Source organism: Melanerpes formicivorus, unplaced genomic scaffold (assembly GCF_026170545.1).
Source record: "Melanerpes formicivorus ecotype bairdi unplaced genomic scaffold, bMelFor1.0.p_v2 SCAF_2, whole genome shotgun sequence".
Lineage (NCBI taxonomy): Eukaryota > Metazoa > Chordata > Aves > Piciformes > Picidae > Melanerpes > Melanerpes formicivorus.
In genome coordinates this window covers 50,679,865-50,803,910 of record NW_027142354.1, presented here as the reverse complement: position 1 = coordinate 50,803,910, position 124,046 = coordinate 50,679,865, and the positions used below count along the sequence as shown (strand labels likewise).

Genomic DNA, 124,046 nt, shown 5'->3' with positions numbered 1-124,046 from the left:
AACTTGCAAAGCTTTGCCACTTCAATTTTTTTTTCATACCTGAAGCTGAGGCTGAAATCAGAGTGAAAGCTTTCGGTTTAAGCTAATTAATCCAAACACTTTGATTCAAATTCCGTCATGCTTTCTCAGTTTTGTGCTCTGGGAATTTATTTTAAGTGCCTGCATTCCATTTTTAGATCAGGGAGGGGGGACAAAAAATCTCCAGAAATGAGATTTCCTGGAAAAGTGATAACCTGCTGCTTACCTGGGGCTAGCCACTCTGCTGTGCTTTGTGTGCTGAGAAGTGCAAGAAGAAATTATCATTTCTTAATTACATCATTCAGTCTTCTTCTGAACTCCATGGGCAGCAGGGTCCAGGCACCTGGCAGGAGCTTTGCCACCAGCTCCCGGAGTGAGGAGCGCCATGGTCCGGTCTGAAAGTCATAGAATCGTAGAATTGTAGAATCAATAAGGTTGGAAAAGACCTCAAAGATCATCAAGTCCAACCTGTTTAGTCATGAGGTCTGTGGTGACAGGTTGGACTTGATGATCTTTGAGGTCTCTTCCAACCTTGGTGATACTGTGATACTGTCACCCAACACCTCATGACCACTAAACCATGGCACCAAGTGCCACATCCAAGCCCCTCTTGAACACCTCCAGGGATGGTGACTCCACCACCTCCCTGGGCAGCACATTCCAGTGGCTAACAACTCTCTCTGTGAAGAACTTTCTCCTCATCTCCAGCCTAAACCTCCCCTGGTGCAGCCTGAGACTGTGTCCTCTTGTTCTGGTGCTGGTTGCTTGGGAGAAGAGACCAACCCCCTCCTGGCTACAACCTCCCTTCAGGTAGTTGTAGAGAGCAATAAGGTCTGCCCTGAGCCTCCTCTTCTCCAGGCTAAACAATCTCAGCTCCCTCAGCCTCTCCTCGTAGGGCTTGTGCTTGAGGTCTCTCCCCAGCCTCGTTGCCCTTCTCTGGACACATTCAAGGTCTCAATGTCCTTCTTAAATTGAGGGGCCCAGAACTGGACACAGTACTCAATGTGTGGCCTAACCAGTGCTGAGTACAGGGGCACAATGACCTCCCTGCTCCTGCTGGCCACACTATTCTTGATGCAGGCCAGGATGCCATTGGCCTTCTTGGCCGCCTAGGCACAGTGCTGGCTCATGTTCAGCCAGCTGTCAATCAGTACCCCAGGTCCCAAGTCCCCAGATATTTGTGGAATCACCCTGATTCTCAGTTTCCACATGAAGCAATATCAGGGGAAAAAATACCCAACAAGCACACACACAAACCCAACCCCCATGTTGTTGTGGTAATGCCACTCCAACAGTGAGAAAGAAGCAGCATTTTTGCCATGGTGAACCAGCTCCACCTGAGCAGGTGGTGCTCCCCAAGGAGCTCTGGGAAGACAGGAGGTGTGCCATCCAGTTTCTTTCAGCAGAGGTCCAAGGGCTGAGCTTCTGACAGGCAGCTCGTGATGGGCAAGGCCATCCATTAATAACATCTAGGGATCCCTGACCTAATTGCTGATGGGAAGGAGGATGTTTCTTCCTTCCACCAGTCCTCACTGCTTCAGGGCAATTTAAAAGGGAAAACTAAAAATAAACCCAACTTCCGATGACCTTTACTGGGTTGAAGCATGGCTGGCAGTGGGAAAGCAGGTCAGGCACCTCAGGGTCCAGAGCTGCAGCTGGTATGAATCTCCCTTTGCAACACTTTGCTGGTGCTGCTCAGCAGGAGCTGCTAGCTGGGCTTTTGGGGGTGACTGTCCCCAGTAGGTCTCCACTTGCCCTGCAGCAGGGCTGGGAGCAGGGGCTGCACCAGTATGGTGTGCATAGACTCAGCCACATGTGCAGAGCGGGAAATGAAGCAGCACCAAGCCTCAGGCAATGGGCCTCAGCACTGCCTGGTAGCCCCAGCCTTGCTGTGTGCCACAGTAGTGTGCTCCTTGGCTTTTCTGGCATGCTGCTGCTGCAGAGGTCTGTGCAGGGGCCTTAGTTCTCCTGAAGAGCTAGAGCATAAAAGACTTTTGCAAGTTTTAAGACAAAACCTGAATTCTAATGCCATACAACCTTTGCCATCACTGATCCCTCCCTTAGGCAGACCATGCAGCACCCCTCTTCTCCTGGTGTCGTGGTCTTCCAGGAGGGGAGCTGAAGGTCAAGCACTCCCAAATGCAGGACAAGCTCTAGAGCTTCTGTTTTCATTCATCTTTCATTTGGGAACATTTGTTGCACTTCACCTAGGAACTCAGTTCACCTAGGAACTCACCATTGTAGGCAATGGTTAAGATGGATAATGTCAGAGGACCTCTGTCTCCTTCTGTGCACAGTGTAGGCATCCCTTCCTGGTTTCCAGGATGGCTGTGGTGCCCACCAGCATCGCCTGGAGCAGATCCAGCTCAGAACCATTCTCCACCATCTGGGTATATATTTTTTTTTTTCATCAGAACTATTTGCACAGCACTAAAATTAATGACTGAAAATGTGAGTTTGCTTGGAAATAATCTATCATTTGATTACCACTTTAATGCAGGCAGCCTGGGGAACATCTGCCTCTGCCCGTCTGCATCTCCTCCTGCCGACATAGGGGACTGCTGGGAAGGGCTGCTGTGCTGCTCTGTAAACTGGAAGAAAGCCAAACCCCTGGCAATTGACTTGGTGGTTGCTCTGACTGAGGATGGGGAGTAAGGTCCTATGCTGGATGGGGCACCAGCTGTGCTGTCAGGTCCCAACAGGGCCCCTCTTAAAGCACCTATTGCTCAGTTCACTGCCTCTGGTCCCAGTTGCTATGTTTCCCATGGACTCTGGAAAGCAATTCTGTCATCACCAGAAAAGCAAACATGACTTTGCACTAGGACACCAGGCAGCAGCAGCTGACCACTCCTGTCTTTACCTCTGCCAGATCCCACCTCACAAAGGGAGGCAGAGGACAAGAAAAATGGGTGGGGAACTGCCAAGTGAGGCAGAATTTCCTCCATCCCATGACAGACCATGTGCTGTCTCCAGACTCCTTAGGCTCCTCTGCTGCCTTTTGGGAAGATTCTAGCCCTGAACTTACAGGCTTTTTTGGGAAAATGTCAGCAGCTTCCGATGAGTCAGAGTCCTGCCTCTCTGCTGCCTTCCCAGCGCTTTGTGCGAGGCATCGGGCTCTGCCGGGCTGGGCTTCCCACAGGCATCTCGCTGCTGTTGCTTGGACTTAATCTTCTTGCTGAGAAAGGAGAGCCTTTTGGTGCCAGCACACAGGCAGGGGGTCTGCCTGGAGCTGGGGTTGGCAGGGATGTGTTCTGCTAGCTGGTGCCCGTGAGACAGACAAACACATTTGTGCTACGGCACCCCGGAGCAAGGGCTGCAGCTGGGATCTCTGGCCGGGGCATTTCCATTCCTCCTGCAACTGTTGATTCACAGGGCCCAGCAATGAGGGTTGTTCACCAAGATGACTACCAGTTGAAGGGGAAAGAAAGTGGGTGGAAAGCCTGGGGCTCCTCCAGGGAGACCTCTGAGAGCTGTTCCATGTGGCTCTCTATGTGTGTGTGCTTGCAGTTGCAGATGTCTGAGGCGTGCTGGAATGGATGCTAGAGCTTCGAGTAAACCAGAAATGCCAGAGCTAAGGCTGCTGCTGAACCATCCCCCCATGCACTTTGGGGACAGAGATGCTTACAAAATCTTTTACCTCCCTGACTTCTCCTAACCCTGTCTCTCCTGGCCTTGAGATCTTCTCTCTGATAGTTTCCTCGCATTCTCTTTGCCATTCCTCACGTGGTCCTCAAGTCACACAGGAGGAAAAAGGGATTCACTTCCCTTGGGCTTTCCCCACTCTGCAGCAGTGGGGGCTGCTTCTCTGGCTCTGGGGGCCAACATCCCTTCCCAGGAACAGTGGTTGAGCACAACCTCACATGGAAACATGAGGGTGGTGACTTCTTAAGCCACCCATGGGTGAGGTGGTGAACCTGGTTTGTTCCGGTTCCTGGGGTTGGAATAGCTAAAGATATATTCTGAGCCCAGCTCCTGATGATTCCACATGCAGCCAGCAACTTCCTGCTCTCCCAGTAATCAGCCAGCCTGTGTTCAAGCCAAGTATTAGGGAAAGAAGAAATGCAATTATCAGCTGGGTGGGGAAAGTTTGGTTCATTTGACTCTCTTCAGCATCTTATAAGGGCATGGGGGCAGGGATAAGTAACCCAGTGTCCAGGGAAGTAGTAAAATTCAGTGAAATTGCCCCCATGTCCCTTTTCCCTGCATGATGCAGGGTCCTGCAGGCAGCAGCTTCCTCTGCACAGCCTGAGCTCCGTGGTGATGCTGGGGATTGAAAGAAGCAGGCGCCTTATGGGAAAAATATGCATCTAATAACTGCTGTGAAAGCCTGTGTTGCACTGCACAGACACAAAGGGATGAAAGCAGACTGTGTGAACATCCTGACATTTCCTCATTTCTGACTTCTTGTCTCAGGCATCACCAACACCCCTTCATGGCAGCTTTTTCAGCCAGTTTCCTCAGCCAGTGAAAAGGAAATGGGATTTCCCAAACACCCTGGGACAGCGCTGATGGTGAGGGGCTCCTAACAGTGCCCTGCACCACGGGCCAGAGGCCAGGTGCCTGTGTGGGAGCCACTGCCCAAGGTAGGTGAATGGCAGGAATTTGCACAATTTGCTGCTGGCTCACAAGTTCTGAAACACCAAAATCCTGCCTGCCTACCCTGCTGGCTGTGCCTGCCACCCCTGGCACAGCTCTGTGGTGCTGGGACCATCTGGCTAGGAGGGACTGAAGGGGAAGGCTTTCTGCCCTGGTGCCCTGCGAGTTCCACCAAATCCTTCTCCGCAGCCCTCTGCAATGCCAGCCTGTCTCTGCTGGAAATTTCAAGTCGTTCTGAAGGCAGCAAGTTACAAGTTAACAACATTTGGAAACCAGGTCAGCGGAAGAAGCTTAATTAGCTCTCTGAACCGTGGGGACCAGCTCAGATGGTGTCTGCTTTATTGACTCCTTGAATGGGCGATATTGATACGATAGACGTGAGCCTTGCCATGCCAGGGACCTGCTTTCACTGCTCAAAGTAAGGACATCTCAGACACTTGTCAGACACAGAGAAACTTCACACAGGGCCACGGGACAGCCTGAACTATCAGCAACACTGCTTTCCCCTTGCCTGTTCCCCCCAGCCATGCAGGAGATCCCTACCCCACTGGCTGGTCCTGATCTTCCCATCGTCTGAATGCTTCTTGGGAGTGGACAGAGATGAAGCAGACAGGCAGCAGGGCTTGCAGTGAGCTGGTCCTGTCACCCACAGCACAGGCATAGCTCACACGACCTGCTACCTGTCTTGTCACATCACCACAAACATCTGCTGCTGCAAATAAAAGAGCGAGAGAAAGGGAAAGCAAAAGGCCCTCTCCAGGCGGCATTCCAGCCTTAGGAGCAGGAGAGATGCAGCGCTTGTCACATTGCATGAAAAACCCCTTTCACTAGTGGCAGGATCATTGCTTGCCTCTTTGAATCACAGCTCAGCTTCTCAGGGGCTCTGCAGGTGAGGTGGGCACAGCCGTGTCTCTGCTCGCGCTCTGGGAGCAGCTCCGCCGGGTAAAGCTTTGTTCTGATAGATAGCACCTCCCCAACAAAACACGGGGCTGATGGCTTTGAAGCCCTTCCAGGAATCCTGATGTGCTTCCAGCAGAGAAGCTTCTTGCTGCTTGTGAGGGAAGAGCCCCCTCGCAGACACCCACAAACCTCTCCCCACACGGGACAGCCAGGTATGGCCAGCCTGGAGAGCTTTTGGAAGAGAACCTTGGCACCAGAGGAAATTCAAGTTTTCAGCATAAATTGTATCACTCCCCAGCCACCCCTGTCCTGGCACAGCGTTTATTTGCACATACAGGGCCAGGCTGGAGAGCAAGTGGTGCTGGGTTGGCAGATGATCTCACTCAGGACTGGATGGGAGCAGCATCAGGCTGGATGGGAGACCTGTGGTGAAGAGGGACCAGTCTGGGGGCCCTGTTAGCTACAGGCAGAGCCATGGACACAGCTGAAGGCAAGGCAGTGAGCAGGTCACCAGGCAGGGCAGAGTGCAGGACTGAATCACAGAATCGTCTGGGTTGGAAAAGACATTTTAGATTGTTGAATACAGCCATTATCTAACTCGATTACCCACCCCGTGAAGGCACGGGACAGCAGGGAGGGCAGGGTAGTGCAGGGGGCAGGGCTGGACTGTGGGAAGGCTGAAGGCATGGCAGGGTTGCAAGCAGGGCAGTGGACAGGCAGGGCAGGGCAGTGAGCAAGGCAGTGAGCAGGGAAGGGCAGCGGGCAGGTAGGGCAGAGCAGAACTGCAGGCAGAGCTGCAGGCAGGGCATCGGGCAGGCGGTGCCCAGCAGATGGCGGCGGTGCCGAGGCGGCGAGTCCCGCAGCCTCCCCCGGGGCCGGGCCGCCGCCCCCCGCACTGCCCCGGGCCCTGTCCGGCGCTGCCCCGCACAGCCCCGCACTGCCCGGCGCTGCCCCGCCCGGCGCGATCCCGGCGGGTGGCCCGGTGGGGCGGGGCGCGGCGCTGCGCGGCCCCCGCCGCGGCTCCACACCCGCTATAAGAGGAGCGGCCGCGGCCGCGCTCCGCAGTGCATGGCCGCGCCGCGCCCGCGGACGCTGCCGCCCCGCCGGGACCCTCCCCCGGGCCGGCCCCGGGCGTCCCTTCTGCCCGCCTCGCCCCCTCCCAGCCGCCGACACCCTTGACCTTGCCGTTCGTGGGCGAGAGCGGCGGCAGCCGAAGAGAGAGGGAGCGTGCGGGGTCGCGAAGCTGCCTTGGGATGCGTTAGCTGGGGGATAGCACAGAAATATTTCTGCTAGGAAGGAGAGAGGCAACCTCCTCCCACTGCCAGGAGGCGGAAGAAAAAGAGGATTTAAAGAGCATCCTTGCCCCCTTTGTTGGATGAGAAGGGCAGAGGAGGACCAGCAAGATGAGCACTAGCAGTAAGTATGGCTTTCCCTTGCGTTCGCTATGGGAACGGGGCTGATCTTGCACTCGTTTAGCTAAGGGGGGGTTTGGAAACAAAACGTCACAGCAGGGTTGACAAGCTGAACAGGATGAATTTTATTATTTCTGTTATTGTTATTTTACTGTCTGCCTTTTGCTTCCTGACAGCATCTTGCTTTGCTGGCCCTTTTTTTTTTTCCTTGTTTAATGTCGACTGAGCCGTGGTGCTTATCTCCACCGAGTACTTTTCTTGGCTTGTATTTCTGGGTTTGGAGGGCAGATCATGGACTAAAATGTCGATATGCAACATGGTGAGAGGGAGCCAGGAGCACTCTGACAGGCAGCAGACTCACTTGCTGATGCCACTGCCTGCATATAAATGGACACAGGGGGGAACAGCCTGACTGGGAAGAGAGACCCAGAAAGCAGTGACCTGAGCAAAGCACAGGTGCAATACTGTAAAACATCTCCCTTCAGCAGCTAAGGATGTGGGTGTTTCTATTGTGTGTGTGAGACACAGAGGCATTCATGCACAATGTATGAATTTCTAAAGAAGGAGAGCTTGGAAATGTGCTGCAGAAGATGAGAACTGGCACCTGGTACGAGTCTGGTTACTTTTGATTTCACATCCTTGTTGCAAAGTCGGGAAAGATGGATCAGGTTTGACCAAGTCACAATCAATTTCTTTTCCCTGGCTGGTATGATGTGTGACAGCTGTACCCACCTTGCCAGCGCAGCTTTGAGCCATGCCTTTAAAGGTGGTGAGTGCCCAGCCAAAGGAGTCAATGCTGATGGCCACCTGAGGGGCTTCCTCCTGGGATAAGCTGCCCAAGGAAAGTGCCCTCCCTCCTGTGGGTCCTGTAGTCTATGTGCAGAAAGGACTCCCCAGACAGAAACGGCAGGGCAGTGACTTCTCTCTGTGTTGAGGTTTCTCAATCCAAGGGCTTGGGGTGGTTCCCAAGCAAAACACCGTGAAAAATACCTTGGCACGCTGCAAGGCAACAGAACAGGTGATTCCAGCTCTGTTGGGCTGTGTCACAGGCAACAAAACTTTCCAGGTGCCCTCTGCATGAGCCACGCCTGCAACAGGAGCTAGCCCCCATCCCCCGGGAGCGGGGCTGGTAGTGCCCAGGTAGGAAACAATAGGGACTGATTCTTTCCGAGCCGGCTGATAACCGATGTCTGATAACAAAGGGTCCTCCCTCTGCCTCTCCGAGTGGTGGATTTGGCTCTGGAGCAGAGGGCTGGGATGGCACACAGTGCTCACTGGGGTGATTGGCCACAGTGGTCAGGTGGCATTGTTAATCTTCCTCTAAGCCAATTTTGACAAATGCATGTTGGTTCCTTTTGGGATTCCTTGCCAGCTCTTAATAGCCAGCTTGGCTGCTGGTGGTGATAAGAGCTGTTTATGGTACTGCTGTGTTATAACTATCTGATTGTGCTGCAAAACTCCTTTACTGAGTCCTCCCCCACACAGAGGGGGGTGCCAGCAAACCCAAACGTGCTGCCTGCCTGTTGCTCTGGCATGATTCATGGGAGGAGGCCACTGGGCAGGCAGCAAGCACGGAGATGGAGCTAGGAGCCTCTTGGGAGGTGCCACTGCTTTGCTGTGTGACCTTGGGCACATCACTCAGCCATGCCTCAGCTTCTGGATTTGCTGGCAGCCAGCTGCCACCCTGGCTCTTGCCCAGCCCCTTGGATATCTTTGCCTAAATATTGCCTGAATGCCTCTTTCCAAGTAGCCATGTGCTTTAGTAAAGGTTTGGGCACTCTGGTGATCAATTCTGTGCTATGGGATGATTACTTAGGGTCTCTCTGGGACCACACCTGGGCTTTGCAACCCAGCAAGGCAGTGGGCTCTGCTCTGTTAGACTTCTAGGGGTTTTTTTCTCATTAGCCAAGGGGCTCAAAGTAGGGCTTGCCATACCCAAGTGCTGGCTCATGTTTGTTCTTATCCATGGAATGATCCTCTTCCAGATGGTTTTTTGAGCCAGGCATGGGGTGCGGAGCCATCTCCTCTGTCAGCATGTTCTGTGACTGCTGTGAATGCTGCCAAAAGCTCTCTCTCTGCTCTCACTGCTGCCTCACCCAGCTCTGCACATCCCTACCCAGCCTGTATCTCTCATGTCCATGAGAGATGCCTGTAAGGCATAAAAGGAGCTGAGGAGCCTCATCAGTGGCCTTTGTCATATCTCTTTCACCTCACTGATTCTACCTGGCAGTGACCTGCAATGACTTTTGCAACCCTTTGCTAGCAGCCAGTGGCTCAGGGGAGCTTGGTGTTGCCTGTTGGTTGGAGACATCCCAACCCTGCTTGCAGCTCTGCCTCCCAGGCACGGCCAGCTCGGCTGCTCTCTGATGATTTTTTTTATGGCTGGTTGGTGTTAGGTGTTTTTTGTGGTCTTTTTGCCCAGGCCATGTACTGACCAAGGGCTCAAAAGTGGTGGGATCCAGCCAGCAGGCTCAGCTGCACTCAAGCCTCCCCAGTCTCTCATGGTACACAAGGCTGTACCTGTGCAGATGTGAAGAGACAGGGACACATGGGAGGAGGATGGATGATGAAGACAAGTTGTCCATGGAGTGATTTACAGATGTACCTGTGGCTTCAGGACCAAAATTCTGGGGCTGGCAAATCAATGAGATGTACAGCTGAGGACAAAATACCACCATCTGATCTGTGAATTCCCACCCCTCCTTCCATTTTAGTTGTTTCATTTTGCTAGCTCTTCTATCCTGTCTGAAGCTGATGTGAAGCAGGAAACCTGGGGCTGTAGGCCATGGCTGGCCCCAAGCCATGCTGTTGTACAAAACTATCCACGAGGCCTCTGGGGAGCTCTGGGCAGGATTTGCTGGGCTGTGAAGGTGCACATCTGAAGATGCTGTGTGCACAGCACACAGGAGTTCTCGCCTGCCCTAGTGAGGGGAGAGGAGTTTCCTTTTCACCCTGGTGCAAGTCCCAGGGCTAGAGGCCCCATGTCATCGCCTCTCGCATGACGCAGGGAAGCAGAAGCCATATGGAAATCTTGCCTTCAGGGTGAAGAGGAAAAGGCCCTTGATCTTGGGTGTAAACTCATATCCCAAGGCTGCAGAGCAAACCAGGTAGCCCTGAGGGTGCAAGTGTTGTGCTGGCAGGGAAGGTGGCCTCTTCTCCTGGCCTCGCCAGGTGCTGCAAGTGTTTGGAGGGCACAGTGTTGATATTTACATTAACTGTGCTATTTATACCTCCCACTCCTGTTAGCACTGCTAATGGGTTGCAAATGGATTCATACATTCATAAACAGGACAATCAGTGCTGCTCTGCTATTCCATTGTAGCCAGATGCTGTAATGCAAACCCTTGTCCAAGAGAACGTCCCTTAAAATCACCCCTCGAAATCTATGTTCTGTGTTCAACCTCTCCCTCAGAAGCTGACCTGGTGCAGGGATTTGAACGTGACCAATGCTGTGCTTGTGCTCATTAAAAGGAAAAGGGTTGAAGGTGTCAGCTGCTCCAGGGGTTTAAGACTCTGAAATGTATGAGTAATCCCATCAGCTTTGAAGGCAGACATCAAGTTTGGGTGCTGCAGGTCCATGGAGTGAGTATGATCTGCAAGTAGGGGGTCACCCTGATGGGACCCTTGGGGGTGGAATTTGCATATTGTCTCTCTTGGTCCAGCTCTGTTGTGGTGGGAGAGTGGCTGCTGAGAGTCTTGGCACTGACCTTGTCAGGAGCAAGGTGTCTCCTGTTTAATGGGCTCTGGTCTGAGCAGAGACACACACAGCTCCTTGGGGGACTCCCGGGCTGAAGCAAGTTTGGTAGGCTCCAGATCAGTGCTGCTATGGGTTATTGAAGCTAGCTCACAAAGCAGAGATCTTCCAGACTCCTTTGTCTCCAGTATATACCCTGAAGAGGGAGACCATAATCTGCCCCCATGACAAGTTAGTTCAGGGTCGGGCATAACAGGACCATCCTCTTTCTTCTGAGCAGCTGACAGTCCATTGGAGCACAGAGAGGGTTTGGTATGTGAAGTGGAAAGCTTCCCCAGATCATCCAAACCCCTGGCACCTCTCAAATTCCTGCTTGGAGGCTCCTCTAGTCTCAAAGCTGCAGGAGGAGACATGAGGAGAGGCTGGCATTTGGGCAGAAAAGCTTCATGACAGATACTGATGAATGCAGCATGTTTGCTTAGTTATTTTTGTCTTTCCTAAATCATGCTCCCAGTTACAGGGTGATCCACTAAGCATAATTACCAGTAATCTCTAGGTGCATGTGGTTGCAAAGTGTTTACCAGCAAACTCTGTTAAGTCCCTGTGTCATTACAAAGGAATCACGTGCTCTTGCACATCTCTGGCAGCTCCAGCTCTGCTCTGTACAGCTCATCAAGCAGGGTGATTCACAAGGTCTCCCCACCCAGCAGGGTAGGACCTGCTGAGAAGGACATGGTGTTTCTTCTGTGTCCACAAGTGTAGTGAATCCAGAGAGGTCAGCCTGTTGGTGTGATGAGAAGTGTTAGTCTTGCCAGTTTTTGCAGGAGTGACACCAACCAGGCTTGGGGTTTTGTGGTACAGGTGAGCTTTTTCAGTCACAGCACTCACAGTAAATGACCAACACTGGTTCTTGTTTAATCTTTGCACTGTTGGAGGCTGCCACAGGCACGCAGTGAATGGGGGGCAGAGCATATCTCCAGTGAGGGAAAACCTAACAGAGGGCTGCACCAGGGGAGGTTCAGGTTGGATGTTAGGAAGAAGTTCTATACAGAGAGAGTGATTGCCCATTGGAATGTGCTGCCTGGGGAGGTGGTGGAGTTGCCATCATTGGAGGTGTTCAGGAGGAGACTTGATGGGGTGCTTGGTGCCATGGGTTAGTTGTTTGGGTGGGTTGGATTGGTTGATGGGTTGGACGCGATGATCTTGAAGGTCTCTTCCAACCTGGTCTGGTTTATTCTAAATAAAGGGAGGTGCTGACTAGAGCAGTGGTGCTGCTGCTTACTACCTGGGTGCTTGGTGAGAATGGCTTTGGCCAAACCCTTGTGCTCCTCACCCCTACTCCTCCAAGAGCTGCTGGACAGGCTTTGTGTACAATGGGGAAAGAGACAGATCTCCAAGCAGAACTCTTCCTTCTGAGTTACAAAGGAGGAGGCTTGTAGAAGGAGAAGGGATGGGTGCAGGTGGGACAGAAGAAAGAAGGGACACTGGTGCAAGACAGTCTTGCAAGACATAAAAATCTGCCTTCTTAGTGTGTTCTCTCCAAACCCAACTGTGAACATTACCTAGCATCCATGTGTCTGCAAGGAGGGCTCTAGCACTGTTTTGGCAGAGTCTGGGCACCAAGGGGAACTCCAGGCTTTCCACCTATATCTTGGTCCTCTCAATTAACAGCCAAGCCACAGGCTGCTGCCACAAACAACTTGATAAAAATTGTGTCCTCTGTTCTCTGGGCAGCCCAGCAAAGGGACAACCACCTGTTGCATTTGCTTTGGTGCTAAGAGAATTCACAGCCCAGGCAGCTCCTCTCTAGCCTCAGGCTGGCGAATGGACTCTCACCAAGCTTCTTTCAGGCTCTCCTGCAAACCATCTTTTTTTGGCAGCCTGCCCTTTGAAGAGCAGAAGCCATGGAAAGTGGCCCTGCAGGCCAATGAAGTGCATGCTGTAAAGTCAGCTGAAGCAACTGAATTATTTCAAAGGCCTACCATGCTCTTATAAAGAGTGACTTTTCTAATGACCAGGTGATGATTGGTTTAGCCAGATGACTCTCAGTGATGCCAGCAGACTCTATTATTGACAGACTGTCCTGTGAGCAGCAAGGAGCCAGTGTGGTGCAGCCTTTGCTCTCTGCTAAGCTGTGAAGGAGTGAAGGTAAACCCAACAAGCTCCTGTCAGACCCATCATGGTGCCATAGCAAAGTGGTTGGAACATCTAATTGGATGTTTTTAGAGTAAATATGTTGGTGCAGCACCTCCAGAAAGTGTGCTGGGGGTAAACTGGGGATGGCAAGGACTCAGGCAGAGAGCAGTGGGGCAAGGAGTGAGCTTTGCAGGATGAAAGGGGGCTTGGGAGTGACCACAGTAGCCATAGGGAAGGCAGAGCCTGAGTTCAGACATTTCAGGTCCAGAGTGCTTGCTTGTGAGCAGGTCAGGACAAGTGTGGCAGGGTGACTTGCAGCCTGCAGCAGGGAAGGTGGTTCTTGCACCTAGGCTGTCCCAAGTCCTCCTGTGCCTGTCATCCCTGCCTCTTGAGTCTGTAGGCTCAGTAAGTTGCTGCAGAAGTAGAAGACCTCGAGTGCACTGATGCACAACCCTGATGGATGTGCTTGGCTTTCTAGAAAGGTCTGTCTGAAGTTTACCAGGACCAAACATATAGTGTGGCAGAAAGCTCAGGCTCCCAGTTGCCATTTACTTGAGGGTGGCTCAGGTTGTTGGTAGGCATTTTTCAGTTCAGGTGTAGTCTTCTGAATGCTCTATTAGTATCAGCCATAAGCCCTGGCCTGGGAATTGATGTACCTTCTCTGCTGCCTGAGGCAGAGATTTAAAATAAAGGAGCTGGTACTATAGTTTCCTTTATGTAGTCTGTCTGACCTTCCTTTCTTCTTACCCTTTCTACCCTGGCAAGGTCCTCTGAGCCCCAAGCATCACTTGTTCTTCTGTTAATAGACATTTTACTCCACTTCCACCTTGTTTCTGAGACATGGACAACTGGGAAAGTCATTGGGTAAAGGTTTCTCTGAGGTACAGAGAACAGATAGTTGGAAACTATCCTGTTGGCTTCTGTGTTCGTTCTTGGCCGCATGTGGCGTGTTTTGGAGGGCACCACACTGCTGTGGGGCAAGAAGGGCTTTGCTGGTGCAATGCCAGCCCTGGGAGCTCCTCCTCAGCCCAGCTTAGTCCATTGCAATCTGCATTTGAGTTTTGGGGTTTGACCTGTGCTCCTATCAGTGAATTATGTGACTGTTTCTCAGATACATGCAGCCAGGCTGTGGTCTGCTGCTGGACAAGGCAAATGTCACCTAGACCCCAAACTGTGAGCTCCCAAAGTGCATGTGCCAGGCTCCACAGTACAGCACCCCTCACAAACTCACTGGTAGCATCTCACTTGTGAAAGCATCTTGCAAAGTCCTGGAGGTTCTTCCCAGCACCTGTGTTTTGTGCTAGCTGACCCAAAGGTCTTGATTCTCTTCTGCTGGCATCCATTCTGCAGCCAGCCCTGGGGACCTCTTTGTGCAGAGGCATCCTGTGGAGGACTGCTCAGCCCAGGGGCACTTGCCAGCAAAGGGGAGCTATTTTTAAAGCAGCTATGGGCCTGGGTGGGTTGTTCCCTGGCTCAGAAGCACTTGCTGGGACATGTTGAGTGCTGTGGTGGGGATCTCCCAGTTGCAGCTGCTCCCCAGCCTGGATTTTTGGTGGAGATAGGGAGAGCCCCAGCCGGGTGGCTGCCTCAGAGTGTCTGTTTCACTCCCTGATCAAGGACTTCTCTCTTCTAAAAGGTTTAGAAGAGGAGGAGGGAAGGAAACTGTGCATTTAAACCCATCTTTGTTGCACATCAGAACTGTGCAAGAGGGGCAGCTGCCTCCCCTTAGCAGCCCTTCTCACTAAGAAGGGATTTCCTTGCCTTGCCCCAAGGCAGGACTGGACCAGGGTTTGTCTGTCAGTCCCTGCTGCCCTGTCTCATGCTGCACTTCCTGGGTTAAAAAAACCTCTCTCTGGCTTGGCCACAGTGGTGCCCAGGTGGGGCAGAGGATGTCTTTCTCAGCAGGCTGGTGTGGCTGCAAGGTATGCATCACCTGGGATGCCTGTGTGTGACTGCATGAGCAAACAGGTCTCTGGGCTGCCAGATGCGGCCTGCAGCAGGTCCCCACAGTTTGTGCTTGCACTGTGAAATGAAGATGAGTGGTGAGGTGCTGAGTACTGCAAAGGCATGGAAAGGCTCTCTTGCATGGCCCAAAGAAATGTGGACAGGGGCAGGCAGAGGTCCCAGAGCCCCTTTGGAGGTGGTGCAGACTCCACTTGCTCAAATGCAGTCCATGCACGACACCTCCCTGTGCGTGGCATGAGACCCAAGTCTGGACAATGGCTCAGCACTGGCTTCTCTGCTATCCAAGCAGGCAGCTCTGCTCCGGATTTCCCCCTCTCTGCTCTGTTGCACCCATCCTCACTCAGTGGAGCACAGGCTGTCCTGTCCTCACACAGCCTCTGGTCCTCACTCAGTGGAGCACAGGCTGCCCTGTCCTCACTCACACAGCCTCTGGTCCTCACTCAGTGGAGCACAGGCTGCCCTGTCCTCACTCACACAGCCTCTGGTCATCGGTGTGGTGGAGCACCGGCGGCTGCCCTGTCCTCAGTGGAGCACCGGCGGCCGCCCTGTCCTCACTCACACTGCCTCTTGTCTGTGCAACGATCACAGCACAGTGCTGCTCCCTGCAAACCCATCCTCCTCTACACCTCAACAGCCCTCTGCTGTGCCCGGGCCCTCGGGTGCCCATCCTCATCACCCTGCTTCCCCCTCCTTCAGCATCAGCTCGCAGTCCTTTCAGGATGGAGGAGGTGGAGCAAGGTAAGATGAGCTCCCTCTAGCCTCCTACATGCTGTGAATAGCTGCAGCGCCCGAGCATTATCTGAGGGTGATGTGCCCAAGCTCAGGCTCCTGCAGACACACCCAGCCCTTGGTGACAAAGGGCTCCCGCGGGTGTCCCGCCGGTGACACAGAGCATTAGCGCTCCGCGGGACACCTCTCAGGTTATGCACAGCTTAATCCCTTCTGGCAGCCGCCGGGGCTGCTGTCCTGCGGCTGGGTCAGCGTGCCCGTGCCTCGCTGGCAGCGCCAGCCCGACAGCTGGCACCAGCGAGCCTGCCCCTGCGGGAGAGATGTAAGCAGCCTGCCTTCGGTTCCTGCCGAGCTGGGCTGGGGGGCAGGTGGCGTGGATGGGCCCCGGCAAGGGGATATCTATAGGCATCAGGTCTCCACCCAGGGCGTTGGGAGGGAAGGGGAAGGCAGCTCTTCTGTGGGAATAACCAGATCAAGGAGAAAGTGGGCTTTGTGTTGCTGTGCAGTGCCCGTGTGGTCCATGAATGCTTCCTCACTCCTGCCATCCAGGCTGAGCTGGGTTCATCAGGAAGACCTTGGTGGTCAGGCTGTGCCTTTGGAGTGAGTTTTGCTGGCAGCACCAACGTACCCCTCACCTCTTGACAATTAACCAGCTTGGGAACCAAGCACTACAGCAGCCTACATGTGCTGCATGGCCATACAGGGGGAAACACAGCCATCTTCTCAGCAAGGAAGCCCTCCTTCATCTGATGGCAGATGCTAAGGCATGAAGCTGGATGATCCCCAGCTCAGAGCCTTTTATTCAGCGAGCAAAACCATCCCTTCATACTCCCACAGATGCTACTTGAGAGGACTTGCACTGCTGCCCCACCATCTGGCCTAACTGCCCTCTTCGGGGAGGTGTGGGTTTGGTCTGATCCTTCTCCGCTGGGGTGGGAGCTGTCTGTCGGTGCTGCCCTGGGTGAGCTGGCCAGGGAGAGCTGGGGGACGAGGTGTGGATGTTCTCCCCTCTCCTGCTTTTGAAAAGAGAGAAGTCACTGCCTGCGGGCGCGGTGAGTGATGCGCTGGTGATGGCTCGTGATGGGCCACATATAAAATCCCTCCCATCCCTGAGGATGCTACAGCTGAGAGCTCTTATGGCATTTTAAAAATAGCCCCAGAGGGGGAGAGAATGAGGAGATGGATAGGTAGGTGGATCCCTAATAAGGAGAGAAGAGGAAACAACTAGAGAGGGAATGGAAAGACTTTAGTGAACGGCATGTGAGTGATCACTGAGGGAGGGAGTGGTGTGGTCATACTGAGCTGCTGAGCTGCATGCCCGGCAGGAATGGGGAACCCTATAAAAAGCCTGACTGTGAGATATGTTACTTGCACGTGCTGGGGAGAGGGATGGGTTGAACATCATCTTAGGCTGTCTCTCCTGTGGGTGCTCACAGTGTTCTAAAAGTAGCCATTAAAAATAATCCATGACTTGGATGTCTGGCCTGGGCTGGCTGCTGCTGCTCTTCTGTGATTCCCCAAACAGCTCCAGGCTCATCTCTGCTGCTTTCCTGCCTTGAGGCTCAGGCCTTGCCTGGAAACTGATGGATGATGTTGGTCCTGGCCCTGGCTTTCCCCAAAGTGGCCTTTCCCACCTGGGCTATGCTCCAAGAAAGATGCTGAGAGCTGCCTCTCTGCGCTGTCTTCTGGCTTTCTGCTGCCTGGTAGCTTGCAGAAGCAAGATCTGGTGTGGTGGGTCTGGGGCTGTGGCTGGCAGAGGTCACAGCTCTCCAGTGTCTGGCTAGAGCAGTGGTCCCAGAGCTAGTGGCAGTGGGACAGCCCTGTTTGGCCTTGCATCACTGCCAGCAGTGTCTCCTTGGTCCTAGGAAGTGGCTCCAGGCTCTTCCCTGTGCTCGTAGCAGCACTCCCCATCACTCAGGGAAGATTACACAGAGTGTCTCCAAGAAATGCTAATTGCTTTGGCTTGTGCTTGGTACAGCAGAGCCACTGGGCACCCAGAGCGCTTAGTCAGGTTAGAGATCTGCCAGACCCTTCTGCTTCCCCTACAGAGCTGCTGGTGCTCTGCTGTGGCTGTTGCTGTTCCCCACATGCCTGGGCCCCAGCTGAGCTGTGGGCTTGCACCCAAGTTGGTCCAGACATGTGGTCCCAAATACCTGGTGGCACCAGGCATGATGTGTTCTCATTGAGGTGTGGCAACCTTAGGGTGAAACCCCCCAACCTCAGACCCCAGCAGGCACAGTATTGGGTCAGATGCACCTCTGGTGCTGGAGGAAGAGTAGCTGAATAAACAAGAAGAGTTTCCTGTCCTGGTGGATGAGAATTAACCTTGTGCTGTGGCAGAAGCCCTCAGCACTACTCTGCTGTCTGTCTTCTTGGACCCCTCAGCTGCTGCTGCCCACTCTCCTGCTCTGCCACTGGCAATTAAAGCTCTCTGCAGCCAAGCTCAATTGGTGGAGGCTGCTGGGAAGCATTCCTTGGCTTTGCCCCTGCTCAAACTGCAGGGAAAAAAGTCCTGCTAACAAGACTCTACTGTCAAACTTGCCAGCCTGTCACATCCAGGCCATCTCACTCTTGGTTGCTTGCTTGTCTTTTCTTCCTTGTCAGCTAGGCAAATACCCAGGGAAGCAGGGGCTGGTGATGGGTAAGCCTTGCCTGGCTCCAGGCTGGGGAATGGCAAAGCTGGAGAGCATGGGCTGCCTGGTGCTTGGGCTGGCCTCTTAGAAAGGGTTGCTGCTCATCTGTGTGCTGGTCTCTTGGCATTTCTCAAGCTCACAGCTTTTTTCAGTGCTGCAGCATGGGAGCTGAGGTCCAAGCCCAGCTAACCTCTGTGGGTGCTGATGTTTCTACACTACCTCCTTTGCCAAACCCCAGCCAGCCCATAGTCTGGAGAGGGTAAAGAGGTACCCCCTGCCCTGGCTGGTCTCTGCTAACTCTGAGGAGCTTCTCACCTGGTCTGAAATAACTCCTGGAGGGCAGTGGGTGGTTCTGAGCCAGCGGCATGGTCTTTGCTGGCAAGAGCCTGTTACCCTCCCCAAGGCAGAGGTAACCCCAGTCCCTGCTCCCACCTTGCCTGCCCTTTGCTGGGCAGTGTGAGAGCATCCTGCAGGCACGTGGCAGGGCACAGGCTCCTCCAGAGAGGTCACCTGCGGCTGCCCCAGCTCCCGGCTCCGCGGGTGGGGTGGCACAAAGGGTCTGGCTTGGCAAATCATTCTGTTCCTTGGCAGGCAGTTTTTGTCTCATTTAAGCCAAAAGCATGCACAACAAAGCACACGTTCGCTTTCCCCTGTTGAAAGGGGACTTGTTCCCTGGAAATTGCCAGCTCTGCCGGGCCTCCTGATTGCCTGTTAATTGTCACTAATGAGGAGCTGGGAGATGCGGCCTCCAAAGGCTGCTGGGGGCAGACCATCGCTTTGGCTGGGACGGGAGATCTCAGCAGGGAAAGGAGCAGTGCCCTCGGCGTGGCTGAGCTGATCTGCATGACTGGGTTTGTCACCAGAGAATGCCCCAATTCTTGTGCCTACGGCACAGGGCAGCAGCGCTTAGCCCCAGCTCCTGAACGCAGAGTGTGGAGGGTTAAGAGGATCTCTGGTGCTTACTGTACACAGATGGATTTATTTAGGTGTATATATAGCAGGGAGGTGGGATGGGGAGGGCTAAACCCACCCTGTCCAGGAGGGAGGGAGGGAGGGTTAGATCTCTGTGCCTGGCCCATGTCAGGAGCAGCAGGACCTGATGCCAGGGCTTGGCTGTTCGCCTCCAGCCTGATGGTTGAAGGCTGTTTTTTCTCTGACTTGATGAAAGGCACCAAAGGCTTTCAGCAGGAGACAGCCTTGTCTGCCTGCCTGCCGCTTCCTGCACTGGCAGCCCCCCTGCTTTTGAAGTCAGGATCCTGGGCGTACGCAGGAGCCAAGGAGAGCACGAGTGTGGGAAGGAGGGAGAGGATTATGTCTGTGCTGAAACCCCTGCTCATGGGCTTTTCTTGTTCTAGATATGCCTTCTATCCCCAGTCTGCTTTGTCCTTACCAAGCATGAAGCCCTGCTTGGCACCCCTTGGCCCCATTGCTGGACCATCCCATGGCATACCCATGGAGGCTCAGGATGCGGCTGAGGGAATACTGAGCCCTCTCTACAGAGTGTGGTGCTGTGTGAGTGCCAGCACAGAGCTGTGCCTTCAGCTGCTGAGACAGCCCTCTGCCACAGCACACAGAATAGAATAGAATAGAATAGAATAGAATAGAATAGAATAGAATAGAATAGAATAGAATAGAATAGAATAGAATAGAATAGAATAGAATAGAATAGACCAGGTTGGAAGAGACCTTCAAGATCATTGTGTCCAACCTATCATCCAACACCACCCAACCAACTAACCCATGCAACCAAGCACCCTGTCAAGTCTCCTCCTGAACACCTCCAGTGATGGTGACTCCACCACCCCCTCAGGCAGTCCATTCCAATGGGCAATCACTCTCTCTGTGTAAAACTTCCTCCTAACCTCCAGCCTAAACCTCCCCTGGCACAGCCTGGGATTGTGTCCTCTTGCTCTGGTACTGGTTGCCTGGGAGAAGAGGCCAACCTCTGCCTATCTACACCCCCACTTAAGGTAGTTGTAGAGTCAGGTACTGCTCTCCCACAGCAGCAGCTTTCCAGGTGCCCATCGCCTGCTGCCTTGCTCCAGCTGCTCCTGCAGCATCTCTGGTGGTTACTTCAGTGGTTTCTCTCATCTTTTCATTGTTCAAATGGCTGAGCTGTTTTGCTCAGTGCTCTTCCCAGGAGTTTTCCTCCTGCTCCTGCCAGGCTTTTATGTACTGACCACCTCCTGCTTGTACCACCCAGGTACCCCCTCTATCCCCACGGTCAGTGGGCTGAGGCACTTGCTGCCTGCCTGCAGGAGGCTGTTGCTGTGTTCATGGCTCAGTTATCACGAGGGTGGCTCAGCAGAGGGGGAGCTCCCCTTTGGGATTTGTTATTTCATTAGAATAAACAGCCAAGTGGGATGGTATTTTCCATTCCAGCTGAGAGAGCTGTGGTCGCTGCTTTTTGACCCAAACCCTGAGGTCTGTTTTTAAATACTCTGCCTTTAATGAAGTGGGATGGAGAAGTGGGAGAGGAGTGTGCTTTGGCAGTGGACACAGCTGCCTTCTTCCAGTGCAAGGGCTTAGGTCAATGTGTGTGTGGTTGCATCTCTGCCTCCTGCGCTGACCTTGGATTAGGGGTTCTGGTGAGCCCCAAGGCATACTTTGTCCCCCACTGCCTCCAGGCTCCTTTCACAACCAGCTCTGGGGATGGCCAACTGTTGTGGGGTTGGGACTGGTTTTTTGCTCTGAAGGACTCTGTGCTTCACTTGGAGCTCCTGGTATTCTGGCCTCCAAAATGCCTTCTTAAGGGCCATGGGGATGCAGGCAGCCCTGCTTTGCTGAGAAGTAGCAGTACAAAGAGCTGGCACAGCTGGGCTGAGAAGTGGGCCTGGACCCCAAAACTGGGCTGCAGCAGGGAGGGGGAATGTCTACTGCATGTGTGCTGACCCAAAAGCTGGGACAATCCATCTGTGCTAATGGAAGAAGGTGCTGAATAACCTGGCCCCAGACACCCATACAGCCATCACCTTAAGGGTCTCTTCAGTTGGGGATTTAAGAGCTGCCTCAGGGTGTGGAGAGGGCTTCCTGAGCCAGCTGGGTCTCTGGCAGGCTGCTGCCTGCCTGTGCTACACAGGACATCCTGAAGCACAGCCTTGGGCTGCCTGCCTGGGAGCATGCCATGTCCTGGAGGAACACTTTGCTGGGACAGTCACAGTGGCACTGAGGCAGCACCTCGGTGGTGCAATCAGTGCACATCCTGGGTCACCTTGCTGAAGGTTGTCCTAAGGTGAGCAGTCTAAAGGCAACTCTTTTCCTTTTGCTTTTCCACACTACCTGTACTCTTCCACCCCACTGCTCCCTCCTTCCCCAGCCTTTGCTCCATGACTTCAGACTGTTTCCTTTTCCTTCTTGACTGCTTTTCCCCCTTGCTCTCCCTCTTTTCCTTTTTCTCTGTTTCTTTCCTGTCAGCTTTGTTCACCCTGGCTGTATACTGGGGTTGCCATGGTGACCATCAGAGCATCTCTGCATCCTCAACTAGTGGACCTGTGTTTGCCCTGGCCATGGGGAGTGGCAGGGCACCCTCCTGCCCCTCAGAGGGGCCAGCTGCCACCTCCTCCCAGGGCTAGAGATCCCTGGGAACATCCCTGCAACACATGCTGGTGTTCAGAGAGAGCACAGGTTGGGACACTGGGTGGCCCTTGCCAGCTCAGGATGGGGCTGGCTGCCTAGCACAGCATTATTTGCCTCTTGCTGACAGAATTATTAATCTTCAATAAAAACTCTTTTAGTAAGCAAGTGCTGCTTAAGGAAAGGAGGGGAGCTGCCATGGCACAGGCAGTCCCTTTAGCTTTAATGGGGCACCACCACCACCTGCCAGAAGAGAGGAGAACAAAACTGCTTCAATATGGAGCTCTACCTAATTGCAAGGCTCCTCTTGCTCTTGGGAATAAATTTCCTTCTCCTATCCTAGGAGCCATGCTGGGGTTTCTTTCCTCTTGTTATCATCCCCTGCAACCATGCAAGTGACTCTGGTGGCTTAACCTTAACCCCTGGGTCATGAACCTCCCTGTGTCTTTGGCAAAGTGTCATCTGGATCCTAGATCTAGCCTTTGCCTATGGCACATGGAGGACTAAGGCTGGCAGCAGGGACTTGAATGCATCCCCTGGCTGTGGTCTGATGTTGGAGGACCCAAGTGGAGCCATGGTTTGGAGGCAGAGTGTGGCTTTTGGCCTTGGTGTTGATTTGCAGACCACAATATATCTTTTCAGGATTTGTCAGAGCTTGTGTGCCCTGTTCCTGAGACAATGAGGATGACATGTTATTAGCTGATTACTGGGGAAAACATACACTGACTCAGGATTTATTCTGGGAACAACACTAATCTCCTGTATAGTCACTAAACCTCCATAAATAATCTGATTTTGGTGATCAATTGCTATTGCAACACACCCCACCACCACCCACCCACCCCCCCATAAATCTCAGTTAAATGCACATTTAATTCACATAAAGTTGCCAAATTTGCTTGCACATTTCTGTCCTGCTCTTTGCCTCAGGCAGCTAGCTGTCTGTGTGTGTGTGCAAGCTCAAGTCTGTTTACCAGACAGCCTGAAACCAGAATATGGTTTGCCAAGGCAGTTGCGTTCAGAGCAGCACTCCTCTCCTGTGGTCCCATGTGGAGAACCCAGCACACCCTGAATTTCTGCTGCCAGAGATGCTCAAAGACAAGTGCTTCACAAACAGCGCTGCTCACAGCCATTCCCTGGCCGTTGTCTTGATGCTGTGGTGTGCAATGAGGGCAGCAGAAGCAGCTGCAGGGGACTGCACCTGCAGCAGCCCAAGGCTTGCCCAAAGTATGCTTGGGGAGGGGCAGGGAGCAGAGATGTAGTTGCCCAAACCCAGGCAGATGCTTTCAACAGCGCTTGCCTGGGATGGGAACTGAGGTCTTGCTGGACTTGGTTGAGTCAAGCTGCACCAGGGGAAGTTTAGGCTGGAGGTGAGGAGAAAGTTCTTCACTGAGAGAGTCATTAGTCATTGGAATGGGCTGCCCAGGGAGGTGGTGGAGTCACCATCCCTGGAGGTGTTGAAGAGGAGATTGGATGTGGCACTTGGTGCCATGGTCTAGTCATGAGGTCTGTGGTGACAGGTTGGACTCGATGATCCTCGAGGTCTCTTCCAACCTTGGCAATACTGTGATACTGTGAGTCCTGACAACCACTGGACCAGCTGCAGTGACTTTTCAAGCCTTAGTGCCTATGGATGGGTTAGAGAGGGAAGAAGCAAGGGCATGCTGCAGGGAGGAGGCAGCTGACCCTGGACTAGCAGAACATGGTGCTGTCATCTTTCAGGGTTGGAGAGAGATTCCAGACATCAACACATCTCTGTCTGTTGTTGGGGCCATGCTGATGTATTTTATCTTCTTGGGTTTGCAAATAGCATGCAGCTAACTGCAGTGATGTGCACCCCAGAGAGAGCTGGGCTCATGGTTACAGAGCCTCAGACGTGCTGGTGATGGATGCCTCTTATGCCTCTGCTGGGGGACCTGACAGGAGCGTGGTAAACCTTCCACTGCCTTTCCTGGTGTGAGGTTTTGCCCCCCTCCCATTCTGCTTGAGTGCTGGTCCCTGCAGCTCTGGGGCTGATGCTCTTTGGTCTGTAACCTCCATACCCCCACTGCTTGTGCCAGGCCACCAGCACTGACAGCTTGAGCTGTGCTGATTCTGGTGATGGGGACTGCACTAGGGGAGCCATAAAAGAAATGATGAAGCTGTTCAAATTGCTGGGAAGATGTCTACTAAGATCTCCTCCTGAGTCTGGCTGGAGCCCAGCCTGCTAATTATGATGGTAGGGGAAATACACAAACATACAGATGGCAAGAAGAACAAAAACTGCTGGTTTTTAATACCAAAAGCTCAGTTTCTGGCCAACTGAAACTGACACATGGCAGAAGCTAAGCACTAACAGCTTTGGGTGAGACTGGAGCACCTCACCAGCTTGTGCAGGAGCTCTTGGAGCCCTTGCAGAGCCCAGAGGGAGATCTGTCTCTCCTGGGGCAACAGAATGGACCCAAGCCTGCAGCAGCTGTCAGCAGGGGCATGGGGAGGCCAGGCTGCAGTGGTGCTTGCTGTGCATGCCTTCATCTACTGTAGACACCTACGGACCCAGCTTGCAGCTGCAGGCTGCCAAGGGTCCCATGCTGGCTCTGCACCAGAGGTGGCCTGTGACCACGCCAGCCTGCTCTGTCCTGGGGACTTCTTAGTGCATCCTTGCATTGCATGAGAGGGAGTTTCCTCCTCCTGAACCCATCTTTCCTCTCTGCCAGGTGGGTTGGAGCAGTGATTCACAGAGGCACCTGTGATGTTGGGCACTTGTCACTGCTGCTGTCCAGCCCCTCATAACTGTGCTCAGAGGTGCTGCTGGGAGGGAAGATGCCCTCCCTGGGGTCTCTCTCTTTTGGCCATTTCACTGTTCTTCGTAGTTTTTAAAAGGTGCCCTGTCCCATGGGATTATCTCCTAACCACAGGCACTGTGGCTGGGGTGGGTGAGATGGGCATCAAGCAGTAAAGGGCTGGTGACGTTTCATGTCAGTGCCCTGGGGAGTGTGTGGGTCAGTATGCTTGTCTAGGTGTCTTGTGCTGTCCTGCAGTGTTTGTGTTGCCTAAAATCTGCTGGTGGCCATGGGGCTTTCTGTGGCATGGTGCTGTCCCACACTGCACCTCACCTCCTGCACATCCCAGCTGCCTGCTGTGCTCCCCTTTATACCACCCATATGCATGGCCAGGTGTCTCAAATAACCTCCAGGGGGGCACAATCTTTTTATGACCACTTAAAGGTTCCATTTGCTACTTTTAACAGACTTGGAGCAGGGATCACAGTAGATTAACAAAAGCAGTAAGCACCCTCTGTGCTGCAGGGACCCCACTGGGGCCCTGCTGAGCCCTTCTCTGATGAGGGCTGCACAGTGCCTGTGGGATGCTCTGCATTCACTGACTCTGGCCATAGGTTTTGTCTCCAACCCCACAGCTTGTAGGCAGTTTCATGGTTCCCAGGGCTTCAAGGGGATGGGGTAGTGCCCTTCATGCTGCAGCCCTGGGCTGTGTTGCCTCTTCCCAGGAGCACAGCTGACGAGCTGCCGGTTGCTTTGGAAAGCACCTTCCCAGGATGTAAGAGTGGACGCAGGAATTTGAAGCCTGCCAGGGAAGCTCTTGATGGTGTTATGCTGGCAGCCCTGAGCTGTAATTCACTCCCTGGAATGGGAGTGGTTGGAGGGCGGCTGGTCTTGAAGCTCCCCTCCCCGTGAGCACGTGCTGATAGCGTTGGGATGGCTCTGTAACATACACCCTGTCCAGGCAGCCTATTTATGGGGGGATTGTCCCCTCTGTGACGCCAGGCCTTGCTGTGCCAGCTGTCACCTCCACTCCAAATTCCCACTCCATTGCATTAATATCTGTTCAGTGTCTCTATAGCCAGATTGGATTTCAGCTCCCTCCCTGGACTAGAATGAGTTAAAAATAGCCAGTCCAATGCCCCTCATTCTCGGGCTATGACACAGTCTCTCAGGTTGGAGTTACAGTGCCAGCGTGAATAGGGTTTGAAATAAAACAAGGGAGTCTGCTGCGCTCTGCAGAGCAGGAGAACAAGCTCCAGCCTGGAGGAATGACCTGGAGGACTCTCTGCTCTCCTAATGTGCGCCTGCAAAAGGCAAGAGTTTCCCTTCCTTGGAATCATAGAATCACCAAGGTTGGAAAAGACCTCAAAGATCATCAAGTCCAACCTGTCACCCAACACCTCATGACTACTGAACCATGGCATCAAGTACCACATCCAATCCCCTCTTGAACCCCTCCAGGCATGGTGACTGCACCACCTCCCTGGGCAGCCCATTCCAATGGCTAACAACTCTCTCTGTGAAGAACTTTCTCCTCACTTTGAGCCTAAACTTCCCCTGGCGCAGCTTGAGAACTGTGTCCTCTTGTTCATAGAATCATAGAATTGACAAGGTTGGAAAAGACCTGAAAGATCATCAAAGAGTTTCACTTGAGACTGTGTCCTCTTGTTCTGGTGCTGATTGCCTGGGAGAAGAGACCACCCCCCTCCTGGCTACAACCTCCCTTCAGGTAGTTGTAGATAGCAATAAGGTCTCCCCTGAGCCTTCCTTGCAGTGCTTGTATTGGCCAGGTTAATGCTAGGCACAGAGTGATTAGCAAGAGCAGTGCAGGAGGTGTTCAGCCCATCAGGGAATCAACTGAGCACTGAAGAAACCAGCAAGAAATCAGCTGAGTGCACTATGGCTTGGGACTCTTTCTAGAGCATCATGTGCAGACCAGCTTGCCAAATACTGGCTGGGTGCTGTGCAGACTGATGGGGGCAGGGGTGTGCTGGCCTCAGCAGCACTGTGGTCCCTCTGAAAGAGCAAGGTGCAGACTGGGCTAACTGGGTCGCTGCTCTCCCAGGAGTGGGTACCAGACCCTGTAAGCAACAGTGTGCTGCAGAGTGGCAGGTTGCCAGCCTGGCTCTGCCTCGTCTAACAGGGCTGTTTCTCTGATCTCTGTGGAAAATCCTAAATCCCCACATTTTTCACTTTCAGACACTGCCCTAGTTTAAAACTGCTGGCTCCTAGCTTGCTTTGTAATATTTTAAATATAGCCTCCTTTATGCTTCTGATGTATGCACCATATGTTTTGAAAACTGCCACAAAATCCATTGGGCTTGTGGGTGGAGGTTAAAGGGGGGAAAGCACTTCCATACGGGAAGCCACAAACACAAAACACAGCAGCAAACAGAAAATCCCTCCGTGCCTCAGCCAGCACTAAGCTCCTTTCTGTCCTGGCTGTCTCCAGTGTGTTTGTGTGAGGAACCAGCCTGAATGTTTCCATTGTGCCAGCTCCGTCCCGGACACCCTGGCACTGACTCCACAGCCCCCTCCGAGGCCCACTGGGAGATGCCACTGTGTGGGAGACCATCCAGCAGCCCCTTTGCCCTTTCCCTTCCTCCTCAGAAAGCCCCTTTGCTGCTTTCTAAGGGGCGGGTCTTGCCTTTTTTGGCTGGGACAGTACCCTCCTGAGGGAGCTCACCCAGGCTGCTGCATCCCTGGCTGGTGGCAGTGGGTGGGCTTTGGCAGCAGAGGGAAGAGGCCCTGGGCTCCTTGTGCTCCCACACAGCACGAACAGCCTCCCATCACTGAACACAGACTCTATTTATCAGGAAACTTGGCCTCAGCAAAATGATGAGCTAAAGGTTTTCATCTTTCAGCCAAGACCTCAAGTTTAGTCTCCTCCTACCACGCACATCTGGTACCCCTTGACTCAAGGACCCAAGGGCATCCTCTCATATGGACCTCCCAAACCTGTCCAGCTCAGTTAGAGTAGAAAATAGCATTGTGTGGGTTGGGGCTGGGTCCAGCCCCCAGCTGAGGCATGCTCCTCCTGTGTTCCTGCTGTCTGAGGCTGTTGGGTGAGCTGTTTGCTGGCTGTGGCTCACCCACTTGTCACGCCTTGTGAATAAAATCTGGGGGTGGAGATGGGCTCTGGCCAGTGCCTAGCTGCCAAGTGGACTGCCTCCCTCAAGACCACCTTGCCAGATCCTCTCCATAGCTAGCATCATCTCAGATGAGCAGCAGAGAAGCTGTAGTGGTCAAGGGCAGCGCTGGTGCTGGTGGGACCATTGTGGACATTGTGTGGCCCAAAGCCCTGCTGTGAGGGCCAGCTTTGGGCTGACCCTCACACTTGGAGGATGAGTGGGATATGAAGCAGTGGCCCTGTGTAGAGGAAGTGGGATGTCATGGGATGGACACAGTGGAGGAGGGGACATGGTAAAGGCTTTCATAGTGGCTTTTGTTCTGCAGCATCCCATTGCACTGGAGGTTTGGGGCTGGGACTATGTATCACCCTGTGGGGTGTGCATGCCCTGGGGATGGTAGGGTCCAGCAGCAGGGCAGAGGGAATGGAAGCTGCTAGCAAGAATTTGGCTGTACACTGTGGCATGGTGTCCTGCAGAGAACTTGGCTTCAGGTGGTCCTTCTGCACTGGGATCCACAGAGAGCCACCAAGGGCAGCTGTGTGTCTCCATGGCCACCTGGGTCACTTCATGCCTGTGCACATCCCTGTCCCAGGGATGCCTTTAGCTCTGCTTTGGGAGCTAGGCAGAGCTGAGCCATGGCTGTGGGCTGTGTCTGTGTGCAGGATGCACCCATCTGCCTCACGCCCCCTCACTCATGCACCATTTATTTGTATCTGCAGCAGCTTGGGGAAGATTTTTTTTAAGCTGAGCCAGATGCAAGCACGAAATCCCATCTTCAGCCTCTCAGCAGGGATCCCTCCTCACCCGCCTCAACTAAACCTTCCTACCGCCCAAAATGCTGATCTCAGACCGTGCTGCACAGCTGCTGGGGAGGCGGCGGCTGGTGGGAGCCTCAGAGAACGCTGCCAGCAGCCCTGGCTGCGTGTGGTGGGCTTGGGGGATACCTCTGGCTGCGGGTCAGGGCTGGGACACCGGAGATGTGCGTGGGGCAGGAGGGCGGGAGCCTGCTTGTCAGCTCACGCCGTGTCCCCGGGCAGGTTGCTGCTGGGTAAAGGCAGGGTTTGTGCAGCGCTGGAGCAGCCTGGTCCTGCCTCTCCCAGCAGGTGTAGTGGGGGCTCAGAGGGTGGTGACTCCCTGTCCAGGGCTGGAATGCACAGCATGGGGTTGGGGACTCTCAGCAGCTAACCCTTGGCTCTGGCATCTCTGCATCACCCTTGGCTTTGCCCCTGATGCTTATTGCTTCATCAGACCTCCTGAACTGCAGCTGACCCTCTGAATCAAGAAGCAATCCCTCAAGAGGGACCTGTGCTGAGTTTCTGGGCATGCATCCAGCATCGTAGCAGCCTCCCAAGCAAAGAGCTGATGTGTGTGCACGCAGGCATCTGCTCAGGACATCTGAATGTGTGTCCTCTGCCATGGCAGGGCACCTCTGTCGTCTTCTTCTGAGAGAGAGGGAGAGAGAGGAGCTCTGGGCAGCACACGTGCTCTGGTTTTGGCCCCTGAGGATGCCTGTTTTCTTCTCTGCATCCTCCATCTCTCCAGCTCACACACATGCCTCTCACCTTCCCCCCCCCCCCCCCCCCCCCCCGCCCCCCCCCATGCTTTCACTGCTCTGTTTTTCTTGAAAGCAGAGCAGAGTCATCATTGCCTGCACTCTGGGGTGGCTCCACACAGTGCCCCCAGCCCTGCAGCCCCCCATGTGCTGCCGTGGTGCCCTGGCCAGCTGCCAGCTCTACACCAGCTCGCTGGCACTGCCTGCACAGCTTGGTCAGCTCCCAGACTGCAGGTGGCACTTGGGCTCCTGACCTCAGCTGTGAGAGCTGCAGGGTGATGTGGGGTGTCTGAATCAGTCCCTCCACATCTGCAGAGCAGTTCAGCAAACAGAATACAGAATTAACCAGGTTGGAAAAGACCTTTGAGATCAACCTATCACCCAACACCATCCTGTGAGGAGTGGTTTGTGGCACCAAAGCCATCAGGCACCCAAGCTTGGTGTGAAAGTGCCCTGTTCAGGGACCTCAGGGTGGCTCTGGGATCTGGTCCAGCTGTGCTGCAGTGATAGAATCATAGAATTATAGAATTGATAGGGTTGGAAGGGACCTCAAGGATCATCTAGTTCCCCCCTGCCATGGGCAGGGACACCCCACACTAGATCAGGTTGCTCACAGCCTCATCCAGCCTGGCCTTAAAAACCTCCAGGGATGAGGCTTCAACCACCTCCCTGGGCAATCTGTTCCAGTGTCTCACCACCCTCATGGGGAAGAGCCCAAGAGACCTGCTCATGGGGCCAGAGCAGCTTGGATCTGGTCCCTCCACCCTTTCTGCACCTGATAACCTGTGCAAGCCAGGCTGTTTTCCTGGCTAAGCTGCTCCTAGAGTGGGTGGGAGACCCAGCAGAGCTGGCAGCACAAGTCACCTCATAGCTGTGAGGGAATGGAGATGCATGTCCCACATGCTCAGGGGAGCATCTTGCTTCCCAGTACTGCTGGTTCCAAGTTGCTGGTGGGCTCTTCATACCACTGCAGTGGATCTGAGTAGCAGTTGGATAGCCACATGTGCGAGACTGCCACAGTCCTGGCTGGTGTCCCAGTGAAGCAGGCTCTGGCAACCCAGAACCTCATCCATCTCTGGGCACTGCAGCCAGGGCTGGCTGTACAGATGGCTGACACACTCCAGCTTCACCACTGGGGCAGCTCCCCCTTCACTGGGCTACTCTGGGGCTCCTTGATGAGCCTGACCTCTTGTAAGAGTGGGGTGTGAGCTTCAGTGCTGTGGCTTTCTAATGTCCTCATAAAGATTTTAAGAGGAAGAAGGAAGGAAGGCTTACAGAGGTGTGGGGCATGCTTGCTCCTGCCTGAGAAGGGAGTGGTGGAGGATGCTCCCAGCTGTCCTGCCAGAGCCACTCTTGGGCAGGACCCAGCTCTCTGGTGCCTGAGACCTGCTGTGCCATGCCCTCCTGTTCAGCCTAACTCCCTGCTCCAGGCTCACCACAGCTCCTGCCCTGGGCAGCCATGCATTTCAGTCATTATTCATTAAAATGTAATCTATCCTTTCTCTTCCTCTCCCCAAGACACCAAGAACTGCTAAAATATTCTCAGGAATAATAGGGAGGAGAATTAAATAGTTACTATGAAATGTGAGCTGTGCCTTTTGGAGATTTATTGCCATTCTTAGAACCTGCAGTTCCCTGTTGGGTGCTAAGTCTCCAGCCCCATGCTTGGTGGAAATAACCACATCTGCTGGGAGACTGGCCACACCATGGAAGATGCCCAGGCAGCTGCAGCATGTCCAGCCTGCATGCAAAGATGGGGCCCCAGGTGCTGGGGGTCACTCTTTGATGAGCTGAACTCATCTCTCACTTGTGTGGGTATCTACAGCACTCAGTGCCAGTTCTGGGATGCAGCCCAGGCTCCTGATGGCATAGGCAGTCTAGGTGTGATACTGCTGGTTGGGATGAGAACAATATTGCTTTGGGGGGAGAGGCTCCTATGCAAGCACAGACTGGGAGCAGAGAGGGGCAGAAGCCAAGGAGATTGTGCCTGCTGCTCCAAGCACTGTGCCCAGGAGGGTGATCATGGGTGGAGCAGCCTCTGCTCCTGCCCTGCCTGCAAGGAGGGGCCTGCAGGACACAAAGCCTTCCTTTTCCCATGTCCCCCAGTTCTTCTGATCCTCCTGCAAATTGCTGCTGGGGGTGGGATGTGCAAGATGGGGCTCAGCTGGCCCAGTGCAGAGGGGCTAAGCATCCCACAGACTTCTTGGAGGGGATGAAATGGGAGGAACTGCCTGGTGCTGTGTGTTAGTCATTGCAAAAAATCCCTCAATCCCAGTTGTATCCTGGTTCAGGGACAGGCTGCCACCCTCCTTTGGGGGTCTGGGGAGCCCAGAGCTCTGCTGTAAGTGGCTTCTGTGATGCCTGCAGCAGGTATCCTGGCTGCAATTGCAGTTCAAGGTGATCTTGTTGCTATGACAAGCTGCACAAGCATTAGCCAGCAAAAAGAGACCCCAGCAGTGCTTGCTGGAGATGGGAGGAAAGCAGCCAGCATGGAGGAGAGGAGCCATGCACTAGAATGGCTGTGAGCACGTGTGTTCCACCACACACATTAAACTCCTCCTGATGTGTTACCTTCCTGTGTTACACCACCAAGACCTCCTGCCGAGCTCCATGAGCACAACACCAGGCTCCCGACCCCTCGCCCTTCTCCAGTCCCTGCACAGCTGCCTCAGCAGGGTCCTTGCTCTGAAGAGACACCAGCCCCATCCCACAGCACTCACCAGGCAGTGGGGGCTCTCACCCACCAAGCCCTCCACTTCTTCATTGGTTCAGTGGGAGGGGATGGTGAGTGACCATTGAAGAGTGGTTCTCTTCTGAGAAACAAAGGCTGCTGGAAGCCCCAGTGCCGCCGAGCAGGTGCTGCTGCTGGGGTGAGAGCAGACCAGCCCCAGGCACCCAGCACTGCTCAGCGAGGGGCTGGGGCTGGTGTTTAGCCTGTGGCAGGGTGCTTCTCCTCCTCCTTAGCCTAGTGAGTAGCACAACGACTTCTTCCCGTGGACAGTGACTCTTGCTCAGAGGTGCTCAGGGTGTGACTGTCGCTGCACGACTGCCACACACAGGCTTGTTCCCCACTGCCAGGCTGGGTGGTTGGGGGTGGCTGGGACAGCATGGTCCCTGGCTTGCCAGCTCTGGGCAGTCCAGGGCATAGCTGTCAGGCTGAGGAAGCTGGTGAGCACTGCACAAAGCTTTCTGCTCTCATGCTGCTCTGTGCCCGAATCTTCAACTGTCCCTGCAGCTGCCGGAGCTAGAAGAGCTTGAGAATCTGGAGAAGTCCCAATGGCAGCAGCTGGTGCTTTCAGCACACCAGGGGCATCCTGTGGCTCCTTGCCCGGCACACCCCATGGCCCTGCTAGCAGTGGGGCTGGGTGCTGGTAGTGGGGTTCTCTAGGTTTCTGCAGGGGAGGAGGTAAAACCTGCCTCAGCTGGCAGTGGGGTCTTTGGGGCTGCCTGGGGTGGTGGTGTGACCCTGCCTGTGCTGGGCAGTAAACATCCTGCAGGCAGGCAGTGGGGCTGCCGGCCGCCCGGCCAGCCTGGGGAGACAATCGCCGGCTTCCTGCGCCGCCCCCTCGAAGAGCTTCCCTGAGAGCAGCCAGGAACAAGCTGCTGTGCGAGCAGGGCCCTCGCTGGTCACTACTCCATTTTCTGTTGCCTTCTATCTATTCTCCTCCTCTATTCTATTCTGTTCTTTTCAGAATGGTATCGGGTCCCCCCTGCAGACCGGCTCCTACCCCAGCCCGTGGTCCTGCTGTGCCCTTGCTGTTAGCATGAGGTTTTGGCACCCGTCTGGGTGCCTTCCCCTGTCACTGGCCAGCCACAGCAGCTGCCACCGTGTGAGTCTGTGTGGCAGTGACGGTTTGCTGCCTCCTCCCAGTTCCAGCTTGACATGAGCTCTGAGGTACCCCTCCAGCACTGGTTGCTTTGCTTCCTGGCACGGGGCTGGGAACTGGAGGAGCGGAGCAAGAGGCTGGAGCTGCCTGCTGTGTCCCTCTGCCCAGGCAGCAGTGTCTGTGCAGTGCAAAGCACAGCGCTGCCAGCTCTCTGGGTTGTGTCCATGCTCCTGGCCCCCATCCTGCCCACCTGCCCTCCTGCCTTCAAGCATGCTGAGGTTCAAATCCACAGTGAGCCCCAAGACTGAGAGCTGGAGTGGGACCAGAGCACACATTTGAGCTCATTAGGAGGTTCTGCAGTGGTTTTGCCTGGCTGCCAGCTCTCCAGGAGAGGCAGTGGGTGGCACTTGCCCAGAGCTTAGCTGCTGTTATCCTCTGTGATACCCAGGCACACTCATTCAGGTCCTTCCCGTGATACCTACCTACAGAGGACTCCCTCCCCTGTGCAATGCCAGTACTGGCCCAGAGTTCTCATCTCAGCCCTGTCCTGCTGCTGGCAGCCACATGCCCTTTGGCTCCACTGGCTGGCATCCTGGCAGCACCCATGCCATTTGTGTCCTGTGTTACACTGAAGAAGGTGATGCAGTGTGGGAGTGACAGTGGTGGGGGGCAAGGGAGCAGAGTGAGGCAGGTGGAAGCAATAATTGGTCATGCTCTAATTGGGGAAGCCTAGTGGTAGATTAGGAGCTGTGGCACAGGGGTGGGTTTTTAGCTGTGAGACGCAGGTGGCTCTGCCTGTGAGCTGGGAGGGCAGAGGCTGGTGTGAACTTGCCAGGAGTTCATAATCCTGCCTGCACCATGCCCTGTGCCAAACAGCAGCACTGCTTCCTGGTGGCTTGGAAATGCCTCAGTGCCTGCTCTGTGTAAGGTAGGTCAAAGGAGGTGATTCTCCCCCTCTCCTCCACTCTGGTGAGACCCCACCTGGAGTACTGTGCCCAGTTCTGGAGCCCCTATTACAAGAAGGATCTGGAGGTGCTGGAAGGTGTCCAGAGAAGGGCCAGGAGGATGATCAGAGGGCTGGAGCACCTCTCCTGTGAGGACAGACTGAGGGAGTTGGGGCTGTTCAGTCTGAAGAGAAGGCTCCGAGGAGACCTTACTGTGACCTTCCACTATCTGAAGGGGTCCTACAAGAAAGCTGGGGAGGGACTTTTTAGGGTGTCAGGTAGTGATAGGAATAGGGGGAATGGAACAAAAATAGAAATGGGTAGATTCAGATTGGATGTCAGGAGGAAGTTCTTCCCCATGAGGGTGGTGAGAGACTGGCACAGGTTGCCCAGGGAGGTGGCGGAAGCCTCACCCCTGGAGGTTTTTAAGGCCAGGCTGGATGTGGCTGTGAGCAAGCTGTTCTGATGTGAGGTGTCCCCGCCCATGGCATGGGGGTTGGAACTAGATGATCCTTGAGGTCCCTTCCAACCCTAACAGTTCTGTGATCCTATGATTCTATTGCTCTCAGCCCATGCACCCTTCACTGCCCCACTCCCTGCTGCTGCCCATCACAGCCCACCCCTGTGCTCCATGCATGGGGACAGCAATGAGTGCAATACAAGCACTGGGAGAAGCAGCAGGAGCTGCTCCAAGCTCAAACTGACCCACAGCAGTCCCTTGGTGTCTGCCCACAGTCTGTGCCTTTGTTGGGAGCACCCAGTAAATATTAAGTAAAGAACTGTGTGACATTTCTGGGTTTTACTTGAAGGAGAGCTCAGGAGAGAGAATATTTTGATGAAAAGTAAGGATGCAACTTTCTCCTTGATCAAAACTAACTTCTACCTGCAAAGTCTTGCTGGCAAGCAGTGGCCAGCTGCTGGAGCAGCGAGATGGCCATGCAGGTGTCTCAGCAGGTATCAGATTTGCCTCTGGAGCTGAGCATCCTGACTATTGGACCCTTCCTTTATTTCAGGGATAATTCAGCTGATGTTTCAACTGGGCTACCAGCACCAGCTTGGCAGGGTGCATGTGCCCACATTGTGCCCTTACCTAGCTATCTGCTGCTGACCTTTGCCCTCGGTCACCTTCTCAGCAGGGAGCTGGGGTGGGTAATCAGCCAGACCATGCTCATTCCTGCCAGGTCAGAGGCAGCCCCACAGGACAGCTGGCTGTGGCCCTCCCCTTGCCCACCCACTGCACCCACATCTTTTGGCTCTGGGCTTGTCTTCCCCTTCCTCCCCAAGACATTTTGTGGCTGTGGTCAAGCTCTTTAGCTGCTGCAGGACAGCAGGCAGGAGCCCTCAGCCCCAGTGCTGATGAGAAACCCTTATGGCGTGGCTGCTGGAGCTCCCACCCTTCCTCCTTGGCTGCCCATGGGACCCAGTGCAGGTCCTGCCTAGAGGGGAAATCCTCCTCCTCGCCTCTCATGGGGCTTGGGGCTGGCCAGGTCACCCTGCATCCCTACTGTAGCAAGAGGACTGGGCTGCAGGCTCCTCAGCACCACCTCTTTCTGCCTGTATCCCAGCAAGGGGTTCCTTTTGCATCCTTGCTCTCCGCCCCCAGCCCAGCACACTGTGTCCCATCACCATTGCTTCGGCGCTGCCTCTCCCTCAGCCTTCAGTACTTCCAGTAAAATTCCTTTCTGGCCAGTCACTGCTGCCCCTCGGCCTCGACGCCTGCGGGTGCGGCGTGCTGGCGGGGCTGGGCTTCCTCTTCCTGAGCCGCCCCAGCCCACGCCGTGCTCCCGGTCCCCTCCTCACCTTCGCCCACTGCTGTCGCATTGGCCCTTCCCTAAGGACACGAGGGGCCGCCAGCCAAGCCTTCCTCATGGCCTGGGTGCCCAGCAAGCATGTCCAGTTTCCCCTACACGCCCCACGGGAGCCCCATCCCGTGTGCACCCCACACCGTGCTGGTGCCACTGTCCCCAGTGGGATTCTGCAAGAGGAAGATTTCCAGCCTCGCTGAGCACAGGGAGCGTGCAGAGGGAGGCTGCAGTGAATTGCTCACTGCAAAGCAGTGGCTGCTGGAGCAGGACTCAGCCCTGTGGAGATGTTTGGGCTCCTGAAAGCTTTGTCTGCCCTGATGCAGATCCTCCTCCTCACCTCTTGGCATCCATCCCAATTCGGGTCTCACCCAAGCATACACCCAGCACGCCCTGGAGCTGGATCCCATCCTGCCATCCCCAGGAGCCAGCAGGGACACCTCCCCTGCACACAGCCAGCACCTGCTTGCTCACACCTGACTGCACAGCCCCAGCAGCACCCCCTCCCAGCCTCTGGCACCCACCCACCTCAGCTTCCCACAGTTATTAATTAGAGGGCAAATGCTTTGCTTCTCCACAGTCCACTTCACCTGTGGCTCTCTTGAGTATTGCACAAATATTAATTACTGGTAATTAATTAAATCAGTCCTCCCCTTTCCCCCGTGGAGATGCTGTCTCATAAACATGCTGACAGCAAACAGTGCATCAGGGCAGGCTCTGTGAGCTGGGTGGGAGCTTCCAGTTACCTGTTGCTAATGATATGAACCCCACTCGCAGCAGTTTCTCCCTAACTGACCTTCCTGGAAGGTTAAGGAGTTGGCAGAGGGAGATAGGTGGGAAACCAGTAGGACCTGGGGTGATCCCAGTAAGGGATGGTGGATGGATCTTTTATAAATGCCCCTCGCTGTCCTGTTTCTTGCAGCTTGTGCTCCTGGAAACTTGCTCCTGTTTTGCTGCTGGTGGTCCATGGGGCTGCCTGGGTAGGAGGGTGAAGCAACTGGTCGAGCTTACTTGGTGTGAGCCTCTCACCCTGAGCCATCGTGGGGGATGTGCTGTTATTTGCAGTGGTGTTGAGCTGCCGTCCCTCCCAGGTAGATGGAGTTCAGCCCCCTGCTGCTGAAGGGCTCGAAGTGTTTTAGAGGCAGTGTGAGTGTTCAACATTCCTCTGTCCCGCTGCTCCTTGGCAGAGAGCTAGGATGCTGTGCAGGAAGAAGACGGGAAGGCAAACAAGGCTGTTGACCCTTGTGAAGCGGAAGGTGGGTGCTCTGGGAATGAGGGAGGGGCATGGCCCAGGGATGCGCAGCAGGAACCCACAGATTGCTTACTGCAGCATTGCTTGGAAGATCTCTTGAACAAGATCCCTCTGCCCTCCTGGGGGACAAAGCTCCTCTGCACAGTCTTGGGTGTTGTTACTACCTTCAGTAAGCTGGCAAGCTCTCTTGCTTGCATGTGGCTGCTGTTGCCTGTCCCTAGGGCTGCGCAGGGCATGGATCCCTGACCGGAGGTGCCACCTTAATCCAGATCAGTGGGAAATCTGCTGCATGCCCACGCAGCCCTGCGTGGCAGCTCACTGCCTGGCTGTGCCCACTGCAGCTCTTCGGGCTCCACAGATCAAATGCCAGCCAGGACACGGGGCCAGCCCAGCAGGAGCCTGGCTCTGAGCGGCCTTTTGCACTCCGTTGTGGAGCACAACTGCACTAATGGCCGAACGAAGCCAGCTTAATTTTGTGCTCCACAAACAAAAGCAGGAGCAAACCGGAGTGAGATTAAGGCATTCCTTGGGCAGCTCCCACCCCCTGACCCAGGCTGCTGTATCTTGGCCTGCAAGGCCACTAATGCTACTTACATTATTACTGGATTAGTTTGGTGTAATGAGCTTTGCCCTGCTCAGCTGTCCCTCTGCTCAGGGGCGTTGCGATGTGTAATACTTCCTGCGCGAGGCCACGAGGCGGGCAGCTGCCCGCTCAAAAACAAGCAGAGCCCCAGCAAAACAATGCATCAATGTTCCCAGAGCAAAATTCCAGCATGGGCTGGAGGTTAATCACAAATCAGGCAGCTTTCGGCTTAGCGTGGGACAAAGCTGGCAGGCGGGAGGGCAGCGCTGCCCTAAGCTGGGTCCTGACCCATCTCCATGGGCACAAAGAGGAGCCGCCACATGGGTTTCATCTCTGCCAGGGTGTAATGCAGCTGTAAGCAGCTCTGCCCTCCTCAGCTCCTTTTCCTCTGCCTGCCTTTCCCATCAGATGTGCCATTGCAGGGACTTGGCAATGTGTTGCTATGGACACCAAGAAGTTTCCCCTAGAGACCAGGAACCCGGAATAAGTGATGTCTGCATTTTCTGACATTGATTTTTATTTCTTCCTCCTTCTTCTTTTTTTTTTTTTTTATTTTATTGTTGATGTTTAAGTGCTGATTAATTCCCAGCCTTTTGCCCCACCTCCCTCCTGCTTTTCTCTCCGAGCTTTGTGGATTGCCGTGGCTGCGTCCCAGGGCTTGGCTTCTGCTTCATTCGCAGCAAGGGTGCAGTCACTGGGTTGGGTGTGTGGGAGGAGGTTTCTGTGCTGTTACTTTTGCTCTCCTGGAGACCCCTTTGGAAGAGATTTCCCCCACACCCCCCCCTATTTATTCCAACCTTGGGAGATTCTGCTGGGTTCATGTCTGGTGTCAAGGGTTAGAGGTGGTGCTGAGGAACCTGCACTCCAATCCTCAAACAGCCACATCTGGGTCTTCCCAGGCTGCTGCAGAGTTCATGGATGCCCATCAGTAGCAGCTGCTCCATGAGGTCCTGGATCCCATTTCCCAGGGCTTGTGCCTCCCTGCAAGCCACACCTGCAAAAGCACAGGTGGGAGGTACCCTGCTGCCTTTACAGGTGTTCCAGCTTCTCTTGGAAATACACATCAAGACTGCAGCCTGAGCTTTGCTTGGGAGCACTTTCAGGAGAGCATCTTGGCTTTGCTTGCAGCTGTCACGTTGGACTGACAAGGCTGCCAGTCTGCCATGGCTCCATAGCCCTGGAGGATGGAGCAGCTGTCAGGTAGGGTCAGACCATTTTCCCAGTGGTGAGCAGTGCTGCTCCCCTGTAGAGTGTGACTCTGGGCACTTGGCTTATGGGCTGGGATTCTACTGTGAGATACTCTCAGTGTCATTTTGGCTTCTCTTTCTTCACCTTTGAAGCCAAGAATAGGCTATTTCTGTTCCCCGTCACACGATCTGTCCCACGGTGCCTGAGGAGCCTCTCTGATGAGTGATCTCCTCTGTCCTGTGTCCCTTTCTCCCTGCTCTGGAGGGAGTTCACGTTCCAGGTTTCAATCAGCTGCTTCTCTTGTTCCTGGGAATGCAGTTCAGCTCTGGGTCAGAAAGTCTCAGGTCCATTGAAGTCCTGCCCTTCGCAGCTCACACTGCCCCAGCTGCAATGCTCTCCCAGAAATCTTAAGCAAGTCCTTTGCTGCTTGGTCCCTGTCTGCAGTGGGTAGCATGGGGTCAGCCAGCCCAGAGCTCCTGGGGACAGCCCATGCACTTGAAAGTGGGGCAGGGAGAGCAGGAGCTGCTCTTTAAGGGTTTTTTTGGGGGGCAGGGGAGGGAGGTAAACTGTTCTGGGACCGCAGAAGAGCTCCCTGCTGGTTCCTCCCCTAGAGCCTGGGGCAAGGCTGCAGAGCATCAGCCCTTCTTGGGGGTCTGCAGAGCTGGAGGAGGGGTATGAAGAGTAGGGGGGAGTCTCAGGACCTCCTGCAGCAGAAGGTTGGCTCTTTCCTCTAGCTTGGGGACTGGGGGCACATTACCCTCCCTCCCCTGCAGCCCTCAGCTTGGTGCAGAGCCTGCATGTGCCCCAGTGCTGCTCCGGAAGGAGCAGTGAGGCTGGGATGCTGCTCTTTGCTGAGGAGGTGAGAGTCCCACCAGGGCCAAACACTCAATTGCTGTGATGTTTGAAAGCTCCTTGAAAAATGACTTCTTCATCCAGTTCCTAACCAAACAAGTGCGAGCTGCAAAGAACAGCAGTTCCTTCCCATGCTGCTGCCAAGCCAGCTCTTGCTGGCACATTTCTGAGCAGCTCAGCAGCCAGCCAGGACTGTCTGAGGGCTGAGTGGGTAGCTGATCCCTACATTGTCCTCCTGCATCTGCTTAGGAGATAGGAGAGCATCTGGGGAGCACTTCAAAGCTTTGGGGCAATGGTGAAGATGCTCCTGTTGTTTGTGCAGAGACAAGGCACAGTGCCCAGACACTTCCTCTGTACAGCACTTAGGACTGCAGCCCTGTGAGCCTGAGGGGCTCTTTTGTGGGGACAGGGAACTTCCAAATCTGGACAGAGCTGTGCACCCAGCTCGGAGTTGCTGAGTGCCAGCACAGTCTCAGCTGTGCTTTGCCTGATGTCCAGCTGCTCTGTCGCAGCCACTGGAGGTTTCCTCTGCAGCTGCCTACCTGAGGTCAGTACCACAACACCCGGATGTGACCCAAGTGCTGACAGACCCTTCCCCTCTCTCGCTTTCCCCTCCCCCCTTTCTGCCAGCAGTTCCCTACCAGCAAAACCCCTACACCCCTGGGAGCAGCTCCAGCGTCATCCAGTGCTACCGCTGCGGGGACACCTGCAAGGGCGAGGTGGTGCGCGTCCAGAGCAACCACTTCCACATCCGCTGCTTCACCTGCCAAGGTAGGACAGCGCCACCCGAAGAGCTGCTGGCCAGGTTGCTCCACAGCCATAGGTGCAGACAGCAGAAGGTTGTGGTCAGACCTACTTGGACATGTAGTTGCACACCGAGGGGTGGCAGCTTCCCATTGGAGGGGAGGTGGCATGGTGCGGGTGGGAAGGTGGTGACACAGCGCTGGCATGGCGCAGGTAATGCCTCTCTGTGATGCCAGAGCTGACAGGCTATGAACAGGGGTGGCTAAGACCTGGGCACCCTCACTACCCTCAAGCTGCCTGAATGCCAAGAGCCTGTGCTGTGCTGGTCCCAAATGTACCCATGGCTCAGCTCTGATCTGAGGGGGCCAACACATCCTGCAGCCACCCACCTGCCCCCAGGTCAGAAGGAGGTGTCACCAGTCTGGCTGAGAGACAGCAAAGTGGGGGTGATGCCAGAGGCTGGGGGCTGATGACAGATCATTGCCAGCCACTCATGAGATGCAGCCAAGGTGTGCTGGGATGCTGTGTGCTGCAGGTGGGATTCGACAGCCCACAGGGGCTGGCACCAATAGAGAAGAGGGGCTGCTTGAACCCTCCCTGGGCACGAGAGCTGTGGAACAGTAAGAGATAATGACCCAGTGCTGATGCTGAAGGGTTCCTTAAAGCAGCCAGGGCAGTGGCTGCTTCTGTGGGTTGTAAAGCATCCCATCACTGGGGCTTTTTAAATGTCTTCCAGACTCTCAGCACCTTGTGCTATGCAGGACATTAATCCCTCGCCATCCTTGGCCATGCTTTCCTTCTCCTCCCTGAGGAAGAGAGGAACTGGCTAGAGGAGCCTGTCACCACACCCACTACAGCCCTGTCCCCCATGGTGTGGGCAGCCTTGGATCTCTGGGAGGGCATCTAGGCCCGAGGTTGCCCTCAAGTCTGACCTGTACATGTGGGTTGCAGAGCCCTGTGCCTCTTCTCAGCTCAAATGTGCAGGAGCTGTGTATCCAGACAAAGAGTTCAGACAGCCCTCAGCTTCAAAGGGTCCAGGAGCCAACAGGGAGAGCTTGGCAGGGCTCACTGCCTGATTTCCAAGTGAAAGGGAATAAATAATGAGAGGAAATCCTCCTGTCTCACCTTCCCTCACAGCTCTTGCCCCCTGCCACCTCTGCCTGGCTGCTGCCAGCTCCAATGCCAGCCCTATGGCTTGTCCCTGATGTGTCCCTGGGGGATGTGCTATGGGTCCCACAGCAAACAGGGCCCAGACCTACCTCATTTTTCCTTGCATCTGCTTCCTGGTGCTGCCTGAGAGCTGGTAGCCTGTGCCTTGTCACTGGCAAGTGAGCTCTGGCAGGCTGTTTTGGAGAGTAGCTGGTGCTGGCCCTGTCCCCTCAGCTGTCCACCCACAGCTCCAGGAAGCAGCTTTTCCATGAAAGAAGAGCTGCACCCCTGACCCTGCAGCTGGCAGGTCCAGCTGTGCCCTGAGGAGGGTGGCTGCTCTGTGGGCTGGCCCCACAGAGTGAGGTTTGCAAGGACAGGATGGATGGCTCCTTGGAAGTGAAGGGTAAAGCAGACCAGCAAGTGCTCAGTTGCTGTGTAGTTCCCTTCTCCACCCCATCACCTTGCAGGACAGGTGATGAGCATCATGCAAAGGCCCCCAAGACCTGGTCCCTGTGCCACTCCTGAGGTGCTTTCCAGACTCTGGTGCCCTTGAGGTCTCTCAGTGGATGGGGAAGATGTAGGAGGGAACTGATGCTAAGGGCCAGGGCTTGCCATGTCTCCCTGGATTACTCTGGTGGGCTGTGCACCACCCATGGTTCCCACAGCAGGGAGGGAAGAGATGTTGGGCTGGACACCTATAAAATGACAACCAGTGAGAGCACCAACCCCGGTGTGTCCCAGGCCCTGTTCCCGTTAGGGCGTGGTTTCAAGTCCAGGCTAGGAAATGGAGATAGCTCATGGAGGAGGCTGTGCCTCAGGACCTGGAGAAAACCTCTCCCCAGCTTCCCTAGGGCATGCCCAGCTCCTCATCAGTCCTGTTCTCAGCTTCCTGACGCCATGAGAATGTCGAATGAGGGGGCTGAGCCCTCTCTAGGTGCCGTGGGTCCAGGAGGGGATGCCATGGGCCCTCTCAGGCTGTTTGGGCATGGTAAATGTGGGCTTCAGGGGTTCCCTTTCGGGTGCTAGGGTTTCCTCTGGGAACACCCAGCCCTGGCTGTCTGGGCAGCCCCATTCTGCACCCTGCCACAGCCCAACACTGACATCTTGTGGTCCTGGGGGAAGACCCCAGCGTGTCTAAGAGGGTAGGAAGTCCTCAGATACCTGCAGAACGCTGTGGCTTTAGGGATGCCCTGGGGCTACAGCTGGAGAGGCAGCAGAGGCAAGCTTGGAGGTGCTGGTCAAGCCCTGTGGCTGGACTTGCCCACTGCCCCTTGACAGGTGTTTGTCCTCCCCCTGCAGTGTGTGGCTGTGACCTGGCCCAGTCAGGCTTCTTCTTTAAGAACCAGGAGTACATCTGCACCCACGACTACCAGCAGCTCTACGGGACCCGCTGTGACAGCTGTGGGGACTTCATCACTGGAGAGGTCATCTCTGCCCTGGGAAGAACCTACCACCCCAAGTGCTTTGTCTGCAGCACCTGCAGGTGAGCTGAGGCCATCACTGAGGCTGTGTGACCCCCTGCAGAAGCCCTGTGCAGCACATGGCTGTGCACTAGGGAGAGAGCTGTTCATCACCCCACAGACCCTCGCTGCCTGCTCAGCATTACAGCAGCCACCTCCTCTGCATTTCCTTAGGGGAAAGCCCTAGGAGGCAATGAAATGGCTCCAACCCTTCCTTTTGAAATTGATGCCTGCCTTGGCCCTTCTGCCCTGGCACATGTGGACACTCACTGCCTTGCCTGGAGCTCCTCTGTTCCCCGGCACCACAGGTCCACTTGGCCCTGAGGAAGGAACTGATGGGCAGCCCCAAGTACTGTGTGGAGGGGAGCAAGCAGCTCACACCTCCCCACCTCTCCTTGCCCACAGGAAGCCGTTTCCCATTGGAGACAAGGTGACGTTCAGTGGGAAGGACTGTGTCTGCCAGAACTGCTCCCACTCTCTCATCAGCACCAAGCCCATCAAGATCCACGGGCCCAGCCGTAAGCTGACTGCGCTCATGTTCCGCCATGGCTCCGGGGGGAGGGACCAGCTGTCCCGGGAGGGTGGCGCAGGATGGGCTTCGGGCTCGGTGTGCGGCGCTGCACGGAGCTCTGGGCGCTCCCAGAGGAGGAGCAGGGGAGCCGGCGCAGCTCCACCCGGGACCGCGGCTCCCGGCTGGTTTCGGAAACTCCCTTGGCCTGCCTGTGACCTGGGCGGGGGCTGCCGCGGCAGGTGCTGTCTGCAGCAGCCGGCAGGGTTGGGAGCTGGGTTTGCTCTGAGGCAATGCCCAGATGTTGATTTGTACCCAGCTGCACCGAGGTCTGTGTCCAAGTGCCAGCCCTGGGACTGCTCTCCCGGCTCTCCCGGCGCTGGTGCCTCCACAAGCACTGAAAGGCTGATCCCCTTGCACTGACAAACTCGGCTAAAACTTGGCAAGAGCCATGGACAGCCTCTTTAGAGTAGATTTGTCCTTGCTTTCAATCCCAGGTTGTTCCTTGGGATACCTTCCCTTCATTCCATGCTCTGCCTTTGCGCTTTTTCCTTGGTGCTGGCTCTCAGTGGAGAGAGAAGCATCCCATAGGTGCTGTGCTTGGGGGCTGGTAGTACATCCCTGTGGCATGGAGCTGCTGCATTGCTGGGTTTGCTTCAGCCCATGTCTGGAGTGAGGGACTGCAGGGTTAGCAGGTGGCCATGCCTTGATGACTCCCCTGTGCCCCGTGTTTGCCCCATGAAGTCTCAGGGGATCTGCCTCAGCACAGTGTGTGGGCAGGTGGCAGCAGACCGAGAGAGCTGGGAGCTGTCCCACACTGTGGTACCCAAACCCTGCCACATCAGCAGGCAGAACTGGAGGGGTCTGGGTGGGGGCCCTTACTGCTGCAGCTCAGCAGGCTCTGGACCATCAATGTCTGGAGCAGAATCCTGCAGGTAGGGCTGGACCAAGGAGCATCATATCACCCATGGTCTGTCACCAGTTACCACGGTGGCACTGGTGAGGGCTGTTTGGGTTGATTTGCAGGTTCCCCCATCTTCCTCCATTAGCACCCTGAGCAGCCTGTGAGCAGGCTGCAGCACCCTGCTGTCTCCCGTGGCAGGGCAGGGGAAGGGCAAGCCACACACTCTGCCTCTCACCTGCCTTTCCTGTCCCACTCCCTGCCAGCTCTTCTGCAGAGCAGGGTTACCTGAGGGCACCATACTTTATTCATAGGCAGCTGCAGAGAGCAGCCACATGTAGCCTGCTGCCTACATGTGTCCCCTGTGGCCCACGTTGCCCTGGCACTGCCACCCATAAGGGCTGGCAAGGGAGCTGTGCCTGCTGGAGCCTGCACTGATGCACTCTGCAGGGTGAAAGGACACTGAGCCTCTCCCTGCAGCTCCAGCCCTGAGAGCAACCTAAAACCCGCAAAACCTGTGTGAGAAAGGGATCAGACCCTGGCTCAGCTGAGCTGGCCAGCCTGCTTTTGCCAGGGGTCAGAGAGTCACCCTCCTTAGCCTAGTCCAGCAGGCAGGCCTTGGTGCAGAGCTGTCTGGAGATGGGCTGGGTGAAAATCCTGCCAGCTCTGGTGCCTGTGCTGTGCTGCAGCTGGCAGGGTGTTAAGGAGAAACCCCATCTGGGCAAACCTGCTGGCTGGGGGGAGAAGAGGACAAGGGAGAGTCAAGGTCAGGGGTCTGAAGCCCATGTGCTTCCTGCTCCTAGCCTTGGCAGGAGCCAAGGGAAGCAGGGGAGGAAGGGAGTCTCGTAAACATGGCAGCAGGGCCGGAGGCAGCTGCCAGAGAGCACAGCCCTTCCTCTGCTCCACTCGCGGCCGGACGCTTCCGACGCCTCCCGCCCTGAGGGGAGTCCTCAGGGACCTGCCAGGCCATCGAGGCCAGGACAGTGTGGCCCTGGGAGCATGGCCCCCACAGCCCACTCACTCACCCTGGCTCAAGCTCACTGCCTGGCAGGAAGACTTGTCTGTGTGGTGCAGTGGGTGCTTGGACAGGGTGGCTGGGTGCCAGCAATGCCTCAGGTGTCCCAACTGCAGCAGGAGGCTTTTCTCTTGGCTCCTTTGCTGGGAACAAACACATGTGGCCTATTCCCATACAGAAATGATCCCTAAGAGGCTGCCCTTGGAGCAGTCTCAGGAGCAGGTTGTTTATAGCATCAGCATCCCCTAGAAAATGGAATTCTCTGGGGCAGGGCTGCTCTCTGGATGTGAGGGGGTGCCAGGAGAAATGGCCAGGGTGTCATGGTAGTATCATAGTAGTATCACAGTATCAGTCAGGGCTGGAAGGGACCACAAGGATCATCTAGTTCCAACCCCCCTGCCATGGGCAGGGGCACCCCACACTAGATCAGGCTGGCCAGAGCCTCAGCCAGCCTGGGCTTAAACACCTCCAGGGACGGTGCCCCAATCACCTCCCCGGACAACCCATTCCAGGGCTTCACCACTCTCATGGTGAAGAACTTCCTCCTCACGTCCAGCCTGAATCTTGGTGTGGGCTAGCAGATAGAAGAGTTCCTGCTGCACTGCCAAGCCCCGCGGTGGGGACTGCAGTGAGCCCATGCTCCCACGCTGTCCCCTTCTGTCTCCTCAGAATGCGCAGGCTGCAAGGAGGAGATCAAGCAAGGCCAGTCTCTCCTGGCCCTGGAGAAGCAGTGGCATGTCAGCTGCTTCAAGTGCCAAACGTGTGGGATCATCCTCACGGGCGAGTACATCAGCAAGTGAGTGCCACCGTCCTGGCAGCAGGCTTGGCCGTGCTGGCCATTGCCAGGCTGCACCCCTGGCTTGCTGGGCTGCACCCCACGGGGCTGGGGCTGCAGTGAGGGGGTGCCCAGCCCAGCTCACCCAGCACTCACCCCCTTCTCCTTCCTCTCCCAAAGGGATGGCATCCCATACTGTGAGTCTGACTACCATGCCCAGTTTGGCATCAAATGTGAGACCTGCGACCGGTACATCAGCGGCAGGGTCCTGGAGGTGAGTCCCAGAGCCACAGACACCCCATCTCAGTCTGGAATGGGGACTTGTGTGTGTCCCATCCAGATGTGCATGCCTTGGGCAGTTGTGGGAGTTTTGTCATCTTGCACCCTTGTCAGGCTACCCCTCTCGGGACTTGGACTCTCTCTGCAGCAGGGGTGTGGACACAGCCTGGGCACCTTCTCTGGAGGGTGGGCGTGTGAGGAGAAGCACCACCATGCTGCAAACCTTTGGAGGGGTGGCTTGGTACTGGAGGTCCAGAAGCAGTCAGAGCATGTGGTGGGTGGGTACACTGGGATGTGTCCCAAGCCCACGATGTGGGGACCCTGGCTTTAACCAGCAGCTACCATGCCTGGCTCTAGAGTGTCCCCCCCGTGCTCACCCCAGCCTGCCTTCTGAGTGTATCTTTGTGCAGGCAGCCTGCCTGTTGCCTTGGAAACACATCCAGCATGGCTGCCTGTTGCAGAGCCCAAATGAGGTGCTGCAGCACCCTGCCCATGGGCAGCCTTCCCTGTGGCATAACCCTTGCAGGGCCTCAGCTCGAGCAGGGAGTCCCTTCCCTGGGACAAATCGGGAGGGAGCTTTGCTCACCACGTTGCTGGCCAGCAGGAGCTGCTCTGGCAGAGCCACAGAGGGATGGAGGCATCCCATGGGGATCCCACAGCAAGGCATGGGTGCAGGTGGCCATGGAGCATGTTTTGGGTGATGATAGAGCTGCACAGCCTACAGAGGGAGTAGGGGTTGCTCTTGGAGAAGGACAGAGAGATCTGTCAGGGCTGTTCTTCCCATCATCAAGGCGTTCATGTTCTGCCTGTGGTCCCTGCTCCTGGAGGCATGGTGTCCTGTCATGCCTTCTGTTTCTACTCCAATGTTTGCAGGGGGAAAAAAGGCAGGAAATCTGGTCTGAGGCTAAATCAAAGGCTGAGGAGGCATAAAGAAAGATGTCAGAATGCAGCCTGTTATGGTTTGCAGATCCCCTGGTGATACTCAGGAGCCTGGCTGTGGTGATGTAGAGAGCCAGCAGTGCTGAAAGCATGCTCAGTCCCTCCTGAGACCTTCCCTTCTGCGTGGCTGAGTGGGAGAGAAGCACTCCTGGGGCAACACTGGCACCCACATCTCTGCTATCCCCAGATGGCAGCAATAGGAAAGTGCATCCCAAAATCAGAGATACCATGGCTCCACAGCAAGCTAGGCTGCAGTGGCCTGGAGTGGCAGTGGCTGTGTAGGTCCAGCCTGCTGAGCGCTGTTCCAGGACACCTCCAGCATGTTTCACTCAGACTACAAAGAGATCACCTTCTCTAGTCCTGCTGGCAGGGCTGGCCTGAAAGCATCCAGCCTGGCCAGGAAACCTCTGCTGGAGCTGGAGCCAGGAGCTCTCCAATGTGTTCCCCCTCTTCAGGGAGCTGCCTGTGCCTGGGAAGGCTTTCTGCTGACCCCAGGCTTCGGCTGCAGTCCCAGAGTGGCTCCTGTGAGCATGAGCTCAGCACTGCATCAGCTGCCGCGGGCTGGCTGCCCATAGTGAGGCCACTCCACCAGCAAACATCTGAACGGGCCAAGTCAGGGACTCCCCTGACATGAATGCCTGCTACTGCTCCCTGGGCAGTCGTGGCCCTGATAACCCTGTGCCAGGGGCAAGCAGGCTCTGGATGTTACACGGTGTGGGATGTGCAGTGTGTGAGAGGAGCCAGAGGAGCCCTGAGACCTCTGCCCCAGGCTGAGAGACTGTGCTGCCAGCCTGGCTGGCACCACTGGACACTGCTGTCTCTTGTTGCAGTGGTCTCAGGGTTTTTGTCACTCAGTGCAACACAGCTAAGTCAGGATGAGCACTGGGTGTTCCTGCTGCTGTGCATGTCTGAGGCAACAGGCAGAGAGCAGCTCTACAGGGCATGTCAGGTATGAGGGTAGCTCAGCCTGCCTGCAAGCTGGAGACAGCCCTGGGATGGTGACAAGGGGCCAGCCCTCCCTGCTCTCCCTCACCTCCACCTCCCCTGTCTCTTGGCAGTAGCTTTAGTTCTTTGCCTTCCCCTGTACCTTCCAGCATCAGCTCTGCTCCCAGCATTAGCTCCTCCTGTCTGGAGAGGCCACCCAGCTCTGCCCACCCGTGCCAGGCTGTGGGAAGAAGCTGGCTGAATCCTGTGAGGTGCTGTGGACAGCACTCATCTCCCATTAGCACCTCCCACGCCTGGGAAGGGGAGACCTCCTTGTGCAATGAGACTCCGTGGGCTGAAGGCAGCATACCTTGGCACCAGTGTTTCTGTGAGCAGAGCTGAGGTGCCAACTCCTTGCAGGTGCTGTCCTGCAGCCAAGAAAATCATAGGGTATGGGTGCCAGAGGGCTGTGCCAGGCAAGCACCATGGGGCCTGCAGGTGCTGCAGGCACCTCTTACCTCCCCGTGGCCAGGGCTGAGCCCGTGTTCCCCACCCTCCCCAGGTGTTGAATGGTCTGTACAACCAGGAGCTCACTGGCAGAGCATGAAATGGAAGAGTGCCTTTAAAGAATTATAGTCCTTAAGAAGCCTTCTCATACTATCCCAGCAACCTCCAGGCTTTCCCAGCTGCTCTGAGCTGCACAGCCAGGCTTGGGTGATTAGTGAGCCTTTAAGGGCCCCCCAGTGATAACGAGCAGGTCTCTTCCTGCAGCCTTTGCCAGCCTTTCATGAGCTGTAATATTAACCCATATAAAAGGAACAAGGTTTGTGCATGGCTTGGAGAGTTGCTTCTCCAGGAGGAGTTGCTTCTCCTACTCATTTTCCCTGCCTGCCCTAAAACCTTGCACTCGTTTTTGGCATGAAGTGGAAGGGGAAAACCACTGGCTGCCATCTGCACCCCAAGGGCACTGAATTCCAGGTTGATTTTTACGAGCAATCAACTAGCAGATTCTCAGTTATGCTCACAGCAATCTTGCCTGTTGATCCTTCCTGTTTCAAACTGCTTCCAGCCCTCTTTGTCATAACCCCTTTCTTTCTCAGAAACAGCCTCATCTTCCCTCTGTTGCCTTAAATTATCCTTCCTCTTCTCTTGGATTATTATGGGAGTAAAATGTCCTTTGGGGGTCGAGTTCTAACAGCACAGCCCAGATTCCTCCTGCCCTAAGCCAGCTCCTGCCTCCCAGCCCAGAAAACGAGCCTATAATTGAAATGCCAGCAGCCACTTTGAGTGGAAACAAGGCACCAATTAAAGCTGTTATCCCTGTCAAAGGGCAGAGGGAGCAGCCTAGCGCTGGAGTTTGGCCATGGCTCTACAGACACAGAGGTTTCTTTATGGCTGCCGGCAGGAGCAAGCCTGTGCTTTGCCACCCTTCTCCCATGACTGCTTCCCTGCTGTAACATCCTGGGCCAAATTTGCTGCTTGTCTTCACAGCTGTAGAGGGAAGGAGCTGGTGCAAAGCATGGCTGCTGGCTGGGTGGCACAGCAGAGGCTCCCCTTTATTTCCAGAGTACAAAGACAAGTCACTGGGGGCGAGGTTTGTGGCTACCTTCACTGGGGGTTTGGAACCTCCTGGCTCTGCTTTCCTGTGTGTTGGTGTCCTGGTTTGAGCTGGAGTGGAACCAATTCTCTGTCAGCCAGCTCTGCACCTTCTGAGGTTAAGGGTGCAGTCCTGCAGGCAGCATCTGCTTCTGGAGGTGATGGTGCCTGATGTTTGTAGTTAACACCAAGGCTCTTGCTCCTATGGAAACCAAGGTCACTGCTGAATCTTGTGTACCACATTGGGGCTGCAGTAAGTGAAAGGGTTGTAGGTAAGTATATAGGTTGTGTTTACAGGGAGAAGCTGACAGGGAGGTGACCCAAACCTGGCTAACAAAGAGTTCTGTTCCGTGTGCATCATATTCACTATGAAGCTAAGGCATCACAAGAGTCAAGCCCTCTTCTGTGGCCAGCATTCAAGGAGACCTCTGGCTATTCTTCTGCCTTTGATCTCAATCCTTGAGTTCCTGAATCCAGTTCTTGTCTGCCACTGAGTCTGGTCTGGACTCTGGATGACCTCACTCTTGGTTTTGTGTGTGTATATATATATATATATATATGTATTTATTTCTTTTCCATTGTTTCTGTTTTATTACATCTGGCCTAGAGGTTTTTTATCCATAAATTTCTCTCCTTTATTCCCTTCCCCTTCTGCCATGGGAGGGAGGTTAATAGAGAGCATCTGTCCTTTGTTTAGTGGCTAGCCTAGCCCTAACCTTGACAGCTGGACAGTTTGAGGAGAGCAGAAGGTTCCCAGTGTGACTCACAGCCCAGCAGGTCAGAAGCACTAGTGATGAAGTGGTCCTGGCTAGTTTTGCCCTATTCACCTTGTCATTGCCTGCAGCAGGGCCTGATGCCAGGGCCACTCACCCTCAGGGAGATGAGTAGGTCACCAAGTCCTGCCTTGCTCAGGGGCTTCTCTGCTCACCCTTGCAGGCAGGAGGCAAGCACTACCACCCCACCTGTGCCAGATGTGTCCGCTGCCACCAGATGTTCACAGAAGGAGAGGAGATGTACCTGACAGGTAGGGATCCCACTGTGGGGAGAAGGCTCTCCTCTGCCCCGTGTTGGGGCAGGGATGACTGTGTCTGGTGTCAGCCACTGCATCTCGGTGCTTGGGAGCTGTTTCATGTCTTAGTACATAAACTCAGTCCCCACTGCTCTGCCTTCTCAATGGGTGCGTGCCTGTGGTCATGCAGCAGTGGAGAACGCACCCAGGAATGCTGGTGGGACCCAGCAGGTGACCCCACTCTGCACCCTTGGGGCTCACCACACTGCTCCTGCTCTGCTCCTCATGGAGAGACTCTGGTTCCTATCTCCTGCCCTGCAGGGCCTCCCAGGAGCTGCCTCCCTCCAGCATGCAGGGATTGCACTCCTATAACACCACTTGCTCAATGTAGCTTCTGCTCAGGAAAGCACTGACACATCCTCAGGGGATCACAGGCTGTGGGGCACTGCTGCAAGTGGCAGGAACAGGATGTGACCTCCCCATGGCAGGAGGAGCTGCATGATCCCTAGCAGCGGGGGTGAGCTGGGTGTGGAGCTGAAACATTGTCCCTCTGCTGCATTGCAGGCTCTGAAGTGTGGCACCCCATCTGCAAGCAGGCAGCCAGGGCAGAGAAGAAGCTAAAGGTAGGCAGCAGGGTGAGTGGCATCTCCAAGGGGTGGCATGACACAGGTGATGTTACATCACTGCTGGAGGTGTTGTGACAGTGTCCAAGCCCAGGGCTAGCTGGCACAAACTCTGTCCCTACTGCCCAGAGGATGGCAACTGGCCATGGCCTGGGGCCTGCTTCCTGCCTGGCACTGGCCCATGCCACAGCTACAGAAGTGGCACAGCAGTCCCCTCACCAACCCTCCAAGCTGCTGGTTCTTCTCTGTGTCTGACTGGCCTTGGGGACAGCTTTCTGTTGGGTCTTGCCAGGTCGCTTGTTGCTCCAGATCTGGCCCCAGGAGAGGCCAGGGCACAAAGCTGGATGGCAAGGCAGCCTGCAGCAGCCATGAGCACTGGCAGCAAGTGAATGAAAGGGCAAAGGAACAGTTTGCTTGCTGCACCCAGCATTGTGCCTGTGTGGGGTCATTCTGTGTTGTGTTCTCACCTGTCTTCTGCTTTTCTGTCTCCACAGCACAGAAGGACATCAGAAACCTCCATCTCACCCCCCGGTTCCAGCATTGGTTCCCCGAACCGCGTCATCTGCGTAAGTAGAGCTCTGCCCCTCGTCCATGCAGGGCACGTCGGAGGCTCCAGCCCCAGGGAGGGGAGCAGCAGCTCCTCTGCATCCCCTGGGGACAAGTCCAGCATTTGGGGACAGCATGGACAAGCCATGCCTCTTGCCCCAGCGGCATGCTGTGCCACCAGTGCAGCTGGCACAGAGCAGGAGCGCTCAGAGGGGCACAGTCCCACCCTCCCACTTCCTCTGCCCCTTCTTGCTGCTGCCTCTCAGGCATCTCCTCTTACCTCTTTCTGCTAGTGGGGTGACAGTAGGCTCTGTCTACTCTGTGCTGGCTCCACAATGTGTGCTCCAGCCTTCCCTTCCTTCTCTCCTCCTCTCCCTTTCCGTCTCTCTGTCTCTGTCTCTCCCTCTCCCTAGGCTAAAGTGGATAATGAGATCCTTAATTACAAAGACCTGGCAGCTCTTCCCAAGATTAAAGCCATCTATGAAGTGCAGCGTCCTGACCTCATTTCGTACGAGCCCTATCACAGATACACATCGGATGAGACGCTGGAGAGATATAGCTATGGGGAGGTACTGAGTCTTGGTATGCCCAGTGCTGGGCTGCACAGGGGCAACGGGAAGCACTGCATGTGGCCTTGCCCACGCCACTGGGAATGCTGCAGGGAGCCAGGAGATGGGGTAGGACCTTCCTAGAGGCTCCCCATCACTGGGAAGAGGCCTCTGCTGGGAGGGAAATTATGGTGCTGCTGCTGTAGACTAAGAAAGCAAGCAGTGACCTTCTCAGCTGATGGCAGTGCCCTGCCCACACTGTGCTGCAAACTCAGTGTGCAGGGACAGACAGGGCTGCATGGGAGGAGATGTCACCCTCGGGAGTGATGTGGCAGGGAGCTCACCCAAGGCAGCCTGCAGCAGGAGAGGAGAAGGATGTGCAGTACATGTGCATCCTTCCTGGGGGGAGGGACAGAAAGCCAGCAGGCTCAGCCCAGAGCCTGGTCCCTGGCAGGCAATCCTCCTGGCCACCCAGCCCCAGCATGGCATCTCTGGAGCACAGCAAGGCTATCTCTGGTGGGTGCTGGCCCCACAGCTGGGAAAGGGGCTTGGTCGTTGCTGTTTTAGAGGCATGTGATGAGATGACAGCGAAGCAGAATATGGCATGGGACTGCCCTGCCCTTCTCCCCCAGGCAGGCTGGGACTGCTCAATGATTTCAGTAAGTTTGTGGAAGAAGGTGGTCTGAGCAGCTCACACAGAGGTGAAGGGCCCAGGGTGGCCAACAGCAGCACCTCTCATATCTCCAGTCCCAAGGCTTGTCACAAGTCTGGTTTCCTCCAGGCCACCTGGTGATGGTGCAGACAGCAGGGCCATGGCCCAGCATGGAGCACCAAGCATCCAGCAGCAACCTTACCCACTGCAGCCACTCCCCTGAGGTCTCTGAGGAGGGGTACAGGCTGCTGATTCAGGAGGTGCCATTCTCACACCAGCTCCCCTCCTGGCCAGGGGCTCTCTGCCCAGCATCCTACCTCAGCCTGGCTCTGGCTGTGTCACCACTTGCCCTCACAGCCTGGCAGATACAACGAGGCTGTAACCTGGGGAAACCAAGCTGCTGTGGGACCCCAGTCTGTCTCTGCTCCCCTTAACTGTGTGCTGTCTCTCTCTTTCTCCTCTCTTTGCTTCCTGCTGCCTCCAGTCCCTGGGGACCCTCTCCCCGTATTCACAGGTAATGGCCCCAGTGGGCACCAGCAATCTGTCACCTGCTACCGAAGGGTGTCCCAGCCCAGGGTCTGCTGGGGCTTTGCTGAACCTCCCCCTACCTGGGTACTCCCCAAGGTGGGGGAAAACAGAGGAACTATATCCAGGATGATCCTGTCCTTCAAGCTCCAAGGAGAGCAGTGTGCAAGGCCGCCTTGGCAGAATAGACCCAGGGTGCAGCTCCTGCCTCAGGGAGGGCGACACCAGCAATTGGGAACAAGCTCAGGGGCAGGGGATGATTTCAGCAAGGTGGGGTGAAAGCCTCTGGCTGGACACTGTTACCTGCTTCCAAACCCTCCTGGCACTTCAGCAGTCAGGAGGCAGAGCAAGCTGTGGAGCCCATCCAGCTGTGGAGAACATGCACACAGAGCATGAACCTTCCCGGGCTGACACAAGCGCAGCGTGCCTTGTCCAAGGGACCTCCCTGCAGGGCTGCTGGGACACTGGCCTGCCCTTGTTCCATATCCCACCAGCTTTAACCCCATCTCTCTCCACACCTTTCCCCATCCCAGGACATCTACGAGAGCTTTGACACACGGCAGAGGCGAGCCTCCAGCCCTGGCTACATCGACTCCCCCACCTACAGCCGCCAGGGCATGTCCCCCACCATCCCCAGGTCCCCACACCATTTCTACCGCTCAGGTGAGGATCCCAGCTGCAGCCCCAGGATGGGCTAAGATCAGACCCCAAGCAGAGCAGGGATCACCAAACTGTCCCCTGCTTCACCCATGGGACCTTTGTAGTCCCTTCTCTGGCAGGCATGCTGGAGGCCTGGGGATGTCTGTGGGGGGCTGACAGCAACGGAAGCTGTGGGGCAGTGACCAGCTCTCCTGTGTACATCCTTCTGTTCCCCTGACTCTCATTTTGTGAGCAGCAAAGGCAGGCTGAGGAGACTTTGTCCTGGCTCAGACCTCAGCTGAGGTTTATGGAGGATGGAGGGGGAAAGGAGGAGACCCCCAGGTCCAGTGAAGACCCCCTCAGCTGGTGTGGTAGCTCTGTGAGGGATGTGCACAGGAGTGCTTGTGCCCAGCCAGTGCTGTAAGGGGTTGGGGGTTCCTTAGAGGCACTTGTGTGTGCACAGGCTGGAGCATGTTGGGAGGGTGAAGCAGGCTGTCTGTGCAGTGTCTCCTGTCCTTCGGAACCGGGGAGTAACAACTGGGAACATCTGAGGTCAGTAAGTCTGGAGGTCCACAAGCTCCCCCAGTGCTGTGCTGCCAAGGGCCTGTCACCATCTGCCTCCACAGCACGCTCGGCTTTCCTCTTCCAGCGCTGGGGCAGGCTGCTGCCCAGCACCAGCACCCGCACACAGGGCTTCCTCTGCATCCCACCTGCCTCTGGAGATGCAGGAATCTCCTCCTGCTCCATCCTGCCCCATCCTGGACCGCAGCCTGGCACATGTCACTCCTGCCACGTGGCTCACCCCCCAGCTCCTCTAACACCGCTGCATTTAACACCCATTTTCTTCTGCCTCTTGTTCTCTCTCTCGGTCACTTACGGCTGCTTCTGCTCGGCACCGCCTAGGCACCGAGAGCGGGCGCAGCTCCCCCTACTATAGCCAGTTAGATGTGAGGTCCTCCACTCCAACCTCATACCAAGCACCCAAGCATTTCCACATCCCAGGTAGGCTCTGGAGCACCCTGGTGCCCAGGGAAGCACCGTGTCTGTGGCATGCCCGCATGTGCCGTCCCCCCTGTGTCGCATGCGTAGCTCCGCCGCCTGCCTAGAGCCAGCTGGCAGCAGGATCTACCCCTGGTAGAGGCCATCCATAAACAGGACCTGCAGCTTGAACCCCCTCCCTTTCTGTCACCACCCGGATGTCCAGAGCCACCTGGAGTCTGCTTGATCCTTGCAACATCCCTCTTCCCCCTCTCCCCTGACCCTTCTCCACCCCCACACGAAGATGAGTCCCCTGCAGAGAGCCTGCCCCCTTCCCTGCCTCCCCCAGGACCGTGAGCTGAAGCGTGTCTGCTGGAGGCCTTTCCGCACCCACCCGCTACAGATGACTATTTTATACTCCCCATAGGGCCCGCTGCTCCCTCCCCCCAGAGTCTTCTGGGCTTGCCAGATGCTTGCTCCCCTTCTGCAGGGATTGCAGGGGGCCATCAGGTAAGGGCCACCACCCACTCCCAGCCACACAGAGCCCGTGGGGATGGGGATGGAGCGGGCAGAGAGGGAAAGTGGGGAGGGAAGCAGCCAGAGCTGCCCATCCATCCTTCAGCACATGTGGCAGGGCCAGAGCCACAGAACACCCTGCTTGTCTGTAGGCATCTCCTGCTACCCGGATTGTCCTCCAAAGTGTGGACCCCTCTACAGTATGTAGCTCATGCCATGAGGACACCCAGAGGCTCTCCACTATGGTCCCCTGCTCCCATCCCATCCCTGTCAGGGTCTGGCCCCGCTGCCTGCCCTGCCCTCCCGCTGATGGTCAGTGGTTTATGGATGGCCCCCTCCCTGCTCCGCCAGCTCTGCTGCCTGGCCCCTGCATGGGGGCTGTAGCTCTCGGCAACAGGCTCCAGTTTGCTTTCCCTCCCAGCTCGCTCTTTTCTCTCTCTGCTGTGGAAAGAGGCTTTGGCTGATGTTGTTTCACCCCAGGTAGCTCGCAGGTGGTTCTTGCAGGTGCTGGCACCCCTGAGAAACCACAGCAGTGTGAGCCATGGTGCATCGCTGCCGGCTGGCAGGGGCAGCTGCTGGCTCCTGGCTGTGCCATCCCTCCTGGGGCTGGCAGTGCCCACTGCCCTGGCGTGCATGCTGACGCTGGGGTGCTCACTGCATGTCCTCTGCGTGCGCACTGCTGCCCGAGGGCAGCCTCAGGACCAGGCTCCTGCTGCCCATCCCAGAGCCTGCCTGGCCCTGGCTCAGTGCTGTGCTCCTGTGGGACGTGTGGACCCAGAGATGGTTGTGTGATGGAAACGTGGCCTGGGGCTAGCATCTCCTGCAGGACCTCTGTCCTGTCTGCTCTTAGCCCACCCATACTGACCTCTCCTTCCTCCCTTCTTTCTTCTCTTTCTTTCTGTCCTCTTCCTCCAGCTGCCGGCGAGAGTAACATCTACCGGAAGCCCCCCATCTATAAGCGACACGGTAGGGGCTGCTGCTGTGCACCAGGCTCTGCTCCACGCAGGCAGTGGGGGAGGGCACCTGTGTGGAACTTGATCTGACTGAGTCGCATTTAGGGGCAGGGTGGGAGATGGGAGCAGGTGTCAAGGCAAGGTGTGGGTGGACTGATGCTCCTGCTTCCCTCTGGGCAGGTGAATGCAGGGTTCAGTGTGAGAAAAAGGCAGCTTTGGACCATATCCCTGTTGTGAGGCATGGAGGTGAAGGCTGTCAGTGGCATCAGTCAGGGAAGCTGAAGGAGGGGAAGTGAGGCTATGAAGGGGAGGCAGAGGGGACAAGGATGGCTGTTGCTTGCTGATGCCGGGAGACAAAGCAGCCTTGGGAAAAGGATGAAGACTGTAACTTGTGGATTCATGTGGAGCCCTGGAGAGAAAGTACAGCCCATCCTGGATGGGTGCTCCAGAGCAAAACAGGCCTGGCCTGTGTTGATGGGTAGGGAGGAGTCACAGGGGTGTTCGGTGTCTCTTAGTGGGGCTGGCTTGCACTGTCCCTGCTTGCTCCTGCACACAGAGGGACAGCAGCTTCCCCCAAGCAGTAACTGTGTCTCCTCTCTCTCCCTGGGCTCTCCCTTTTCACCTGCCCAACTCCTGCCACCCTGCTGCTGGCTGCACCCACTGCTGTAAGTAGCTGCCATTGGCAAGGTCCCTTGTGCCCGCTTGAGGTGGTAGTGGGATCACTCTGCCACAGAGCCTGTCCTTAATGCTCCTTCCCCTGCAAGTCTCCTGGCCTCTGGGGGAAAGCAGTGGGGCTCACCCTTGGGTTTGTCATATGTGCCACTGAGGGTCAGTCCCCAGCCTGAGCAGAGCTCTGTGTGTGATCCTGCCCGGGTCCAGAGCTGCTGGGCTCACCCCTCTTCCCTCCTTGTCCCTGCACAGCCCTGCTTTCCCCTGGCCCTAGCCCCTTCCCTGCTGCAGCTGATCCTTTCTCCATGCCCTTCTGCCTGTGTGGTTACAGCCTTCCCGGTGATGGGACAGCCTGGGGCACAGGGGCGTGGGGAGATTGATGATACTGGGCTGGCATGAGCACTGTGCAGGAGCTAGAGCTTGTGGTGGTGCCGTGGGCTATGAACCGTTCGAGTCCTTTCCCAACCACACCGGCAGCAGCGCCTCTGCCTGTCGCGGTGCCCACTGTCTGCCTTTGCGCCCTCGCCTCCAGGCGGTGTCAGCAGTTTGACAACGAGTTACTGTTCCCAGCTCTATGCTGCCCCGGCCATAAAGTGCCGGTGGCCACTGGGGAGATGGGAGGGAAGAGGATTTGCCTTCATGCCAGGGTGGATCTTGGCAAGTCTTGCCAGCAGGACTCGGGGTCCTCACTACAGCTCTGCCTGCTCCTTTTGCAGACAACCTCTCTGCAGCCACGAAAAGCAAAACCAGCGAAGACATCGCACAGTCATCCAAGTATAGCCCTGCCTACTCCCCAGACCCGTACTACCACTCTGAGTCAGAGTACTGGTCCTTCCAAGGTTCCCCCAAAGGTAACAGCTCCTTGTTTTGCCCCCAGACCTAGCCATCTCTTGGGAGGGAACCCCCTCTGAGTTGGATCTGGACCCAAAGGTGGGGTTGGACCTGCCAAAGTGCCCCCAGAATCCCAGCAACCCTTGAGACTCAGCTCTCCCTGTGCAGCTGGGGACTGTCTCCTCCCTGCCTGCCTCCACCTTCATCCCTATCCAATGCCTCCACTTGTCTCCCTGCAGCCCCTCGGGCCCGGAGATTCTCATCAGGAGGCGAGGAGGATGGCTACGACCGGGGCATGCACAAGGTGAGTGAGGTCCCTGCAGCAGCCTGGTCCCTGCAGCAAGCTGCCCCCTTGGTTTTGGGAAAGAGGCCCAGTCCCACGCTGCCATCCAAGAAAGATCCAGCACCATCCCTACCACCATCTCTCCCACCTCAGCTACCCCCAACACAGGATCCAAAGGAGGCACCCCACCCCAGCACCTCGTCCCCAGGGACAGGGGGCAGTCGGGAGGTGCCAGGCCCATGTGGGGACATGCAGTGCTCTGCTGCGATGTGCCAGTGGTCAGGGGGGGCTGAATGGGGAAAGGAGGGGTGCAAAGTGGCTTTCCCCCCATCCCAGATCCAGAGTGGCATCGGCAGGCTGATCTTGAGGGAGGAGATGAAGGCTCGATCCCACTCCTACGCAGACCCATGGACACCCCCTCGCAGCTCGGCCAGCAGCAGAGAAGCCCTGCACACAGTTGGCTATGAGGGCTCCCTCAATGGCTGTAAGGACAACCCTGTCCATTTCTCTGTCCCACCTGCATGGCCCTAGCTCCTGTGGGAAGTTTTCTGTGGTGGGGAGGAAGAACAAGGGACTGGGAGGGGGTGGTAGAAGAGGTGCTGGGCACCAGAGTTGGACTTGGGAGGCTCTTCTCTCTGGAGGGCTCCATCCATTCCTTGTGCCCTGGCTGGGATGAGACATCACCTGGATGGTTGGTTGCAGTCTGTCCAGGCAGTCTGGTGAGGTGCCTCATGGAGTGGTGGAAGGCTCCTTTGGGAGTTTCACAGCACTGCCATGCTGGGCCTGATCTGACCTGTTCTGAGTTCTCTGCTTGTGCACCTCCTGGCAGCCCAGACTTGCTGACTGCCCCCAGGGTTGCCTTCCTTGCTTGTACAGTTCACACTGCACTGCACATGGGGCACCCAGTCCCTCTCCCCCTGGGGCTGCAGAGATGGCTAGGGGTGTTGAGGAGCCTGGCAGCACAGCTGACCCTGCCTGCTCTGTGCTCTCTTTCCTTGTGGCACATTTGCTGCCCTGGAGCTGGGGCTGTTTGGAGATGCTCAGGGAGCCCCTTAGCTCCAGGAGCTCCAGGGATAACCCATGGAGCTGGTAGCTGGGCAGCTCTGCATGGCTTGGGGCACTTGGTCCTCCCTGACACCCAACTCTGCTCTCCTTGCAGCTCCCCGGACACACTACCTGGCTGACAGTGGTGAGTGTGAGCCTGCAGCCCTCCGTGGCTGGACCCCTGGCTGTGAGGTCCAGGACCTGAGCTGGAGGAGGTGCTGGGACTAGGGAGGGAAGAATGGGAGAGAAGATGCCCTTGAAAGGCTGGGCCAGGGCAGAGCTGTACCAGAGGGGAGCTGGTGGCAGTGCTGGGAGAGGATGAGTCAGAGAAACTGTGTCATGCTGAAGGGTGAGGTGGGAGGGCTGCCATAGGAAAGGGATTTTGAGGAGAGGAATATCAGCTAGGCTGGAAATGTATTAGAGCTGGAAGAAGACAGAGCTGGGTGAATCTGGAGCTGGGTAATAAAGTGCAGGGGTAGGGTGGACCACTGGGTGTTCTCCTGGGCTGTGAGGCTCACCCCTGCATTTTCCCTTATGCACCTTGGTGGCTTCCTTGCAGATCCCCTCATTTCTAAGTCGGCCTCCCTTCCTGCCTACAGGAGGAACGGGCTGCACAGGGTAAGTGCCTCCTGCCTGCCTCCTACTGCTGACAGGCATCTCTGCACCCTTCAGCACTCTCCCCAGGCTCCTCAAAGCCCCCAGTGCTCCCCTTTCGTGACTAGGGTATCCTGCTCCTACTTTGCCCCTCTGCTGTCACTGCTTGTCTGTAACAATTTAAAATGACCCTTATTGGAGACCACTGCAGGACAGAGGTGCCTGCCCTGAACCTACTGCAGGGCATGTTTCAGAGGGATGCTGATGTTGCTTCTCAGCATAAGAGCTTTGCTTTATACCCTGGAGCAGAGGTCGCTGGGGCTTGGGAGACCTGGTCCTGCCTCCGTGTGACCTGGGCTTGTCACTTCAACTCCCCGTCCCTCAGCTTGCCCACTACCAGGGGTGGGGAGCAGGCCCTGCTTTGGTTTAAGTGCCTTCCCCTCTGGGGACATGGGAGGGGTCGTGCTGAGTAGGAGGGGACCCCTCTTACTCCTCCCTTCCTGTATCCCTCCCACAGCCTCCCAGTGCCGAGCTTTTCCACTACGACAGCACAAACGCCGTCAACTGGGGGATGCGAGGTAAGAGGCTATGGGGCTGGGAACAGCAGGGGCTGGGAACAGCAGGGGCTGGGGACCCTGTAGGTGCAGAGCCAGATGCCATGGGGCTGCTTACCCCATAGCTGGCAGCTCTGGTAAACAAAGTCCAGGCAAGGGTCCCCACAGCCCCGGGGGGAGGATCATGGCAGCGCAGTGTGACAATGTCTCTTTTGTCTTTGCTCTCTCCCCACAGAGTACAAGGTAAGATGCTCCTGCTCCAAGGAGCGGCTGCCAGTTGGAGGTGCAAGTGCCACCTGGAGGGAGTCCCAGAGATGTGTCCATGTGTTCCCAGACCCTTCAGGAGGAAGCTTTGCCCTCTGCCCTCAACGCTCTGCCTTCATCTCCCTCCCTCCCCACATGACAGCTCTATCATGAGACTGTGGTACTTGGACCAGAGTCCTTGCCCTCCTGCCAGGGCCCTAAGCACTTAGCCAAGCAGAAGTGTCTCTTGGGTGAGAAACAAAGAAGGGTGGTTGTGCTGCTGGCTCTCTACTCAGTCATCCCTGGGTCACTTGTGATTTCACAGAGTGAGGAGGCTATTCCAGAGTCCCCAAGGTGATTCAAGGTTGATTAGGGCCACCCTGAGAGCAAGCCCCCCCTCTGCCTTGTCCCATCCTAGTTCTCAAAGCAGCTGTGTCGCTCAAACCCTGCTAAACACAGCAAGAGAAGTCTTTGCCCTGCTGGCCCCCATGGCCTCATTACCAGATGTGCCCCAACTGGCTCTGTAAGTATTCCATGGTCTTCTTGTCCCTGTGCAGATATATCCATATGAGTTGCTTCTGGTGAAGACAAGGGGGAGGAACCAGCTGCCCAAAGATGTGGACAGGACTCGGTTAGAGGTGAGGAGAGCCTTTTCCTACAGGGCCAGTCTCCTCGGGGTTCAGAGGGACCCTATCCTGCAGGCTCTCCCCTTAGCCCCAGCAGGCAGCATGGGGCTGTGAGAGACTCACGGTGTATGAGGAGCATCTCCATAACCCCCCAGGAGCACGTGTGTGCTGGCACACTATTGCAGTGGTCCTGCTGCCCTGCTGGCTGGGCAGAGCTTTACCTCATGCCCAGAGCATGAGTGTGTTTGGCTGGAGCAGGAGGGGGCCAGGTGCTCCCCCTCTCCTGAGTAAGAGCTGCAGGGGGTTGTAGCACCCCGTTGCACCCAGCCAGGCAGGAGGTGGCAGCAGACGCCCTCACATGTCCTCCCACCCTGCTGCAGCATGTGGCCATTGGTGGCCCTGGGTGGTAGCCAGGGCGCCCAGCCCTGGCCCAGCATCTTGTCTCTCCCCAGCGCCACCTCTCCCAGGAGGAGTTCTACCAGATCTTTGGCATGACCATTGCCGAGTTCGACCGCCTGGCCCTGTGGAAGAGGAACGAGCTGAAGAAGCAGGCCCGGCTGTTCTGAACACAGTGCACTACCAATGTATACAGACCTATAAATATATACATAGAAAGACCTCTACATTGCAGCTCTGGATGATTCTCGGTGCTGTGCCTGGCAGAGACACCCTCTGCACACCTGAGAGTGAATTGGAGTCTCACAGATTATTTTATGCTCTTTGTTTCCTTCCCCCACCCCTACCCCCAAGCCTGTTCCTGTATCAATCCTGGGCTTCTCCCAGGGGCTGAAGCCATGGAGGCCCCAGAGAACTTGGTGTCTGTCAATGTTGCCCCGTGGGGGCACAACAAGGAGGATTTTCCTGCCACAGCCATGGCCTCAAGGGCTAGGGGAGGAGCAGAGCACTAGGATGAGGTGGTGGAATGAGGGTGTCCTGAATTACCCATCAGTGATCCCTGAGTGCTAGATGAACCCCTCTGCAAGCCTCAAGGAATGCCAGCCATTACCAAGGACATTCAGCATTTGTTCCACCACAAACCACTGAGATTTTGGGTTTTTTTCCTTTTCTTACCTTTTTTTTCTTTTCTTACCTTTTTTTCTTAAAACTAACAGGGTTATTTCCACACAGACATCTTCCCTGATGTCTGTGATGCTCTGATTTCCTATTTGCTTCTCTGGCAAAATGTTAAGGCAATATCATAAGATTAAGCAGTCCCAAACAGGCCAGCAAGCCACGGGGCACTTCTGCAACGTTTGCAGGGTTCCTCTGAGGAGGTGGTGAGGGTCTCACCTTCCCTGTGCCATGGGCCAGCTCTGCTTATGCCTGTTTTGCTCCACTTTGAAACCCTCCTGTGCTGTTATCTCCCATGGGAGGGATAGAATGGCCTCCCTGCCATCAGCACCACCGTTGTTGCCCCAAAAAACATCACTGGGTTCCTGCGTGAGGCAGGAGAGATGTGTGGATCCCCTGGCAGGGGGTTGCTGAGGTTAAGGGTGCTTGGGGTAAGATGTCCCAGCAGCAGCCTCAGTTCTGGGAGTTTTACACTGGCATGGAAGGGGCCTGAGGTGGAGATGGCAATATTGCACTGGTACTTGCTCCTGTCTGCCTTAGTGCAGCAGTAAATGAAGCAATTTGATTTATAATGATTTTACTCTATACATGAACTATGGCTTCCTAAAGCAAGCTGAACTGTTTGTGGCTATAAGAAACTTCCATCTCCAGCAGCAGTTTCAGTGATAAAGCCTGGAGGATATTACCAATAACACAGCAGTGAGAGTCTTTTCATTTTCAAAGCATTTGATGGACAATACCTAACTGTTCCCTACAGCTACCTGTACGGCAGAGATGGGGAAACTGAGGCAGGGCTCAGTGCTATCTCTGAGAGGGAAGGAAGCCTCTCCAGCCCATGCTGTTCAGGGGCAGCAGACCCTCACAGGGCCCTGATGGGCTCCCATTGCTCCAGGGCATGCAGACAGCAACCCTTCGCACCTGGTGAGCAGATCGCTGATTGAACCTGGGCTCTCCTCTGGCTGCTTTGCAAGTGGCAGACACCAAGCAGCTGGAGCCTTGTGAGCAGCGGCTTTGGTGGTCCTGCCCTGTGAGCATCCTGTGCCACAGCCACAGAGGTGATCCTGTGTCACAAGACCAAAATGGGGCTCGATCCAGAAGAGAGGGACCGGTGTCCAGACAGGAGCTGCCTGGGGAGAGCAGGTCAGAGCTCTACCAGCTGGGCACAGCCAGGTGCAAGAGGATCTTCTGCCTGAGGCTCCTAGGCTGACAGTGCTCCAAAAGGGGAAGCCCTCCAGGCCAGTTGCTAATGCATGTCTAATATTTCGATTACTGCCTTCCCAAGTGATATCTAGGTATGTGTGAAACCAAATCACATTTCTGGCACAGCCTGCTGTCCCCCAGAAGGGCTCAGCTGCAGTCCTGAGGCTGGGAGAAATCGTCCCAAGGATGCCAGGAGTCGGTGTCCCTGCTGCCACACGCTCTCCACACCATGCATGAGGCACTCCCTTGCACACCCCACAAGTCTCCCCTGAGGTCTCTGTTGGGGTAGGACAGTGATGGTGGCATGAGCACCATGGCCAGGCAGAGGCTGGGCACATGAGAGACACCAGGAGAGAAGGGGTGACACAAGGAAGAGGTTTAGGTGGGGACAGCACGGGTGAGGCACGGGGTGAGAGGGAGCTGTGCTTGCTCACTGGGTGTGCGGTTTGGGAGGGGAATTAGTTCTAGAGCTTTGTCAAACTGGAAGTGCCCAAACCAACAGCTCCTGGGGGCAGGCAGCAGGCAGGTAGAGGTGGCCTGCTCTGGACCCCCACCCTTCATAGCAGGGATCTCCAGGTGCTGCTGTTCTGGGGGTACTGGGGTGTGGGGTGTCACCTGGGGGGGATGGCCGGGGTTGGGGGAACCCTGGGACACCCGGGCCGTGGAGGGGGGTGGGTGCTGCAGGGCTGCACACGGCGGTGTCACCAGCCATCGGGACAAACCTTCCACCCGTGCTGCCGACGACGACAGGCTCCTGAAGGTCTCTCGGTGCCATGCCGAGACGTGCCGGTGCTCGGCGCTGCCGTGCACCGAGGGAGGGGCGGGCGAAGCGATTGGCCGCTCCGAAGCCCAGGCCCGGCCCCGCCGGGCGGCTGCTGCCGGTGGCACTCGCCCGCCCGCGCCTCCCGGGGCGGCCGGTGCTGCCCGCGGCTCCAGGACCATGGACCGACTCAGCGGTAAGGGCGGACGGGACGGGACGGGACTGGGACGCGCCTCCCGGGTCTGCGGGTTCGCCTCCCTTCCCAGCCGAGCGGGTGCAGCTCAGCGGATCGGTGTGGGACCCTGTCCCCAGGGTGTCGTTGCCCCCCAGCAGCCCTGTGGGAGGGCCAGTTGGGACACAACTGGTATCGTTTCCCTTTGCTGTTGAGATGGGTGAAAAGCCGGTGGCTTGCAAACAAGTCTACGGGTGTAAGTACTTGTTAGGGGAAATTGTGGTCGTGAAAAGGGAGGTGCTGGTGTTTCCAGATAGAGCTGCTTGGAGCCAGAGAGTTTCCCTAGCTGGGGAAGACGTCGGTGGTCTCGTAAAGCCATGAAGGGCCTGATCCCCACCCTGCTGGGAAGCGGCTGTGTTCCCACATGCGTGCAATTCCTGCCTGCAGCTTGTGGCATCAGGCTCACGTAGCTGTTAGGCTTTGATCTGAGATGCGAATAAACCTGCCAGGGCTTTGGGCCAACTTTGCAGAGAAGGTCCTGGCTTTCTTCTGGGGCTGGTAGGTCCTTGGAGGGAACACAGAGAGGTATTCAGGGGGATTGCTGCTTGTGCCTCCTGAGCAGTGGCTTGGGGCTGCAGAGGAGGAGCAGGTGGTGACACGGTGCAGCACAGGCATGCTGGCCTGTGACTGGTCCTTGGAGGTCCTGCCACAGCACCAGTCAAAACAGGTAACAGGGAGTCCAGGGACATTGCTCTGGCTCTGCAGGCTGAGGCCATACTGAAGTCCCAGGGTGGTTCAGGGAGTGCTGTGTCTGCAGCTCTGGGTCAGCATCAGAAAGACCCAAGGGGTCAAGAGTTCCCCTTCCCCATGTAAGAGGATGGGGTGGTGTTTCCGCAGTGGAAACAGTTATGAGGAGTTTGACTCTAGGGCTGCAGCTCACAGTGTCGATGCTTGGAGAGCACAGCAAGTACCCAGCAGCCCAGGAGGGGACAGGGACAGACCTGCCCAACGACTGTGGCTCACCCAGACAGGCAGAGTAGCTTTGGCAGCCCTGAAGAAGGGTGCTGTTGCAGGAGGGCTGTGCTATCAATGACCTGTGATAGCAGAGCTGTCCTTCCAGGTTGCAAAGAACCTCACTGCTGGGGAGAGGGGAGAGCAGAGGGTCTCAGCTCCCCCATTCACTTGCTGTGTGAGGTGGTGGGAGGGTGCCCTACTTGCATCTCAGCCCACCCCAGAAGTCAAAGCTAGGACTTCACCGCAGGGAAGGGCAGGTGGTGCCCAGCATGCTGCAGAAACCAGCAGCATAGAGATGGGCCTGGACATGGTGTGGCTGCTTCACAGGCTAACCCAGCTGTTTTTTTCTCCCTCAATGGTGCCCACAGCAGTGCCTACCTGCTTTGCTTCAAGTGCATGTAATGAGTTGTTGTTGGCACCTGGACAGCTCTTTGCTAACATAAACCTTCTCCAGACCCTCCTGTTCATCACCCAGAGCCATTGGATCCCTCTGGGGACTGTGGCTTACAAAGGGAACATTTGGAGGTTCCACCAGGCTCCCCTCCTTGGCACAAGGGGTGTGGGTCTTGTGGTGGTTAAGAGCTCTGTCTGCTGTTCCCAGCCTCTGTCAGTTCTTTTCTTCCCCTGGAGTTCCACTCAGGCCCTGTGTCTATCCTGACTTGCCCTTGCTCTATGACCCACAGCTTCTTCATCGCTTTCCATGCTCCAGCTGAGCCTGCTGCCTTCCTGGGCTGGTGCTGGGCTTAGCTCTACACGAGCAGCTAACTTGGAGAATTGGTGCTGTGGGCTTTTAGGGGTTGTGTCAGGTTGTGCTGATGGAGATGTGCTTGTGTGCATGATCTGGGAGGTGATCCATGCCATGAGCCCTTGCTGTAGCTGGGCTGTGCTCACACATGGCTTCTTCTCATTAGTGACTTCCCTGACCTTTTGTGCCACCAGAATTTAGGTCCTGCACCAAACTTATCTGGGGTCTAAATCCAGCAAAGCCAGTGGAGATGTGTCAGGGATAAACTTGGCTCCAGCTCACCCACAGGAATGGAGAGGCCACAGGGTTGGTGGGAGGGAGCCTGGATCATTCCTGACCTGCTGCCTGCATGCTGGCAGCAGGAATCTCGCCTGCCCCACGTACATAACCCGGTGGCAGGGGGTGCAGAGTGGGTGAGAAGCTCAGCCCGGGCCAGCTGTTAGCACGCCAGGCAAGTGCCGAGCTCTCCTCCGCATTGCAGCCATTCCTTCCGCTGGAAACTCAGCTGCCCGGAGCCACCGCCTGTTTATAGCCCAGCGGCATGTGGGGAAGGGGGCTGAGCCCACCCTGGGCTGCCCTGGCCCCACTCTGCAGGGCAAAGTGGGGGTGGAGGTGCCAGGGATGCTGATGCCAAGCGGAACAGAGAGGCACCAGAGTTATTTGCCCCTCTGTATGGTCCAATACCCTCCTGTATGCAACACTGCCCTTAACTGGGGAAATGGGTCTCACTGGAGGTACTGGATCCCAGATGAAATCATCCTGGCTGCTCTGAAGGGCACAGGTGCCTGCTGCAGCAGGGTCTGCTGGAGAGGAGCAGGAGCTGGCTGGTGCCGTCACTGTCTGCTGAGGGGGTAATACCCTCCAGCCCTCTCTTGGGGACTGCCCTTTCTCCCTGGGCTGCCTGGCAAACCTGCCCCTTTCCCGTGCTTGCTCCTGACCTGGAAATGCTGCTTTCCAGTGTGAATGTGCTGAGCTGTGAGGCCGATGTGCCCTTGGCAGGGCAGGGCTGAGCCCCCCTGTGCCTGGAATCCTCTGGCACACAGCTGTCAGGCAGCTCTTACCCCAGCCCAGGAAAACTTCAACATTTTGAAGAAGGTGTCTCATCTCAGAGAGTGGGAAGGCCTTTCAGAGGAGGACAGAGAGCAAAAACTGGGCTTGACTCAAGATTTGCCTGTTGTTCAGTAGACAAATAACTTGCTGGGGACAGAAATGAAGGCTTGAAGTGGTTTCTGGCACCATAGACTTGTGTCCTAAACCCTACACTGTCTACTATCTTGTCTGGCACAGCTAAAGCTCTCTCCTGAGAACACATCTCCTCCTGCATATAAGGAATCTTAAAACTAATAGCACAGCCCTCAGTCCTGCAAAATATCTATTACTTGTCAGTCTTCCAGGGCAGCAGCAGGACAGTTGGGTTGGAAACCTGCCAAGGGCCTCTGTATTGGCTCTTCAAGCCCTGCCCTGCCGGTGCACAAACAAGGGACTGCCACCTCCTGCCGGGACACTCACAGGACAAATAGAGCGGGACACCCCACCTTCAGGGAGTGCACCAGTGGCTTTTGTCACCCTGTGGCATTTGGGGAGCTCAGGTCTCTGTGCAGAGCCTGTGCTGACGATCTGCAGCCTCCACAGCGGGGAAGGATGCAAACAACTTCTTTGGTTCCCCCCTCCCCCAGCACGGCTGCTGCAGCCCCTTCTCTTTTTGCCCCTGATCTGCCTCCCATCACATCAAAGGGAAGCTCTTGGGCAGGCAGGAGAACACTGACATTTCGTAACAGTTTGGAACCAAAACAGATCTTTGCTGCAAGGGCTTTCCATGCTCAAAATGTTTTGTTGGTTTGTTTTTTGGTTTTGGGTTTGGTTTTTTTCCCCTTTTTGAAGTGGTTTTCATGTGCCTGTGATCCTGGAAGTGATAGGAGGGAGCTCAGGGATATGCTGGCATGCTCTGATTGCTGGCAGTCTGCAGGAGATGTAGAAGGAGCATGTTGGAAGGATGGCTTTGGCTTTCTTCTGGGTGTTCTTTTGTTTTGAACATCAAACCTGCCCAGCTTGGTGATGAGGGAGCAGCTCCTCTTTAGCTCCTTGTCCAGTGGGTTCAGCCTCCCATTTTACATGGTCCTAGAGCAATCCTAGCTTTGGGAGACCAAGGTTGTAGAAGACATTGCCAGGAATAGAAATTTATGTAGCAACAGGTTTCATAGCTGGCTTTTGTCTCCTGGAGTTAAAAGCAGGTACAGTGAACCAGGCCCAGCACTGTTGGAGCCATGGGCAATAAGCAGAGCAATTGCATCTTCCCCTGTGCTCAAGTTTGTCAGCTTTCCCGCTGGGACAAACTGACTTTCCTGCCCCTCCACCCCTGCCCTGCAGGGGTTAAGTGGGTAGGAAATGCTGTCAGTGGTGGCCTTGTCGCTGCACCTGATGCTCCAGGCGGAGCTGGGCAAGGGAAGGAAACGGAAGGGCTGTTCTCAGCTGAGAAAATACGCTTATCCTTCCCTCCAAGGGTCCTCCGGGGCAGCACAGCCCTGGCCCCCAAACACAGAGACTCTCAGCCATGCCCTGCCTGCCCTGGCCTGGAAATATCACTTTCCTGCAGAGACACAGCTGGAGTAACCTCTGAGAGGGTCCCAATGCCCCCACCAAGCAAGAGCACTTGTGCCTGGCATGGCTCCCAAGCTTCTGTGCATTGCCAGGCTCAAGGCAGGGCTGCTAACACAGGAGGCTGGGTGCTTGGCTCCCTCACCCCAACTCCTTGGGGATATTTCCCTCACAGAGTGTCTGTGGTTTCTCCTCCCTCCTCCTATTAAAAGATGATCTACATTGTGCAACATGGCTGAAAACATTTGGGAAAGCAGAGCTGGCTGGTAGCTAATCCTCCAGCTCCTTCCTGCAAATCCCACACATTCCCTGCCCACACTCTGCTATGTGAAGGTCCAGTACCTCCATCTGGGCATAACCCCCTTGTGTGATTCTTCCTGCTAGAAACACGTATCAGCTCTGCTGGCTTCATCCCATCTCATTCCTGTGGGTCAAGTATTGCATGGGAGATGTTTTGAATCTTGGTTTTGGGGAAGAAGGTGTAGAGGACATTGAGAGGAGCCTCTTGGGATGCAGAGAGCTTTCCATCTCCCTCAGTGGGGCAGGGGGGTCCGTTTTGGAGATTTGGAGACTGAAGGACCCACCTGGCCCTGGGTGGTAACAGAGCTGGGCCTGTCTGGGTGCAGGGTGCTGGACATGCCCACAGGAGAGCCATCATCAACCCCGGGGTGCTGAGTCAGCGAGTTCCCCACCACAGTGCCTGCAATTAGCTGTAATTCCTGCTGTCCTGGAAGCTGAGCTGCGGTGGAGAGGAAGGTACAGAGGTGAGAGTTTCAGGTCACCCCAGCTCCATGATAACAGCAGGCAGGAAGGTGTGACCCAGGGAAGAGGGTGGAGGGTGCCATGGAAGGTGGTCACAGGGACTGTGGCAGCAGTCCTGGGGCCTCTCCCAGCGCTGGAGGAGAGCCCAGGCCAACCTGCTGCTCCCGGCGCTGCAGAGTTTGTTTGGAAAAGGCCGAGACCAACATTTTGGTTGGAGAAAGCACAGTTTATTCTGGGTTCTGACTAATCCTAACATCTCCCCTCTGCCTGAAGCTTGGGTTTTATACATTACTCAGCAGGTCTCGCCCCTGCCTGACTATTCCTTTAAAGGGCATCTCAGACCTCTCTCTCATTCATTATTTACAAGCCTTCTCCAGCCAGCAGCCTCTGAGCCCCGCTCCCAGGCTGGCCCAGCAGAGTGTTCTGCCACACATCCACTCAGCCTGGCACCAAGCTTTGAAACGTAGCCCGGCAGCGCTGCCTGTGCTCCACGTGTATTTGCAGAGCTAATTGTGTTGACTGAGCTGAGCTGGGGCTGCAGACAACTTGTATCTGGGGCTAGGAGCCCCCGGGGGCGCAGGGGTCAGGGGCAGAGGGAGGAGGCTGGCTGTGCCCTGCCTGGGGATACCGGCAGGGTCACTCAGCGCTATCTCACCTGTGTGCTTTTATTTGCTTGACTGCTTGCTGTGCTCAGCGGTGAGGAAGGGTTCTCCACCCCCTCCTCTGGGGTGGGGGCAGCTGCAGCCTCTTCGTGTTAGAGGGCCAACATTTGCTTTCGGTAAGGTAAAGCAAACCGCCACAATCTTCTCCAAGAGGCGGAGAAAGAGCTGCTAAGCCATCAGCAGTGAGAGAACAGCCCAAACAGCCCCTGAAGAAGGAGTCCAGCGGCAACGTGAGGCACTTGGAGGGTCTTTATCTGCCTGGGTCACAGGATATTTGTGGTTGATTTAATCAGCCTGTTAATGATTACCAGTACCACTTCTGAAGCTGCTCTGCTTGGGTGCAAACTGCTTCAAGGGAGGACATGTGTGCAGCCCACCAAGGGCTGCCCCAGGGATCTCTTCCAGCAGTTGATGCCAGTTCAGAGAGCCTCAGCCCCGTTGGTGCCCCATAGTTCTGGTGCAGGCTCCCTGGGGAGGTGACACCCCTCGACCAGTCGCTGCCCAAGGGGGCTGGGATGCCAAGGGGAGTAGGAGGGGTGAGGGTGCTGCAGCCCTGGAGGAAAGCTGCGGCTCTGGGCTTGCAGTGGCTGCTGCTGAGGGGGAGAGTTTCCACCTGCAGCCATGCTCTGAGTGTGGGCATTGCCAGGACAGCCTCGACCCAGCTCGAGCTTTGACTGCAGGGTAGCACCCTTCCCTTGGAGCCATGCTGTGCTGGGTGTGCTGCAGGCACAGGGTTTGGGGGCAAAGGAATCACCACATCCCCTTGTTCTCTAGTTTCTGCTTTCATCCAGTTGCATTGAGAAGAGGCTTGGCTGGTCCCTCAGCAGTAAGTGATGGTTTCTGCTGTGAGTGAGCTGGCAGTGGGTGATAATCTTTGCCCTTTATAAGCTCTGTTGGCTTGTAATTACACTTCTCTCTACTGAGGGCTCCTGTTTTCGTGTGTAAGGATCAGGGAAGGATGTGAAACTGTTTCTCCTACAGAAAAGCAAAGAGTGTACTGGGATGGGGATGTTTGGGGTCTTGCTCCTGTGGCTGATTCCCTTGTGCCTGCTCTCAGAGCTGGCTGGGTACAGCAGGCAGAGCACCAGTCCTGAGCATGCACCACAGCTCCATTTGCTCTTCTCAGCCTTTTTGAGGGTAGCAAGGATTCTGAGAAATTGCTCCAGCACAGAGAACCAGGGTCAAGCAGGAGGCCTTAGGGAGAACACAGTTGTGTGGCTCTGCTGCTCTGCCCTGGATTGGACTTGCTGCTCAGCTGGTCTCTGCTGAGGTGGGTGAGTGGCTGGGAGAAAGGCCATGAGATAAGGCCTTCTGCAGAGCTATTTATACTGGGGAGACAAGCTGTTGCTGGCAGAGGCACTGGGCCAGGAACAGGACCCTTCACACAAGCACTGCTGGAGGTGGCTGAGCTGGCTGTGCCACTGAGGCCGTGCTGGGAAAGGTTCCCCCTCCCCAGGCTGCTGTCAAGTGTGTGCCTGGAGCAGATGGGGATGAAGATGAAGGAGTCTCAGCAGGCATGGCCAGGGCAGCCTTCTTGCTGTTTAACCCCTCCAGTTAAACAGCTCATCTCCCCTTCCCTGAAGGCTGGAGCAGAATGGAGGGGCCCTGCTAGCCCTGCAGACTCCTCCCTGTAAGGGGAGATGCCAGTGGGTGACAGCACTGGGAGAGAGAGCTGATGGGGGACCTTCTGCCCCCTCAAGCAAGCAGGTTTTATGTTCATCTCCCAGGATTGATTTTCCAAGGTTATCAGCTAAGGATATTAGTTACTGTAAGGTCATGATGATGTGATCCCTGGGAGATGCGTGTCCTCGCCCTTCCTGCTGCAGTCTGCCTTGGCAGTGTCTGCTGTGGAGTGGTGGCAGGGAGGTGCTGGGAGTTTGGGGGTGAGTCAAAAGGTTTGAGCTCACCTTGTGCCCACGGATGTTGCTGCATCTGAGCTGGGAGCTGCTGGAGGAGCAGGGACAGCTGCCAGGGTCCTGGGGCTAATGGAAAGGATGTTAATCACAGTGAGAGGTGGGAAGAGGCATTGGCTGGGGCAGCTGGAGAGCTGAGGAGGGTGGGAGGCTTCTGGCCATAAAGGAGCCAGCCCCAAGAGCTCAGGCTGCTGCTGACTTTGTTGGAGGCCAAGTGAAAGGCGCTGCCCCCATCCACCCCACTCAAGGGGCCCTTGTTTCCAGGGAGGAGATGATTCATGTGCATGGAGTGGCCCCTGAGCAAATCTTCCACTGGTACAGGACATCGTCAGAGCTCAAGTGTGGTCATTAATGGTTGGCTTTTATCTGAAAACCCTCTGGGCTGGAGGTACTTTCCAGGCTGGTGTTCCTGGCCCACCAGCCTGTTCCAGTTATCCCAGTTTGCCCCACACCCAGCTAGTGATAGCTGGCTTGAAAGCTAAGCTGGGCTGGCAGGGAGGCCCTGCTCAGCCCTGCCGTCTCTGGGGGCCAAGGACTGCCCTTCTCCTGCCCACCCCAGAGGAGCAGTGGCCACAGGCAGGGTGCAGGCAGCAGTGGTCTGTCCTGCTGGCTCCTGCACAAAGGAACAATTCTGGGAGCGCCACACTCCCCCCCGCCAAGGCACTTCCTTGCTGGCTGTGTGCTCACCTCCTCCCCATCGGAAAGAAACCTCCTTGGGAATGGGAATGGGAACAGGAACTGCTTTGAGAGCTCAGCAAAGAGCTCAGGAGGCCATGGTCTTCCTCAAGGAGCAGCGGTGGGGGAAAGCTGGACCCGCTGACGTAGGAAGCAGTTCACTGGGGCTGGAAGGGTCTGTCAATGCCCACTTGGAGCATCACCCCTTTTGAGATGCCCACAGCCTGTGCTGGGGCAGGAGGAGGCTGGGAGCAGGTGGTGAGATATGGAGGCATGTCCTGGAGCTTGCAGGCAGCTCAACATCAACCCATGGGCAGGAGAGAGTGGTTTGAAGAAGGACATTGAGGCACTTGAATGTGTCCAGAGAAGGGCAACGAGGCTGGGGAGAGGCCTCCAGCACAAGCCCTACGAGGAGAGGCTGAGGGAGCTGGGATTGTTTAGCCTGGAGAAGAGGAGGCTCAGGGGAGACCTTATTGCTGTCTACAACTACCTGAAGGGAGGTTGTAGACAGGTGGGGGTTGGTCTCTTCTCCCAGGCAACCAGCACCAGAACAAGAGGACACAGTCTCAAGCTGTGCCAGGGGAATTTTAGGCTGGAGGTGAGGAGAAAGTTCTTCACTGAGAGAGTTGTTAGCTGTAGGAATGTGCTGCCCAGGGAGGTGGTGGAGTCAGCAACCCTGGAAGTGTTCAAGAGGGGACTGGACGTGGCAATAGGTGCCGTGGTTTAGTCATGAGGTCTGTGGTGACAGGTTGGACTCGATGATCTTTGAGGTCTCTTCCAACCTTGGTGATTCTGTGATTCTGTTTGGGTGCTGCAAGCAACTTCTCCAGCAGCAGGGGGTCTGTTTGTCCCACAGAGTGGGTGACCCTCCCCCTGCAGGGCTTCTCCTGGGGCTGAGGGGGTTTTTGTCAGTGGGTGCTGGGGTAGCCCCCAGCTGTGCTCCCTTCCCTGGCCCACACCCCACCTATTTATGGCATCCCAGGAGCTATAAACGTTTACTGCTGGAAGCAGCCCTGCAGGGGCGGGCAGAAGGTCCCAGGGCCCTGCCCACGCCGACAGGAAGGATTTATTTTTGCTTCGTTTTTATTTTAGCTACAAACAATGGCCCTTACTCCCCGCATCCGATTTCCCTCCCGGCCCCCCTCGCCCCCAGCCTTCACCTGGTGCAGGAGGAAGAGTGGTTGGGGCAGGAGGAGGACAGGAGAGCTGTGGGGGTCCCCTTGCAGCTCCCCTTGCAGCACCTTTAGAGCACTAAGGTGCTGTGAAACAGCATCTCCTCTCCCCAGGGCTCTCAGGCTACAGCCTGGCTTTGCTTGGGGTCACAGCTCCACATGCATTGTCTTATCTATCCCGCTGCAAAAGCTGAGTCTGTACACCAGGAAACCCCTGCTTTGGCTTGGCTAGAGATTCTTCCACCTCCTTTTCCTCCTTCCTCCTCCCTCCTCCCTGCAGATTGATGGAGCAAGACCTGATTTTTGCTCTTGTGAGGGAGCAGAGGCCAGGGAAGGGGAGGTGGGCTCTGCAGCCTGTGCCTGGACCCTTATCTCCACACTATGGAATCAGGTCCCTGAGTGGGGAAGCACTTGCAGTGTCTAAAAATAGATCTGGCCTGGGTGTAGGGTAGAGAGAGGTGGAGGGGGCACAGGTCCTCTGCTAGTTTCATGCTTGGTGCTGCTTCTAGGGCAGGCTTTAACAGCAGAGGAAATACTGCCTCTTTGTCCTGAACAGCAGCAGTGTCCTGGCTCACCCCAGCTCAGCCAACCACCCCATCCATCCCAAGTTAGCTAACGCTAAAGCCATCTGCTGACATTTCCCCAGCCCTCCACAGCAGTGAGACAGGCTGCACACATGGAGAGGAGTGAGCTTCTGGGATGGGAGGCTGGTGTCCCTGACCTGGGATGTCTGCGTCCAAAGCTTAAGCCCAGCAAAGTGGTGCAATCCCACAAGATTTTGGCTGCAAGAGAAGCTCCAGAAGAAAGCAGCAGGTGGGAGCCATTTGCCAGCAGCAGAGGCAGGCATGAGGCTGGAGGTGACCCACAAGCAAGGCAGTAGCTGGGTGGGTGGGCAACACAAGATCCCTTTTTGGCTATGTCACCTGCCCAGTGCTCAGGGCACGTTGGATGCTGTGTCACCTTCCTTCCAGGAGCCCTCTGATGTCCCATGGCTACCTCTGTCCCCAGGCTCAGCCCAGGTTTCAATCCGTGGTTGCCAGAGCTCAGTGCAGGGCTGTGCACCGATGCCAGCTCCTACCCTCGGCATGCCAGCCCAGGGCCTGCCTGCCTTGGCACGGGCACAGGTGCCAGCTGGTGCCAGGCCTGTGCTCGCTCCCGCCAGCTATTGCAGAACAACGTGCTGGTCCTTGCTCATCAGGTGGCCTCGGGTCAGCCACATCGTCTCTGCTGCCCTCCATGCACCAACCCCGGAGCAATCTCCCCTGACTTCCTGCAGCCACCTCCTTCACCTTATCGAGGCTGGGAGCCTAGTGAGCATAGGATGTGGATTCCTTCCCTTCCTCCGCTCCCGCGGGCAGTGAATGGGCTCGGCACCCTCCTGGGATCACAGAGCTCTTTGACTGCCCACCCCCTCCCCCCGCCTTGTATTTTGGAGGATGTTTAACAAGGGAGATGGAGGGGACAGCTCAGCTGGGGGGAAACAAAGGCGCCTTCAGTGCGTGTCCCATGCTGTGTGCCCTGTGCCCGGCCCAGAGCTGCTGCTCGGGGCGCTGCTGATGAGCTCAGCCCCCTGCCATGTCTGCCCACCACACTGCCTTATCAGGCACTCGCCTGCCTTGTGCAGGGGGGTCTCCTTGCCCCCGCCCCCCCTTCCCCCTCCCGGCTGCCAGCTTGGTTACTGTTCATAGAAACCCGCTTGTGCTTTTGCCCTGAGCTGGTCCAAAGCCTTCACACAGGAGCTGGTGGCTGTGATGGGAGTCGTCCTGTGCCCGGCAGGGAATGGAGATGCTGGTGAGGACCAGAGGACCATGGCCTAGGCTTCAGTGTGCTGTGAGAAGCTGTGTGCATGGACCCCATCTCTTCTGTGAGAGCTGGTGGCCAGCTGAGAGCCTGCTGAGCTGTGCAGCAGGAAAATGGCTATTTCCCCTCGATGGCTGCTGGTGCTGAGCTGACAGGAGGATTCTGCTTTTAGTCCCAGCTGCTTCCTTCCTAGTCCCTATGCCTCCAAGCCATGCAGGGGAGGATGCCCTCCCTCCCTGGCCTGAAGACCAGCACCACATTGCTGAGCAGGAGCCTGCTGCCATCCTGCCTGTGCAGCAGTCTGCAAACATCCCAGGGAGGCTCTTTCCCTTTTCCCTTAGAATCATAGAATGGTAGGGGTAGGAAGGGGCCTCCGGAGATCATCCTGTCCAATCCCCCTGCTAACAGAGGCTCGTCCAGATCAGATTGCACGGGAACATGTCCAAGCAAGTTTCAAAAGGTCCCAGGGAAGGTGGCTCCACAGCCTCACTGAGGAGCCTGTTTCAGTGCTCTGTCACCTGCAAAGACAAGACATTTCTCCTTAAGTTCAGGTTAAATCTCCTGTGTTCTAGTCAGTACCCCTGGCCCCTTGTCCTGTCATGGGCCACCACTGAGAGGCTCCTTCTGTGGAAGGGCAAGGAGAGGGCCGTGAGAGCTGCACTTACCCTTGCTCATCACATGCATGAAGCTCTCATATGGCCAGACCCCAGGGGGTGTATGCTGGAGGGAGGCAGCGAGCAGATCGTCAGCAGGACCAGGGTCCTGTGGCTGCCTGTCTGCTGTGGGGTATTTTTCCAGTTCAAGGAGCAGGAGCTCTGCTCCCCCTGTGGTTGCCCTCTTCGCCCCTGCAGGCTAGGGGATGCTGACAGCTCCCCAGGCTTGCTTGCTCCTTCTGGAGCTGTGCTGAGGCTTCTCCCCCTGCCTGTGGGGTACCTGTCATGGTTTGGAGCGCCCATGGGAGATGGGTATTGTCAAAGCTGCTCTTGCCAAAAGGGCTGAGGCTGCTGTTTAGCTTGGCGCTGGGGAGGGAGGAGGAAGCAGAAGGTCTGTGAAGATAGAAGCCCATCGGCCGGGGAAGCAGGAAGAGACTCGTGAGCTGCATCCTGCCTTGCATCCTGGGGAGGTGCTGATCTGGGGCTGGGCATGCTGTCTCCTTGCCCAGGGGCTCATCTTGGCTGGGCTCTGATCCACATCAACCCACTCATGTTGGGCTCCCCTTCAGCCAAAACCCTTTGAAACAGCAGTTGGGTTTACTGCACTGCCCCTGCTTCAGGCAGCAGTGCCAGCCTGCTTCCCTCCAGTCCTGGGAGACTTGCTCCATGCTCTGGGCCGTGGCTCACAAGGGTGGAAATCAAATCTGTAGCAGCCCAGTTTTTGATGAGTGTTGTGCTCAGTGGAAGCACATTAAAGAACATAAGTATGGAGAATCCCATCAGCTGCAGCAGTACAGCATCCTACCCTTCCACCAGGAAACACAACCTGGGCCAGCCCCAAGTGCTGCCCAGCTCAGCTCTACCAGGCCTCTTCCCCTGGCAGAGCCCAGAGGGGCAGTGACAGGGGCAGGTACAGCTCAAGCAGGTTGTTCCCCTTTGCTCCATGCTGCAAGGGCACACACTCTCTCCTTGGAGGTCATCCCCATCAGTCAGCACATCCAAGCTGCCTCTGTGGTCACCTCTGACCTCTCCTCCTGTCCCTTGAGATTTCAAGCCAGCTGCAGCTGTGCTATGATGACTTTTAGTTGCTGCCAAGAGAAGGGATCTTGCTCACACTTGCACTATAGCTTTTTATTCTGTCCTCTGTAGCCTCCAGAGCTGTAGATTTGCTGGTGATCCTGAGCTGGGCCTCTCTAGTGCCTCCTCACCTTGTTCAAGCCCTCCCTGTTCATCCCATCCCTGACCAATGTGTTTTCCCACAGCCATCAGTCAGCACCATACATCCTGCTTTCAGTGCTGTCGTTTTCTGTAGCCCTCCTCTGATGTGCAAACACCCAAGTGTTTTCTGGAGCCCAGCTGCACAGGTAACCCCACAGCTGCAGACAGGTTTTGCTTGGTAAAAGCTAACCTATGAGCTGCCTCATCAAAGAGAACAGCCAAGCTTTATGTGTGGTGCTTGTAATGGTGATTTGTGGTGAGTTCTCTTTTTGTGCTTCTTGCTAAGCTTTCCCTATCTCCCCTGACTGGCTCTGCCATCCAGGCTGACACTGAGTTTAGGTACAGGTGTTGGGTACTGGGATCCCACATGCTGGAAAGCTGATGAGTGGTGGCTTCTGGTGCAGTTCCTCTTTGCCAAGATTTCATGGTACAGAGGAGGAGTGACAGGAGGGCAGAGTAGCTGCTGGTGGTGAGTGTGGGGAGGAAGGCTCTAGCCTGTGTGTGGGGACCCTGTGGAGGTGGCACTGGACTGGAAAGTCGCTGGTGATCTGAGCACAGCAGGGGAATAGGAATACCACCCAGCAGGAATGGAGAATATGACTTTGGGCAGCATTGCCATGTGACTCTGCATTATGGCATTTGGGTTTCCTTTCCTTCCTTTCCTTCCTTCTCTCCACCACCACCCACTGCCTGTCCCAGTGAGGAGCACCAGCAGCCGTGGTACGCTGTTGGGCAGAGCGAGAGGTGTAGTCTTATCTGGGTGGAAAAGTGTGCGTGCTGGGCTCTCTGATAGTGGTCCAGCAGCCTGCAGAGCTGGTGTCTCCATTCACAGGCTCAGCAGGCTGCATCCTGGTGTCTGCATGCAGGTGGAAGCTCCTGCCTGCCGGAGCGTGCGTGTGCTTGGCAAACGCTGCCTGAGCCGTGCCGGGCCAGCTGGGACAGACACTCACCCTGGGCTCTTCCACACCTCCCAGCCCATCTGCCTTGGCTTAACCCCAGCCCTCTGACACTAGCCCTGGCTGATGAGCTTTTTCCTGCTTCCCCCAGTGCTGGACCAGCTCCTGCCAGAGCTCAGTGTCTTGCTCAAGCTGCTGGACCATGAGTACCTGAGTGCCACCACACAGGAGAAGAAGCTGGCTGTCTCCACCATTCTGCAGAAGCTGCAGCCACCCACAGGTCTGTGTCCCGCTCCTGCAGTGCTTGGTAGCTATCCTCCCCAGCAGCTACCCCAGGCCAACATTCCAGTGGGGTAGGGAAAAACACCTGCAGGGCTGGGGTGAGCTGCCTCTGTGCCCAGCACCCAAAACTGCTCAGCTCCCTTGGGGCACTTTGCTCCCCATTTCTCTTCCCAGCTTCTCCCTGCCTCAGCTGTAGGAGCTGGCATCGTCCCTGCCATGGCTGCAGGGGGCTGCTGCCTGCGGAAATGCTGCTTCACAGAGCTCTTCCTGCCACTGGTTTCTGCTGAGCGCAGAGATTTCCGCGGGAAGGCCGCGGGAAGGGATGTGCACCTGGGGCTTCACAGCCTTCCCGCCTTCCTGTGCTCCTGGGGGGACGTGGCAGCATCCCTGGGGGCTCCTCCACTTCCTGGGCACCTGCTCCACGGTGGAGTGAGGTGGTCTGTGTCCTTTGGTTGGTATTTGCCGGGAGGAGGTGTGCCAGTACTCACCCCAGCCACCCTGCTCACCCTCGGGCTGAGAGCATCCCTCTTGCCCCCAGGAAAGGATGTGGACTACATGTATGTCAACACAGCATCCCTGAGCAACGGCACCAGCTTCGTGGAGTCTCTCTTTGAGGAGTTTGGTATGTGTGGCCAACCTGAAGTGATGCCCCTGGGGTCATGCTGGGTGGGTGCAGTGCTGATCCTGGGGTCCATGCTGACAGAAGGGGTACTTGGGGCACTCTGGGGAAGGAGGTACTTGGGGCACTCTGGGGAAGGAGGGTGAAAGCTGTATCCTTATGCCCAGCATAGACTTCATCGCCCTGGGTACTTGCTCCTGCTCCCCTGTAGTGGTTTAGGGCTGGCCTCAGGATGTTCATGCACCGTGTTTACCAGTGATGCCTGTCTCCCAGCACCTTCTGAATGAAGGGCAGTGGTGCTGGCCTGGGGAGTCCCTGGAGGGCAGGGCTGGGCAGCCCAGCTGGGGAGTTTCCTGTTGCCTTCACTCTCTCTGCTCACCCTGTGGCAGACTGTGACCTGCGGGATCTCCAGGATATGCAGGAGGAGGAGGACGCCAGTGATGGTGTTGGCCTGGAGCCAGCAAAGAGCCAGACAGCAAAAACTGTAAGTCCTCAAATGCCCACCTGGGAGATCAGCTCTGCACCCACATGGAGAGGTAGCATTGGCCAGGATTCCTTCCTGTCCTATGCCAGCTTCTGGGACTCGTGATCCTCTGCACAGCCTGGCTAATGCCGGTGGTGTTGCTGCTGTAGGTTCCTGTGGACCCTGCTCCGCCGCTGCCCACCACACCCCCACCTGAGGATTACTACGAAGAAGCTCTGCCCCTGGGCCCTGGCAAGGCCCCTGAGTACATCACTTCCCGCAGTGAGTCCTGCTACATGCTAGGCAGCAGGAGGGTGGGGAGGAGCCCTGCAAGCTGCCCACTGCATCCCCCCCTTCTGCCTGCCTGGTAAAGGGAAACCATCCCTGGAAACCTCACTGCTCCCACCAGCATCACTCCTGTCCTGCTCCTTTCCCATCCTGCTGCACTGTTAATGCAAGGAGCTGTTTGCCCTGTGATGAGGACAGGTTGGAGCAGTGAAGGGACTGATGGATGGGTGTGCTTTGCTCTGCCTTGGCTCATAGGCTTGGTGCTCACAGCCAGGAAGAGCAGGTGTGACAGCCCCAACTGCCCTCTGCTTCCTCCACAGACAGCTCCAGCCCCCCCAACTCCATTGAGGATGGCTATTACGAGGATGCAGACAGCAACTACCCTGTCACCAGGATGAATGGGGAGCAAAAGAACTCCTGTAGGTATCTGTGTGCCCTCAATAGGGAGGGCAGAGCTTCGGCAAAGTCCAGCCCCAAGATGAGGGTTTGCGCATTGGACTGGGGACCAGTAGGGTTGAGGCTGGAGGACTTCTCCTGTGCCAGAGGCTGCTGGGCAAAAAGCAAGGAGCATGGATTGCTGTTTGTCATGCAAGCCAGAGCCCTTGTGCTGTGTCTGTCAGCAGCATGGGGAAGGGGTGTCCTTGCCAATGAAACTGTGGTGCTCTGCATGAACTGCATCTGACACGTGGAGGATGCCCAGGGCAGGGACACCACTGCAGAGCCCTGCTCCTGCTCCTTTGAGCCCTCTGCAGGAGGTGTTTGGCAGAGGGCCACATGCAATCCTCTGTGGCAAGAAGGAGGTTTCATCTGAGCCTTGCATAGAAATAAGCCAGCCCAGGGGTTTGGATAGATGCACCTGGGACTGGTGTTTGACCCATGAGCATCCTGCTTGGTTTGGAGGGGAAACGGAGATGGCTGGGGTCAAACTGCTTCTGTTTTCCAGGCTCTGTGCTGGAGCCCACTGGGTGTGGGGAGTTCTGGCACTGAGTGAGCTTGCCCAGAGGGAGGGCCCTGGACTGCCCTTGTGAGTTACCTGCCTGCTTCCTTCTAGACAATGACTCAGATGCGATGAGCAGCTCTTATGAGTCCTACGATGAGGAAGAGGAGGAGGGGAAGGGCCAGCAGCTGACACACCAGTGGCCATCGGAGGAAGCCTCCATGAACCTGGTGAAGGACTGCAGGATCTGTGCTTTCCTGTTGCGCAAGAAGCGCTTCGGCCAGTGGGCCAAGCAGCTCACCATCATACGGGACAGCAAACTGCTGGTGAGCCCAGAGCTGCTGGGGCACAAAACCCATTGGTGGCTTGTGAAGGTGGCTGGGGGCAAGGTGGAGAAAAATAGCAATATCCGAGCCAGGATGCTGCCCCAAGGCTGCTGCTGCCCTGCAGCACACACAGAGACTGCCCTCGTTCCCCTTTCAAGAAAACTGAGGGCTCCCCTTTTCTGGGACCACGTGGAGCTACAGGGCAGCCTGCAGTCCACCACCACCCAGGCTGTTGCAGAGACAGAGCCATCTCTGTGCCACCTTTGAGGGACAGTGGAAGGGACCCCGGCTCTGCCCAGCACAGCAGCAGGACAGGCAGGTTTTGCCTGGGCCCTAAGCAGTTCCCTTTGCTTCTTCTAGTGCTACAAAAGCTCCAAGGACCGGCAGCCACACGTGGAGGTGCCCCTGGCCACCTGCAACGTCATCTATGTCCCCAAGGACGGGCGGCGCAAGAAGCATGAGCTGAGGTTCTCCCTGCCCGGGGCTGAGGCGCTGGTGTTGGCCGTGCAGAGCAAGGAGCAGGCGGAGGAGTGGCTGAAGGTACCATGGCTGCCTCCCTTCACCTGAGGGGCCACAGACTCTCCTTGGCATCCTCATGGCTACCCCCTGAATTGCCTAGGGGTGCCACATCTTCCCTGGCTGAGGTGGGAGGAGGCTGCCCTGGGAAAGTCTTACCCCTTGTGAGGGGAAAGGGGCTTTGCTCCTGTCTCTTATCAGCTTTGGGGGGAGGCTGGCCAGCCGCTTCCCAGGCCCTGGGCGTCTCCGGTGCTGATAGCCCCTGTGGGGTGGGGATATTTGCTCTCCCCATCCTCTTCCCCATGGCCCTTTCCTGCCTTTGTTCAGGGGTAGGAGGCAGGGGCCATGGAGAAGGGGCTGTGGGTGGGAAAGGAGCCTCTGCAGACACCACGAACTCAGCTGTTACCCCAAATGTGGGACAATAGGGTTATTTCACACAGGCAAAGCAAGCCACATGGTGCCTGCATGTAAAACAGGGTCATGAGGTATCCTGTGGGGGCAGGGCAACTGTGCAGCTTGTCACCCAAGCCCAAAGGCTGCATGGGCCTAACCCTAACCCTAACCCTAACCCAAGCCCCTCACCTCTGAGGTTTCCAAAATCTCTGACAACATCTGCAGAAGTGGTTGCAGTTTTGAAGGGGCCAAGGTGTGTGAAATCCCCCTAGGCAAGCTGAGCTTGTGCCCTGAGTAGGGCTTGCTCTCCTGTCCCATGGAGACCAGGACCTCTCTCTCCATGGTTCAGCCCAGCTTTTGTGATGAGAGAGGAGCATGCCGAGACAGGAAAAGTAGCTCTGGCCCTCGGGTACATTTTGAGCAGCTGCTGGGGTCTATCTCCACAGGTCATAAAGGAAGCCAGCAGTCCAACAGCAGGGGCAGTGGAAGCCCCCACCTCTCCGGTGATGCCGTGCAAGATGGACCTTGATAAGGTGATGGTTTGTAACCACTCTGCAGAGGCGCTGCATGAGGCTGCTGCAGCCAGGTCTGGGGAGTGTGGGGCCAGGGGAGCAACAAGCTCCTGGTGCTGTGTGTGGAGTCCTTCCCAGCCTCACGGCAGCTCTGTGGGGCTCGTGGGGCTCCCTGCCACTGGAGAAGGGACATTGAGCGCTGTGCAGGAGGGACAGAGGGCCGATAGTGGTCATTGCTGAGGGCTGTGCAGGGGGACATTGCTGACAGGGTGCCTGCTCCACTGCCCCCACAGCGGCTGTCACAGGAGAAGCACACCTCTGACTCAGACAGCGTGGCGACGGGTGAGACCAGCTCCCCAGCAGCCCGCAGGGACCCTGGCGAGCACGGTATGGCCCCTGTCCCCAGCCAGGATGGCTGGCCCTGCAGCTGGGGGGAACAGCTGTGTGCAGCACAGCTGGAGAGCATCCTCCCTGTGAGGGGTGATGCTGTGACATGTGCCAGGCCCACACAGCTACTCCATTCTCCTTCCAGGAAAAAGCAAAAAGAGTGGCTTGGCTGACCTGAAAGGCTCGATGAGCCGGGCAGCGGGGAAGAAGATCACCAGGATCATCAGCTTCTCCAAGAAGAAGCCTTCCCCTGAGGACACACAGACCTCCTCCACTGAGGAGGACATCCCCTGCTGTGGTTCGTGTGGGCTGGGGCGGGGATGGAGCTTGGTTTGCATGGGACTGGGAGTGGGGGGGAGCTGGTATCCTTTCTCCCAGCCTGGCCACATCAGGGGCAAGTGGGAGGTAAGGGGGCAGTGGGGTACAAGCTCAACAAGCTGCTACAAAGCTGTGACACTGCCACAGGCTACAAAATGGTCCCTAGTCCCAGCTCTGGAAATTCCTGTGGTGGAAGGGGTGAGGGGTCAGTTGTGTCCCAGAAAACAGGCTTGGGTGACTAGGTGATGCTCACTGGGCTGGGACCTAACCTGGGACCAGCTGTCTCTCTGGGGGGAAACTGAAGCCCAGCAGGACCAAACAAGTAGAGATCCATGCTGTAATCTCTGGGCAGCTATGGCTCACGAAAGCCTGCCTGAGGTTTGGCTGAGCAGGTGCTGAGACCCTTACCTCGGCCCTGTCACCCCCAGGCTACCTCAGCGTCCTGGTTAACCAGTGCTGGAAGGAGCGCTGGTGCCGCCTGAAGGGCAACACCCTCTACTTCCACAAGGACCGCACAGACCTGCGGACCCACGTGAACGCCATCGTTCTCCAGGGCTGCGAGGTGGTCCCAGGGCTGGGCCCCAAGCACCCTTTCGCCTTCCGCATCCTTCGCGGCGGGCAGGAAGTGGCTGCACTGGAGGTGAGCAGGCACGTGGCAGGGTGGGCAGGGTGCCCATTGAGGAGGGGGGTTCCAAGCTCTGAAAGCATCTTCCGGGATGATTAGTGCTTGCATGAGAATAGAATAGAATAGCATAGCATAGCATAGCATAGAATAGCATAGCATAGACCAGACCAGACCAGACCAGACCAGGTTGGAAGAGACCTTCAAGATCATCGTGTCCAACCTATCATCCAACACCACCCAACCAGGAGGAAGCCCAGGATATTATTTGGGTGACCCAGGGTGGTCGAGGCAGCCTTGCAGGTATTTTGCAGGCTGGAGGCAGGGAGGAGCAGGCTGGCAGGGCTAAAGCAGGCAGGCTGCAAGGGGTGGCTGGAGGTTTAGGACTGGAACCTCTTGCACATGTTTGTGTGCTTTCTCTTAGACCCTGCTAAGTCTTGCACACACACTTCATGTCAGAGGGTCCTGTTCCACTGCAGGGCTTTGTGCTGGGAGCAGGAGCAAGGGTGAGGGGCCAGGAGCTGGGCGTGCAGCTCAATGCTTTCTGTCCTGCAGGCAAGCTGCTCCGAAGACCTGGGCCGCTGGCTGGGCCTCCTCTTGGTGGAGACAGGCTCACAAACGGCACCAGAGGCCTTGCACTACGACTATGTGGATGTGGAGACAATTGCCAACATAGTGACAGCTGTGAGACACTCCTACCTGTAAGGCTGTCCCCCTGCTGTGCTGTGGGCTGGGAATGGGGCTGCACCATGGGCAAAGCATTGGGCTGGGGATGGCAATCAGAGAAAAGACAGGGGCTGGGACACAGTTTGTACTGTGACCTTGGGGATGACCAGTGTCCCAGGGGTTAGTGGCTCCCAAAGCAGGGCAGTTTCCCTTGAGCAGGATAGAAAGTGGAAAGTGATTTATCACACTGATGGAGTACTTGAGGGATACACATGGTAGGGTAGAGTGCTCATGAATGAAGCTAGGAGAGCAATGCAAGAAGCCCTCTGAGGGCTCACTGATGGGCTGGCAATGATGTCCTGGAAAAGAAGAGTCCATCCTTCTTCCTGCAGGTGGGCCAGTTCCTCGCAGGATCACCAGCCAGACTCCTCCCCCGTGGTGTATGATGATGTCCCCTATGAGAAGGTTCAGGTGAGAGCAGCTCTGTGGTTTGCCCTCTCCCACCACTGTGACCAGACTACAAAACATGCCCCTTGGCTGGGTTGTGATTGCCTTGTGAGTATTTCGGCATGCTGTCCCTGCCACAGGCTGAGGAGGAGCCAGGGAGGCCATCAGGAGCCCAGGTGAAGCGCCATGCCTCCTCCTGCAGCGAGAAGTCACGACGGGTGGACCCACAAGTGAAAGTGAAGAGGCACGCATCAAGTGAGTGGGGACCCTCTGCCCCAGACCTCTGCAGGGGGCACCCTGGTCAGTGTGAGTGGAAGTTATTTCCCCAAGGGGTTCTGCAGCCAAGCTGGGGCTGGCTGGCTCCAGCACACAGGTGATGGGTTGTGCTGTGCCAGCTCAGCAGGACCACAGGTGGCATTGGTGCAGCCAGGACCAGAGCCTTTGATAGTTTTGTTTTGTGCATTCAGATGCCAACCAGTACAGGTACGGGAAGAACAGGGCTGAGGAAGATGCCAGGCGGTTCCTGACAGAGAAGGAGAAGCTGGAGAAGGAGAAAGCATCGATCCGCAGCGAGCTGCTGCTGCTGCGGAAGGAGAAGCGAGAGCTGCGGGAAGCCATGAAGGGCAGCACGGGTAGGTTGGAGCTGTCTGAGCACTGAGGCTGATTGAAGGAACTCGGGTACAGGGGAAAGGCTGCAGAACTGGGCTGGGCTGAGGGTGATGGGCTGGCGGTAGCGCTGTGGCTGTGAGACAGAATGGCTACAGCACGCTGCCGGGCTGGCAGCCCCACCTAGCGTCCCCTTCCAGGAGGATGGGTGGCTTCTGCGTCCCTGCGACCTCATCGCTGGGCAAAGGCTTTGAGCTGGCTTTGCTTGTGCAAGCAGGGACGAAGCTGCAGGACCTGGATCAGCAGGTGGCGGCGCTGGAGGAGCAGTGCCGGCAGAAGGAGCAGCGCCGCGTCGACCTGGAGCTCAAGCTGACCGAAGTGAAGGAGCGGCTGAAGCAGTCGCTGGCGGGAGGGCCAGCCCTGGGGCTGGCTGTGACCAGCAAGGCTGAGAACGGGGTACGCATCCCATCTTCCTCAGGCTCGCAGCTCGCTGCTTGGGGTGGCAGGGGCAGCAACACTTGGTGAAGAATGGACATCCCTGCTGCTGGGTCCCAGAGGTGGGAGGCTAAACCTCAGTTAGGTTTGGCTACATCAGTTTTATTTCATAATGGCTTGTTCTGTTTTGGTTTTTTTTTTTTGTTTCTCCTGGCTGTCCTTGCTCCTTGGGTATCCTAAATCCTTCTCTTTCTTTCTTACCCTTTTCTGCAGGAAGCTGCAAATAAGCCAAACGGGAACCCCTCTGAGCACTTGGTCCCTGTTAACTGTGCAGCTGAACTGAGGAAAAGGAGTCCCTCCATCCTCCCTGCCAACAAAGGAAACGTGCTGCGGAAGGCCAAGGTCCTGCTTTGCTCTCCCTCCCTTTACTGGCCCAATGGCCTTTGTCTTGTCCCCCTCCCTTGACCATAAAATTTGGGGACCAGGAATACTTCCTACCCCAAAAGCAAGAGGTACTGCCAGGGTCCCCTGCAGCCAGGCTTACTCAGCTTAATGGCACCTGCTGCCAGCGTGAGCTTACAGAGAGATTTGGGAGGTGCAGGGCTGGCTAGGCAGGCAGGAAAGCATTGCCTAGACAATGCCCAAGGCAGCAGCGACCCAACTTCTGAGGATGCTCTCAAAGGGCTCAGCACTCACTTTTCCAGTGATGTTTTCTCATCCCCTCCTTTTTTTTCCTTTCTCTGCAGGAATGGGAAAAGAAGCAGACTTAAGCCAGGCTGTAGGAATGCCTGCCGAGCCCCCACCAGACACTGGGGCTCATGGAGGAGCTACAAGCCCCCTTTCTCTGAGGCACTGGAAGGGTGATGAGAAGGCGCTGAGAAGGCATGGTTGAAGAGATGCCCTCCCCTGCCCTGCCACTGCAGCACCATCCGCCTCGTGGGCAACACTATAAACCATGGGAAAGGGGGTGGGAGGGGGATTTGGGAAGCGGGTGGGGAAGGGGAGTCCTTCGTGGATCAGGGTCACATACTAATGGGAAACCCATCTCTGGGGGGAGCCTCCCACAGGGCCAGGAGTTTGAAGCAAGGTGTGTGTGCCCATGGTGGTACATAAGAAAGGAGAGGAGAGCTGAGGAGCAGAGTCAGCACTGCCCGGCAGGCACTCTGATTAATCAGGATCGGTGTGTGCCACCCTGGGGATGCTGGAGGCCAGGATAACCTTTTCCAAAGCAACCATGGACTCGTTTTTTTGCCCCACTGGTGTTGGAGTTCATGAACTGCTCAGGACTGGACACTTCAGAGACACTGATAACTCACCCTGCTCACTGGTCCCAGCTCTGCAGGGTCTCATCTCAGGGTTCCTCATGTCTCAAGCTTGCTGTGCTTCAGCTAAGTGCCCTTGTCCATATTTTCTTCTTGTCTTCCAGGCAGTAAGGGTGGTGAGGAGAGCACACTGGCTTCCCTTGGGAGTGAATGAAGCTCAAGTGGCAGCATTTGAAAGCAAATTAACAGGGGATACTTTTCAACCTTGCTTTGTAGCTAGAAGTGCTGCAAAGAAAGGGCTGAGGCTGGAGGCAGCCTGGCTCTCTCTGCCCTAGTCCCACGCCAGCTTTTGGGGCAACAGGGAAAGGGATGGGGTTGTCTCCTGGCCAACAGCACATTCACACTATTGCTGCTGCAGTCAGACACAGATTGCCAAGGCAAGTGGTCAAAATGGAGTGAAGGAAAGTGTAAAAATTAAAAACAAAAGAAAACCACCACAAAACAAAACAAAACAAAAAATGGTTTCAAATGAGGGGACTGGAACAGAAAAGAGAAATAGAGGAAGGTCATTTAGCACAGTCAGAAACAAGGGGCAGGAATAAAAAGGAAAGGTCCAAGCTTTTGTGCAGGGAACAAGGGAGCTGGCCTGTCCCCCACTCATGCTGCTGACTGCCACAATTAACCTCTGGAGCTCGCTCTTTCAAAGCTCTCTTGTTAGTAACCAGGTAAGCAGCTTTCAATAAAAACCTCTGGCGCTGGCATGCACCCTTCCCTGGCTGTAGGGAGCATGGTGGGTAAACTACCTCTTCTCACAGTGACATAGGTCTGGGATGGGCTTGGCACCCCTGCACCAGTGGCTGCTGGGCTGGGCAGGCTGGGTGAACCTTGTAAGCCAGGTTAGTGACTGCAGTTAGCTCACAGCCCTCAGCTTAGCTGCGCACTGTGCACTGCCCAAGCTGGTGGGGCTCACCAGCTCCCAGGAGTGAGATGGAGGGAAGCCCCATTCCTGTTGGTGCTCATCCTCTTCCTCACAGTAGCTTCTCCGTGTTGGTTGTCACTGCTCCTGCTCCCTCTGGGACCTGGAGCCACACTGTCCCATTTCACTTCAGAAAAGGGTAAAAGCTCTCTCCTCAAAGCATAGTGTAGCCCACTCAAGAAACTAGGAGCCTCTGCCCATAGTAGGGAGAAATGGAGCGGGACCACCACAGCCTGTGAAAGCACATCACAGAATCATAGAATGATTCTGGTTGGAAGGGGCCTTAAAGACCAGGTTGTTCAAAGCCCCATCCAACCTGACCTTGAACACTTCCAGAAAGGGGCATCCACAACCTCTTCCAGTGTCCCACAGACTATTGCAGTGTCTCGCCATCATCACAGTTAAAGACTTTCTTCCTTCTTACAATCATTTGGATTGAGTTTAAACCCTTTTTCTGTTTAAAAGCATTACCCTTTGTTCTATCACTACACTCCCCAATAAAAAGTCCCTCCCCATCTTCCCTGTAGGCCCTCCTTGAAGGTAGCCCTCAGTTAAAAAGCACATTTGGCCAAGGGTTGGGGTTTTACTTTTTAAATGTTTATTCACCATGAGGTAAGAAACATTCTTTGCTTGCTCCATCACCACTACAGATAAAGTCATCCCATCCTACTCAGTGCTTGTCGAGCCACACCTGGAATGCTGTGTTCAGTTTTGGTCATTGCTAGACTAAATAAATGAATGTGGACAGGATAGAGAGAATCCAGAGAAGGGCCACGAAGATGATCAGGCTGCTGGGAAGCTGCCAGGAAAAGATGAGATACTTAGGTTTATTCACAGTATCACGTTATCACCAAGGTTGGAAGAGACCTCAAAGATCATCAAGTCCAACCTGTCACCAGGTTCAAGAGCTTCAAGAGAAGGCTTAGGGGTGACCTTCTCACCATGTTCCAGTACGTAAAGGTGACTACAAGTAAGGTGGAGATCCTTTTCTCAAGGAGTCACAGGGAAATGACAGGGGTCAACAGATACAAGTTACTCCTGGGGAGATTTCAATTGGACACAGGAGAAAAAAGAAATACCTCAGTGTGAGAATAATCAGCCTTTGGAATAATCACAGGATTGTTTTAGTTGGAAGAGACATTTAAGATCAATTCCAACCATTAATCCAGCACTGCCAGGTCACCACTAAACACCTTTGAAATGCCTTTGTTGTTTATAAAGGGGACTTGTAGGAAAGATGAGGACGACCTTTTCAGTAGAGCCTGTTGTGGCAGGACAAGGGGTGGTGGCTTTAAAGAGGAGGGATTTAGACTACATATAGGGAAGAACTCATTTAAAGTGAGGGTGGTGTAACAGTGGCACAGGACGGTAGAAGCCCCATCCCTGCAAACATTTCAAGGCAGGCTGGACGAGGCTCTGAGGATCCTGCTCCAGAGGCAACGTCCCTGCTGACTGCAGGGGCTTTGGGCTAGGTGCTCTGCACAGGTCACTTCCACCACAAGGCATTCTATGACTCTGTGGCAGCCCCACCCCGAGCCGAGCAGCCAGGGCAGCACGACTCCTCACAGCAGGACTCCTCACAGCAGGACTCCTCACAGCAGCCCACCCCGGGCTCCCAGCCCGCCCTCTCGACCCGCCGCGGGCGCCCCGCCGCCGCCGAGGCGCTTCCCGCGCCGCCCGCCGGGACTCGTAGTCCCCGCAGAGGCTTCTGGGAGCTGTAGTTGGCGGGCTGCGCCGGCGCGCCGCTCCCCTCCGCCAGTCGGTCCGGCCCTCGGTCTGTCTGCGGGGCGATGGCCGTCCGCTCCCTGCGGCGCTTCGGGACCGGCCTTTCCCTCGGCGGCGCGGCGCGGCGTGGCAGGTACGTGAGGGCGTGCGAGGGGCTCCGTCGCCCTGCGAGCCGTTAGCGGTCGCTAGCGGCGGCGGCGCTGACCCCTCCCCTGCTGTGGCGGGCTCGCTGCGAGACGTGGCAGCGCCCCGGGCCCGGGTCCGGGCCCGTCGCGGCGTTTCGTAGCCAGCGGCGCCGGTCCAGGGCCCGGGGCGCCCAGCGAGGTGAGGCGAGGCGAGGCAGGGGCGCCCCCCACGGAGGGACACGTTGCCGGCCCTGAGTTCTTCAGAAGGCCTGGAACAAAAAGCAGGCTCCGAGTACACGAGCTCTTGGACGGAAAAGTGACGTGTTTGGGGGAAGAATTAGTTTTAACTTGCAGGGAAAAGTGTTTCTGTGGCCAGCTGTCAGGTAGCTTCCAGCGGTTACGTGGATCCAGGGATGATTCCTGCGCCTTGCCCGTCTGACCCGTCTATGATTCCATGAGCCATTCATTCACGTGTCTGGCGTGCCCCTCGGGTTGCGGTGGCGATGCAGCACCGCTGCTCGGCATGCCTTGGATGGGCGAGGGAAGAGAATCTGCTTCGGTAATGACCAGTCGTGTTTCTGGACAGACAGGGCTTATGAAAGGGACACCTACAGCAGATGCTTTTTGGTTGTTTCAGTTAAATGTGGGCAGGTGAAGAGGAATAAAAAGAAGAAGTCCAAAATGCAGGTTAGTTTATCCTAGAGGTTTTTCTCTGAAAAGGGGAAAAAAACCCCCAAACCACAAACCACCAAAAGGCTATTAAATTCAATAAACGAATTCTGCAGCACCTGACAGAAGCATCTGTGTTTGTAACCAAGGGAAATGAACAAAAAAAAAAGAAGGAAAGTAACAATGCAGGTTATCTCATTCTAGAGGATTTTTACTGGGGGGAAAATGGACTATTTAAATACAAGCAAATCATTCTGCACCATGTAATAGAAGTAGTTATGTTTGGGAGTAAACATAAAGATGCTTGTCTGAAGGCTTTCCTCTGTCATGTAAACATGTAAAGACACCGTTTTGAGTCTCTCAAGACATATACCAGGTTTGAAATAGGTGACTTTGGCGAGAGCTGAACAGGCTTCCTTCACAGAGGACGACCAAAACCTGCTGGTGGTGTGAAGCTCCTCTTTTGTACTCCAGTTCTCCATGGCCCTGTCTTGTGTTGCAGCCAGCAGGAGCAGCTCCACACAGCAAAGCGGTGGGGCCCAGGCATCCACGCTGCACGCCTCTTGGAGACCTTTAATCCTGGGTTCTCTCTAGTCTGGGAGTCTGCTGCTTGGGTACAGCCATCCTGCATTAAGGGACGCTTCTCAAGCATGTTTTCCAGTTTCATCCAAGGGGAATTCACATGATACTGATCTGTGGTATCTGTCCGTAAGGAAGCAGAGCAAAGTAACTGGGGGTAGTGAAGAGATTTCCTTCAGAGCTAAAACACTAATGCAGATGTTTCTGTTCATCTGGGTACTTGGCTGCTTTGTCATGCTGATTTGGGAGGAGGAGGAAGTGTCGAAGGAGAGGTTAGGTAGGACCCTTTTGTTTAGAGAGAACATGAGGAGTTGGTTTGCGCTGTTCTGCTATGGAGCTTGTGCTCCAGAAAGAGGCGATGCCATTGTTCTGACCACAGAGACCTGTTCTCATCGTTTAAATTCTAATCTTTAAGGACAACTGTCTTAAACCATACGTCTGCAATCAGCTTCTCAGCTGCATCTATCTGTTTGGCTGTCTGTGACAGCAGTTTGTAAATCACCATCTTACTTGTATAATCCCTTCACACGCCCTGGGACTTCCACGTGTCTGTCACTTCAGGATGTGTCAACTTCCACCAGTGGGACTTCTGCCTATTTTTAGGGCAGCTGTCATCACGACTGTGTTTAAAAGATGGAACACAGTGCAGTGGACAGACAGTAAATAGCACTTGCCCTTTTTAGTGGAGTATTTCGTTCGTCCTGGAGGAAGAAGTAAATTGAGCGGCGTTTTCAATTCTGAGTAACAGTCCTTGAGAGCTCCCCTTGGAGTCGGGCTGTGATTCTGGTTCTTGCCTGTAACTTTTAAGGCAGGCTAGTCTGAACAGCGCATGATACCCGATGCACTGCACTGTGTGTGGGAGTGTTCTGTGACTTAGTTTCACAAGCTGGAGGAAGGAGTCCATGCAGGCGGCTCTCTGCTTCACGTAGACTCTCCCCGTAGCTGAGGCACCGGTTCATTCATCCCCCTGTCCTCCTACACACCGAAACACACCCAGCAGTGTAGCAGAGGGAAATGACTCACCTTTGCTTCTCAAAGATAACTCATTTGTATAGCTTCGTTAAGTAGCAGGAGTGTAACCCATGGGGGGTGCCTGGCAAGGCTGCTTTCTCAGCTGCATTTCAGGTTCTTTGGTTCATCTGGGGCATGGCTCATTTCTACCCCCGCGTCTCTTTGAATGATATGGGAGACGATAAAGGACAAAGCTTGTAGTTAGCGCTTTCCACGGGCACACCTTTTATTCACAAAGAAAGCTTTACAGTTGTTTAAAGCCTCACCGATTGATTTTGAAGGTTTAGTGAAGAGGGTCCTTCTCTGCCCTCACCTCTGGTTTAGTCTACTTCCTATTACTGTGACAAAGTGCTGTGTTAACCAGTCAAAAAAAAAACCCCAAATGAGGCAAGCATCTTAAAAATCATACAAGGTGGGGTCATCTGGCCCAGTGAGATCTCTGCAGCAGGGGCTGAAATGTGGGGGTTTCTTCTGTGTTGTCATTCCTGGAACCCAGAACCACAGTGGCTGGGCAGCATTTTGAAAAGAGCCTAGTAACAGCCTCTTGTCTCATTCTTCAGAGACCCCATTCCAGAGAAAATACACACAGGAGGAGCACTTTCAGACTTACTTGTGGTATGTAGTGTGGAAAAGGAGTGGTTTGACATACAGGTCATGTTTTAAGTACCCACCAAACAAAAAAAAAATGGCATATGCAAATGTCTTCAGGTGGAAAAAGGAAGTTGCTCATCAGTGCTGTGGGACTTTTAGCAGCCATGTGTTAAAGATGAAATGCAGGAACATCTGGGCTGCTAAGCCAGGGAGTGGTAGATGATGCTCGATGGTCTATGGGCAGATAGAAATCTCTTAACCTGTGCTTTGGTCATAGAGCTGAGCCAGGTTTAGTCCTGGCTGCCACACAGATGGGGACACTTCTTCCCTTCCCCATATTCACCCTTCTACATCTCACCAGACTTCACACACCCATCTTCTCTTTTGTGCTGCCACTTTGCACTCATCTGATCTGTCAGCAAACCTATTCAGAGACACAATACAGGAAGATTTTTTCCGTGTTCTGGGGTTAGTTTTCAGCTGGTTTCAAGTCCTTGCACCTTCCTTCTGCACAGCCTCAGTAGCCCCAGTACTGGAATAAAGGAAGCAAGCCTGTTCTTTCCAGTTGCTGCTGTAAGCTCAGGATCACAGGAGGGTGAGGGTTGGAAGGGCCCTCCAGAGATCATCGAGTCCAGCTCATCTCAGCTGAACAATCATGACTGATTTGATAGACCCAGAAACAAAAGCTGTGCACTTCTGACATGTTCCACCCAACCAGTAGAGCCTTGCTGAAAAGTAAGAAAGCTTAATGCTGCAGGCATGGTAATGTGAGCTCAGCTGTATCGATCCTGGGGCCCAAATTACCGTCCCTGTGCAGTGTTGAATTGCGCTGTACAGACACAGAGCTTTGAGTGGGCGCCAGGGCAGTGCTTTCTGTGCTGCGTTTCGCTTGGCAGGTGTGCACTCAGAACATGCAAACCCCCTCTGTTAAAGGGGATGATGAAAGCCCTGCTCAGAGGAAGAGTCCTGGTGTTCTGAAAAGGGAGACACCCTTCCTTGTTAAGCATATACTGTTTCCTGAAGAGAACTGGTTTGGATGGAAACTGTACTTTAGTCTGCAGACTGTTCCTGGTATGAGGCATGAGAGGGAAGTGGGCTGAGGTGTTGGCCTCATACTGTCAAGAATAGGTCCTGTCCTGGTCATTCTGTAAAAGCAAGTGAAAGAGAGGGAGTGAAAAACTTTGGTTCTGCTCTTGGTGTGACAGCATTGTGGTGGCAGGTGAAGGTCTTCATGGAAAAGAACAGAGCTGAATGAAAAATATTACCTTTTGTTTTTCAAAGTGGCCAGCATGCTGCTTTGGATAATTTTCTAACCAGAATCTTTCTACCATCTAGTTTTTGGGAAACCTGTGGGATTGTCGCAGTACAGAGTACACTTCTGAGCACCTAGGCAGTGTTTATGCAGCCCAATCCAATTATCTGACTCCTCGTTTGTTTCATCATTTCCTCTGCAAGTTGTGGAGTCAGCCTTCTGGGTGACCTCCACCTGCTCTACCAACACAAACCACTGACAAGTGTCATTTTTAGTTGAAAAGCTTACTTGGGATGAAAAAGTCATTGGAGATGAAGGGTAGGCTTCAAAACGTTAGGCTTGGGCTCATTTTGGTTTCTTTTGCCTTCAGGACTCTTTCACTGCCAGTAGAGATAAAAACAGTTGAAGCAGTTAGAACAGTTGGAGAATTTTAGGGACAAGCTCCAGTGGGAACATTTAGTCCTTTTGCCAGGCAGCTAATGGAGCTTTCAAGGTCCTGGCAGAAAGCCCCAGAATATTTGAGAGACACAAAATTTAGTCATGCCTTTGAGAGCTCTCTTTGGTCTCTTAATTATTCTTCAGGAAATGTGGGTACAGCATTTGCTGTAAGAAGAATGAACTGGTAAAAGGTTCATCAATAGGATGAAAACCCAATGCACCAAATACTGTATCTCATTTCACCCAGGAGAACAAACAGGTCAGAGCATCCAGGAATTGGATCCTCCATTAGCCAGCAGTTTGAGATGTGTGTCTGTCTTTGCAGAAACCCACAGCAGTTCCACTGGAGACTTCCCCTTCTGCAGTCACTGTGCTGTCTTAGGGAGCTGTTCAGGCTCTACATGTCTTATGGGTTTGCAGATCTTACTGAATTTGCTCAGAACCTGTTTTGTTTCTTTAATAATTGCAAAACCAGCTTTATGCTTACTTCCATCCTTTCCAAGACTGCCTTGCAAAAAGTGTTTCTGAAGTTTGTCATTCAGTGTGGATCATCTGTACTGGGAGGCCAGCAAAAATGCAACCCACAACTTGTTTTCTAGTGAAAGCTTGACTTTTCAAGGTACAAAGAAGTGGTTCACAGCCTCTGTCATGTCTTGTGAGTCTAAAGTAAAAAGATTTTCAACACATCTATGTGTCTGTGTTTGTGTGCTAGTTGTCCCTAGTTTCTGAAAGGAGTTAAAATTTTCTCTAGAATCCTGTGTACCATTTTTATACAAGCTTGCTTTTAATAATGACTCTAAACTAGAATGCTTGCTGACCCTGCTGTTATTTAACATCCCTTCTTTGTTGCTAGTTTTTGTTTCAGGGCATCCTCCTGTGTTTTCAGCACTGCAGCTCAGCAGAGAAGTACAGGAGACGAGTGTGGCCCAGAAGATCCACGTGATGAGCCCAAGCATCCCCTTTCTGACTGTGCCTTAGAGCACAAAGCCATCAAATTGGAAGAACAAGTCCGGGATCTAACGGTGAGTCTGCTGCCATTGGCATCACCTCAAGTACTGTGTCCAGTTCTGGGCCCCTCAGTTTAGGAAGGATGTTGACTTGCTGGAGCGTGTCCAGAGAAGGGCAACAAAGTTGGTGAGGGGTTTGGAACACAAGCCCTATGAGGAGAGGCTGAGGGAGCTGGGATTGCTTAGCCTGGAGAAGAGGAGACTCAGGGGTGACCTTATTACTCTCTACAACTACCTGAAGGGAGGTTGTAGACAGGTGGATGTTGGTCTCTTCTCCCAGGCAGCCAGTACCAGAACAAGAGAACACAGTCTCAGGCTGCACCAGGGGAGGTTTAGGCTGGATGTTAGGAAGAAGTTCTATACAGAGAGAGTGATTGCCCATTGGAATGGGTTGCCTGGGGAGGTGGTGGAGTCACCATCATTGGAGGTGTTCAGGAGGAGACTTGATGGGGTGCTTGGTGCCATGGGTTAGCTGTTTAGGTGGGTTGGATTGGTTGATGGGTTGGACGCGATGATCTTGAAGGTCTCTTCCAACCTGGTTTATTCTGTGTATTCTATCACCGTATCTTTTGTCCAGTCCCTTTGACTTGGTCTGCCTTTCAGCCCCAGCTTCTCCTTAAACCATATGACATACAACACCACTGTGCCCTGGCAGCCTTTAGAGCAGCTGTGCTCTAAGTGTGAGAGGGTGCATTGTGAAAGCACAGTCTGCCTTCCTCAGAAACACCATCTGTCAGTACTACCTAGAAGCAGAATCCTGACAGTATGATCCTGGCAGGCAAAGCTCTGTTGGAGATGGTCTGGTCAGTTCTTCCACAGCCCTGTACACAGGGAATGACAATAGTTTTGTCTGAGAAGGAACATCATCTTTACTGACAGTGCTGTGTGGAAGTGGTATGGACCATGTTATATCTTTGAGGAACAGATCACAGTATCACTAAGGTTGGAAGAGACCTCGAGGATCATCGAGTCCAACCTGTCACCACAGACCTCATGACTAGACCATGGCACCAAGTGCCACGTCCAATATCCTCTTGAACACCTCCAGGGACAGTGACTCCACCACCTCCCTGGGCAGCACATTCCAATGACGAATGACTCTCTCGGTGAAGAACTTTCTCCTCACTTCCAGCCTAAACTTCCCCTGGTGCAGCCTGAGACTGTGTCCTCTTGTTCTGGTGCTGGTTGCCTGGGAGAAGAGACCAACCCCTTCCTGGCTACAACCACCTTTCAGGTAGTTGTAGAGGGCAATGAGGTCACCCCTGAGCCTCCTCTTCTCCAGGCTAAACAATCCCAGCTCCTTCAGCCTCTCCTCATGGGGCTTGTGCTCAAGGCCTCTCCCCAGCCTTGTTGCCCTTCTCTGGACATATTCAAGTGTCTTGATGTCCTTCTTAAACTGAGGGGCCCACAACTGGACACAGTTGTGACTAAGGACACAGTTGTGGCTAAGGAGAGAATTAAATCCCTCAGCAGTGGGCAGTTCTGGAGATAAGTGCCCTGAGAGCACTGCACCAAGTGCTACAGCAGCCAGTCGCAGACCCGTTGCTGGCTTGCATCTCAATGGCCACAGTGAGCCAGGCAAAAAGCAGCAGCCTGACAGTGCAGTGCTTGATGGAGCTGCACCCTGACTGCTTCTTGCCTGCACTGGGGTCTCCTGAGCAACTTGCAGTTGCACTGATTAATTGATAGGAGAGCAACTTGGGTTTGCCTGTAATGAATGCACTAGAGCCCAGCACAAGCTTCTGACACGGAGGATGTTTGTAAAGGGATCACCTGCTGTTGGGAAACTTGGTTTACCTCCTTGCTTGACAGTCTCCCCTTGCTATTGTGGTTGCAGGAGCGATACCGGAAGGCCTTGGCAGATTCTGAGAACGTCCGCAGGAGAACGCAGAAGTTTGTGGAAGATGCCAAGCTCTTTGGTAAGCAGGGTGAGGGCAAGCTGTGTTCACAGCCATGGCCTGCCTTGTCTGAACATAAAATGCTGATCAGCAGCTTTCCTATACCCTGCATCCAGCCCTCATTCCCTGTACAGCCTGGCATGATATTTGGCCTAGACTCCTGGTGTCTGGGTTTATTTACTGGGTTTTGTGTATGCCCAGCTGTATCCTATCAGGTTTACCTCAGTGACTGTTTTGTGGTTTGTTTGGGGTTTTTTTTCCCCAATCTTTGGGTTTTTTAGTAATAAAATATGCCCAGTGCAGCTGAGTGTAGTTCACTGACTTGGTTGGAAATGGTGTGCTGAAAATTGGCTCTGGCAGGGTGCATTTCATGCTCTTAGCTGTGTCGTCAGGCTGTGATCTCCTTTACTATATTAACAACCTCTTCTCTTCTGCTCCAGCTTTTGGAAGGTAGAATCTACCTGGAACAAAGATTGTCAATTCTTACATCAGTTGTTCTTTAAAACTTCTATAAGAAGTATTTTAACATCAGTGAAGCAAGCTAGATTTGTAGCTTTGGCAACAGAGGCAGGTCAACGGGGAAGAAACTGCTGTTCAGTCATCATACTCCTTCAGTACCATCTCTGAGAAATACTCTCCACAATGCATGAATCTCAGAAGGTGTTTTGTTAGTTAATTCTAGCAGCTGTGCAGTTAGAGCTGCTGTGTTTTTCTTACATTCTACCTGTTGTGCTATGAAATGGCTGTTGAGTGCTGGGATAACAGGAGGCAGCTGTCTGCTCTCACCAAATCTATCCCAGCTTTAAAGGTGCCTTCAAACTGCTGGGACTTTGTGCCTATCATTGGTAGCGTAGCTCTGTGTGTTCTGTAAACTGCCCTTCATTTACTTCTTGCTTCTTTGTGCCCACAGGGATCCAGAGTTTCTGCAGGGACCTTGTGGAGGTAGCTGATATCTTGGAGAAGACCGCCGAGAGTGCTGCAGAAGACGCAGAGCCCAGCAATCCAAATCCAACCCTGAAGAAAATCTACGAAGGCCTCTCTCTCCTAGAGGCCAAACTGCAAAGCGTGTTTGCCAAGCACGGCCTTCAGAAGATGAACCCTGTTGGCGGCAAATACGATCCCTACGACCACGAAATAGTCTGCCACGTACCGGCCGAGGGGCTGCAGCCAGGCACCATCGCCCTGGTGACTCAGGATGGTTATAAACTCCACGGTCGCACTATCCGGCACGCGCTGGTCGGCGTGGCGGTAGAGTCGCAGGAGTGACCCGGGCTTAGCCGCGGGCATCTGGGACCTTACTGAGCCGAGGACCCCTCAGCGCTCAGTCACAGCTGCAGCTGCATGTCTTTACTTATTTATTACGCGGGGTTTGTATTGTGTGTGTTGGCTTTACACTGTGTGCGGTCGTTTTGCCCCGAGCTCCAAGGTACTTGTATATTTAATAATCCTTTTGGAGGTGTGTGGAGTAGCACCAGGAGCCTGCTGGTAGTCCGAAACGTGGCGCCGTAGCCCCTTCTCCGCTGCTCGTTTCCCCGCTAATGTTTTACGGGGAAGAGGGGACAGAGGGGAAAGAAAGGGAAATCTCCAAGAACTAGGGAGTCTTGTCTCCTGCTTCCATTTCTGAGACAGTCTCCTGCAGTGGCCTTCAGGAAAGTATCTGTTCCAACTCAGTTTCCATATGTGTAGTAAAGGAGTGGAATAATACTGACCTACCTCACAGGAATGTGGTGAGGCTTTTTCTTTGCAAAGCACAGAGAGAGGAAAAGCCCAAAGAGCTGACTGTTATTATCAGGCTGGTTTTGGTGTCTTCCCTTGTCCCCAGACTCCTAAGGTGGGGCTGAATATGATCACTTGAAATGACATTTAGAGGCAGCTTTTTCTTGTGTCACTTCAGGAAAACAATCCTGAATTAATGACATCTCTGTTGTACTACAGTTGAGTAAGGATGACACTTTAAAGACAATTCAGTTGTTAGGCCAAGGCTAACATGTTCATATTTGCTCTCCAGGTAAAATTTCAGCTTTCCTCATTCCTTGGTGGAGTCAGAAAATGGCTCTCAAATCTTCTTTTCTTTTCCCCAGCCAAAAAGTATATTTTTGAGGAGAGTAATTTCTCTTCCCTGATGGGTATTAGTGCAGCTTTCAAGCATGATAAACTATACACTCCTTGTTGCAGCTGCTGGCAAAATGGAGATGTGCCCTTCAGCAAGAAATCTGGACTGTTCTGTTTCCTCAGCTCTCCAATAATGATACTCAAATAACACTCAGATAACTTACAGTTCACATTCAGAGTCTACTTTTGTGCAGTCATAGTAAATATTAAACCTTTTGGGTTTTGACACAAGGAGAAAAATCTCTTCTACTTAAAGTCTCAAGTGCCCTTGAACCAATTTTAGCAGCAGTGTCAAGAAAGCAGGAGAAGCAGAAGGCTGAGGAGGTGAAAGCTGACTTCAAGCCATCCTCTTCGTTGGAGGCATGTTGTTGTCACAGTGTGGCAGATGTATTTCCCAGTGGCCCTTTTGCCTGGGAGTCCATTTATCTCAGCTGAAAAGATGCAGTCCCTGAGTAAGATCAGAATTTAACTCTTGACAGAGCAGCAAGCAGTCTAATGACAGAAGAGTTGTGTAAACCATCCTATGGCCTGCACCACACAAAGCCAAGGCAGGAATGGTGGTTTTCAGGTTGTTTCTTACAGATTCGTTAATTCCTGCCTTTCTGCTTTCTGAAACTGGATCCACAGCCTGGCAGTTACTTCAGATCCACTTGCAAAAACTTTTTACTTGTGATGGATGTCACCAGTGGTTTGGAAGAAAGCTTGTTCTCCTCCCATTCCTTTGCAGGCTTCAGTTGCATAATCCTTTTGTGGTGGACTTCAAGATTACCGCAGCCTTCAGTTAGCAGCTATGGAGAGTTTCACCTGGGGAGCCTATGTGCAGCTAGCTGGCTATCATTACAGGAACTTAAGGAAGATGCACATTTCTGATATGTTCTGTGCAGGCTGCTTTAGTGACAGCTCTGTGTGGGTAATTCAGTAGTAGATACTTTCTGAAGGACGGTTTTCTGCCTGTCTGTTGTTAGGTTTTGAGGCAGGTACATGAGATTTCAACACTGAAACCCTGCTTCACGGCAGCGTTTGATCACTTTGGACAGATCTCCTGTTCAATGCTCTCAGTTTAGCATGTTGAGAATGCACAGAGAGATATAAGAGTTCGTGTTCATTATTCTGCTGGTCTGTGTGCCGACTGGGCCACCAGGTTGTGCTGTTACTCAAGACAAAGAATGGATAAAAGAACAGTAAAATGTGTAACATGGCAGTGCAAGTCTTGCTGTTCTGCCTCAAGACTGTCTGCAGCCTGCTCTGAGGAACCTATGAAAGGATTGTGTGAGTTCTCTTCTGCCTCTTCAGCCCCTGCTAGGCCAGCTGAGTCTTTTTTGCAATATGAGGGTAAAGCTGGTTATGGAAAATGACTTTGAATGTGAAACTTTATCTATAGGGAACAAAACAAAAGCAAAGGCATTTTACACAACAGGTAGCTTCCTGGCATAGAAAGGCTGCAGCTTACCTGGACTGGATTTAGAAGTAGTGTGTCATAGGTAGTGATAAAATCCAAATCCTTTTTAAGCTGACCCACAGAGTCACTTGACTGTGAAAGTATATTACAGCTACTTGGTCCACCTTTGGACTGTTTGTCAAGCCTGCCTGTCTCCTCAGCTAATACTGACACGTTTTTGCCTTAAAGAAATACCCTGAAATGCACTCCAGGGCCTTCTGTCTGTACTTAGAGCTTACTGATTCCACTTGTGTATCTGGAATCCGCTTTCACTGAGATGTTGCTGTGTGGCTAGAGCAGGAATCTGAGGGATCCAGTTCCTCTGCAGTCTTTCTTACCCTCCCACAGGCCCTGTTTAATTTTGGGCAAGCTGTTTTTCCCGTTCATGCCCCATTGTTTGTTTGTTTAATCTGTGAACTTCTAGAGGATCTTACCAGGCTTTTATGATGTTTACTGTAAGACCTTCCCTCTGCTTAGAGACTCTATTACAGAAGTTACCAAAGAGATGAATACTGTAGCTGTTGTTTGTCTTAGTTTCTGCTTCCTTTGAATGGTGAAGTGAAAATGAAATAACCAAACTTGGATCCTGTCACAGAATGCAGATTTCTGTGGCAGAATCCGATTCCCTTGCCTTTCAAGCACACTTAATGATGGCTTTTGTTGTGGGTGAGGTTATATAAGGGTGGGTTGAATTTCTCCTCTGTAGGTTCTTGCTCCCTTGTCTGCCCAGTGTGAAGTTTGCACGCTCAGCATGGCGGGGCAGGGTCCCTGGTGGTGCAGTTCCATTGCACTCAGCGGAGTTACAGCAGAGAGGAGAGTGACCCATGAGCTTTTTCTCTCCTGTCCCTTTATTCAGTGACTGTTTAATGAAACACTAATACATATAAAACATTTATTAAATGTTATATATAACATTTAATAGAAGTTCCAAAAGTTCAAAGCACAGACACCTCCATGTGCAAGGTTAACAAATGTTATACATAACATTTAATAACAGTTAGCAGGGACACAGTTGCAGAGGAGAGGAAGTGTCACATACCTCTTAGTCACTTCCAGTCCATTTTTCTCAGCCATAAACTGAAAAGCTTGAGCTGGAATTGTGAACAACTAGCTAAGACAAGCATGTGAAGGTGATATGTGGACCTGCATTTCTGCTCTTGGGCAGTGGGCAGCCCTGCTGAACATGGGCTTATGTTGTTCTGTGACCTTGCCATGCTCCATCAGTGGGATGTATCTGAGTTGAGCTCCTGGACAAGTCTCCAGTGGCACTCTCAGGAGTCTGGCAGCAGTGGGAGCAGTGCAGAATGTGAATGTTGCATTGTGAACCTTCAATTCTTCAGCAGCAGAGCTTCTGTTGAGAAACAGCTGTGATAAATCCACGGCTGTTAGCAGTCCTTTCCTTAAAAAAGAAGACAAAAGTATTTAAGTTTTATATTGTGAATATTGTAGTATTTCTTTATTTTTGAACTTAAGCTGTTTTGATGTTACTTGCAAAGTCAAATGAACAAAGTGTGGCTTAATCTCCAGAAATCCATTTGAGGTGGTGGGAGACCTCTATATGTTGTGTGGTTTTGTGTTTCCTCCGCTCTTCGTTTACCCAAAGGCTCTGGCTGTGTGAAAGACAAAAGACTGAAGTGTGAGAGTGTTGCAAGGATCTGACAAGAGCATTTGAGTTAATGCTGGAAAGGACTGATCAAGTGTCCAGATACTGCCCTTTTGCAAAGAAGAAGAATAAAAAAATTGCAGTTGCTTCTTTCTCCTTTTTTCCCCCTGCCCCAACCACCACTGGCCAGTGGGCCTGATCTGATTGCCTGTAGCTCATGGCAGCACTTTGTAGAACATTTTATTAACAGCACTTTAGGTGGACTCTCAGAGGGTAGTGGAACACAGGAACAGGTTGCCCAGGGAGGTGGTTAGGGTCCCATCCCTGGAGATATTCAAGGTGATGCTCAATAGGGCTTTGGGCAACCTGTTCTAGTTGAGGATGCCCCTACTTACTGCAGAGGGGGTTGGACTAGAATACCTTTGGAGGTCCAAAGGTCAATGAAATGCACACACACAAGTGTGTGTCATCTTTCCTCACACGGAGGAGTTGCCAGAGGTTACTACCCCATTGTGTTGTCCTCTGGTACTTCCATCCCTCTTGCCATGTCTGTTCCTAGTATGCCCACTTATGGACCATGGTGTGGAGAAGTGCTGTCTGCCAGCCTTTGGTGCTGTGGTTCATGCTGTGTAACTCTGCTAACAGTTGAAACCTCGACAGCTGGTTTTGCTTTTCCCATTCCATTCTCTCTCAGCTTCCCTTTGCTGCACGTACTGTATGGCAGCTCAGTTAAGGCTGGCTTAGCACACACTGTGTGTTAATGCTGTGGTATCTGCAGGCAGGTTATGATTGCAGGGATTTGTTGGAGAAAAGAACAGGCTTTCTGTGTAGGGGAGTGAATGTAACAGACACCATTCTCTGTGCAGCCTCTGCAAAACCAGGCAGGCCTCCATCCCTGCTTTTTTGCCTTGGAAGCCTAACAGTGCCATGTTGGCAGGGCTTTCCTTGCCTTGTTCTCCTGAGGCTCTCAGTGTTCCTGGGCACTGCTCCCTAGGAAAAAAAACCTTTGGCAAAGACCGTTTACAAATGACCTTTCTGGATGTGCTAAAGATCCAAAACCAAAGTCCCATTATAGGCACTCTTTTATAGAGAGGCTGTCCCATTACAGGGGACTAAAATGCAGTGGCCCTACTTGGTGTTTGCTCTACAGCAATGCTCCGTTCTCACCAGACTAGACCAGGAAATAGTGCTGCCCACTGCTGTGTTAGTGATTTCTGGCTCTGCTGGTTTTTCTCTGCAGCAGCAGTGAGAGTTGGGAGTTTTCAAACCACAGACACCTCCATCTGCAAAGATGCATCAGAGCGTGTGAGCAAGGGGAAGTGCTTTCCGCTTATGGCACAGTGTTGCAGAATGCCTGCGAACAGGGCTGGGTCTGCTGCGAGAGGGAAACAATTGAGAGTAGGAGTGACCCGGTCTCCTCGGAGCCTTGCTGTCTGTACAGGCAGATTTCTTGTCGCCCACAGCCACGGTGAAATCAGGCTGGTTAAGTAAGAGCTCGTTAAAACTTAAGACGTGCTGTAAAGATACTTGTGTGCTCTATTTTAAGCAGCTTTGGAAACATTGCCTCTCCGTCCTGGTAGATTCACGTTGCCCATTGTAAGGACTTGGGTGAGCTGAGCAATGGTGGGTTTTGTCTGTGCCCCTCCCCTCAAGTGTTCACACCTGAGTTTCTGGGTTGTGCATTCTCTCCCATGCAGGACCTCTGAAGCAGCTCCTGGCTGGGAGGGAAGGGGCTTGTGTTGTGTTTCTCCTGAGACAAAGTTCACATCATAGATTCTCAGACCTCATTTTGTCACGTTGTACAGGGCCGGCACTGGGCTGCAGCAGGCTCGGGGGCTGTAGTTACATGTTCTAGCTGTTCCAGAGTTTTTGCTCTCTCTCTGCTATCCTTTGTAATCTGAGCTGCAGCAGGCTCCCAGAGGGGATCCCATCGCACAAGCTGTTTGCTCTCTGGTTTTGCCTAGGGCAGAAATTGCAAGCAAAAGCTTGAAATGTTTTTTGCTGATGCATGAACCATGCAGGATCCAGCCTGCTCCCCTCAGCCGGGTACTGAGCACCATGTGCCATCAGCCCTGCACAGACTGAGCCCCTGGAAAATGTGCTGCAGCAGCAGCTTGGCCTAGGCAGGACAGCCCACAGCGTGCCTACAACAGAAGTGGTACCAGGGGGACCTCCTGGGTTTCGCCCCTTGCTTAACCATTGGGTTTGTTATGAGTGAGATCTGTGGAGCTGGACGTAGGGCCAGTGTGTGAGGAACAGAAGGCACTGAGGGCCCTCACTGTGGCTGTGCCTGGGGTTGGTTGTGTGCTGCACCCGACGAGTTTGTATGCCGAGGGTCTCCTCTGACCCTCCAAGTCGTTCTGTGAGGTTGAGGCTGATGCTACTAAGTCTCACGGACCGTCGTGTAGAGAAATCCGCAGAACGCACCGCCGTCAGACGGCAACTCCCCAGACAGTTGGTTTCATTGGTGCCGCGCTGTTCTCTCAGAGCTGGGAGGTGTTAGCGCAGAGCCCCTTTTCACGCTGCCGCTGTGCCCGCGGTGAGGCCGCAGCCGGCCTTGCACGGCTTCCCCGAGGCCGGGAGAAGCGGCGGCTGCGCGCATCCCCCGGCGCTTCAGGAACAAAGCCTGCTCGCCTCCGCCAGCTCCTCCTCCTCGCCGCTCGGGGCTCCAGCGCCGGGCCGGGCCTGTCGCCGCTCGCCGGCACAGGGCTTCCCTCCTGGCTGAGTCGTTGCCCGGGCAGAGGCGGGGCAGCGGCAGGGGGTTCGGGGGCCGAGCTTGCGGTAAGGGGCGGGGCGGGCCGGGCGCCGCCGGGACCCGCTCTCCGCGCGGCCGTTAGCGCCATGGCTCCGCCGCCCGCCGCGCTGCTCCTGCCGGCCCTCGCCGCCCTCCTGATGCCCGCCGCCGCCGCCCGCGCTCCGCCGCGCAACATCGGTAGGAAGGGGGGGCGGGCAAGGAGGACATTAATACGGGGCTGGGAGGGGACATCCATCTTCGGTACCGGCAGCACCGGCCTCCTCCTGCCTGCCTCTGGGGGTGGGAGAGGGGACCTCTGGCATCCCGCGTTTGCGGGATGAGAGCGTGCTGCCAGGCGGGCCCCCGGCACTCCCGCTGCATCCCTGCCCTTTCCCTCTCCGCGGGAGGGCCAAGGAACCGGGGATGCTGGGCGGCGGGGCAGCGGCAGCCCGCAACTCAGCCGGGGTCCGGTGCTGATCCCGCCGCTCTCCTCCCTCTCCGCCGGCAGCCGTGGTGGGTGCCGGGCTGGGCGGCTCGGCCGTCGCCTACTTTTTGCAGCAGCACTTCGGGCCGCAGGTGCAGCTGGATGTGTTCGAGCCGGCGGGCGTGGGGGGGCGGCTGGCCACCGTCACTGTCAACAAGCAGCAGTACGAGAGCAGGGGAGCCTCCATCCATGCCCTCAGCCTCCACATGCAGGACTTCGTCAAGATCCTGGGTGAGCACAAGCATCCCAGTGCCCACATTGCTTCTGTCCCTGAGTCTGGAAGCTGGGGTGCCCCTAGGCTGCTTCCAGTCTGCTTTGGCACCCCGGGCATGTGGTGGCCCTCATGCTGTCCCTGTGCCCTAGCTGCGTTCTGTCCTGGAAGAGAAAGGGATGTGGTGGACCAGTCTCAGGGCAAGGGGTCCTGATGGAATTAGTGTGTGGGAATTGTTCATAAACTCCCAACAATGTGCCCCAGGAGGCAGCAGCAGCTCAATGTGGTGCCTGAACAAATGGGATCTGGCTGGTGTGCCAGTGTCCTAGGGTCTTACACTCCCTGATGCTCCTCCAAGAGTATCTTAGCCAGCATCCCTGCTGCTGTGGTGTTTGGTTCTGGCCTTTCCCAGCCACCAGCCAGCTCCAGGGAAATGTGCCAGTCCCCCCTCCGTTCCCCACAGGGCTCAAGCACCGGCGCGAGGTGGCAGGGAAGAGCGCCATATTCAGCGGGGAGCACTTCATCCTGGAGGAGACCGACTGGTACCTGCTCAACCTCTTCCGGCTCTGGTGGCACTACGGCATCAGCTTCCTGCGCTTGCAGATGTGGGTGGAGGGGGTGATGGAGAAGTTCATGAGGTAGGTTTGCCCACGGGGCTGGAGACAAGGGGGCTCTTCCCTGGCACCAGAGCATCACCAGGTGTCCTGTGTGCCTGTCCCATCTAGGATCTACAAGTACCAGGCACACGGCTATGCCTTCTCCAGCCTGGAGGAGCTGCTGCACTCGCTGGGGGGTGATGCCTTCATCAACATGACCCAGCGCTCGGTGGCCGAGTCCCTGCTGGAGGTTGGCGTCACACAGCGCTTTGTGGACGATGTCATCGCGGCCGTCCTGCGCTCCAGCTATGGGCAGTCGGTGCTGGTGCCTGCCTTCGCAGGTGAAAGTGGGGACCCCCTCTCCTGCCCTTGTGGCTCTCCTTCCCAGTGTCTCTTCTGTGGGTAGACTGTTGAGCCACTCTCCTCTTCCTCTTCCTCTCCCCAGGAGCCATGTCTCTAGCAGGGGCCCAGGGCAGCACCTGGGAAGTGGAAGGAGGCAACAAGCTGGTGTGCTCAGGTCTGCTGAAGCTCACCAAAGCCAACATCATCCCAGCCAGGGTGACAGGTGTCTCTCTGCACAGCTCAGGTGAGCCTGGGCATGGGATCTGCTCTGTGTGCCACCAGCCTGGTTGTGGGGCTGGGCATGTCAGGGCAGGAGATTGGTGGTGGCAACATGAGGATTCTAGGGGGGAGAAAGCACTGGGAGGCTGGAGAGTGTCCTGGACCTGGTACAGCATTTGTGTGAGGGCCTGGGGATCTGTCCATCTTCTCCCCTTGTCTTGACCTCTCGAGGTGCCTCAAATCTCTTCTGTGGCACCATCCTTGTTACAGGCTTGCTCCCCAGTGCAGCATAGCAGGGCTGCATAACAGGGGTCTGGGGAATAGGTTGTGCTGCCCTGGTCCTCCTTGTCCCACTAGGCTGGGCTTTTCTTTAAAACTTTTCCCACATGCTTGATAAAACCTTTCCACTGCCCTAAAGCATCAAGTCCTCATCCATAACCATCTGATGCTATGGTCCAGCACTGGTGTGTAATGGAAAACCAATGGATGGAGCCTTGCTAGAAAAGAGGGGGCCAGAGCAATACCACTTGGGGCACAGGACTACTCCTAACTGTCCACCTTCTCTTTTCAGAGGGGAGAGCCCTGTACCAGGTGCACTATGAGGGCAGTGAAGGCCAGGGCTCAGCTTTCTACGACATGGTGGTCGTGACGACTCCCCTGCACCCCCGCAGGAGCAACTTCACCTTTGAGAACTTTGAGCCACCGATCGCTGACTTCCCTGGAGCCTTCCAGCCCTCTGTCACCTCCGTGGTGCATGGCTACCTCAACTCCTCCTACTTTGGCTTCCCTGACCCCAAGCTCTTCCCATTTGCCAGCATCCTCACGACCGACACCCCCGAGCTCTTCTTCAACGCCATGGACAACATCTGTCCCGTCAACATTTCGGCAGCCTTCCGTCGCAAGCAGCCGCAGGAGGCTGCGGTGTGGCGTGTCCTGTCCCAGCAGCCGCTGGACAAGCAGCAGCTGAAGACCCTCTTTAGGTCTTACTACTCGGTGCAGGTGACAGAGCGGCAGACATATCCCCGCTATGACGCTGCCAAGTCCCTTCCACCCATCGTGCTCCATGAGAACCTCTTCTACCTCAGTGGTGTGGAGTGGGTGGCCAGCTCCATGGAGATGATAGCAGTGGCAGCCAAAAACGTGGCCCTGCTGGCTTACAACCGCTGGCATCAGGACCTGGAGAAAATTGACCAGAAGGATTTGATGCACAAGGTGAAGACTGAACTGTGACAGCCAGGGGAAGTGGTGGGCCAGGAGCTTCTCTGTGTAGTAGCCTGGGGAGTATTTATTGCCTTGAGGACAGCAGGGGGTTTGGGGCTGGGGGAGAACGGACAGGCTGCGCCCTGGACAGCTTGAACTTGAGTCACCTTCCTTCAGGAATAGTCCCTGCCCAGTGTTGCTGTGTGTCTGTGCTGTGTTCCCTATCCCCTCTGCTCAGGCTTTACTGGACAGGAGCCTGTACCTTTTCTTCTTGAAAAAGGGTCCCTATGCCTCTCTTTTTGGGAGGCACTTTCCAGGATAAGGCTGATGGGCATGGGCAGCAGGTGGGTCTCCACCAATGAGCTGCCCAGCTCCTGACACAGCCTCTCCTGCCTTCCTGGCTTTTCTTCTGGAAACAGCTGGCCCTGGCTGGGGCAGGAGGTCCCATGGCTTCTGCCATGCCATGTGCTCCTGGAGCCAGCCCTGCGCAATGGCCTAATGCCCTGGGGCTGGGCATGCAGGGTGAGTTGTCACAAGTCCTGGCTTGCAGGGAGAGTTGCCTGCTGCTGCATGCTGCCTGTTTCCAGGCTGTCCAGGTTTCCCTAAGCCTGGGGCTCAGCTGAAGGGGTCTGAAGAGCCTCAGTGGGAGAAGTGGGTAGGGAGGGCCAGAGGGGCAGCACAATAAGCTGAGGTAAAGGAGGCTCAGACGAGGGTCAGCAATGCACTTTATTGAAGACATCAGAAGCCACTCAGACCTGCTCATGTCCTGCTCCCTGGGCTGCCTGGCCAAGTACAGAACTTGTAGGTGGGCTTGGGGGACCTGGGGGACTGAGCACTCGAGAGCTGTTGCACTGATAGCAGACAAAGGCGAACAGGGACTTTGGGGAAGCAGAAGGCCTGGTTCTGCCCAACTGGAGAGACTAGCAGGCAGTTGCCTCCTTCTGACCCCCCAGCCCACCCTGCTGAGCTCCTCCCTGGAGGTGAGAGTGTCTCACTGCGAGGTCAGCCACTGTGTAGCATGGTGACTTCCAGGGGTTGCCCTCATGCTAGGTGTCCCCAAAGTGGAGCTGAGACTGATGGAGTATGCCAGGGAATTTTGGGGAGCTTGGAGCTGCCACTTCCTTGAACAGGAGCTCTCCTCACCCTGGCACTTAGTTGGGTGACCCTCTCCCAGGGCAGGCAAACTCAGGAAGCAAGAGCAAGCTGATTAGATGCCCACGGGTAGCCGAAGGGGCTAGCTTTGAGACCTCAGAAGATGCAGGTGCAGCCCACAGCAATGGTTTCCATGACCGTCTGATACTTCTTGTGACACTTCTTCCCGAGGTGCTTGTGCCCCACCTGGGCTGGCAGCTGGCAGAGCAGGCGGCGCACGGGCAGCCGGCTGTAGATGGGGACGCTGGCCATGGTGCGGTCCTCCTGCATGGTGAAGGGGTTGATGCAGCCAGTGCAGAGGCAGCGGGCCTCGGGGAGCTCTGCTGGGATCCGTGCTGCGTCGTGGTTTATGCTGGAGAAGAGGGAAAGCGAGGCAAGGCTGGAGAGATGGTGAAATGAGGGGCAGTGGGTGGCTGGGGAGAGGCAGGATGGTGTCTCCACGAGGTGAAATGGGGGGATGCATCCCACTGCACCCCCCAGCAGCCACTGCAGCTCCGTGATGCTGGAGCTGTAGCCGCCACAGTGCTGGCATGGAGCCACTGTGCGTGTCCCTGACGTCCCCACCCCAAGCTCACCTGTAGGCCCAGGGGGACAGGCTCCTCCGGTTGGACCTCCAGAGCCTCAAGTTGACCTGGCACTTGGTGTCCCTGGGCTCAGAGCTGTTCTTCAGCTGGTGCACCATGTCCTGGATGCTGCGCTCGTAGTCTGCCATGGTGGTGTAGGGCTCATCCGGGGCCCAGGTGAGAGCAGGGGTGGCTGTGGGGGCCCGCACCAGGCCCCTTCTCCTGCCTTTTGCTGCCTTGCTTTGGTCCTTTGCTTCAGGGACCACCACCATGGCAAAGGTAAAGATGCAGAGGAGAAGCTGAGGAGAAAGGAGGATGGTATGTGGCAGCAGCCTGCAGGGCTGTTGTGGAAGGGGAGCTCTCCCCCCTTCCATGGGCCACCAGGCAATGGCAGGACTACACTGGCTTCGGGGAGGCATGTGCCAAAAGGCCTGCAGGCAAAACCCACGGGAACATGCAAGGGAAGTTTGCAAGGAGTGGTAGACACAGAGTTGAGGTGAACCCCTGGCCCAAGCCATAGCTGTTGCATGTGGCTGTGAGGCCTCTCATTCTGGTTGCAGCTGGCAGCTGCATTGCCCAAACTGCCCCTGCCCAAGCTGTGCCCAATCCTCTCCCTGCCCACCCCAAGACAGTTGCGTGCTGGCAAGGATGGGTACACCCTCAGTTCAGGCTGTACCTGGACAGCCTGTGGTTTAAACGGAGCTTTAGAGATGAGACAGTCAAGAATGGCATCTTTATCCAAAGCCTCTCCCCTCCCTCTGTTCTCTGGGGATGGTGAGAGAGAAAAGATGCTTTCTGCTTTGCTTCTGCCTGTGACCTCGCAGGGCCAAGCTCCCATGTGCTGACACCCGGCAGGCTGCCCAGCACTGAACAAAGTTGCTTTCTGTAGTCGTGCTCCCTGCTATTCGTGTCCCTGCAGCTGGCCACAGGCAGCCCCACACCCTGCTGTCTATCCCTCAGCCCTTCCCAAGGTGTGCAGTGCCCAGGGGCAGGGACCACTCGCCCAGGGCTGTTTGCCCCCTCCGGTGCCAGACCGTCCAGTCAGCCTGTCGTGGCTTTGCTCTCTGAAGCTGCTGCATCCTCTCCATGCCAGGTGTGAGAGCGATGAGTCTGGCATGTGCCTCCAAAGCCAACAAACCCAGGTAGCCACCCATGAACAAGCATGCAACTACTCAGATTAAAGAAGGAGAACTGGGAGCAAGCCCTGAGCCATCTTGCAATCACCTACCAGGTTTGGAGCCCACTCCATCGCTGCGGAGGGGCTGCCGGCCGCTGTCCTGCAGTGTGGCTGGCACTGGGGAGCTGGGGAGCTAAAAAGGGAAAGCCCCAGCCCCTGGCTCCGCTCTGCCGGAGGTGTGTCTGGTCCCTGAGGTGCCAGGGAGCCTCAGTGTCGCAGGGCAGGGGGCCAGCATGGTCTGGGACTCGGCCACCCGCCGCCTCCCCGGGTGCCAGCTCCACCTGCAGCAGTGGCTGTGGGCAGTGGTGGGTCTCCTCCGGACTGGGCAGCCCAGAGGAGTCGCTGGGCAATAATCTGCTCTGGGGAGGAGGTTTGGGCTCCCGTGGTGCCACGAGTGTGGTCATAGCTATATGAGGTCCAGCAGGGACACAGCTGCTGGGTTGAAGGAGTAAGGGACTTATGAAAGGAATAGGGACGGGCAGCAAGATGTGCAGGCAGCCTGGAGCTGTCCTGCTGTCCCTATGGGGACAGCTTGAGAGCCTGCCAGCATCTATGTGCCACCACCAACTCCACTGTCTCCAGGAACCACCCAACCTTTCTGCCTGGTGGTGAGATGATGGCACTCATCACTTTCTGCACCCCTCTTCTGTCCTTCCCCAAACCCTTCCTATTCCATCATTGAACCTGCCCCCAAGCTCTGGCGGTGGGGACACACCAATTCTGCTCGCTGCTGGCCTTGGGGCTGGACCCCAGAGCTGCAGGCTGGTGGGGGTTAGTGGTAAGATGCTGCCCTCGCCTGTGCCCTGCTCTCTGGTTTCCCAGGTCCAGGCACTGGGATGCCGGGTGCTGGGGGGGCGGACACTGAGGCACGGGGGTCCGTCTGAGATGCCCTGGCCCGGGAACGGCGCAGGGACGGTCCCCGGCTGGGGCTAGAACAGCCCGACATTGCAGCCCCCTTTGCCCTGGGCTGTCCCTGCAACCAGGCAGCCGCTGTGCCACACGGTGGCGCTGTCCTCTACCCGACAGCACAGCCCGCCTTCATCAGTCTCTGCATCCCTCCTCCGCAGCTTCCCTCCCTCCATCCCTCCTCCCCTTCCATCCCTCCTCCCCTTCCATCCCTCCTCCCCTTCCATCCCTCCTCCCCTTCCATTCCTCCTCCCCTTCCATCCTTCCTTCTATCCCTCATTTACCCCATCTCTCCATCCTCTGCTCCATTCTTCCTCCTTTCCATCCTCCCCTCCATTCCGCTTCCTCTTCATCCCTTTCTCCATCCCTCCTGGCATAACTCTTTCCCTGCCAACACCACAGGGCATGGGATTGGATGTACCCAGTGCTGCTCCCCATGCTCAGGGACAGTCCTTGCTCTTTTGGAAGGGACCTTTACACTCTCAGGGCTGCTGCCCTGGAGACCAGGCAGTGCAGGGGAGCAGCTCCACCTGGTTTTGGTGCTTTCTGCCTCCCCTTTCCTGCCTCCTCCTCAGCACTGGATGCTCAGTTCTCCTCTGCCTGCTCACTCACTATACACCCCCAGGGCTTGGAAGGTCCTTGTGCTCTGTAGAGTGGTGGGAAATTCCCACCTCCTTTTCCCAGCCCATGAACTTGGCCTCCAGAAAACCTGGCAAACAGAGTAAAACCCACTGCACCCCCAGCTCACCCAGCCCTCCACCCCCTCCTCTTCCTCCCAGTCTTGCCAGTCCTGGGATGCAGCAGGAAATGCATCCCAGCTGCTGCAGCCTATGTTAACATCCCCAAGGACAGTGCCAGCACAGCATCTGCTCTCCCCTTGGGTGAGGTCTGATGCTGTGTGCTGAGCACAGCGTGTTCCTTTTGTCACCTCTGGGACCTGGCAGAGGGAACCTGGCCCTAGCAGGGGCCATGCAGCCACTCATTTCCTGCAGTGAGCAGTACAGCAGCAGCTGGCCTGCTGCCACCAGCCCATTCTGGGGTGCTGGGCCAGTCCCTGCCTGCACTCCAGTGACTGCACCCTGTGTTCTGTGATCTCCCAAGAAGGAGCCCTGGGCACCTGGAGGGTGCTGGCTGGCTGCGTGTGCCACGGCCGCCTGCGTTGTGTCAGCGCTCGGCAATGCTGTTTACACATGAGAGAGGCTCAGAGGCAGGCAGCCAGCAGCCAGTTACCCAGTTTTGATCTTTTTTGGTGAAAAGGAAACCAGGGCTTTTCAGACATGGCCAAATTTGATAAGCTGGGGGAGGTGGGGGCGGGCATGGGCGGGTTTTCCCCACTGGCCACACACAAAGGAAGGGACTGGGGTGCACAGGAGGCTGGGGCATGGCCAGCCTCTGCCTCCCTGCTGGGACAGGGTGGCCAATAGGCTTCATGTGCCCATGCCAGCTATGGTGCCCTCCCTACAAAAGCACAGTGCACTGGGGTGAGCCTCACAGGGGGCCATGAGGGAGAACGTGGTTGGGAAGCATGGGAAACCCCTGCACAGCTCCCCTGGCAGTGAGTTACCCAGGGGGAAGAAGGGATGTGCTTATGGGTTTTGTAGGATGTGCTCATTCCTGCTCCTTCCCCACCACATAGCCCCATTGCCACGGGAAGCTGGGGTGGAAAGCATAGCCTGGTGAGTGGGAACTGGCCCCAAAGCAAAGCAGAAGGGGCCATGAAGGCAGGTTTTACCTGCCCCAAGTAAATGTAGGTGCATATTTCTCAGCATAACCATCATGGAACTTTCTGCTATGCCCACAGCTGAGCCATTGAGCCCAAGCTCCCAAGGTAGAGGGATGCAGAGTAGCCATGTTTGGCTGGAGAGATGTGCTGGTCAGGGAGCATGTGGCAGGGCAGACGATGGGAGCCACAGGTGATGGAACAAGGGGAATCAGGTCACGGTTCCCATGATGGCAGAAAAGAGTTGTTGCCTTTTTTCACAAGCAGGAATGTCCCTGCCAGGGCAGGAGCCACTGCTGTGGGCTTTGTGGTCTCCTCCACCCATGGCAGGCAGTGGGCAGCATCACTTCTCTGAGCACTGAACACAGATGCTCCATGGGGTTTGGGAGGCTCCAGCACACCTGAACACACACACACACAAGAGCTGGATGCTGGGGCTGGCAGGAGGCTCCAGCAGGGCCACAGCACCTCCTATCTCTACATAAGCAATATTTTCCACTCATCAAACATAAGCATGCTCTGGCAAGCTGGCCTCACCAGAGCCAGCCCCAGGGCACAGCAGGGAGGAGGGCAGGGCCTGGGGGCCCTCCTGCACCCCCTGCTGCCCCCCGGCAGGTAGCACCCAGCCGGCTCACATCCATATTTGCACAAAGCCCGGCTCGGTGCGTCAGCAGCTCCAGAGGCACCAGGGCCAAAAGGGCTTATTTTAAGCTTGCTGGAAAAAGAACATTGTTTGGTGGGAATTAAACTTCCCCCTTCTCAAAAAAGGGAAAACCAAAAAAGAGCTTAATTGTGCTGGCTTCTGCCTTGCATAAAGACAGAGCCAGGGCCCGGCTGGTCAGGGCTGACAGGAATTCACTGCTGGCATCAGGCGGGGTGCCCTCCCCCCAGGCAGCTGTTGTGGGACACAGACCCATCCCCTCCTGCACCCCCGTGACGCCGGCACTGTCCCCAGAGTCCCCACCCTGGCAGGAAAGGTTTATCCCGTGGGAGGGAGGGAAGGGGCATTGTGCAATGTGGCTGCTGTGGCCACAGAGCCGCCCTGATGTGCCGCGGTGCCACAGGCAGGAGGGGGGGCCGTGGCAGCTGCGTGAGGGGCTGGAAGAGCTGTGGGCAGCCCAGGGTCTCGCTGTGCCTGGGTTCTGCATCAAAGGATAGCATTACTTATATAGCCCTAATCCGGCTGTCTCGGCAGCCCTCCTGCCTCCTCGGGTGGGAGCTGGGTGATGCTCTGGGCTGCCTGTAAATCACGCCCGCTGGATCACATGCCTGAGATAACAGCCAAGCTTTGGCGTCGGGAGGCACAGCTGTGCAGCGTTGTCCTTTGGGACCGGGGGGCCACGGGGCCAGCAGCCCCCCAGCCTGGCCATCCCTGGGCACGATGCCGATGGGGAGCCAGTGGCGTCGGGAGAGCGGCGGCAGGCAGGAAGGGTGCACGGCCGGCAGGAAGGGTGCACGGCCAGCACGTCCTGCCGCGGCCAGGCCGCCACATCCATCAGCCGCCCGGCGTTTACAGCACGTCGCTGCTTACACAATCCAGACGCGCAGGTTCCTCCTGTCCCGCTCCTCTCCTGCCTTTTGTTTTCTTTTGCCGCCTTCTCCTGGAGACAGAACACCTGATGGAAAAAGCCTGCTCTCCCACCCCCGTGCTGGGAACACCCGCTTCCTTCCACCCCTGCCCGGCCCAGCGCCCGGTGCAGCGCAGCCGCTGCCCCGACAGCTCCCGGCTCCCGCCGCCTGTGTCCCGCTCCCGCTGTGGGATGGTGGCTGCAGAGGGACGGAAGGGGCTAGTGTGAGAGCATGGCACGGACAGGCTCTGATCCCAGCGGGACCTCTCTGGGTGCTCCTGGCTGGGCAGTCACAGCCCAGGACAGAGCTGCGTGCTCCTCCAGGCAGGGACTGCTGAGGCACCACCCAGACGCAGGTCCTGTCAGCTTGCGAAGCTCAACCGACGGCTGGCCCCATGATCTGTTCCACTCGTGTCCTCTGTGCCTGCCCTCCCTCCACCCCCAGCCTTTTGGGCTTCTGGCCTCAGCTTGCACTGGCTGTGCCTCGCTGCTCACCAGTGCAGAGCACAGGTAGGCAATGCTGAATTTCCAAGTAATTTTTTTGCTTCTGCAGGCAGCCTAAGACAGACAATGTGGTGGTCAGACACCAGTCCCTGAGGGCTTTAGAAGGGTGGCTGCATTCTACACTGTATTTCAAAGCTGAGAGATGATTCTGTCAGACACCTTCTGATTCCCAGCTTCTGGCCATGAGAAGCACTGGCCTAGCCCCATTCAGAGCCCATGGAGCATCCTGGAGCCATTCCCACTGCCCTCCCTGCAAGGCCACAGGGCTGGAGAGAGCACCCAGGGATGTGTTTCCAGGACAGTGATGCCCTCTGGGTCTGTGAGGAGAAAGTCTCTTGGTTTTAGGGCTTTGGTGGCTTTTGTTCGTGGGCAGGCATCCAAGTTCCCAGTTTCCCAGGGCAAGGTGGAAGGAGAAGGCAAATGGAAAGCTCAGCAGTGCTGCTGGTGCAGCCCTGGCAGGCTGTGCTCAAGTCAAACATCTTCTCCCTATGGCTCTGAACATGGGGCCACCATAGCTCATGTGAGGGCTCCTAGAGCTCCTAAGGAGCCATCGACAGGGGGAATTGGTGGTTTGAAGTCAGGGCAGAAAGTCTCCTGCCCTCAACCCCATCCCCTCCTCCAGCATGCTTCTGTTTTAGCAGTCTGTGGAGGGAAGGGACTTACAAAGCTGCACAGGCCAGTCCTGAAGGTCACCTTCAGAGCTGCTCCAGCCTAGCTCACCCATTCATCATGCCATCCTGCCCCAGCAACTGAGACAGCACATGCATGGGGGTGAGGGAGGCAGGCACAGCCTGTGCTCAGGTGTCAGGATATATGAGAAACTCCTGCCTGCCCCCAAGCAGCCCCCTCTGATGTTGCACAGTAGATGAGAAGGCTGCAAATTCACTATGTTTGGATGTTAGCTGGGCTCATGGGAGCAGGGTTTCTCTTATTGTTCCCTGGGCTCTTGCAAGGCTGGGAGCAGCCCCACAGAGCCTGCTGGGGGGTCCCTCTCTATCGCTGCCCTGCGCCATCGCTCCGGTCACTTGCTGCCTTTCTGGGACAGGACTGTGGCTATCTCAGCCCCCTTGGGAGTACCCTCACCCTCACACCCAGCCAAGGGGTCTAGAGGGTGGCGAGGGGTGGGGTAAAAGATCACTTGTGGAGATACTGAAACTGAATCTGCTACAGGGGGGGATCACTGGGCGGCATCTTAGCGAAAGAGTAACGAAAACAAACCCACGCCAAGGAATCCTGCTTTGCCCCAAATGTTTTTCTTATGGAGTTGTAATAAGACAAGAGTTGTAAAGATAGTAACCTCCTAAACATTACCTTATTAAGGCTTCTCAGAAACCACAGGGCATGACCCTTCTGGGTCATGGAAGAAGAGAGCAGCATCCAGTGAGCAAACAGAGGCTAACGTTACATTTTTCACTTCATTTAGGAAACCTGGTTTCTAATTATAGGCTTTGTTTAATGGCAGCAGTTAGTTGTGCTTCACTCAAAGCCAGCCCACCGAGAGCAGGGGCTGCAGGGAGGGGAGAGGGGATGGAGGCTGTCTAGGGCTGGGAGGCGTCAGCTCCCTTCTGGCTTCCAGGGAGGCTATTTGGCTCCTAGACCATGGGATGAAGATGAGCTCAGTACCTGTTAACATAGGATGCCTGACACAGAGAGGGGCACAGGAGTCAGATGAGGTGTGGGAGGACTGTGTGCCTAGGAAAGAGACCCAATGTGTGCTGGGGACATGCCACACATAGAATAGAATAGAATAGAATAGAATAGAATAGAATAGAATAGAATAGAATAGAATAGAATAGAATAGAATAGAATAGAATAGACCAGGTTGGAAGAGACCTTCAAGATCATCGCGTCCAACCTATCATCCAACACCACCTAATCAACTAACCCATGGCACCAAGCACCCTGTCAAGTCTCCTCCTGAACACCTCCAGTGATGGCGACTCCACCACCTCCCTGGGCAGTCCATCCCAATGGGCAATCACTCTCTCTGTGTAAAACTTCCTCCTGACCTCCAGCCTGAACTTCCCCTGGCGCAGCTTGAGACTGTGTCCTCTTGTTCTGGTGCTGGCTGCCTGGGAGAAGAGACCAACCTCTGCCTGTTTACAACCCCCCTTCAGGTAGTTGTAGAGAGCAATAAGGTCACCCCTGAGTCTCCTCCTCTCCAGGCTAAGCAGCCCCACCTCCCTCAGTCTCTCCTCATACATGCTATCTAGATGGTGTCCTGCACCAAGGCTTATCTGCAGCAGAAGGAGGATGCCCCTGCTGCAGGGCAGCACACAGCAAGGCTGTGCTCTGGGCAGTTATCTTCATACACTCAGCCTAGCCTGGGCTCATCCCTGGGCCCCAGTGACTGCCAGAAGACCTGTGGGGAGCTGGCTGCTCCTGGGACATGGCAAGATCAAGGCTTGTCCTGCTTTCAGAGCCTCTGGATGTGTGTGTGTGCAGGGATTGAAACAAGCAGGTTCCACTGCCAGCAGTCCCAGGGAAGCCTTTTGTATTCCTGGGCAGGTATCTCCATGGTGGTTCTGGCTTCTTGGAGGACACCATCTTACTCTCTTCCCTGGGTTTGGGCATGCTGCTGGCAGGTTCAGGCACTGCAGTGCCAACCTCTGTTCTCCTGGCTTACACTGAGCATCCTCTGGGGCCGTGCTGGTGGTGGTTGCTTTCTTGTGCCTTGTCCTCACCTCCCTGGGCAGCACTGGCCTGCCAGCCCTGCTGTCCTCACTGGGATCTGCAGGGCTGAGCAGATGACAGCTCCTCCATTTGTCTGTTTTGTGATGACCTGGCTATGATGTTCATTGCTGCAGGGTGCCTGGGATGGAAGGAGTTTGAGAGTGTGCGTGTGTGTGTGTGTGTGTGTATGTGCTGGTGTGAACAGCACAGTTCAGTTCCCTGCTTCTCTTTACTGCAGCTGGCAGGGCAGCAACCTCCCAGTCACTCCCTCCCTCAGCTGAACCGTGCTGCTGGTACAATTCCTCTGCACTGGTTTTGCTCCTTCCACACCAGTTTTGCTCCCCACTGTCCCCTTACTTGCACCAAGGGGCACCTTTGCCAGAGCCAGCTGGCCCAGCTGGGTGCCTGGTCAGCTGTTGCCTCTCCTCACCTCTTCAGCTCTCAAAGAAACTTGCCTGTTCTCCCTCTTTCCAGCAGTGAGTGTTTTCTCCAGCAGCTGAGCAAAACCAGGCCAGCTAATTCAGAGTGGGCTTTGCCAGCTTACTTGCTTTCACCTCTCCCAGGTGAGCTGAATGACTCTGAGGACCCACCTCTCTGCCAGCCAGCAGGGCTTCCTTTCCAGTCCTGACCCTCCAGGGGTGTCTGCACCCAGAGCTGTGCTGGTTTGCAAGGGCATGGGGCTAGTGGGGAAGGGGGGGTGGGGGTGGCCAGCCACATCCTCAGCATGGGAGGGATGTCTCAGAGGGTACACAGAAGTGCTGCAGGGACATTTGATTCCTGTAGCAGGGGCTTTGGTGGTGAGGTGACACATAAATTAGGGGGAACCAGGAGGGACACCAAGCATTCCATGCTGTCCCTGTACTAAGGCCTGGCACAATGGCAGAGGGGCCCCAGCCCCTGCTTTGCAGATGTCACCATCTCCCAAGCTCAGGGGGCCAGGGATGATACAACCCCTTTCCTTTCCTGGCCCCTCTGGGATAAGTTGCTGTTGGAGTTCCTGCACTGCCAGACTCTGTGTTTGTCCACACCAAGGCACACAGGTCCCTAGGCACCAGGAGTGCTCAGCTGCCACCACCACTGTGCCTGTGCATGGCTCGGGATCAAGCTCCTTCCCATGAGCCAGAGGACCTCTCAGGGCATGAGACCCTGGAGATCATCTCTCTGCTCCCCCCCAGGAAGTGACACCACCTCGGAATACCCAGAGGAGAATCTGTTGGTGCCCTCCACTTGCTCCCCAGCTTTCCCTTTGTTATCACTTGCTGCAGGGGATCCTGCAGTACCTGCTTCTTCCTCCCTTGGAGCTGTGCTCTGCTGCTGGCTCCAGTGCCTGTGGAAGCTGCACACCCTGCAGATCGATGTATCGCCCGGAGGTGCTCGGGGCAGCGCAGCCGTGTCCCCAGCAGAGGTGACCCCTTCCTTGCCACGCTGGGGGCTAACAGCCCATGCAGGAGGACAAAGGCGCTTCGGCGCTGGGTGTTTCCCTTGCAAGCTGCCAAACGGCTGCTCGTTAATGGGGCCCCGGTGCCGGCTGGAGGCCATACATGGACTCATGGTCCACGAGGGGCCAGGAGGGGTCGGGGCTGATGCAGCCCCGCGGCGATGGCGCTGCTAAAAGCCAGGGAAAGGTGCCACGTGCATTCAGCCCTGCAGCCCTGGCCTCCTCACAGCCCCGTGGGGGTCCCAGCCCCGCCAGCGCTCAGGGATCTCACCCTGCGCACACAGGCAGCCTGCTGAGAGCCCCACGGCCACCAAAATGCCTTTTTTTTTTTTTTTTTTCCCAGGCCAGATGGAGCTTTTCACAGTAATGGGAATCATGAGCCATCTCCAGCTGGGCCAAGGAGCATCTCCGCTTCCTTCCCCGCTTGGTGGGACAGACGCCAGCGCGTCTCCAGCTCCCCGGCCCTGCAGCCAGCCTGCCCCGCCGGCCCCTGGTCCCAGCACCGGTGGGATGCTCATCCCCCCCGTGCACGGTGCAGGGTCGGGAGGAAGTCAGTTACTGCAAACAACTTTCTCCAGGCGAGCTGGCCTGCGTTCCCAGGCGCGTCGCTGGCAGCCAGCGCAGCTCCGACCGCTCTCCTCCCCCTGCTCCCCCCAGCCCTCCTTCCCTCGCTCCCCCTCTCCGGCTTAATGACTTCCACATGGGCCTCTGGCAGCCCAAGCCAAGCCTCCCAGCATTGTCTGAAATCTCCAAATTTAGAAGAAATATGAAAATTGTCAAGCAGCCCTTCCTTAGGGGGTAAAAGCAACAGAGGGCTGCGCGGCGGCGGGTCGCGGCGCTGGGGCCACGTGACGGCACCCCAGCCAATGGAGCCCCTCGGCGCCCCTGACAGCAGCGCCCGTCGGCAGCCTGGCCTCCTCCTGCAGCTCATATAAGGTAAAAACAAAAAGATTTTTCCAGCTTCTGAGCAGCCTGGAAGGAGTTTTTTGCCGAGGGCTCCCATGCCAGCCATTTAAAAAACCCAGACTGGCAGCGCCAGGGTCCCAGTGGCGGGTTATAATGTGCCAGGAGGAGGTGGCAGGGCACGTGCCCGTGTCCCACGGTGCCCCACCGCAGGTATGGGGAAGCAGGTAGGAGGCTGTGGATGGAGGGAGCTGGTGGGTGCATGGGAAGGCATGCTGGTTGCACGGGGTGCTGGGAACGGGGGGCGGTTGGTGCTGAGACTCCACGGCAGCATAGGTGCTTCTGCTCTGCCTCGTGCCCATCCTGGAGCAGGCAGAGGAAAGCAGGGCTCTCCGGTATCCCCCTCTGCCAGCCACCTGATGCTCAACCCAGGCAACTTCAGGGAGGTGGGCAGGGCTATCTCCACCCCAGGTGCAGGGCTACTGTGCCAGAGGAGAGAGGGAGGCGAGCAGAGGATGGCCCCGGGGTGCTGGCAGGAAAATCGTCTGGGCATGGAGGTGGCAAGGAGTGGCCGGAGCACCCTCATGGCTAGGTGGTCCTGAGCAAAGAGAGTCCCCACACTCTCCCTACAGCTCCCTCCTGGCCCTGAGAGAGCGACTCGGTGGGGCTTGCCCAGATGTTCGGAGGCAGGAAAAGGCCCTCCCAGGGCTCGGGGAGGAACTTTTTTCTCCTCTATGTATGCCTAGGATGGAAACAACGGGAAGCCAGAGGCAAGCCCGGGCGGGCTCCCCGTGCAGCCGAGGCCATGCGCTGCTCACTCGCCTCCTCTGGCCGGCTGCGTTGCTGCCGCTTTTTGGAGAAGGCAGGCTGGGGAGGGGATGAGGCTGGGGCTCACTGCCGGAGGCTTTCAGGGCTCTGAAGCCACCCTAGCCAGTGTACTCACACTGAACAAGCACTCCCTGCAGCCCGAGGCTCTCAGGACTCTGATGCCAGCCCAGCCTGTGCTGCTGCCTTGCTCTCCTTCCCTGGCCACAGCTCCTGGCCAGCACCCCTGGCATGCTCCCAGCCTCTGGCATTTCCCCTGCTCCACTGCTCACTGGGTGATCTTGCTGCATCCTCATCCCCCTGGAGTTGCAGAAGCAGCTGCTGAGTGTGGTGATCCTGGCCATGGGGCTGGTGGGGAGGGCAAGGCTCTGCAGCAGGCAGTGGCAGGACTGCCAGCCCTAGGTGGTGTGAGAGGATGGACACAGCTTGTTCCAAGAGAGCCAGGAGCTCAGGCCTTGCAAAGGCTCCCCGAGGCTCTCCAGGTCATGCCTCCTCCCTTGCAGGGCACGGTGCTGCCTTTTGCTGCCTTATGGCTGGCTCCACGCTGTGCCTCCCATTCCAGGGCAACGAGCAGGGTCTGTCCCTCCCAGCACAGTACCTGGGGATGTGGTACTTTGTGGGCATGTGGCAGCAAGCTGCCATGTCCCCCTGCCTCCCTCCTCGGCAGGGTGGCTCCCACCGCCTCAAGGTCAACCAAGAGCTGTTGCTCAGGTCCAGCACAAGGCAAGTGGCTCCAGCAGGGCTGCAGTGCTGTCTCTAAGGGGACAAGCTCCTAACAAATAGGCTATGTGTCCCTCTACAAAGGGGTTGTGACATTAACCAAGGCACTGTAACCTCTTAGGGCAGCTGTAGCCACCGTGGTTCCAGTCTGTACCTATCTTGCTGTGCCTCAAAGGCTTCTCTCTGTTGCTGGCTGCTCCCAGGGAAGTTGCAGCATCTCGGCACTGGGATGCTTCACATGGAGACAGAGAGCCACCAATGAAACATGGCCTGTGTCCCCTCTCCCAGTGGCAGTGTCCCTGGCATGGGGTTATTCTGCCTGTGCCTGCCCCAGCTTTCTGGCATCCACACATTGGCCACAGTGCCCTGCTGAAGAACACCACCACTGCATCTCCACCACTGACTGATGGGAGAGGACTTAATTTCCAACAAACTCAGGCAGACACCTCCACCAAAGGCTTCCCAGCAGTTACCAGCATGAATTCAGAGAAAGTTGTGTCTAGACAGGCTGCAGCTCTGGGTGGCACGCTTGTCAAGATGCAGTCTGTAGATGATTAAGGGCTTTCTTTGTCTTTTCTTGTTCCCCTTTCCTATCCAAGGTCCAGCCTTCTTCCTGACCAGGCTTTTC

General features: G+C 55.6%; 5 protein-coding genes across 6 annotated transcripts; 4 read left to right on the top strand and 1 right to left on the bottom strand.

Moving 5' to 3' along the window:
• The first annotated feature begins 6,583 nt into the window (after positions 1–6,583).
• ABLIM3 (actin binding LIM protein family member 3) lies at positions 6,584–62,295 on the top strand. Its single transcript, XM_068160103.1, has 23 exons — positions 6,584–6,930; positions 40,180–40,320; positions 42,742–42,925; positions 43,308–43,420; positions 45,996–46,122; positions 46,282–46,375; positions 50,776–50,863; positions 51,413–51,471; positions 51,966–52,037; positions 52,431–52,586; positions 53,702–53,731; positions 54,276–54,405; positions 55,285–55,383; positions 56,791–56,841; positions 58,214–58,348; positions 58,568–58,632; positions 58,948–59,095; positions 59,771–59,800; positions 60,215–60,273; positions 60,767–60,827; positions 61,039–61,046; positions 61,604–61,684; positions 62,125–62,295. Exons 1-23 carry the CDS (start codon positions 6,918–6,920, stop codon positions 62,236–62,238), a joined length of 2,058 nt encoding a protein of 685 aa, XP_068016204.1. The 5' UTR covers positions 6,584–6,917; the 3' UTR covers positions 62,239–62,295.
• Positions 62,296–64,834: 2,539 nt separating this feature from the next.
• On the top strand, positions 64,835–87,774 carry AFAP1L1 (actin filament associated protein 1 like 1). The gene is made up of 19 exons (XM_068160080.1): positions 64,835–64,899; positions 79,132–79,260; positions 79,801–79,884; positions 80,271–80,365; positions 80,515–80,626; positions 80,953–81,051; positions 81,684–81,895; positions 82,256–82,435; positions 83,251–83,337; positions 83,610–83,703; positions 83,849–84,001; positions 84,450–84,661; positions 85,199–85,344; positions 85,702–85,780; positions 85,897–86,011; positions 86,224–86,388; positions 86,640–86,818; positions 87,071–87,199; positions 87,544–87,774. The coding sequence occupies exons 1-19, from the start codon at positions 64,884–64,886 to the stop codon at positions 87,565–87,567; spliced, it is 2,310 nt and encodes a 769-aa protein (XP_068016181.1). The 5' UTR covers positions 64,835–64,883; the 3' UTR covers positions 87,568–87,774.
• A 2,979-nt stretch (positions 87,775–90,753) lies between these two features.
• Positions 90,754–103,779, top strand: GRPEL2 (GrpE like 2, mitochondrial). The gene is made up of 4 exons (XM_068160091.1): positions 90,754–90,893; positions 96,279–96,447; positions 98,270–98,351; positions 99,241–103,779. Exons 1-4 carry the CDS (start codon positions 90,826–90,828, stop codon positions 99,594–99,596), a joined length of 675 nt encoding a protein of 224 aa, XP_068016192.1. The 5' UTR covers positions 90,754–90,825; the 3' UTR covers positions 99,597–103,779.
• Positions 103,780–106,296: 2,517 nt separating this feature from the next.
• PCYOX1L (prenylcysteine oxidase 1 like) lies at positions 106,297–109,761 on the top strand. Its single transcript, XM_068160048.1, has 6 exons — positions 106,297–106,415; positions 106,726–106,932; positions 107,376–107,550; positions 107,638–107,849; positions 107,954–108,094; positions 108,641–109,761. Exons 1-6 carry the CDS (start codon positions 106,325–106,327, stop codon positions 109,297–109,299), a joined length of 1,485 nt encoding a protein of 494 aa, XP_068016149.1. The 5' UTR covers positions 106,297–106,324; the 3' UTR covers positions 109,300–109,761.
• Positions 109,762–109,986: 225 nt separating this feature from the next.
• IL17B (interleukin 17B) lies at positions 109,987–113,847 on the bottom strand. Of its 2 annotated transcripts, XM_068160072.1 has the most exons (3): positions 113,816–113,847; positions 110,997–111,283; positions 109,987–110,773 (listed from the first exon to the last, which is right to left on the bottom strand). In XM_068160072.1, exons 2-3 carry the CDS (start codon positions 111,254–111,256, stop codon positions 110,518–110,520), a joined length of 516 nt encoding a protein of 171 aa, XP_068016173.1. In that variant the 5' UTR covers positions 111,257–111,283; positions 113,816–113,847; the 3' UTR covers positions 109,987–110,517. The 2 variants fall into 2 exon arrangements, with proteins under 2 accessions (XP_068016173.1, XP_068016165.1); XM_068160064.1 differs by lacking the exon at positions 113,816–113,847 and having other exon boundaries at positions 110,997–111,382.
• Between the last annotated feature and the right edge of the window lie 10,199 nt (positions 113,848–124,046).

Coding starts and splice junctions, on each gene's coding strand:
- ABLIM3 (XM_068160103.1), top strand. Junction 52,038..52,430: donor CCCCGAACCGCGTCATCTGC/GTAAGTAGAGCT, acceptor CCCTCTCCCTAG/GCTAAAGTGGATAATGAGAT. Junction 56,842..58,213: donor CCCCATCTATAAGCGACACG/GTAGGGGCTGCT, acceptor CTCCTTTTGCAG/ACAACCTCTCTGCAGCCACG.
- AFAP1L1 (XM_068160080.1), top strand. Junction 81,896..82,255: donor TACGGGACAGCAAACTGCTG/GTGAGCCCAGAG, acceptor TGCTTCTTCTAG/TGCTACAAAAGCTCCAAGGA. Junction 86,389..86,639: donor AGCCATGAAGGGCAGCACGG/GTAGGTTGGAGC, acceptor TTGTGCAAGCAG/GGACGAAGCTGCAGGACCTG.
- GRPEL2 (XM_068160091.1), top strand. CDS start 90,826: ATGGCCGTCCGCTCCCTGCGGCGCTTCGGGACCGGCCTTTCCCTCGGC. Junction 96,448..98,269: donor AACAAGTCCGGGATCTAACG/GTGAGTCTGCTG, acceptor TTGTGGTTGCAG/GAGCGATACCGGAAGGCCTT. Junction 98,352..99,240: donor GGAAGATGCCAAGCTCTTTG/GTAAGCAGGGTG, acceptor TTGTGCCCACAG/GGATCCAGAGTTTCTGCAGG.
- PCYOX1L (XM_068160048.1), top strand. CDS start 106,325: ATGGCTCCGCCGCCCGCCGCGCTGCTCCTGCCGGCCCTCGCCGCCCTC. Junction 106,933..107,375: donor GGACTTCGTCAAGATCCTGG/GTGAGCACAAGC, acceptor CGTTCCCCACAG/GGCTCAAGCACCGGCGCGAG. Junction 107,551..107,637: donor GTGATGGAGAAGTTCATGAG/GTAGGTTTGCCC, acceptor TGTCCCATCTAG/GATCTACAAGTACCAGGCAC.
- IL17B (XM_068160064.1), bottom strand. CDS start 111,358: ATGGAAGGGGGGAGAGCTCCCCTTCCACAACAGCCCTGCAGGCTGCTG. Junction 110,774..110,996: donor CTGTCCCCCTGGGCCTACAG/GTGAGCTTGGGG, acceptor CCTCTTCTCCAG/CATAAACCACGACGCAGCAC.